Source organism: Lepidochelys kempii, chromosome 3 (genome assembly GCF_965140265.1).
Source record: "Lepidochelys kempii isolate rLepKem1 chromosome 3, rLepKem1.hap2, whole genome shotgun sequence".
Taxonomy (NCBI): Eukaryota; Metazoa; Chordata; order Testudines; family Cheloniidae; genus Lepidochelys; species Lepidochelys kempii.
This window is the reverse complement of record NC_133258.1, coordinates 12631403-12775581: the sequence shown is the minus strand read 5'-3', so window position 1 is coordinate 12775581 and position 144179 is coordinate 12631403. Positions and strand designations below refer to the sequence as shown.

The 144179-nt window shown below is 42.7% G+C and overlaps 1 protein-coding gene across 1 annotated transcript; it reads left to right on the top strand.

The window, feature by feature from the left end:
• The first annotated feature begins 80444 nt into the window (after positions 1 to 80444).
• Positions 80445 to 134938, top strand: TFAP2D (transcription factor AP-2 delta). Its single transcript, XM_073335084.1, has 8 exons — positions 80445 to 80483; positions 81347 to 81844; positions 85049 to 85109; positions 97326 to 97491; positions 99420 to 99538; positions 109754 to 109895; positions 119450 to 119563; positions 134719 to 134938. Exons 1-8 carry the CDS (start codon positions 80445 to 80447, stop codon positions 134936 to 134938), a joined length of 1359 nt encoding a protein of 452 aa, XP_073191185.1.
• Positions 134939 to 144179: the final 9241 nt, after the last annotated feature.

Here is a 144179-nt window from a genome sequence, read left to right as displayed (position 1 = left end):
GCAGTGAGATTTTTCCCTTCTGTTTTCATAATACAGTCCTGATTATTCATTCATTTGGTTTGGTCATAGTTATGCTGATTTGCAGAGCCAAGAAAGTGCCACTGTCATTCTAACTTTCTCCTTGATCCCTGATCTTTAGGGGGGGAGGTTGAATCTTTCCTGTCTGCACTGTTGTCACATCCGATATCCAGTTCCTTCCGGCAGAGAAAGTATATCTGGGAGGGTCACCAGATCAGCCTATGCCTCAGGGCTCCTCGCCTAAAGTACAAAAGACTCGACTCAACTCACGTTAGTCATCTAGGTGGCCTATCAGTGGTGACGGACTGCCAGCTTGGGCTGTGGGCTAGCCGTGATAACTGCCTTGAAATGCTAAGTGCTTAATTAAGGACCTTTCATATCAGTTATTGAGGGCTCCATCTCCCATAGCCCAGGGCATTGTGCTTTACAGAGGACTCCCTAGAGCCACTGCCAACTTCATTGCAGTGACAAGTCAAAAAAGAGAGAGAGAGAGAGAGAGAAATAAAAAAGAAACAAGTAGTTTGAATCCTCTCACAAGCTCCCAAAATCTAAATACAACTAGACAGCTGAGTAGTCAGCCTGGTCCCCCTACTAAAAATATACTTTTTAATCTTTAGGAAAATATTGCTTGCTTTTGTTTTGGGCCAGCTGTGAAGTGGTTTCCCGACAAGATTCAGGATGCTTGCCTTAACCTGCAGTGGTGCAATCAAATGTGGATTCTTTTCCTGGAACATTTGGTCCAAGCTGAGGGAGTATGTTTACTTAAAAACATAAAAACCAGATGTTTTGAGTAAATCGTGTATAATTTATATTTGTTTTTTATATTCAGCAGAACTACTATAGTTAGGGAAGGAGGGGAAATCTACATATAACTATATGACAGGTTTCAGAGTAACAGCCGTGTTAGTCTGTATCCACAAAAAGAAAAGGAGGACTTGTGGCACCTTAGAGGCTTTGAGCATAAGCTTTCGTGAGCTACAGCTCACTTCATCGGATGCACTTCATCGGATAACTATATGAGAGAGGCTTGGGAATAAATTGTTTTATTGCTGAGCGCAATAGAAAAGGAAGCTATTTAACAGGCATGATCATTATCAGTACAAATTCAGGGCCCAATTCTTCTCAAAGTTATACACCAGCATCTAACCAGAATAATTCCACTGCAATCAGTGCAGTTACACCAGTGTGAAAGCTACCTAGATCAGAATTGCGCCCACAACTTTTTGTAGAGAAATTCACCGGTGGAAATGTACCCAGGTGATCCAATTCTGATCTCACACCAATGGAACTCATTCAACTTCCATAGAATTACTCCTACTTTACAACAGTGTGAGCAAGATCAGAATCTGGACAAAGGACAGAATTCGACCCTCAGTTCTAACAATGTAAATCCAGAGTAGCGTCAATGAAGTCAGTTTATGATGGTGTAATTGATGATGTAAATTTAGGATGGTGCAAATGAGAGCATAATTTGGCTCTCCAGGCCAGATTTTCAGCTGGTACAAAGGAATGCAGTTCCCTTGAAGTAGATGGAGCCACAGCAATGTATACTAACTGAGGATCTGACCCAGCAAGCAAAACACAGACAGCTAGGAAGTATCAAAAGTTCAGAAGATAAATTGTGTAACTGGAAAAAAAAAATGGCAGGAGTCCTTTTGAAAGGGAAAAAAACCACAAATGTCTGGTAACGGTGGTCTCAGTCTCTATTTTAACTCGGGTCAGTGATTTTAGGCTGGTATAAAAACAATATACTTGAAAGCTGAACCAAGCCCAGTAATAATGCTAGCTGAGCAATATGTGCCTGTGGATGCTTCTTGCACTCTTTATAAAGAGAATTAAAGAGGGGAATACGCCCTGCCGAATTTCGACCTGTACATAAGAAAATGAAGACACCCCATCATCAGCGGTCAACTAACCTGCTAGTAAGCGAGTCAGATAAGAATAATGAAAACACCTGAATCTAAAATCTCAGCAGACAGAGGCTAACAATACTTCTTCTTACCTTGAAAATAAGACATTTTTCTAAGAAATATATTTTCTTTTTTAATCAACACACTTTGTGCTCTTTGATGTACATGCAGCTTCGCACCTGTCTGGTTGGTGATGAATGTGGAAGCTACTGATGTCTACAAGCTATTGATATCACTGTATGGTTTTTAATGTATATTTTAATGCAAACGGTGGAAATTAAAAGGAATGTGTTGCTATTTAAACTGTAAATTCAGTTGCTAATATACTTACCTATCATGATAAGGCTATGATCTTAACTGTAGTTCTGTATCAATATTACCTGGAAAAATGTATAATGATTTGACAGCTACAGGATTCTTTTCCAGCTCTTTCATAGATTATCATATAGACACACAGAACAAACACATGCCTGAATTTTAGAAATGACATGTGAATCCTGCTTTTGTAAATCAAGCTATTTTTATAAATACCTGTATCACTGGAAGCAAAAACAGGGGCTCACACTGGTTTAATAAGGATTTGAGCTAGATTATAATTGACCAAATGGGTATTCTGTATATACAATGTGTACTGCTTGCAGGGCCATCTTGCACCCTCCCTCCCCATTTCAGGAGTTCTTACTCATACACTGTCTATTCATGTGAGTAAGAACTCCTAAATCAGAGTGACCGGATCAAGCCTATTGCTTGTATAGCACAGGGGATACTTTGGAATGAAAAAAAGCTGTACAAATGCAAAATGGGATTCCTTCTTCATCTGGATTTGTAATTAATGTGACTTCTTTTTAAGGCAGAAAGCAGGGAGCTATCTCCTTGTGTACAGTTCTTCATGCCCAATTTAGCAGATTATTTTTCTGCGTCACCATGTGAGAATTAAACACACACAGCCGAATATCTTCAAAATCATTTAAGGCGCCGAATAAAAACAGGAGGAGGGGAACTTATTGAAATGTACAAAATAAGCAGGGATATGTGGAATATTAAGGCACTGCTTTAATTCCAGAGATGAGATCACGGGAAAGATTATTGATAATTCAGAGGCCAAGCATCTGTGCTCACTCAACGGTATGATACTGGCAATTATTAGCTACAAAACTGTTGTAGCAGAGTAAGGGTAAATAAGCTATCACCATGGAGCTGCATGGTAGAATGGCATTCCTCTGGAATGTATTTTACTGCAGCTTGCTCCACCTGATGACAGCTACAATCAAGAGTGGCTCCAGGCAGCTGCTTTGCTGCAGGCCACATTCAATTATGTCGGACTGCATTAGTCCCTGGCGAAGCTGTCACCTTCCAGCCTGTGAGGTGATAGCATGAAGAGGCTCCTGAAGTCTCTGCAGTTCTTGCTTCAGTTAGGGGAGCAAGGGAAACAATGTGGAAAAAAAGACCATTCGCACTATGACTGCTTGCAGCATTCATTTTGCTCGTGGAGGGGAGAAGAAAATAGCTTAGGTGAGCTGGATTCAGAAAGTTGTCTGGGGTCGGATAATTGCAGATTTTTTTTTCAACCAGATCATATATTTTGGAGGGGGAAGGGAGCTTAAGGGTGGAAGCAGAAGCTGTTCACTTTCCAGGATTTTCACAGAGTTCCTCACTCGCCTTCTCAAGAGATGCTTTTACTGTACATACAGTAGCAGGAAATTGTACCTTTTATGATCTTTTCCCAAGCAATCCCAGGGCATTTCTAGAGGTATAAAGCCCTGGAGGGGTCTGTGGTTCTGGTTGTTCAGAGTCTTGTATTACCCACCCAGAGCCTTAAAATATCTACCCCAGTGGTTACATTTGGATGGCTGCTAGTGGCCAGTTTGAAATAAGTCAGGCAGTCTCAGTTCAGCTCCAGGAGATGGGAATCCACATCACAGAAGCACCACCAGAATTGGTAGTCTCAATAGAAAAGGCCAAGGCCTGTATGTGTCGCAACACCTAAGCAACCCTCTTTCTCTTAAAGGTGGGCCCTCCACAGCAGTTCTGGAGTGGTTGGCACAGGTGAACGGGCAAGTTTTCTTCACAGCTGGTCACTATGTACCCACTCTGCGAATAAAGGGAAGATCAGTCTTCAGAACGCAGACTGCAAGTTCCTTGTGGCACAGACTATCTATTTTTATCACAAGTTGGTACAGCACCTAGCACATTGGGGATATGATCACTGATTGCAACTTCAAGGGGCTGTGGAAATGCAAATTAAATAATAATAATTAATAAGTAATAAATGGCTGTCCACATAGCACCAAAACGCACTCACTTAAAAAACAAACAGGTTTCTCTCCTATAAGGTAGGCAGTGTACAGAATATGAAATAATTTCCATAGGTAAGCAGTCACCTTACAGGTGGGCTATGCCACTGACTTGATATACTTCAGCAAGGTCATAAATATTCAACCCCAAAATATTGTTTAGCCTCCATACACATCTTCCTCTGGAAAACAGGTCTCACTTTATATTACAGTTCAATTTTGAATAGTTTATAAAGGGTTAATAAATGATTCATAGAGGTTTTACTAAACTTTTAATTAGCTGTGAAAGAGTGTAATGGCAGTAAGTTGCTTAAAAACATTTCTAACACCATATACTCATGTGCTTATAATCTATCTATCAGACATACTACTTATGTCTGTAACATGCTTATAATATTTTATAATCTTAATGTAAAGGATGACCAGAAGCGAAGTTCACCTGAACTGCAACAGACAGCATGCTTATTGGACTGACGCTCTTGTGGCTAACGCACAGGGCCGGGGGTGGGTCAACAGATCTGGGTTATAGACCTAGCTCCGCTGTGTACTTCCTGCGTGACCATGAGTATGTCACTTTAACTGCTCTGTGCCTCAGTTTCCCCCTATGTAAAATAGGGATGATAACACTAACCTACCTCACACAGCTTTTGCAAGTTTCAAATTTGCCACACCCTTTGAGATCATTGATTTGGATGTGTGCCAAAATATTATATTACTGATTGCTGAGAATCCCTTTTCCTGCTATTCCCATAAGATCTCATGGAGCTCTCTTCACTTACTCCTTTTGCAGCATTTTAGGGAAAGAACAATGCTCATAGGCTTTAAAACAAAACAAAGCAAACAACTCTAAAACTGTTTCAAAGGCTGCAAAGCTGCAGAGAGAACAGATTGCACAAGTGTACCTACAGATAAATGCATTATGGACTTCAATCCACTATCCTCACACCTCTCCGAGTCACAGCGACAATCAGAATCCAAGGGGAACTCATTCACCAAGACGCATGTCATTTTAGTTGTAGCATTTTAATTTCCCAGCTGCTGGATAAAGGTATGTTGTCCTCATCATCACTAAAAAATACAACTACAATTGATATCTCTGTTCACGGATTTAGATTATATTAAGGGCCAGAGTATCTGGGGGCATAAATTAAAATAGCCCTGTTGAAACCAGTGGAGTTACATCAGCTGAGAATCTGGTCCTCAGATTTCAGTGTCTCTCAGAAGATGTGAACTGCATCCCAGAATAAATAGGGGGCCGGGGATTGGGGGTGTGTGAAGGGAGGTTCCAAGTGAAGAATTCTGCTTTAACTTGAATTACATGATTCTGACCCCTGGAGGGAGATTTTTCCTCTCAAAGCCCAGCAGGAGGGGGTCATGGTAAAACTCAGTCTACGCATGAACATTGCTGTTTGTGCTTATTTACTTTTCCTTTTTATTGTCAATGTGTACACTGCATTGAGTCTTTTGAAAGGCCAGACATGGAGGCGCGGCCAGCAGACGCTGAAGGACCCGGAATCCAATGTTGCAACTGGATCTAATTGTAAGAGGCCACTCGTCTGCCCAGAAGGTCAGGGTGGCTGCAGTGTGTTCTATTCAGCGCAGTGTGACCCTAAGACTCCTCTCAAGTTGCCTGCATGGATGTCTCACTGTAGCAAGTGGGCACTATGCATGCATATCCAACTCTAGATTTAGCTCAAAATACATACAAATCACGCATCTAATCAATGTGCCGTCTAAAGCATGAAGTATGTTTCCTTAAGTAAAAAGCAGAACATTTTACATAGGTCCCAGTAAACACGGCTGCATGGTTTGCTTGTGCTTGCACCAGCTCAGTCTTTGTATCCTGTGAATTCTGGGCCTGATCTTTATCTTGCACCCATGTAAGTCAAGAGCAACTCCACTGAAGCCAAATCCTGCTCTCAGTAACATCAGTGCAAAGCCAGAATTAACTCCATTGCCCATGGTGGAATTTCATTTGGCTATTATAGCTTGTATTACGGTAGTGCTTAGAGACTCAGTTCCAGGTGGGGCCCTGTTGTGCTAAGCTGTGTGTACACATGGGGTATGTCTACACTGCAATAAAAGGCCTGCGGCATCAGCTTCTCAGAGCCCAGCCGATTGACTGAGGCTTGCAAGGCTCAGGCTTCAGGGCTAAAAATAACTGTGTAGACATTTGGGCTCAGACTGGAGCCCGGGCTCCAAAACCTGGCAAGGGGAGACATATTGTGGTTCCAGGAGATGGCTGACCTAAGCCTGCCCATAGCTCAAAGGCCCTTCCCTGGAGAGACCAGTGAACTTTGGCAACTATTGAATAATGGAGACAACAAATAAAAAAACAGGGATGGGAGTGAAGGTTCTAGGGTGAAAATCAGGGAACTGAAAGGGGACACTGAGCAGAGAACTCCTGACAGTTCCCACTGCTCCTCAAAGGTGTCTGGGAAGTCAGTGAACACTGCCTGGAGGAACTCTGCTCAGAGGCGTGACTGAACAATATCTTCGTTAATGATCTGGAGGATGGCGTGGATTGCACCCTCAGCAAGTTTGCTGATGACACTAAACTGGGAGGAGAGATAGATACCCTGGAGGGTAGGGATAGGATACAGAGGGACCTCGACTAATTAGAGGATTGGACCAAAAGAAATCTGATGAGGTTCAACAAGGACAAGTGCAGAGTCACGCACTTAGGACAGAAGAATCCCATGCACCGCTACAAACTAGGGACCGAATGGCTAGGCAGCAGTTCTGTAGAAAAGGACCTAGGGGTTACAGTGGATGAGAAGCTGGATATGAGTCAACAGTGTGCCCCTGTTGCAAAGAAGGCCAATGGCATTTTGGGGTGTATAAGTAGGGGCATTGCCAGCAGATCGAGGGACGTGATCGTTCCCCTCTATTCGACATTGGCGAGGCCTCATCTGGAGTACTGTGTCCAGTCCAGCTACAAGAAGGATGTGGAAAAACTGGAAAACGTCCAGCGGAGGGCAACAAAAATGATTAGGGGACTGGAACACATGACTTCTGAGGAGAGGCTGAGGGAACTGGGATTGTTTAGTCTGCAGAAGAGAAGAATGAGGGGGGATTTGATAGCTGCTTTCAACTACCTGAAAGGGGGTTCCAAATAGGATGGATCTAGACTGTTCTCAGTGGTAGCAGATGACAGAACAAGGAGTAATGGTCTCAAGTTGCAGTGGGGAAGGTTTAGGTTGGATATTAGGAAAAGCTTTTTCACTAGGAGGGTGGTGAAACACTGGAATGCATTACCTAGGGAGGTGGTGGAATCTCCTTCCTTCGAAGTTTTTTAGGTCAGGCTTGAGAAAGCCCTGGCTGGGATGATTTAGTTGGGGATTGGTCCTGCTTTGAGCAGGGGGTTGGACTAGATGACCTCCTGAGGTCCCTTCCAACCCTGATATTCTATGATTCTATGATTCTAAGGGAACAGAAATAGGCCCCACAGTCACAGAGCAACCCTACCCTTCTACAACTTCCTCCTTCTGGTTTGTCTTGGCCAGCTCCAGGAGGAGGTCGACAAAGAGGTCCCATGACTTTGTGGGGCCACAGATGGGGTGAGCCAAGATCAAGAGATGTGGGGAAAAGTGTAACCAGAACCTCAATAAGAGGTTCTGGAGGAGCCGGAAGAGGGGCTTCAACCTGAGTCACTCTACGTAAACATGACCTAGAATCTCCCTCTCACTGCAGAAAGAACAGGAGTCAGGGGACTTTGTGAACCACTCCAGATACACACCAATGCTCATGGCTCCATGGACGAGCTGCCGACTAATATCCCAGGTGGGCCATGGAACGAGAGTGAAGTACGGACTAGCCCACTGGTGGGGGGAGAGGGTCTCAGACTCTGGGCTCCAGCCCAAGTCTGAATGTCTACTCTGCTATTTTTAGTCCCTCAGCCCAAGCCCTGCAAGGCCGAGTCAATTGACATGGGCTCTGAGACTTGGTGCCACGGTTTTTCTTTGCAGTGTAGATGGAGTGGGAGACGGTCCCTGCCCCAAAGAGCTAGGCAGGCACACTGATCTACCCCAGCTGAAGATGTCTTGCATATAAACAGATTCTTTCTTCTTTCCAATCAGTCCGCTCTCCCAGGCTCATTTCGGAGGTGTTACCCGATGGGTGGTGTTGTTTCCTGGGTGTGCATTCACTGCTGCTCGTGTTTCATTGCTGTAATTCCTTTGACATCAGTGGTGGCAGTCACACCAGCATGAGAGCAGAATGAGGCTTTTCGGGTCTGCGGAATTTAATTGATTAATAGAAGCCAGAACCCAAGATGTTTACACTATAGGTTAGGAGGATGGGAGGAAGGATGGGCCAATCATTAGAGTGGGAGGTGGGGCTTTAGGAGACCTGGGCGCAATTCCCTGCTCTGCCACACACTCCCTCTGTGGCTTTGGGCAAGTTAGTTAACCTCTGTCTCCATTTTCCCACCTGTACAATGGGGATAATAGCACTTTCCCACCTCATAGGGGTATTGAGATGTGTGAGAGGCTCAGATAAAACAGGCTATATCATTACCTTAGCAAGGAATCTCTACAAACCACGGTAGATTTTAATGTTTCCATATTTATACTGTGCCACCAGAACTAACCCATAGAAAACCAGTTAGTTCCCAGAGGGATGTAGCCTAAATGATCTAGGGAAACTATGAACACCGGTGGGCCGGATTCTCTTAGGTTGCTTTTTCACCTTTTTGGCCGTGCAAAGGGCCCTTAATGTGAGTGTAACTGTAATTACATCCTGTTTAAGGATGCCTTACACTGCCAGCAAAGTGTGAATGATAATCGGGCTCTAGGATCTTCAGCTACTCAGGTTTATTTACTCACAGTGGATGCTTACTTGTTTTTTATGTCATTTCCAGGTGTTCTGATGGGTAACTGGAAGCAGTGGCTTCTAATGCACTGACATAGCTGTCCAAATTCAGAAAGGGAATTAGGCACTGCATGCTGAACATCGCAACACCTAACTTTTAGGTATCTATAAAATCACAGGAACAACTCTGTGATCCACAAAGCCTGAGTTAGGTACCTAGACTACTTATACAGTGATGGGGGAGAGATGGGCACCTTAACATGCAATCTACAAAAGCCAGCACACTAGACAGAGAACACCTAAACTAGCCAATGGGAGATGCTGGCCCCACCCCTCTCTCATAGGTCAGTGCCGAAGTCCGGGTTGCAGGTAGGCACCAATTTCTGCTAGTGATCCACAAACTGGGGGAAGGTAGGTGCTTCTCTGCCTAAATCACGTGTGGGGCCTAGGCTGGTAGGGGTGCTCAGAGGCCATCTAACTCAAGAAAATCATGGAAGAACACTTACTTCCCTTATATCTTTTAGCCCAGTGGTTAGGGTACTCGCCTGGGATGTGAGAGATGCCTGGTTCAAGTCCCCTGCCCGACCTAATAAGGAGTAGGAACTTGAAAGGGATCTGTTATCTCTCAGGTGAATGCTCTAACCACTGGTCCATAGAGTCATTTTAACTCTTTCTCTGCCCCAACTGAATAATTACTTATTCAATTGTTTAGTTAAAGTGGAATAGCTTCAATAGGAGAGATTGGGGGAGAGGCCTATCATGCTCCATAGCCCAATAGTTAGGACACTCAGCTGAGGTGGCAGATCCCTGCTCAACTTCCTTTGCTCTTTAAGGTGGAGGGGAGGAGAGACTTGAACTAGGAGTCTCCCACATTCTGGATAAGTACACTAACCACTGGGCTAGAGGTTATAAGGGAGGGCCAGCTCCTCTTCCGTGTGCTTTGTGGAGTTAGATACCCTCTGAACACACCTAATGGATTGTCCCCGAGAGCAACTTAGGTGGCCAAATACCTGTCTTTCCTCTTGTTTGTGGATCACCCACTAGGATCATCTGGGCATATCTCTCGGAACTAATTCTCTCCCTCGGACATTGGTGGCACCTCATTCGCTGCCTGTGGCTCACACAGCAATTTAGTCTTCTGTGAAGTGACATTCTTTAGTCTAACGCAGGTTTTGTACTCCGTATAGGGTAAATGGGGAGCAGACGTGCAGAAAAACTCAGTGACTTGCTCAGGGTCTCACAGGACACCTGGGGCGGAGCAGGGAATGGATTCTAGGCCTCAGTCAACCACTGGCCCATCCTTCCCTTCATTCAGGCACATCTTGACTCCCATGCCAACTCTTAGGCCTTGTCTGTACTCGAAAAGTTGCACCAGTTTAAATTTTAAATTTAGTTCAACCAGAAAAAAAAAACCCAATATAGACATGCATAAGTTCATTTAACTATTTCTTACCTCACTTTAGCTTAATATGCAAATTGACTGATGCCAGCTAACTTGATTTAAGCCAGTGTTAAACTGGCTGCAGTGCAGCTGCCTTATGAGTTTGCGCTGGTGTCACTAGAGTGATTTTAAATTGATTTCTTTAAACTGATGCCATATTTCTCATACAGAAACTGCCTGAAATCCCTCCCCATGCAGCATTTGGAATAACAGGGCCTGATTCTCCTTGCACTGTAAATCAGGAGTAGCTCCACTGAATACAAATCAGTAGATTAGGAACATATAACCAGTGTAAGTGTGGGGGAGAATCAGGCACAGTGAAGCTTTATTGGTATAAAAGTGATGCAAATAAGAACAGAAATAGGTTCTTAGGAGCAAGACCTTAGCTTACAGAGAAAGGATGGTCCAGTGATTATACAGTTCACTTCGGCTTTGGGATGTGTGATTTCAACTCCTTGCTCCACTGCTGACTTCCTGAGGCAAGTCACTTAGCTTCTTGGTTCCACAGCTAGAAAAATGGGGATCCTAGCCGTGCCCTGCCTCCCAGAGATGTTTTGAGGATAATTACGTTGAAGACTGTGAAAGGCTCACAGGGTCTTATAGTAATGGAGGCCACAGAGGTACCAAAGATAGCTGGTGTAAAGCAGCGTTGCTCATAAACTTGATTCATTGGCACCTGTGCAAAATGAGTGTGAAAACCCACCAAATCTGAGTAGTAGCCTAGACACATTCACTTTGCATTCATTTTGCACAGAGGAAAAGGATTGCACAAGTTGCAAGGCAATTAACAGATCTGTGCCTACAGCCGTTCACATCGCAACACCCAGTGGTTTCTAATGTTGATTATAAATAGACCTAAAGACTAGCAACGGAATATGAAAGATTTTCTTTTTCTTCCCAGGTAAAGTATTTCTGAAAGAGGAACAGTAATTGTATTTAGTAAAGCCCAGGCTTTTGAGTACTTTTCCTATTGCATCTTCACTAAGAGTTATACTTCAATTAGCCCAATAACAATAACTCCCCTCACGATAATAACATGATCTTCCAATTCAGAGAGAAAACAGATCTGTTCTGCTTTCATAGGTGATAAGGGGGGGAAAAAAGGTAAAAGCTACATTCTTGCCTCTTGTTTAACTAGTGCCCCCTCTAGTGGCATTTTGACAGCAATGCTGAACCCAAAAAATGCTCGCTGCAGCTCATGTTGACAAGCAAACTACTTCACTTAGTACAATTTCTTTTCCAAAGCATTTTGAACCGAAAGGTGCAGTGAAATACACAAATAGGATCCAGTATATAAACAAGAGATTGTCATTTTAAAGAGTGCGACAATATAAGGGATGTGTTACCATGTCAGTCCTGCAAATATTGTGTGCCTAATTGCTAAATTTCATAACTTTATTTCTGACCTGGACTTTTTACTCTGGAAAAACTATTTGATGTTTTGGTTAGAACTTTTCTGGAGACATCCTTCTTTTAATAACCTTCCTATCTTCTCTATTAAGCTTGCATTTCTCCTCTCCTTCTCCTCTCCTCTCCTTTCTCCTTTCTTATTTTCTTCATATGCAGAATTAGTTCTACAATTTCTCTGCTCTCGAAATTTGTTGTTGTTTTCCTCTGCAAGGCAAACAGATGCCTCAGGTTCAAAGTATCTCTTCTTTGCCCTGTTTATCATTCCTAGCTTGTCTTTTTTTACCCACTTTTTTAAAGCTTCTCTACTGATGCAGCATTGATTTTCTTTTCAGATTAATTGTATTTGTACTAGCAGAGGTGGGGGGTGGGGGAAAATGACCAGTCTGAACAATGGTTCACAGGATTCTTCATGGAGAAGTTTTAAGCCAGGAGATGCATCTTGTTCTACAGGGATCTCTGTCAACTTCTCTTTTAATGCATTTAATGTTCTTCCCTTGTGATAGCCTCAGGGTGCTTTCACTAAACAATTAATGTAAGGAATCTCCTGGGAACCTAATGGGTATTTAGCAATAAGTTCACTTCCAGTGAATTGTATAATATGATATTTTGACAAGGGATATAGCGAGGTTCTTGAAAGGTGAAGGTTTCTCCAAAGAAGCACTAAAATATTTGACAGAACTTCTGGTTCCATTTTGTGGAGTGGGTGGGACAGGAATTCTATCTAATTTAGCAAACCATTATGTGCTGTAGTACAATATGTTCTATAATTTTAGTGTCATCTAGTGATACTGTTCACTTTCACTAATACAATGTACAAGTCTTAATCTATTAGTGAAAATAAAATGTGCTGTGACATTTGATATGAGAGCCGCTAGCAATGAAAGATGTACTACTGCAAGAGATATTTGTATTATGTTAATAAAAAATGATATTAACATATGAAACTAATACTTGGCAGGGAAAACTGTTTAATATTAAGGCTCGAATTGTAGAAAGTAACATGAAATCTTAAATATGGTTTGATAATGTTGCATTCAGAATCTCAGTCACCAAAAAGCTTGTGCGTAGTGTATAGGAACTCCATTTTGGGGTCATTGTTCCAATAACAATAATAATTTAGTCAGGCCATTCAACAGTTTCTGGTGTAATTTTAAAGGGATTTAAATTTTTATAGAGCATAAACTGAACTGAATATTTCCCTTCCTGAAATATTTTCACAGCTTGTTTAAAGTAAAAGAGAAAATCCAATTTGGAATTTCATGGAGTGCAGTTTACCTTTATTTTGGTACATTATAAAGTGCTATAAAATCATGCCGAGCGTTTTAGAATTGTGGTACGTGATTTTTTTATGTCTTCTTTTTTGTGTTCACAATAATGTGATTTTATAAAATTTGTGCATGAGTATTTATCCATCTGTCTATCTATGACAGACTGGAAAATTTCAACGCACTTATTTGCTGTGGGAGAGACATTGTTGGGAACAGGTAGGTAAAACACCTTTAGATTTTTGGCTTCTTTTAAGTATTATTATTATTTTATTATGGTAAATATAGGGGCAAATAGATGTTATGTGTTTATGTTTGTATGTGCATTTCCATAGTATATATACATACATATACACACACATACCCAAAGATAGATATTGATCTAAGGCTTAAATGGAACACTACCAAAATTTTTCTCCATTACTCATGAACACCATTCCAAACACACATTTAGATTTTTATCTTCATTTTCCAAATCCCATACACACAAAGTATTTAACATAATAAAAATAATGAAGCAGTACTGAACAAATAATAAACTACCTGATTACATCCTTTGTCTCCACTAATTATATCATTTCTTTTATTAGTCAATTAATAAAAAGTGTCATGCACCAATCTAGGAAAATTTTATTTGCTGATTCCATGCAGATGTTCAGTTATGACGTACTATTGACTTTGCTTTTCTCCTAAAACAGTGTTTCCAAAGGAAATAATGTTCAGAGCACATCGTATGTAATATTATCTAGCACTAACAGAAAACTACAAATTACTTTAGAACGACTTTATTTTACTAGATTCAATCTGTTCATCTTACAGTTGATGATTAAATTAAGCTTATAATCATCCTTAAAAATTCCTAGTTTTCAGATACAGGAACCTGAAGGTAAAGCTCTAAATTTGTTGTAGCAATTGTGTTTATGAGTAATGGGGGGGGAAAGGCTGGTAGTTTTCTTATTGTCGGAGCGAATCTGGTCAAAACCAATAACAAATCCAATATTTAACATTGAATCAATCAATTTAAAAGGAGTAAAACATTGCTGGGGTTTTTTTGCCCTGCTTTTCCTCGGTGTTTTGACCAGATATCATAGCACAGACACTTACAGAGAAGTCTCCACTCCAGCGTCTAAGCTTATTAAGTGGGAGAGCTCATCTGAATCACTACTGAAATTGTACAGAAAACTAGCATGTTGCCAAAACAAACAAACAAAAAAAACAAACAACAAAAAATGTAATTAGCAGCCTCAGTCTGTTAAACCCAAAGACTATATTATGAGGTCCGTACCAGGTTGTAAGGACAGTATCTTGACAGGTTTCAGAGGAACAGCCGTGTTAGTCTGTATTCGCAAAAAGAAAAGGAGTACTTGTGGCACCTTAGAGACTAACCAATTTATTTGAGCATGAGCTTTCGTGAGCTACAGCTCACTTCATCAGATGCATCCTGTACAAGTTTCTTCATGCAGTTGATAGATTTCCACTCCATACGGCTAAATGCAGTGCCTTGCATAATGACAGGTTTCAGAGGAACAGCCGTGTTAGTCTGTATTCGCAAAAAGAAAAGGAGTACTTGTGGCACCTTAGAGACTAACCAATTTATTTGAGCATGAGCTTTCGTGAGCTACAGCTCACTTCATCAGATGCATCACTGTACAAGTTTCTTCATGCAGTTGATAGATTTCCACTCCATACGGCTAAATGCAGTGCCTTGCATAATGACAGGTTTCAGAGGAACAGCCGTGTTAGTCTGTATTCGCAAAAAGAAAAGGAGTACTTGTGGCACCTTAGAGACTAACCAATTTATTTGAGCATGAGCTTTCGTGAGCTACAGCTCACTTCATCAGATGCTTCATCTGATGAAGTGAGCTGTAGCTCACGAAAGCTCATGCTCAAATAAATTGGTTAGTCTCTAAGGTGCCACAAGTACTCCTTTTCTTTTTGAGTATCTTGACAGTAATTTCTATTTAATAAATATATGGTCTAGGAATTTCTGCATGAAGTTTATTTGGCAATGGTGTGCAGTTGGTATTTATCAATATTAGCATTCCACAGGATACATTTGTAGGATTATTTTAGTTGTAACATAATAATGCGTTGTTTTTATCTGTTCTGAGATATAATTGTAGCTCAAGCCTACATGCTAAATATGTATTAGAGATTATAATTTAGGCCCAGATCTGGCAAAGATTTGCACACGATTAATTACTATTGACGTCAGTAGGTGTAGTCACATGCTTAAAGTTAGGCATAAACCTAAGTGTTTGCAGGTCTAGAGTTTAAACTTTACGCCCTAAATTATCCTTATTTATTTGTATAGGTCCAGATCCTAATTTTGTGTAAATGTAAATCTGGACTAACTCCACTGAAGTCAATGGCACTACTCAGGATTTACTCCAGTGTAATTAAGGTTACCATCTGGCCTTTAGGAGCAACAAATATATTTCTGTGCATGCTGTATAATAATATAGGTCTTGATTCAACAAGGTACTTAGGCATTTGAAGTCAAGGAAGTTTCTCCTTAAATTTAGGCATGTGCTTAGCTATCATCAGATCATTATTTTCTTTCTTTTGCATAATAACTGAAAGGAATGGACCAAATCCATTGTTAGTGTAACTCAAAAATCAAGGGAGTTACACCACAGATGAATATGGATCATTTTTGTTATATCTATGGTACAATAAAGGTTTTTGGTTTGCCTAGTTAACACAGAGATAGCAGAATGTTCACTGTATCATAGAATCACAGAAATGTAGGGCATCCTCAGAATACTGTTCTGTATTGTGTCCTCCTCATCAACACTAATGTGAATTTGGAGAAACATGCCAAGGGTTTATATGTGTGAGTAATCACTACTTAATATGAGTAAGGGCTGTAGAATTAGGCCCTTTATGAGCAAATTTTATCACATATGTAATTCTCACCAGTGTTTATATCACTGCTTAATTTGGTCCAGAGTCCTCCATGGGAGTACAGCATTCAGACTGCTAACTTATAATTACAAATTGGCTTCAATTCTGTTCTCTGTTACACTAGTGTAAATTCAGGATAACTTCGGTGACTTCCATGGGAGTTTGGACTTCATTTACCCCAGTGGCCTGTACAGCACAATCACAGGCCAGCTCAGGGTAAAAACCTTTACCACGCAATGGGACGGGGTGTCAAGAAGTAAGTCTAGGCCGGGCAAATAAAGCAACCCTGTTTCCGTGTAGGCCAACTAAACAGGAGACAGAGGGAGACATAACAAGAATAGAACATATCATTCAACCACATAATCTCAAACCCCCTTCCTTGTAAGAACATCTAACTCCCATTCCACACAGAGACTATCATAAAGGATCAAGAGACTAGGGTTCTAATCCCAGTTTTGCCATTGGCCTGCAGTGTTACCTTTGACAAGTTGCTACATTTCTTTGTGCTTCTGTTCCCCCCCACCACCACCTTTGTCTGTTCAGACTGTAAACTCTTCAGGACTGGGGATTTCTCTTATTAATTGTATTTGTAAAATGCCTAGCACAAGGAGGCCCCTGATTTTGGCTGGGATCTCTATGTGCTCCTGCAATAGAAATTATTATTAAGAATAATGATGATGAGTATGTTACACCAGTTACACAGAATATAGAATGGCTAGCCAAGGGGTATCATTAAATCATGCAGAGCAAATGTTGCAGTCAGGAATTCAGAAAGGCAGTCAGGAAGAACCAGGACAGAAGCCACCCAGAGACATCCTGCATGTGTCGGTAACTGTGTGTTAGCAATCAATGAGCACAGGGCTAGGCAGTCGGACTTCCTCTATAATCTCAGTTCTGTCACTGATCGTGTCATTTTGGCCAAGTCACTTGACCTCTGTACTCCGGTTTAGTTTCCCCCTCTGTACAACATGGATAATGCTCAACATTTTCCTTCAAAACATATTTTGATGGAAAATGTTTTGGAGTTTTTGTTTTGTTTTGTTTTGTTGACTGACTGAAAATTTTCGCAAAAAGTGTCTCCTTTGATTATTCATTGGAAAATCAGCAATTTTTGGCTGGAAACTTCTGGGTTTTCAGACGAACATTTTTTGTTTTTCATCCCAATTTTTGTTTTATTGACAAAAAATATTGAATTTTTCAGCAGATCACCCAGAACACACTTCTACAAGCTCTAGCAATAGCAGATGGGGTGTCCACCACACACGAGCCTGGGAAGGGTTAAAGTGGCTTAGAAGGCATTAAGTAACCTGACAGGCCACACCTGAGGGAAAGTTAGGCTTGATAGGCAAGCACTGATTGAAGATGATTGAAGATGCAGTGTGGATGCTACCAGTCACCCTCTGGGCTTAGAGAGGGAAAGGGAGGAAACCCAGGGAGGGTGGAAAGTCCTGGGATCCTGGCCCTGAAGGCAGGGTTTACCCAGAAGGGTGGTGGCGAAAGAAGCCTGATAGAGGTGGAAAAGGAAGCTGTCCAGGGAAATGGCAGCAGTGTCTTGAGGATAGAGCAGACCTTGGCTGCCGAATGTAGGGTCCCTGAGCTGGAACCCGGGATAGAGGTGGAATGGGTTCCCCTATCCACCACTGGGGAAGTGGCATAGCCTGGAATTGGAGGACCGCCAAGAATGATACCCAGTCAGTCCAGTGAGACTTTGATACCCTGGAAGGGGAAAACTATAGTGACCTGGCTGGAGGTCCAAGATGTGAAGCGGGAGCATCCTGACTCACAAAGAGGAACCACTGTAACTCCTAGATTGTGAGAGAGTTCGCAGCACAAATGAGGGACAGAAGGGGGCATCGGACCCAGACACAGCCACACAAGGAGGTGCCCCAGCAGTGAGAGAAGAGCCCCATCACACAGTAATACTCATTTAACTCCCAGTGGTGATATGAGGCAACACTGAACCATATTTGTGCCAGGCTTGGAACATGCTGAGCCTTGCTTGCATGCTAAATGCCCTGTTTAATTTTAGAGCTCATTAGAAAACAAATTTATTATTATTTTTTTTAATTTTCCTGTCCCTCCTATTATTTTGCAGAAATTCAAAAATTCAAAATCTGAAATTCCATCAAAATTGAAGAAACTTCAACCAGCTTTGCAATTGGTAGAGAAACAGGGAGAAATTACAGATACGTTGACAATTACGTACATAAAGTTCAAAATGTTAACAATTATTCTTGTTGAAATGTCAAAGTATGAAGGATTTCAACCACTTCTGTTGGCTGTAGTTGTTTCTGTTAGCAAGGAGACATATCTTGATCCATGATGCTTGCATATAGGTTTGGCTGCTCTTTGCTTCTCATTATTCTGATTTGTCAGTTATTGGTGTTTGTTCCAGTGTTGTTCTGCCACTTTGCTGTTAGCTATAATTTACCAGCCTCACTTCCTTTACTTGAATTTCTTCATAAACACCTTTCTTTATATTGCCACCATGGCTGACTCTTCCTTCTGGCAAATGGACTTCTGTCTTTAATTGGGGCTGGGATGCCATCTGCTGGGATCTGCTGGGCTCACATGGAGTCACATGAATAGTTCTCCATGTTGGAAGCTCTTTGCCAAGGTTTCACTGAGGAATATCTTGTGTGTGGGTTTGAGCTCATGGAAAAGCAATGATACCGTTTCCGCAATTTTTCAGAATAGCTTTGCGAATGCTTGCCCTGGGCACTAACAAAGTCCAAGCTCTGATACTTATTATTTCCTTTGTGGTCTTGAGCAACTTACATAAGAACATAGGACTGGCCATACTGGGTCAGACCAAAGGTCCATCCAGTCCAGGATCCAGTCTTCCAACAGTGGCCAATGTCAGGTGTCCTAGAGGGAATTAACAGAACAGGTAATCACTCATTCCCAGCTTCTGGCAAACAGAGGGTAGGGACATCATTCCTGCCAATCCTAGCTAATAGCCATTGATGGACCTATCCTCCATGAATTTATCTAGTTTTTTTTTAACCCTTTTATAGTCTTGCCCTTCATCCTCTGGCAAAGAGTTCCACAGGTTGACTGGGTGCGTTGTGTGAAGAAATACTCTCCTTTGTGGACCGGATTCCAATCCCACTGAAATCCATGGGGATTCTGCTGTTGAAATAAATGGAGAGAATGGGCCCAATTCAGAAAATCACTTAGGTACATGCATAACTTTAAGCAGAGGAATAGTCCCACCGACTTCTATAGGATTAATCACCTGCTTAAAGTTAAACATGCTTGCATGCTTTGTGGAATCAAGGGCAATAATACTTAACCACCTCACAAGTGTAATGTAATATATTTTTGTATATCACTTTGAAGATGTAAGTGCTAGATATTGTTATTACTCCATGAAGTCCACTCAAGGCTTTATGTGGAAGGCACTCAGATACTTTGTTGGTGGGTGGTAGTATAAAACCTAAAATAAATGTTGATGCTATTGTATTTCTCTTGCAATCCAGAACTAAGAGCTCAGCACAGATATTCTGCCTTCAAAAGATGAAATAATTTACGTTCCATCTCTTAACTTGTCACTGTGGCAGCAGATTGCCAAGGCTTTACCTTAATTTGTATCTTTCCTTTTATCAAGGAAATGGATACTGGAAACAGAGAGTGATGATAAGAAACTGCACAGTACCAACAATCAACATGATCTGATTATTTGTGTAAGGTTTCCTGAATCCTAATTGCTTTCAATGCTCTCAAAACACAGTTAGTTGGGAAATAATAACTTTCAAAGTACAGTAAAAGGCAATTACACCAAGCTGGAGGAGGTACCTTGGGAGCTTTCATCTCAAGCTTGATGTACCAAGATTTCCTGCAAACACACGTATGAATCTCAACAGGTTTGATTCAACTCCAAATAATTAGTTCCATGCAGTTCTGTGTGTTTGGACCTTTTTTCGATTAGAGCAGTCACATGATCTACATAGGACATCTTTCTGATTTCCTCACACTCCTCTTTAAATCCTGCTTCTTCACTGCTTCAGATTTAAAACTCTTCTCTGCACTGCCAAGGCTATCCAGACATACCTTCATTCTTCCAGTCTTATTGGAGTGGGTAGAATAGTTTGGTCTGTGTTTATGCAGGAGATCAGACTGGAGGATCAGTTGTGACCAAATCCACCTTCCTCCACTATTAGGGTCCTGTGTACCAGTTGTTCTGCACAGCTGAGGAAGTGATGCCTGGATTTACATAGGGATAAAGTGTGAACCCTTTACCCACATTACAGAGCACTTACTTCAGAGCCTCATTGAAGTCAGTGGAACTAATTGCAGAGTACGATATGTCTCAGGATGAGAAAGAGTAACATCATCCGGTCCATAGTTGCTTGCACCTTGGGATCTTTTGGAATGAAAGGCTCTGTATAAGTACAAGCTAACAATAATAATAAATAATGAAGATATTTCAAAGTATAACCTACCACTCTTCTTTCTGATACTATAAACAAAGAGCACAATGAAGAAGGATCTCCTTATTTTGTTCCACTACTAAAAGTGACAGTCATTTAAAACACATAGGGCCAGACTCTGCTGTCAGTGACACTGGCAAAAATCCAGCATGTGTCGTTTGACTTCTGTGGAGTTATCGTAATGCACACTGATATTAGTGAGCAGAATTTTTTGCTATAGCCAGTTTGTGGTTGACTTTTAAGTTGATCAGTTTGTGAAGGCACTTTTGCAGAGGACCCTCTATGCATCATTCATTTGTTAAGCAAGTCCCAGAAAAGTGTGAAGAAGATCTAAAGCAATCTTTGGTACAGCTTAAGTCTATATTGAAAATGATTCAGTCAGTTTAGCATCTAAGGGCTGGAGCTGGCTCTGAGATGTGTGATGTTTGTTTCAAGAGTGTCACATACCCATATCCTGTTTTGAATAGAGAGTTCAATAAGAGGTGGATATACATAACTATTTGTCTTTTCTTTTTCTTTTCTGTAAAAAAGAATTTATACCCAGAAACTTCATGATTTAAACATTTCAATTTGCTGGCAAGGCATACATTTTACAGTGATTGTTACACTGTGCAACTTATCTAGATGCAGATAGGTATTCGCACTAATAGAACTGTATTGATCCTCCAGCTATCATCCGGTATCTGTATCTGATTACATGCTCAGAATATATAGAATGGCAGCAGAAGCAGAAAAGCACACAGAGGACTTTTCATCTTGATTCTTGCTGCAGATCATTGTGACCTCATTTATATTACGGAAGCCCCCAAGGGGCTCAGAACTCCATTGTGTTGGACACTGTAATTAAAGCCTTTTAACAATAGGATCCAAATAGGATGTCACAGCATTAGTGGTGCAATGCAGATCAGTAAAGGGTTGTGTTGCCACTTGCTCTGCAACTCTGGGTGCCTTACAATGCTTTGCTCCTCTAAGGTCCAGCCTTGGATGCTCACAGCCACCCTACCAGCATGCAGGTCACACTTCGGGTGTCTGTGTGCTAGACAGCCCTGGGTCAGCAGCTCCAAAGGCAGCAGCCTGTCTACAGCCCAACTCTGGCTTCCACCAGCCTTGGTTACAACCGACAAAGTGACCCCAACACACTCCAAGTCCTGAATTTCCCCTAAACCGTATGTCCTGAAATGTCCAGCCCTCACCTGGACAGCTCAGAGAAATAGTAAGATTTGTTGCTCCTTCAAAGAGACAAAAGCCTGTTACATCTTATTAACTTAACTGGGGTAAATACACTCTTCCCTTCAAACACAGCACTGAATTGCTTTATAGTAAAAATAATATTTTTAATGAACTATAGTACATAAGTTAAGTGATGGCAAGTAAAAGAAATAAAAGTGGAGATGGTTACAAATGAATGAAAGAGACCAATGCTTTTTACGGACTAAGACTTAACAAGCTACAACCTGGGTTCAAGGTAGATTTCTTACCAATCTCTCTTCTTTCCAGCCAGGGCTGACTTTCTCTCAGCCAGGACCTTCCACAGGAGCACAAGGGCCTGGGTTTCCTTGTCTTCCGAGGTGAAAGATCTTTGCCTAAGCAGATTTCTCACCTATATTCAGTTTTAAGCAACCTTACCACTCCCACACTCTTGGTTGAAGGACCCATTTTTCTCAGCTTGCAAGCTTGTGTCTGCCTAGGGGTGGATGCCAAAGATGGCTTCTATCTTTGCTTATATCTTCCAAAGTTCAATTACTTTGCTTCAAGAGGCAGAATGACCTCATACTCTTTTTCCCTTGCTGTTGGCTTCCCATCTGCTGAATGTAAATGGCACTTTCATTTTTTTTTTATTTCACCTTGTTTAGTTTACATAGCAGACAAGTAAATAGTTTTGATGTTCCCTCCTGCCTGGAAGAGACCTGTTTCTGCCTTTGTTTGGACACAGACTGTAAAGCCTAATATCAATGAATATCCATAATACCATATATAGTATTAATACATACATTTTACAGTTATATTGACAACCAGCATGTCAGAAGCTTTCCGAAAGCACCTCACTCAATAAACTTTTGTAATACAGTAATATTACATACAATCGGTTGGTTCAATTGCTTATCACTTGAGGTTCAGACACAGCATCTCTATAGCCCAGATAAAGTTTCTCTTCCCTGCAGGAAGCTGTCTCCTTCCCTGCTTGTTAGCTTTGTTTACCTAATATGTAAATCGACCTTCATTGTCTCTGCCTGGTGACTGGGCTGGTCAGAGAAGCAAATATACATTCCTTTGTCTAGAGCAGACCTATTTACCAATTCCCCGACATGCCTGGCTTAAACACATTTTAGCCATCATTCCAGCCTATATCCATAACCCTCAATACCACACCATCTGCAGACATCACACAAGAATATAAATGATCAGTGAGTTATTAGTTTTTCAATGCCATATTACATGACATATTTTAGGGCAGATTATATCCATAGTGAGGCAGGGTACACTGAATTGCTCATGCCAGCTGCCACTCATTACCTGATATCAGTGAGCCCCTTGCCCTCTGACACTGGGTTGCTCTTACAGTCACCCCTTGCCCCTTACAATGCTGCAGGAAGCTTAGCCACTGGCTGACCCAGAGGCAGCAGGTCAGAGCCCTCTTTCCTGGACAGGGCATTTTCTTTCCTCCTTATACAGAACAAACCTGTCTTGTCAGCTTTGTGTGTTTACAGTATGCAGGACACAATAATAGCGAGTATCCATAAGTATCCATAACCTACAGAGCTATTACAAACATTTCACCGTGACATTAATGATGAGGGTGTTACTAGATTTCAAATGAATTATTATATGTCACCCTTTAAATAAATATCATTACACCAGTTTGTGAGATGTAGGGAGTATGCCAGGTCTGACAAGAGTTGCTGAGACAGAGGAGTAAACCACAAATGGGTTTTTCAGAAAAGTTAACTTTAGGAGACATTTTCTGTGAAAAGTTGGTAACAAATCTTTTTAAAGATATTTAGGGTGTGCTGAATCCAAATATGGTTATTATCAAGCTGTATGTTGTGCATAAAGTTCTCTACAGAGAGAAGAAAGTAACCCATGGAAAACACTGATACATAAGTCTTTATTTCCTATTCATTTAGGATTAGCACACTTCAGGTGGATCTTAATGTAGGATTTAATAAAAGTGATCAAATAATATGCACAACCTTTTTATAAAGTTACTGAATTTCAATTTCTTATTTGCAAGAGGTACTAGAAATATTTTAATATGTTATACAGCCATGAAAGAGCATGTTTACATGCGGGGAATGCAACCTAGATGGAGCTACTATAAGGTGGGTGCTAAACTGGTTGGAAAACTCTTCCCAGAGAGTAATTATCAGTGGTTCACAGTCATGCTGGAAGGGCATATCAAATGGGGTCCCGCAGGGATCGGTTCTGGGTCCTGTTCTGTTCAATATCTTCATCAATGATTTAGATACTGGTATAGAGAGTACACTTATAAAGTTTGCCAACGATACCAAGCTGGGAGGTGTTGCAAGTGCTTTGGAGGATAGGATTAAAATTCAAAATAATCTGGACAGACTGGAGAAATGGTCTGAAATAAATAGGATGAAATTCAATAACGACAAATGCAAAATACTCCACTTAGGAAGGAACAATCAGTTGGACGCATACAAAATGGGAAATGACTGCCTAGGAAGAAGTACTGCAGAAAGGGATCTGAAGGTTATAGAGGACCATAAGCTAAATATGAGTCGACAGTGTGACACTGTTGCAAAAAAAGTGAACATCATTGTGGGATGTATTAGCAGGAGTCTTGTAAGTAAGATGTAACACCAACAGATCACGCTCATAGGTGGCGATAATCAGACCTGGGACTTCTGGAGCTTAGTGCATGAGTCTCTATTGCATTAGCTAAATGTTAATTGGCTGTTAGTTAAGGATGTTGAGCAGACTCATTAATCTCTCTCTCCCTCTCTCTCTCTAAGTGGTCTTGGTGCCACTAGATGGGACAGAACACCACACCTAGCTGAGGAAGCGCATCCTGGGCTTCAGAAACTTCCCAGTTGAAATCCTGGACGAGCCCCTACTAGTAATGCCGACAGTCCCCAGTCGTCGGCATAGAACCTAAGACCTCTGAAGCTAAATGTATGAGCCTCTACCGCATAAGCTAAAAGCCATCGGGCTGTAGAACATATCTCTCTACTCCGTGCTGATTAGGCCTCAACTGCACTACTGTGTCTAGTTCTGGGTGCCACATTTTAGGAAAGAGGTGGACAAATTGAAGAGAGTCCAGAGAAGAGCAACAAAAATGATTAAAGAAAAAGAGTACTTGTAGCACCTTAGAGACTAACCAATTTATTTGAGCATAAGCTTTCGTGAGCTACAGCTCACTTCATCGGATGCATTCAGTGGAAAATACAGTGGGGAGATTTATATACATAGAGAACATGAAACAATGGGTGTTACCATACACACTGTAATGAGAGCGACCACTTAAGGTGAGCTGTTACCAGCAGGAGAGCGGGGGGGTAGGGGAGAATCCTTTTGTAGTGATAATGTACTCCTTTTCTTTTTGCGAATACAGACTAACATGGCTGCTACTCTGAAAAATGATTAAAGGTCTAGAAAACATGACCTATGAAGGAAGATTGAAAAAATTGGTTTTGTTTAGTCTGGAGAAGAGAAGACTGAGAGGGGACATTATAACAGTTTTCAAGTACATAAAAGGTTGTTGCAAGGAGGAGGGAGAAACATGGTTCTTCTTAACCTCTGAGGATAGGACAAGAAGCAATGAGCTCAAATTGCAGCACGGGAGTTTTAGGTTGGACATTAGAAAAACTTCCTAACTGTCAGGGTGGTTAAGCACTGGACTAAATTGCCTAGGGAGGTTGTGGAATCTCCATCATTGAAGATTTTTAAGAGCAGGTTAGACAAACACCTGGTTTAGATCAGTGGTTCCCAAACTTGTTCTGCCACTTGTGCAGGGAAAGCCTCTGGTGGGCCAAGCCGGGTTGTTTACCTGCCGCATCCACAGGTTCAGCCGATCACGGATCCCAGTGGCCGCCGTTCACTGTTCCAGGCCAATGGGAGCTGCTGGAAGCGGCGGCCAGCACGTCCCTCAGCCCGCGCCGCTTCCAGCAGCTCCCATTGGCCCGGAGCAGTGAACCGCGGCTACTGGGAGCCGCGATGGGCCGAACCTGCGGACGTGGCAGGTAAACAAACCTGCCTGGCCCGCCAAGGGCTTTCCCTGTACAAGCAACGGAATAAGTTTGGGAACCACTGCTCTAGATAATATTTAGTCCTGCCTTGAGTTCAGGGGACCGGACTAGATGACCTCTTGAGGTCCGTTTCAGTCCTGTGATTCTATGATTCTATGGCTCATATAACTTGAACATTAGCACCTTGAAACAAAAGTATATAAGTTGATTTAACGATCAGAAATACAACACAGAATCTGAAAACACCTGTTTTTAAACAAGTGAAAATATTTTCTTGACTAAATGTTTTAATGCACAGAAGTTAGGCGCACACGTTAATGTTGTAATACTTCAAGAAACTTTAGTATACAATGGCAGCTTGAATCGACATCTTATTAGGTCACTTATTGTGAGCCATGTATTTATTTGCTAATACTGTCCTTAAACACTAAGTGTCAGGTATATTGCTACAACCTTCTTTCTGTTCTCAACATTTGCAAGCTTCCATACAAACAAGTTGTACAAATGAAGATTTTTATTTAATTAAATATACCAATAAATAATGCAATTGGCCTAGTATTCCTTGTGTAATTTAATCTGATACTAATTTCAGTATGTCTTGTTCTGCCCTTCATTTTCCTGTTTTATTCGTGTGGCAGAATTTTGTACTGAACAAGCATACCTGCATTGTAGAATTTGTCATGGGGGAGCTCGCATTTTTGGTAGCTGGATGGGGAATGATTGAAGCTTTTGGTACCTCAGAAAGTATACAAAGCAGTTTGGGATTTTTGGTTAAGCACAATCAGTGCATGTTCCAGCAAAAAGGACCAGTAATAAATAGCTATCAGTGTTGACATTTTGTAGTCATTTTAAGGGTTTCATAAGAACATTAGAATATAAGAATGGCCATACTGGGTCAGACCAAATGTCCATCTAGCTCAGTATCCTGTCTTCCAAGAGTGACCTCAAAGGTACCCCACAGAGGTATATGTATGTGGGCAGTTCACATCTCTTAGAGCTATTGTTTCAGGATGCCTGAAGACACCAGCAAACATGATTTCTCCAGTTTGCACTTGGTAAACACTGGTCAGCTTGTCACAGTGAATGAAAACTTCATTTTTTAAAAAAACTGAAAACTGAGATTCCAGAGCAAAATAACCAGCTAAGGGACAGATTCTGCAGGAAATTCTGGGTCCCTGGAGTTATGCAGTACACAGTGTCCTGCTTGACATATTATCCCTATTGTCAGTCTATGTGTTCCTTGTCCATATATGAATCTATAACTGGTTTAACTGCAAAGTGACTCATTTCTTTAGTTCCCTCAAGTGTCAGGTAGTTTTAGTGTGCCAGCCAAAAGCCATCACTCGGAATGACTATGGCAACTGCACCAACCCTGAGAATTTAACACATGATGTTATGACATGTCTGTGTCAGGAGTGCATTTGTCACAGATACCCTTGGTGACAGCTGTTGGTTGCTTGGTAACCTGCCGTGCTTTGCAGAGTTATCATGAAATGAAGTGAAGTCAGTAATGAAGGTAGACATGAGTTCACACTCTCCACTGAGAAAGAGAAAATGAACGCCATGCTAGTTTCTAAAAGGGTCCCAGATCTGTTAGACACCACATGTAACTTTTCCCATTTTTGTCACCTCAGGAAGAGATGCAGAGATAAAGTTTCTAGACATCATTAATGAGTGCTTCTTGGAACAGCTAGTCCTGGAACCCACGAGTGGAGAGGCAATTCTTGATTTAGTCCTAAGTGGTGCACAGGATCTGGTCAAAGACGTGAATGTAGCTAAACAGCTTGGTAAGAGCAATTACCATAATGTAATTACATTTAACATCCTTGTGGGTGCGGGAAGCAAAAAACCCACCACAGTAGCATTTAACTTCAAAAAGGGAAACTACACAAAAATGAAGAAGCTAGTTAAATGGCAATTAAAAGGACCAGTCACAAGAGTGAAATGCCTGCAAGCTGCATGGAAACTAGTTTAAAAGCACCATAATAGAGGCTAAATCTATATGTATATCCAAAATTACAAAAAAAGCAGTAAAAGGACCCAAAATTTGAAATATATTAGAATACAGAGAATGGCAACAAAAATGATGAGGGACATGGAACAGCTTCCACATGAGGAGAGATTAGAAAGACTGGGACTATTCATCTTAGAAAAGAGTTGACTAAGGGAGGATATGATAGAGGTCTATATATTCACGGATGGTGTGAAGTGAATAAGGCAGTGTTATTTACCCTTTCACATAACAAAAGACCAGGGGTCACCTAATGAAATTAATAAGCAGCAGGTTTAAAACGAAAAAAAGGAAGTACTTATTCACACAGTGCACAGTCAACCTGTGGAACTCATTGCCAGGGGATGTTGTGAAGGCCAAAAGTATTGCTGGGTTCTAAAAAAATTAGATCAGTTCATGAGGGATAGGTCTAGCAATGGCTATTAGCCTAGATGGTCAGGGATGCAACCTCATGCTCTGGTGTCCCTGAGCCTCTGACTGCCAGAAGCTGCCACTGGACAACAGGGGATGGATCACTCAATAAATTGCCCTGTTCTGTTCATTTCCTCTGAAGCATCTGGAACTGGCCACTGTCAGAAGACAAGGTACTGGGCTAGATAGACCATTGATCTGACCCAGTGTAACCATTCTTATGTTCTTATTTGCATCGAACATAGCTCCCCAACTTTGTGAAAAAGAAATTAATCCTCTTCTGCATTAAACATAGTCATGGTTAGAAAAGGGACTACATTATGACTGGCAACTACTCATTCAATGCATCTGCTTATTTTACTGACCAACACCTAAAAGTCTACTGCTTTTGGTTCCAGCTAGCCCTGCAGAACCAAAATACCTTTGAGATTGTGATCTGGATTCTATTCTGGCATGCATGGCATCAGCATAATTGTTGACTAAGGCCTTCATCCAACTCCTGTTGAAATTAATGGAAAGCTTCCCACTGACCTCAGTCACAAAAGGATCAAGCCCTAAACTACAGTAGCAGAATCCTTGTCATGTATGATTATGCACGAGCTAGAAAGAATATGGGTTGATTTTCAGATCCCAGTTTTAGTTTGCAGGACTGGCAGTTAGAAAAATAATCTATATTTATTATTAACACCTATTTTTCTACTCAAGTATTTTGCTGGATCAAAGCCAGCCTTGCAGGACTAATCCACTAATGAATGCAATGTATAGGTTACACATTATTTTTAATTGATACATTTTGGGACATTGTAAGCAATGTTGTATATTACAAATAAATTGATCTTGCATTATTTTAAATCTGCAGAAATATTGTGTCCCTTATTTTGGATCTTTGCCCTACACTTAGCTATTGAGAGGACGAGAGCATGCTATTATCCCAGAAGGGGACTATCTGCATCCAATAAGCGAGGCAGAGTGTACATGGAGATCAGATCCCAGATTGGATCAGAACTGTATCCACAAAGAATGATTATTATCACCAACATAATCATGACATCAATCATTTGCTTGGCCATCAGCTAGTGCCAGCATGCTAAAAATTGCCATAAGACATGTTTTATCGCATGATTCTTAGGCAGCCTGGTAATGGAATATGGAACAAGCTGAAGTTATAGGATCACTTTATTCAGTGGGCCAGCAAACAGGGATGTATAGCCATCTAGACTACAGGAAGTAAAGGCATGGATGAGCTTCCAGGAGCTTGCTCTAGTGACACAAATGGCCAATGCAGAGCTAGTCTTTCCAGTCAATACACGTGGACCCAAATGATACCTTGTATCATATATAGTGGAGGATAGCAAAATGCACCTGAAAAGCCCCAAAACTCTTATAGTGACAGCAGTGACAGTGACAGCAGTGGGTCCTCATGGCATTATTCCCCATAGCTTCTTTGCAAATGTCCTTTCTATGATTCAGTGGTTCTGGGGAGAAGGAAGAGAAGAAGAGATCAGTTACATGGTCCCACATCGTGCTGTTTTGAGTTCAGGGAGATTTCTGTTTGGAAACATACCCAAGAATGAAACTATTTGTAGAATGAACCATGTGCATAAGTGTTTGTGCAATTAGGACACTGTTATCTGGACTATAAACTGTTTGCACTTAACAAACAAATAAGTATGAACTCATGATCCAAAGCTAATGGACAGAAATGAGTATCTTAAATTCCCTCATGTAGCTCATGTGGTAGGAAGGACGTGTGTGTCTGCATCCTTGTGTGTGTTTGTGTGTGTGTGGAGTGGTAGTAAAACCACCATCAGGAACCACACGGCAGCCCAAATCCACATGGTAGCCCAGACTCATGTGGTATCTCAGTCCCACATGGAGGTCCAGCTCCACGTGCTATCCCAGATCCACAGAGCAGTCCAGCACTCCAGAGCTATCTGATGTAATATCTTGTCAACTCCAAATGGGGTAAATGGCATTAGTGTGAGCCATAGTTCAATGGATACAGACATACCAACTATTATTAACAAATGCACAAGTGGTATAATAAAGATGCAAAAAAGTTCAAAATACAAACTCTAAACTAGGTAGATAAAACAGAGATGTAGAAATCAAAAACAAAATGTCAAAAGGGCTTAAATAGATATCTCAAGTTGTAGCCATTCAATAGCCTCACAGTTAGCAGTGCAGAGTCTGGAAAGTATTCCCAATAGAGCAGCATGAGATGAGCAGCCATTCAGTAGGTGTGTGGCATCCACAGTTACACAGGTAGCTGTTTCTCAGTCCCCAGGTGTGGTCATTTGCCACACACCTCACCACCCCACATCTGAAATGACTGAGCTTTCACCAGAGGTAGCATGGCAGCTCGAAGCCAGGCAGTCTCTCATCAGGCTGAGCGATGAGGATAGAGTTTCTCACAGAAAGAGCAGCTCATTCCCATTCCGCTCACCACAATGTGGAAGTGTCTGCCATAGAGATGGCAGCAACATAATCCAGATTGGTCCTCTGCTGATGAGTCTGTGGTGAGGTGCTTCCCATATATCTTTAAAAAGTGGTAGTTATGGCATCTTCTAGCTTTTGTCAAGGAGATTCTTTTCTGCAATATAATGCATGACATTAGGAGGCAGGCTATTAGAGAGGTGTTTATTGGTCTCATAGCCCCTGTTATTATTGTCATTGTTTGATTCAATTGTACGTCAACTAGCCTTGTGTGGTCAGAGTTTAACCACAGAAGAGCACAGCATTCCTCAACTGAGTAGCAGGCAGCTAGAGCAAGTTGCATAATGTTTGCACATGTGCACACCCCAAGTTAAGCCCGCAAGCTTATTCAGGAGGCCATTTCTGCTCTTAGTTTTCTGAGCTACCTCGGTGCTGTCTTTGACACATTGGGCTTAAGTCTCCACTTCTTCCAATAGGGCCTGTATTTCATGATTTGACAGCAGCATATGATATGGCCTGCTGGGTAAGATGTTAAAGATGTTACCTTGACAGGTTGGTATAGCTACAGAAATGATGTTTTAAAATAGACAATTCCAGAAACAGTAGGCAATAAACTGAGCACATGAAGGATCCTGAAGAACGGACACCATCAGGGGTCCAAATTTTCACATTCCAACTTTTTTCAACATATTCATGAATTATCTACCTCCAACAGTCTCAAGGCCATTCAAGTCTGCAGATGACATCTGCCTAGTTTCAAGAGCTAGAGACTTCAAAAAGATTGAAGAAAACCAGAAAGAAAACACGACAGCCTTCATTGACTTTTGCAGGACAGACCGAGGTGGGGAGTGCAATGAAACAAGGAGACAATATTGGTCAACACAATAGGCGTCTAACTCCTCTCAAGTTTTTTGACGCCTCATGGCAAAGAAGAATTTTAAGGAGGGATTTGAAGTTAACATATATACTCTTAAATTCCAATGAATGCTCACATTGCAAGTTCTACTGTGTCAGTCTGTGTTTAAATCAGTCCAGACGACTTGCGTCTGGGAGATCCTACATTGAACAGTAAAAATGCCACAGAATCTGTGTAAAATGGCAACACCCCCATGTTCCATGTTGTCACCGACAGAACTTTTGGAGAGGGCAACGGTATGCTGAGTACTGAGGGTGGAGTAAAGAAACGAATGCTGTTGTTACAAAAACTCTCTATAAAAATATTTATGGGTACATATAGAGAGAGATATTTACTGAGGTACAGAACCACCTACTCACATATAAGGATGTGTAACATTGCTCACACATTCGTATTGTGAAGAGCAGAGTTCAATGAATAATGGATTTTTTGATGCACTGGCAATTTTGAAAAGTGGGGGAAGGAGGTTGTTTTGATTCAGACCAAAAATGAAAATTTTCAAAATTTTCAGCATATAATAATAATAATTGATAATAATTTCAGGTTGAACAAAATGTCTTGCTTGATCCCCCAAAAGGTGTTGCATTTTGAGTTTGGTCCTTTTTTATGTTTTTGGATTTTTTAAAAATAAAATGTGACAAAGTTCCTCCTCTACCTTGGTGGGTCCTGCGCTTATTGGCGGATTTTGCTTGCCTCAGAGATTCACAGCAGCCATCAGTTTGGCCACTTTCATGGCTCAAATCTGCCGTTCACTCAGATAACTTCATCACTGGCCAGCATGGGGAAAAAAGAGTAAGAACAATCCCCGCAGTTTCTGCTGATCCACCACGTGGGTCAGGGACCAGCTCAGAGACCTTCACCTCTAATGGAAGCTCTTGTGTTGGGTCAGGAATTGAGAGGTTTGGGGGGAACCTGGGCCCGCCCTCTACCCCGGGTGGAGTGACAGCCTTTTTAAACCAGGTGTCCTGATTAGCCTTAATTAATTCTAGAAGCTTCCCAATTGGCTACAGGTGTCCTAATTAGCCTGCCTGCCTTTATTAGTTCTAGAAAGTTCCTGAGTTTTCTGGAATAGTCCCTGTTATCTTACCCAGGGAAAAGGGACCTGATTAACCTGGAACTAATGTATCTACCTTCGACCACTCTCTTGAGGCCATCTAGCCTGACCCTGTCACAAAAATTACAGGAAAAGTTTAGATGACAAGTTGTTTCGAACCAAAAACTCAAAGTATTTCATTTTGAAAATATCAAAATGACATGTTTTGATTTTTTGGGGGGGGGGGCAGATTTTAAAATAAATGACTCAGCTAAACTGACATGAATTCATGAAACATTTTGGTATCAATATATCTCCATTTTTAACTGAAAAAAGGATTTGGTAGAAAACTGTCACTCTGCTCTAGATAAGAGCTGATGTAAAGAGCCGCTAAAGAAAACATTTTTTATTTGTTTTTTTTGCATTGCACTGCAGCAAGTTTTATTGGTCCTTGTTAAGTGGCTACATTCTGCAGCAGTAGCCCCACCTCGTGGTTAGAGTCCATGGCAGTAGGAGCAGGGATGGGTAGTGGATCCCAGGCCCACCCACTCCATCGAGTTCCAAGCCACTGGGTTCCGAACCGTGCTCTTGAGTACCATACAGTCAGCATTTGTTACCTGCAAACAAGCTAACACCGTCTCCTAGGTCCCTTCCTACTGGTCTAGGCCTCTATGCCTCCTTGAGGTATGTTGAAGCTTGTAGGTGTCCCTGGCAACCCAGTGCATGGCCCTCTGTATGTGAAAGAGTCCTGGTTTTGCTCTGTAGTCCTCAGCTTTCCATTGCTTACCCAACTTTAAGGACCATTTGCGTAGCAGGTGTTTGGGTTAACAATTCATATGGTAAGTGCTAGAATTTTAGTGGGGAAATGGAGCAGAAGGGATGGAAATTTTAACAGCTTGTAAAGTTTCAAAAGTGAAATATGGGGAAAAAACATTTTGTATATGAAGAATAGATGAAACGTAGAATGTCACATCCTGAAGAATTTATAAGGCTAGGCACTGTATTGAAATTAGAAGAGAGCCAGATAGAGACATTATTTTTAGACCTAATTGAGCATGGAAAACTTCCCACCTGGTGAACAGTCACTTTCTTAAAAAGAAAAGGAGTACTTGTGGCACCTTAGAGACTAACCAATTTATTTGAGCATGAGCTTTCGTGAGCTACAGCTCACTTCATTGGATGCATACTGTGGAAACTGCAGAAGACATTATATACACAGAGACCGTGAAACACTACCTCCTCCCACCCCACGCTCCTGCTGGTAATAGCTTATCTAAAGTGATCACTCTCCTCACAATGTGTATGATAATCAAGTTGGGCCATTTCCAGCACAAATCCAGGTTTTCTCACCCTCTGCCCCCCCCCCACACACACACACACACAAACTCACTCTCCTGCTGGTAATAGCCCATCCAAAGTGACCACTCTCTTTACAATGTGTATGATAATCAAGGTAGGCCATTTCCAGCACAAATTCAGGTTTTCTCACCCCCCACCCCTTTTTTTCAAAAACCACACACACAAACTCACTCTCCTGCTGGTAATAGCTTATCCAAAGTGACCACTCTCCTTACAATGTGTATGAAAATCAAGATGGGCCATTTCCAGCACAAATCCAGGTTTTCTCACCCCCCACCCCCATACACACACAAACTCACTCTCCTGCTGGTAATAGCTCATCCAAACTGACCACTCTCCTTACAATGTGTATGATAATCAAGGTGGGCCATTTCCAGCATAAATCCAAGTTTAACCAGAACGTCGGAGGGGGGCGGGTAGGAAAAAAACAAGGGGAAATAGGCTACCTTGCATAATGACTTAGCCACTCCCAGTCTCTATTTAAGCCTAAATTAATAGTATCCAATTTGCAAATGAATTCCAATTCAGCAGTTTCTTGCTGGATTCTGGATTTGAAGTTTTTTTGTTTTAAGATAGCGACCTTCATGTCTGTAATTGCGTGACCAGAGAGATTGAAGTGTTCTCCGACTGGTTTATGAATGTTATAATTCTTGACATCTGATTTGTGTCCATTTATTCTTTTACGTAGAGACTGTCCAGTTTGACCAATGTACATGGCAGAGGGGCATTGCTGGCACATGATGGCATATATCACACTGGTGGATGTGCAGGTGAACGAGCCTCTGATAGTGTGGCTGATGTTATTAGGCCCTGTGATGGTGTCCCCTGAATAGATATGTGGGCACAGTTGGCAACGGGCTTTGTTGCAAGGATAGATTCCTGGGTTAGTGGTTCTGTTGTGTGGTATGTGGTTGTTGGTGAGTATTTGCTTCAGGTTGGGGGCTGTCTGTAGGCAAGGACTGGCCTGTCTCCCAAGATTTGTGAGAGTGTTGGGTCATCCTTCAGGATAGGTTGTAGATCCTTAATAATGCGTTGGAGGGGTTTTAGTTGGGGGCTGAAGGTGACGGCTAGTGGCGTTCTGTTATTTTCTTTGTTAGGCCTGTCCTGTAGTAGGTGACTTCTGGGAACTCTTCTGGCTCTATCAATCTGTTTCTTCACTTCTGCAGGTGGGTATTGTAGTTGTAAGAAAGCTTGACAGAGATCTTGTAGGTGTTTGTCTCTGTCTGAGGGGTTGGAGCAAATGCGGTTGTATCGCAGAGCTTGGCTGTAGACGATGGATCGTGTGGTGTGGTCAGGGTGAAAGCTGGAGGCATGTAGGTAGGAATAGCGGTCAGTAGGTTTCCGGTATAGGGTGGTGTTTATGTGACCATTGTTTATTAGCACTGTAGTGTCCAGGAAGTGGATCTCTTGTGTGGACTGGTCCAGGCTGAGGTTGACGGTGGGATGGAAATTGTTGAAATCATGGTGGAATTTCTCAAGGGCTTCTTTTCCATGGGTCCAGATGATGAAGATGTCATCAATGCAGCGCAAGTAGAGTAGGGGCGTTAGGGGACGAGAGCTGAGGAAGCGTTGTTCTAAATCAGCCATAAAAATGTTGGCATACTGTGGGGCCATGTGGGTACCCATAGCAGTGCCGCTGATCTGAAGGTATACATTGTCCCCAAATGTAAAACAGTTATGGGTAAGGATAAAGTCACAAAGTTCAGCCACCAGGTTAGCTGTGACATTATCGGGGATAGTGTTCTTGACGGCTTGTAGTCCATCTTTGTGTGGAATGTTGGTGTAGAGGGCTTCTACATCCATAGTGGCCAGGATGGTGTTATCAGGAAGATCACCGATGGATTGTAGTTTCCTCAGGAAGTCAGTGGTGTCTCGAAGGTAGCTGGGAGTGCTGGTAGCGTAGGGCCTGAGGAGGGAGTCTACATAGCCAGACAATCCTGCTGTCAGGGTGCCAATGCCTGAGATGATGGGGCGCCCAGGATTTCCAGGTTTATGGATCTTAGGTAGTAGATAGAATATCCCAGGTCGGGGTTCCAGGGGTGTGTCTGTGCGGATTTGATCTTGTGCTTTTTCAGGAAGTTTCTTGAGCAAATGCTGTAGTTGCTTTTGGTAACTCTCAGTGGGATCATAGGGTAATGGCTTGTAGAAAGTGGTGTTGGAGAGCTGCCGAGCAGCCTCTTGTTCATATTCTGACCTATTCATGATGACAACAGCACCTCCTTTGTCAGCCTTTTTGATTATGATGTCAGAGTTGTTTCTGAGGCTGTGGATGGCATTGTGTTCTGCACGGCTGAGGTTATGGGGCAAGCGATGCTGCTTTTCCACAATTTCAGCCAGTGCACGTCGGCGGAAGCTCTCTATGTAGAAGTCCAGTCTGCTGTTTCGACCTTCAGGAGGAGTCCACTCAGAATCCTTCTTTTTTAATGTTGGTAGGGAGGCCTCTGTGGATTAGTATGTTGTTCAGAGGTAATTTGGAAATATTCCCTGAGTTGGAGACGTCGAAAACAGGATTCTAGGTCACCACAGAACTGTATCATGTTTGTGGGAGTGGAGGGGCAGAAGGAGAGGCCCCGAGATAGGACACCTTCTTCTGCTGGGCTGAGAGTATAGTTGGATAGGTTAACAATATTGCTGGGTGGGTTGAGGGAACCATTGCTGTGGCCCCTTGTAGCATGTAGTAGTTTAGAAAGTTTAGTGTCCTTTTTCTTTTGTAGAGAAGCAAAGTGTGCGTTGTAAATGGCTTGTCTAGTTTTAGTAAATTCCAGCCATGAGGAAGTTTGTGTGGAAGGTAGGTCCACTAACCCAGGAACCTATCCTTGCAACAAAGCCCGTTGCCAACTGTGCCCACATATCTATTCAGGGGACACCATCACAGGGCCTAATAACATCAGCCACACTATCAGAGGCTCGTTCACCTGCACATCCACCAATGTGATATATGCCATCATGTGCCAGCAATGCCCCTCTGCCATGTACATTGGTCAAACTGGACAGTCTCTACGTAAAAGAATAAATGGACACAAATCAGATGTCAAGAATTATAACATTCATAAACCAGTCGGAGAACACTTCAATCTCTCTGGTCACGCAATTACAGACATGAAGGTCACTATCTTAAAACAAAAAAAACTTCAAATCTAGAATCCAGCGAGAAACTGCTGAATTGGAATTCATTTGCAAATTGGATACTATTAATTTAGGCTTAAATAGAGACTGGGAGTGGCTAAGTCATTATGCAAGGTAGCCTATTTCCCCTTGTTTTTTCCTACCCCCCTCCCCCAGACGTTTTGGTTAAACTTGGATTTATGCTGGAAATGGCCCACCTTGATTATCATACACATTGTAAGGAGAGTGGTCAGTTTGGATGAGCTATTACCAGCAGGAGAGTGAGTTTGTGTGTGTGTGGGGCGGGGGGGTGAGAAAACCTGGATTTGTGGTGGAAATGGCCCACCTTGATTATCATGCACATTGTAGGGAGAGTGGTCACTTTGGATGAACTATTACCAGCAGGAGAGTGAGTTTGTGTGTGTGGTTTTTGAAAAAAAGGTGGGGAGGGGTGAGAAAACCTGGATTTGTGCTGGAAATGGCCCACCTTGATTATCATACACATTGTAAAGAGAGTGGTCACTTTGGATGGGCTATTACCAGCAGGAGAGTGAGTTTGTGTGTGGGGGTCGGAGGGTGAGAAAACCTGGATTTGTGCTGGAAATGGCCCAACTTGATTATCATACACATTGTAAGGAGAGTGATCACTTTAGATAAGCTAATACCAGCAGGAGAGTGGGGTGGGAGGAGGTATTGTTTCATGGTCTCTGTGTATATAATGTCTTCTGCAGTTTCCACAGTATGCATCCGATGAAGTGAGCTGTAGCTCACGAAAGCTTATGCTCAAATAAATTGGTTAGTCTCTAAGGTGCCACAAGTACTCCTTTTCTTTTTGCGAATACAGACTAACACGGCTGTTACTCTGAAACCAGTCACTTTCTTCTTCACTCTTCACCCACGTGGGAGCTTGGATATAAGCCAACAGAGAATTCATCAAGGCCCCCCCATTATTTGACTCCCATGAACCTGGGGAACCACATTTTGATCAGCATGAAATTCAGGCAGAATTAATGGAGTGCAGATCACATCACTACCAAACGCAGGGGGCTTTGAATCGGGACCACACACCAGCAGGAGAAGCTCTGAACAAACAAACCAGAGATGTGTTTGTCATGAGGGCAGGATTCAACCCATAGAAGAGACTTGTTTTGAGATTACACAGTAGTTGCCTTTTGCATTCATGTAGCTGGCAACAAACAAACAAAGGAAATATTTGCCAGAGGATGTTGTGAAGGCCAAGACTATAACAAGGTTCAAAAAAACGCTAGATAAGTTCATGGAGGATAGGTCCATCAATGGCTATTAGAGAGAATGGGCAGGGATGGTGTCCCTTGCCTCTGTTTGCCAGAAGATGGGAATGAGCGACAGGGGATGGATCACTTGATTACCTGTTCTGTTCATTCCCTGTGGGGCACCTGGCATTGGCCACTGTAGGAAGACAGGATACTGGGCTAGATGGACCTTTGGTCTGACCCAGTATGGTCGTTCTTATCTTCTTATGGCTACGTTTACTTCAGGTGGGTTTTGCCACAGCAGCCATAATTAATTGCAGTAGCAGTGGGATTTGAGTAATGTGGTGCAGAGTGGGCTTGACTCTCCACAGCTTTAGACCTTATACAGTCATTCACATCCCAGCAAAATGAGTGTAACATGGTTGGTTGTAAGTCAATGCCATTCTGATATGCTAACACTATACACTAGGATATATCAGGGGAGGTATTTCCGGTAGAGATAGGGAAGAGTCATATATGACTGGTAAAAACCTCATCTGGAATATTTTGTACAGTTCTAGTCAAGCATGTTCAAGAACGATTAAATTCAAACTGCGAAAGGTGCAGGGAAGAACTACTACAATGATCGTGGTAATGGAGAGCCTACCTTACAAAAGGAGTCTACAAGAGCTTGGCTTATTTAGCCTAACAAAATGAAGGCTGATAGAGGATATGATTGTTTTCTATAAATACATCAGGGGAACTTGGGGGTAAGCACCATGGAGAGAAAAGAACTCTTTAGGATAAAGGACAATGTTGGCACAAGAACAAATGAGTATAAACTGGCTGTGAATAAATTTAGGGTGGAAATTAGAAGAAGGTTTCTAACCATCAGAGGAGTGAGGTTCTGGAATAGAATCCCAATAGGAATAATGCGGGGTAAATATCCTAATTAGCTTTGTAAATTTATGAATGGGATTATATGAAAGGGCTCCAGGGCTAAAAATAGCAGGTTTTTCTTTGCAGAGTAGATATTCCCTATTAGTACCTACATGCGGAACAGAAATATGACAATAGCAGGTTCTTCAGTCTAGCAAACAAAGGTTTACAACGATCCAGGGGCTGAAAGTTGAAGCTGGGCAAATTCAGGTGAGAAATGAGGTGCACATTTTTAATAGTGAATGTAATTAACCACTGGAACAACTTACCAAGGGTTTTGATGGAGGCTCTAGTTCAAACAGAAATTCATTCAGGGAAGTCCTATGATCTGTATCATACAGGAGGTCTGACTACAAGATCACAGTGGTATTTTCTGCCCTTGTAATCTAGGAATCACCCCCGTTTTACATATGGGAAAACTGAGGCACAAAGAGATGTGATGTTACTTGCCCAAGGTCACCAAGTAGGCCAGTGGCAGAGCCAGGAATAAAACACAGATCGCCAGTGGTTTGTCATGTGCTGTTTAGGTCAGTTACTGATGGAGCCTTTAAAAGATAGGATGTGTGGTTTAAACATTTTCCTTTCCCTTTTAGATGAGGAGACTGTTTGCATCTGGCTCTGGAGATGGTTTAAGCTTTTAAATGTTTCATCCTGATTTTCTGGAGAGAGAGCATAGCAGCCTGCATAAGCCCCATCCCTAGTGTCTTGGCTGGATACATACTTGGGGCAGCTAGCCCCTCCCGCCGCTTGCACCACCGTGGCTACTCTCAATTTTTAGCATGCTGGCTCAATCAGAGCTAGCATGGGTATGTCTCGTCGAACTGGGAATGCCCACCCCAGATTGAAATGTAGACATACTCCCAGTGTAGACATGATAAAATGCTATAAGCCAAGATTTTGCAATATTCTCAAGAAGGGGTAAACTCCACTGATGCAAATTAAAGCTTTGCCTGTCTACACTAGGGGCATCATTCTCCTCTCAGTTACACCAGTGTCAAAACTCTCTAGCTCCACTGACTTCAGTGAAGAGACTCCTGATTTACACAGGTGTGAGAGGAGAATCAAACCCTGGCGACTGGCACTGGTGCAGACAAACTCTGCTGATTAGCCACAAATGGTTGTATTAGGGCAATTCCCCAGTGCAGGTAAGGCCTGAGTGACCATGTCATCTTACATCTCTGACCCTCCTCACCCCATTCCCCACCATTGTTTGCCATGCTTGTTTATTTTGTCCCATCTAAAATCACACCTCAGCTCCTTGAGGCAGGGACTATGGCCCAGATACTCAAAGATATTTGGGGGCTTAACTCTCATTGACTTCAAAGCAAATTAGGCACCTAAATGCCTCTGAGAATCTGGGCCCATATGCTTGGATAAGCTCTGTAAAGCACCTGCAAACTTTTAGGCTCTGTGTAGTTCATCAATGACTCATAATTAATAACAAAAACTAAAAGGCTGCACACAGTGACAAGAGAGGATGCCTGAATCCTCGCAAGATTGGCAATACCAGGAAATGAGACTCTTAATTCTCATTTGCCATTGTGACTCATCAGTGTTTGTGGTGTTCTTCAGCATAAAGGGCCCAACTTTTAAGAAGTGCCTCGAAGCAGCCAGTTACAGGATGACATTTTTGCAAAAGCAGCCAACTTCAGGGGCAAGTGATAGAATGGGGACATATGGCAGCCTGATCTGTGGGCATGAGTGTTGCAGTCGCAATACTTTTGAAAATCTGGCTTTGAATATCTAGGCAGATGGAGCATGTCTTGCCCTTTTGAAAAGCATATGGCGAGGACTGGCCCTTTTTCAGTGGAATCTCTCCCTCTCTATCTGGGCTTTGGATGCATAATGGTATTCAATTGTTAACAGTTATGAATTCATCTTTCTCTGCAAAACAGATCTTCTTCTGTTTGGCTTCGTGATTTAAGGGCAAACATCCTATGCTTTTAATAAATGTGGAAACCAAAGAGTTATAGGAATTATACAATTACAGTATTTGACTTGACAAGGAAGAAAGAAAGAAAGAAAGAAAGAAAGAAAGAAAGAAAGAAAGAAAGAAAGAAAGAAAGAAAGAAAGAAAGAAAGAAAGAAAGACTTGTTTGCTGTTTTAGGACAGTGGAATCTTGGGGTAAATAGCAGTACTTAACAATATGAATATGCTGAATTGGAATTAATTTGCAACCTGGATACAATTAATTTAGGCTTGAATAAAGACTGGGAGTGGATGGGTCATTACACAAAGTAAAACTATTTCCCCATGTTTATTCCCCCCCCCCCCAACTATTCCTCAGACGGTTCTTTTCAACTGCTGGGAATGGCCCACCTTGATTATCACTATAAAAGGTTCCCCCCTCCCCCCGCTCTCCTGCTGGTAATAGCTCACCTTAAGTGATCACTCTCCTTACAGTGTGTATGATAACACCCATTGTTTCATGTTCTGTGTGTATATAAATCTCCCCACTGTATTTTCCACAGGATGCATCCGATGAAGTGAGCTGTAGCTCACGAACGCTTATGCTCAAATAAATGTGTTAGTCTCTAAGGCGCCACAAGTCCTCCTTTTCTTTTTGCGGATACAGATGACCACGGCTGCTGCTCTGAAACTTAACAATATGAAGATTCTTACTCTCATGCACAGGGTTGAATTGATCAGCACAGTTTTTGCCCCCACATCCTCAGTTGTCTGATCGTACGTACACTGTACATTGATTTCAATGGACTATTCTGATTTATTCCGGCTCAGGATCTGGCCCTTGGACTCTTTTCTCCCATTGCAGGCTGGCCGGTATCTTGGGTGTGCTGTTCCTCTAGAGCATGAGCAGGAGTCATTTCTTAGTGTTTTGTGGATGCTGCCCAGGAAATTAATTCCTACATTGGCAGGAAGAGGCTCTCAGTGAACCTCAGCCCTTTTTGTCTGATGTTTCTATATTTAGGGCTCAAATGAGCTGGGCACCGAGCTGTGCCAGGACTCGCCCCTCTTGCCCGGTGGCTCTTTGCAGGGATGAGACATAATCGTAGTGAAGAGCACAGACACTGATCCCTGTTCGCAGCCCAGCAGATGCTTGCTACAGAAAAATGGGTGAGGAGAGACAGTCTGAGGGTGGGCCTGTGCCATAGCTGGCTGGCTGCAGAAGTGACTATTCGGTAAGGGTGGCAGATGTCCTGTTGGTATGTGTTCTCTCTGGAGCTCCCAGAAAGAAATCTATCTCGGTTAGCTGGCATGCCGGCTGGGGCTTCCCGCCGCAGTGCTGCTACAGCACACGCTTCAGCCCAGGCTGTGGCTTCGTAGCCACACTCTGGACCTGAAAGTCACAACTGCTCCCAAAATTAAATTTTGCCCCTTAGAAGCTAAGGTCTGCGGGGTAGGGACCATCGTGTCCTATAGTTTTGCACAGCACTTATTTTAGCACAGCGGGACACTGACCTGCTGGACTCCTGGCGCTATTGCAACTATTATGTCTGATTGGTGTTGTTCAGCTCTAGTGAACACACTCACCCATCTTGGCTTCAGTACAGATATTATTTATCTTCAGATCCCTTCAGACTCCAGAGAGGGGTGGGTGTCTCCGATTCCTCCCCCAGACCCACACTGGCCGTAACAGATCTCCAACAGAGATTCTTGGGGGTCTGGGGCAAAATTGGAAACTGAGGGCCCTGCCACCCTTCCCAAAAAAGTTACTACTCAAGGGAGGTCCTGGGAGGGGAGAAAGCAAACCCCCTCCTGATTCACCCAGCAGCGGCGGCTCCTGTCCCATGGGGCTAGGCCCGGCTCCCTGTTCCAGGCTTTGTGACCTGGCATGTGGCCTCGCAGCACCGCTCGGGTTTGTACCAAGTTGCAGTGCCACTTGGTTTGGGGGACTTCTCCAATGAGGGGCTCTGGGCAAACTTCCCCTTTTATGTCCCCTACCCCACCTGGGCCACTCTGCCAATGGGGTGTGATCTGTCCAAAGGAGTGTTTTTATCCCACCTTACCAATAATACACATTCTACTCTCTCAAGTACTGAAGAACTGAGGCCATGTCTTGTGAAAAAATTCCCTGCACCCTTAGGTGGCTGAACTGCTGTTCAACCTACTTCACATCTGCATAGATGCTAAACAGCCAAGTTGCCAGACGACGATAGGTTGGCCCATGTGAAGGTCTCAGAGAAATCACTAGCAATCAGGAATATCACGCTGCCTATAGAAACTCTGAGACCCCATACAAGGGAGTTGGTGAGTGGAGGTGTAATTCCATGCGTGTATCTGTCTTGTTAATATACAAGAGACTCTGCCCAGGTTCTTCTTCACACTCAGATTTTTTTTTCAAAGACACATCTCTCAGCGTGAAGACACCCAGACACAAAGATGAAAATGACTGTACATCTCCACACTGAAATATTTGCACCTCCTTGAGAAGCCAAATGGGGACAGTGATCTGTGAATTACTGAACCATTCTTGAACACCATCTGTAAGAGAACTCTGTACAGTGACAAATGCTATCAACTGTATGACAGTTTCCTGATGCATTTGGGAGCCTGTGGCAAGCATGCCAGCGAATTGTTCCCTGGTGTGCTTTATACTGGATGTATCACAGAAGTTAGAGATGGACAAGACCTATTAGATCATCCAGTCCATCTTCCTGAATGTGCCGAGATTGCATGGAGTTATAGACTTGTTCCTTGTTGGGCACATAAACATGCTTTTATTTTGCATATGAGAGGCATATAAATGGCCTTATTCACAGAATCACAGAACCATAGGGACTACAAGGGTCATCTAGTCTAACCCCCTGCCAAGATGCAGAATTTGTTATGGCTAAAACCTCTAAGACAAATGGCTGTGAAGCCTCTTTTTGAAAACTTCCAGTGAGGAAGCATCCACAACCTCCCCAGGCAGTCTGTTCCATTGTCCTACTGTTCTTACAGTTGGGAAGTTTTCCCTGAGATTTAATCTAAATTGCTGTGATTCTCACTGATACTTCTGCAGAGACTTGTTATGTTGTTACTGAGTGTTTTCCACAGTTGGACTACAACTGCCTAGCTCTATTATTATTAGTTAACATTTATAATACAGTCGTGCGTAGAGGACTCAGCCAGGTCGGCGCTCCATTGTACTAGCTGCTATGCAAACATAGGGCAAGGCACCAGTCTTTGCCCATGTTAAGACTGACTTTCTGTTTAAACCTTGTATAATGACAGGTTTCAGAGTAACAGCTGTGTTAGTCTGTATTCGCAAAAAGAAAAGGAGGACTTGTGGCACCTTAGAGACGAACCAATTTATTAGAGCATAAGCTTTCGTGAGCTACAGCTCACTTCATCAGATGCATATCGTGGAAACTGCAGCAGACTTTATATATACACAGAGAATATGAACCAATACCTCCTCCCACCCCACTGTCCTGCTGGTAATAGCTTATCTAAAGTGATCATCAGGTGGGCCATTTCCAGCACAAATCCAGGTTTTCTCACCCTCCACCCCCCCCACACAAATTCACTCTCCTGCTGGTGATAGCCCATCCAAAGTGACAACTCTCTACACAATGTTCATGATAATCAAGTTGGGCTATTTCCTGCACAAATCCAGGTTTTCTCACATCCCCCCCACCCCCATACACACACAAACTCACTCTCCTGCTGGTAATAGCTCATCCAAACTGACCACTCTTCAAGTTTAAATCCAAGTTAAACCAGAACATCGGGGTGGGGGGTAGGAAAAAACAAGAGGAAACAGGCTACCCTGCATAATGACTTAGCCACTCCAAGTCTCTATTTAAGCCTTGGATTTAAACTTGAAGAGTGGTCAGTTTGGATGAGCTATTACCAGCAGGAGAGCGAGTTTGTGTGTGTATGGGGGTGGGGCGGATGTGAGAAAACCTGGATTTCTGCAGGAAATAGCCCAACTTGATTGTCATGCACATTGTGTAAAGAGTTGTCACTTTGGATGGGCTATCACCAGCAGGAGAGTGAATTTGTGTGGGGGGGTGGAGGGTGAGAAAACCTGGATTTGTGCTGGAAATGGCCCACCTGATGATCACTTTAGATAAGCTATTACCAGCAGGACAGTGGGGTGGGAGGAGGTATTGGTTCATATTCTCTCTGTATATATAAAGTCTGCTGCAGTTTCCACGATATGCATCTGATGAAGTGAGCTGTAGCTCACGAAAGCTTATGCTCTAATAAATTGGTTAGTCTCTAAGGTGCCACAAGTACTCCTTTTCTTTTTGTTTAAACCTTGACTCTTCTTTAGTGCGCTAAATTGTCACTGTTACTTGGGTTGCCTTAACATTTTGTCAGCTTCATGGGGATGCAGGAGTAAGGTTAGTGATAGCAAGTGATCAGTCTTTGCCCCCCAGAATCTTATGGTCTAAATTTCTAGCTGTAATATCAGACCTCAGCTTGATGCAATATTGTTCCACCATTTCTGACTGTGTTTGGATATGATCAGACCGGGTTTCTGCTAAATTAGATGAGCTGCCCTGACCCTAGTCCTGTGTCGTTTTGTTGTTTGTTTTTAAATCACACAGAGTCCATGAAACACATTCTCCTTTCATTTACATCTATGATTCTCCACTGGCATCAGTGTTTAAGTAGGAGGATAATCTGCCTAAATTCTGGCAAGGGGCAGGGAGCAAGTCCAAGGCCTGGTCTACTCTAGAGACTTTTGCCAGTATAATAACATCATTGGAGGGGTGGAGGTGGGGGGGATATTTATTTATTTATTTTATTTTGCTACAGTTTTATACCAGCAAAAGTCCTAGTGTAGTTGCAGTTACACTGGCATAAAAACCCTTTGGCTTTCCAAACTGGTAAAAGCTATTACAGCAAATGCACTTTCTTGCTAGTATACGCTGAGCATGCACTAGGAGGATTTGCTGTATCGCTAAACCTTTTCTAGAGTAGACCTGACCTAAGGAGCAAGGCGCTCATTTCCTCAGCCAAAACTCAGTGCTTTGTTTTGACAACATATGTCGTGGGGTTGAGGAAGAAGGGTCTTGTGCTTAGGGTGCTAGTTTGATGCTCAGAAAATCTGCCTTCAAATCTCAGCTGTCATAGCTTCCTGGGTGACTTTGCACAAGTCACTTCAACGTGGATGCACATAAGGCATTAGGTGCCTAAAGACAATTTTGGCTCCACTGTGATGCACAAAACTCCTGTCTAACCTCTGTAGGCACCTGCATTTCATCGAACCTAAGTTTTCAGAGTAAAAGTTCCCAGGGCACCTATGTTCCTGCCTCTGGGCATGCTGCATTTTGCCTCCCTCAAGGCACCTGGATGCCTGTCTCACACATAAGCCCAAGAGCAATTCACAAACCAGGGGAAGATCGGTGTTTGGTCAGCTAAGTCACATGCAGGGCCTGATGCAGTAGGTGTGTATAGAGGCTGACTACCGGATCAGATCCCATTCAGTATCCATCAAAGGAGGAGGTGGTAGTGCTCACCTCATAATATTTAGGCCAGTGGTTAGGCTCATGGGCTTTACGATCAGAAGGAACCATCATGATCATCAGGTCTGACCTCCTGCACACTGCAGGCCGCAGAACCTCGCTCACCCACGGCTGTAAGAAACCCCTAAACTCTAAATTTATTTCTAACAAATTTGAAATAAAAACTGCAATACACACGTTTTCTTTTCTGAACACCGTCTTCAGTGACATTATCGGCCCACTGGGAGGATGTGAGGACTGGCACTAGCCTTACGGTAAATTGAGTTTGAGACCCCTGATTTCAAGACTTCAAGACCACTTGCCTGGGATGTGGGAGACTGAGGTTCAATTTCCACCCTCCAACTGGAGGGGGAGAAAGGATTCTGACGGGGGTCTCCTGCTTCTCAGGAGATGTGTGCAATCACTGGATATTCTAATATGCGGCTCCTTCAATCTTTCCTGTTGAAGCTGTTCCAGGATGGATAAATAAAGTGTGATTAGAGCTGGGGGACTGGACCCAGCATCTCCCACCTCCTAGAGGGGTGCCCTTGCCACAAAGTCATACTCTCGCACAGGCTCTCTCTCTGGCCAAGTAACTGTTCCACTGTGGAAAAATACTTAAATAGTCATTGGGCCAACAAGAGAAAGCCGGAATGTGTCTGAAGTCCAGTGATAAGGGCAGGGGGGCAAGTTGCCTGGGTGTATTCTGGATACGTTCTCTAGCCACTGGGCTAAAAGTTATAAGGTGGCACCACGATCATCCCCTCCTCCTCACAAAATGGCATAGGTGCCTAACTCCTCCTCTTCTGCTTTCCTACAAAATGGTATAGAGGATCCTGACTGTGAACTGCAAGCACAGACAGGGGCCTTCCTACAGCCTGGACTTAAGTGCCTCTCTGGGCAGGTCTACACTACTGCGGGGATTAACACTCTGAGATCGATCCACCAATGGTCAATTTAGCGGGTCTGGTAAAGACCCACCCAATCGACTGCAGATCGCTCTCCAGTCGACCCCTGTACTCTACCCCCGACGAGAAGAGTAAGGTAAGTCAACGGGAGATACCGTGTAGACCCCGCGGTAATTCGACCTAAGGTATGTCAACTCCGGCTAAGTTATTCACGTAGCTGGAGTTGCGTAGCGTAGGTTGACTTATCGCAGTAGTGTAGACATACTACACTACTAGACTCTGTGTGAATGCACTAGACTCTGTGTGAATGCAAGGGGCTGACAGCCCTCTCATCGGCATCTCCCATTGGCTAGCTTCGGTGACTCTCTGCCTAGTGTGCTGGCTTCGTGGATTGCATCCAAAGGCACCTATCTCTCCTCACTCATTGTATAGGTGCTTAGGCACCTGACACGAGCTGTGTGAATTGCAGTGATTTTCCAAGTGCCTAATTCCTTTTGTGCATCCAGACCTTCATCTCTGTGCCTTTGGTCCCCATCTGTAAAATGGGGATAATAATACTTGCTTTCTCCCACCCTGATGCTGTCTTATCTATTGTAGGTGCTTCAGACCAGGGACACTCTCTAATTGCATGTACAGCCCTTAGCACAGCGTGGCACTGACCTAGGTTGGGACCTTTCAGCATTGCTGTAATATGAACAGCAATAATATGACTTGCATGAACACATGTTGGACTGCTGAAAATCAGCATGGATTTTGTTCTATATTAAAATTTTCCAGGCCCCAAATTTTTGCTTTGTGGACAAAATCAGTGTCAAGGAAGACCTTGGCTATTTTTTCTCTCTCCTGCAGAGGTTTAATTTGTCCTTACTTTATCATTTTGCAACTACAACTAGCAAGAGGAAATATAGCTTACCATGCTGCTGTGCCCAATATGATCTGCCATACAGTTATAATTCTTCAAAAAATATAAATATATTTTAAAATAACCAGAGAAACTCTGGAAGTAAAGTCTGAGCCATCACCTTAGCCATGCCAGTTAAGAAGTCTCATGCATTAAATATAATGGACGGGAGTAGTAACAGCTCCAGTTGAGTATGTGACTTGTGAGCTATCACAGGGCTTCTGACTCAGTATTACTAAGAAATGTTCACTGACTGTCACTGCAAAGGTACGCGAGTGAGACTCTCTAAGGACCAATTAATAGGAATGGAAGAGAATTGCAGTGGATTGGTTGCCAGTGGGGGGAAAGTGAATGGAGAGTGGTGAAGAATAATTTATGTTTGCAATTTACTTATTAGACCTACTGGGGGGGGGGGGGGAGCACAACACATGCCAAATGAGGTAACAAAAGATCTTAGGAGCATTTGTAAATACCATGTTAATTATTTAAACTGAATGTGAATAGAAAATATTCTTTTAAAAGGGACACCACTGCTAATCAACTCAGTGGCCCCATTGTGTGTTATAAATCTGTTCTGTAGCATTCTGCCACAGTCAAGCTCATTGCTCTAGTTTTTTAAAGCTGGCAGCCTTTAATCATAGCTGAAATAATGGCATCTTAACTCCAGCATATTCATGTTGAGGTTTGTTGTTGGTTTGGGGGTTTTTTTTGTTGGTGGTGGGGGGGTTCTTTGTTTTTGTTTGTTATTTGCACTTATGTAGCCATATCTTTCATCTGAGGATCTCAAAGCATATTACAAACACCAATTAATTAAATCTCACAACACCCCATTTGAAGTAGAACTCCGCTCCTGAAATTCACCTGGCAGTAGATTGCATTGTTTGAGTTTGATGAGAAAGAAATTTTATGCCAAATGAACCATTGCATAGGTTTGCCTCCTTTTGTGTATTTTTATTTTTGGTTTCTTTTAAGTGATCAGCTGGCTGATGTTGTGCTTCTCAAAGCGACCCAACTGGCTTACCATATGCCTTTGACAGATGTTCTCTCAGTAGCCAGGAAATCACTTTTTTGCTCAAACCCCTCTATTTTCATGAAGGAAAAAGATATACTCAGGCCAACCTAATACTGATGGAGGGAGGCTGGGATGTTGCTATTAAAAGCAAATTGCATCCAAGCATCTTGCATCACTTTCATCGCAACATCAGGCAAAATTCTGCTCTTAGAAACACTAGTACAACCCCACTTTGGCTTCATAATTGGTTAAGTCCTGCTTCATTAAAGTATTTAAGCATGTGTTTAACTTTAGAGGTCAGTGGGACTTAAACAGTTACTTAATTTTAGATTAATAGATTTTAAGGTCAAAAGGGAGCATTGTGATCAACTAGACTGACCAGATCAATGGGACATAAATGGAACTGGTTGGTAATTTTTTGATGAAATGTTTTTTTCTTTGAAAAATGCTGATTTGTCAAAAATGAAACTGCCTGGAAAAAGGGTTGGTTTTGATGAATTTCGTGACTGAAAATAATTTGAAAAAGCATTTTTAAAAAGTTAAAATATCCTACTCTGACACTTTGGACAGGACAAAATATGGTTTTCTGGTTCAAAATATTTTTTTTATTTTGAAATTTGGGCTAATTGTAGCACAAAACGTTATTTTAATTTACAAAATGGTCAAAATTAAAACAAAACATTTTGAAATTATCGGAACAAAATGTTTCAATTTACCTGAATTACTACTACTACTATTGCTTCTGTTGTTATGATTAATTAGTTATTAATTAGTTACTGATGATCATCATTGTTGTTGTTATTTATTTATTAGGTTGCAAAAAATTCAAATTTCAACTTTTCATCCCAGTTTGGGATGGGAATATTTTCTGAAATCTCAAAATTTTTCATAGAATGGGAAAACCATTTCCCATCCACCTGTAGACATAAGAAACCTTTGGCGGGCAACGGGACTGAAGATTTAAATGTGTAAGTGCTTTGGTGAATCATGGCCTTAATCTTGATAACACTTCCAAAGGGTAAGTAAGTATTATGCTTCTTTTAGCACTAGAATTTTTCCCACCATTGCTGATACTGGTGAAGCCCTGAGGCTGGTAGCATTCATGGGAGAGCAAATGAAGACAAGGTGCCAGAGGCCACCATTTTGTTTTTTACCTCTGTGTTTGCTGTGAACAAATTTAGATGGCATGGTGCTTAAAAGGCCAGAGAATGCTTGGAGTCCTGTTTGCACTAGGCACCATTTCTCCACAAGGAGAATTACACCAGAGTTAGCAATTAATTAAATTAAATTTAACCAGAGTTAGCGATGGAGAAAAAGAATTCTGAATAAAAAACCTAGAGCAAGACAAAGCCTGAGAAGTTAAAGCCAAAATTTTCAAGTGTACATGCTTAAATTTAGACATCTAAATCAATGGCCTGCTTTGCAGAGGTGTTGAGCTCCTGTTATAGTCAATAGCTTTGAAAAGGGCAGGGACCCAACACCTTTAATTATGCATCTAATTTTCAGCACTCTATTGACTCAAGCCGCATGATGCACCAAGAAGACAAACTGGGTTTGGAACTCAAAACTTCACAATCATGTGTTAGCTACAACACTTGTGAAACACAGGTGGAAACAAATAAAATAGTCCAGTCTTCAATGGGGAGAGAGGATATATGGCATAACCCAATGTTCTGAAGGAGGGTGTGATGGGATGGCTGCCTCTCACTGGCAGAAAAGGGGTTAAAAGCAGCCCAAGGGAGGCTGCACCAATGGCAGCCAATTAGAGAAGGGCTGAAGGGAGCAGTCAATCAGGGCCAAGAAGGCCCATTTAAAAAGGGAGCTGCAGGGAAGAGGAAGGCAGTTCTCTTCTGGGAAGGAGGACTCTCTGGAGGGCTGAGAGAACTGCCAGCAACCTGCACAGAGCAGTGCTGCAAGCTGGAACTGGGGGAGCAGGAGATAGCTCCTGGCTGGCTGCTGGGGTTTGCAGGCTGAGGCCTGAGGCAAGGGCAAAGAGGATGCTGGGTCCACGAGGAAGGGGCCAGACAACTCGCTGCAGTAGCCACTAAGGGAAGTGGCTGAATAGCAGGCTGGAGGTCCCCGGAAGCGGGGAGCACAGTGTGTGGCTCGGCTGGAGGGCTGTGTCACTGAAGACACGGTCCTTGGAGAGATGTGAGTCCTAGAGCAGAAGCAATGGCGGCGAGGCACCACCAAAAGAGGACTCATTACCATGCAGAGCTAATTCCCATGACAACCAGCAGGAGGTGCCAGAGTGTGAGCGCACCCAGTCACAGTAGGAAAGGATGCTGGAAAACTTGAGCAAAAGCTGAATATCAAGAACGTTTTCTAGTGTTGAGATTAATTGGACAGGGAACAGCCTCTCAGCAGAAGTGATGAAAACCCCATGGCTTGAGTAGTTTAAACAGAAAGGAGAATGAACCTACATGTATATAATTCTTTGGTTCTCTCTGGTTCACATGAAGGGAGGTGGTGGAATCCCCTTCCTTAGAAGTTTTTAAGGTCAGGCTTGACAAAGCCCTGGCTGGGATGATTTAGTTGGGGATTGGTTCTGCTCTGGGCAGGGGTTGGACTAGATGACCTCCTGAGGTCCCTTCCAACTCTGATATTCTATGATTCTATGATAATGGAGAACAATCATGTCACTTAGCGAAACTGGTCCAGATCCTCAACTGATGGAAATCAGTAGTGCTCCACCAACCAAGGATCTGGCCCATGAGAGTTTAAGTTTACAGTGCAGGGCTTTGGCAATGTAAATTCCACTCGTGTGAATGGGGGAGTTTTGTAACGAAAGCTTTTTGCACTGAATTGGGATGGATTCATCTAATAAATGTCACTTCTATACTTCAGAGTCCAAAAGAAGGATTTGGCCATCACTGTAATGGGTGGCACAACATTCTGTCTCATAGGTGAAGTGAACTTGGGACATAAGATCAATCTCTCGCTCCCCTACTGGCAACGGTTAAAGGCAATATGTTCAGCTTGGGCAATGTGTCTGTGTACATGCATGTATGTAACTAATTTTGCATCACTCTGGACTGACCCCCCCCCTCCATGCACATGCACAGCACAGGAGTTGATGGAAGGCTGTTTGACTCAATGCCTGGTTAAGGGAGGGGAGGCAAAGGGGGGAAACAGAGGGATCCTTGGAGCTTCAAAAAGGCGTCTCGGATGTCGTCTATAGAAAATTAAATTCAAAAGTAGATCATTAATTGGCTGTAGTGATATTTACAAATGTCTATATTCCTGTAAATATGGCACCTTTGTAGATGTAAGCCCTCTGGCCAGAAATCCCAGCTGGGGGCGGGGGGGGGGGGGAAAGGAGCTCTCTACTCCCTCTACTGGTGAAAAGAGAAAAGTGCTGTCATCAAAAGCTTCATTTGCATAGGCTACCTACCCTACCCTGGGGGAGTCACCATAACAATACATGACTTGGACTTTGGAGTTAGTGGGCTCCCAGACAGCCTCATTGAGGGGGAAGCAATTCTTACCTTGTGAGAAAGTACTTATTGCCAAGCAGCCAGGACCCTACTTGAGCATCCTAAGTACTCTTGACTCCCTTCCCGTGAGGTCTCCACTGCAAGAAACAATACAGACCAAGAACTCAGCATTAAGAGATAGCACAGAGAACAGCAGCAGAGTTGAGTGGACTCTGGTGAGACACCACTTAACCAGCACTTTAATAAAACTGAATGATTAACCAGGGATAGGTGTTGGTGCTTTCTGCTGGGACAAGGGAATCAGCTCCCTTGGACGGGCGACAGACCTGCAAAGAGACACGTGGATGCTGCTGTCCCCACAGTGAGTGGGGATGGTGGATGGGTGAGCTGGTGAGGTCCAGGGATTACTCCAGTGGGAAGGGAGTTAAATGGACTACTGCCAGAGTTACCAGAAGGGGAGGAGTATTTTATTCTTTATTTGCATATGTATTGTGTTGCTGTGTTCCCCTGAGCTTACGTCTGTGTTCTCGTTACCCTAGGAAAGTTTCCTTGTTTATACAGTCTCAAAGTGCTTGTGAGTGGGGAAGTTCAACCTCGTCCTGCCCCTGTTTGAGTCATCCACCAGTCATGTCTTCTTTTTTAGATCATAAATTCCTGGAGGTAGGGACTGACATAATCACTGTATACTCGCAGAATCATACAATTATTGACTCATAGGACTGGAAGGGACTTCGAGTGGTCTTCTAGACCAGTCTCCTGTAGTCAAGGCAGAACTAAGTATTATCTAGACCAGTGGTTCTCAAAGCCGGTCCGCCGCTTGTTCAGGGAAAGCCCCTGGCGCACAGGACTATTTTGTTTACCTGCCACATCCGCAGGTTGGCCGATCGTGGCTCCCACTGGCCGCAGTTCACCGCTCCAGGCCAATGGGGGCTGCGAGAAGCGGCGCGGGCCAAGAGACGTGCTGGCCGCCCTTCCCGCAGCCCCCATTGGCCTGGAGCGGCGAACCGCTGCCAGTGGGAGCCGCGATCGGCCGAACCTGCGGATGCAGCAGGTGAACAAACTGGTCCGGCGCGCCAGGGTCTTTCCCTGCACTAGCGGCGGACTGGCTTTGAGAACCACTGATCTAGACCATCCCTGACAGGTGTTTGTCTAACCTGCTCTTAAAAATCTCCAGTGAGGGAGATTCCATAATCTCCCTGGGCAATTTAGTCCAGTGCTTAACCACTCTGACAGTTAGGAAATTTTTCCTAATGTTCAACCTACAGCAACCTTGCTGCAGTTTAAACCCATTGCTTCTTGTCCTGTCCTCAGAAGTTAAAGAGAGCAGTTTTTCTACCTCCTCCTTGTAACGACCTTTTATGTACTTCAAAACTGTTATCGTGTTCCCTCTCAGTCTTTTCTTCTCCAGACTGAACAAACCCATTTTTTTCAATCTTCCCTCATAGGTCATGTTTTCTAGACCTTTAATCATTTTTGTTGCTCTTCTCTGGACTTTCTCCAATTTGTCGACATCTTTCCTGAAATGTGGCACCCAGAACTGGACACAATGCTCCAGCTGAGGCCTAAGCAGCACGGAGTACAGCAGAAAAGCTTCTTGTGTCTTGATTACAACACTCCTGCTAATATACTTAGCACAATGTCTTGCACAACTGGGCCCCGTTATGGTCCTGGTCTTTAGACTTTATTACAGTACAAATCGAAAATAATTTATCTTCAACATCTTTAATACCAAACTTTGCAATACTTTTATATGGAAGAGATTTAGGAGTCCTGTTGCATCCGTTGGCCACCTGGGTGAATTTAGGCAAGTCATGGCCTCTCCATGTGTCTCAGCTTCCCCAGCTGTAATATGCGGATAATGATGTTTACCCCGATTTGAGATCTACCTCTGTAAAGTGATATACAAAAGCAAGGTATTAAAATCATTGATATTTTACCAATGGGAAAACTGCATGCCCAAAGCCACAGGAAGAGTTTGTTTTAAAACTGAGATTAGAACTCAAAAAAATCACTGTCATCTTGTCTTTAGGCCCCTACACCACTCCCTTATTGTGCTGTGTGTCTGCCAGACACAAGCACAATAAGCACAAATAGCAGCTTATTTAGAAGAGACATAGCGGAGTCAAATTTTCAAAAGTGCTCACCACATTGGCCTTAATCTGCTGTCATTGACCTGAGTGGTAAAACTCCCATTGACTTCAGTGAAAGCAAAATCAAGCCAATTCTGAGCGCGTTCAGAAATCCCACCCCCCGTGTTTATAAAGATAGAATCTCAGTAACAATAACCAGAACTATTTTCAAACCTCATGCTTCAGGGTCTAAATGGGTCAACATAAACTCAGGAAAAAAGATGTTCATCCATATTCTGCAATGCACAGCTAACTAGGTGCATTTATGAGATGATTTTTAGTTCCTTCCAGAGGCAGGATAATGGAGTTGATGAAGCAACAAGCTTGTTCCTATACAGCAAATCTTAGCTTCCCACAAAACTGCATTGCCTATGATTTTTTAACCCTGCTGTTTGGCAGCTCCATGTGTGGAACCACCAGTGAACTCAATCAATAGGAATTCCAGGGTGGCTGCAAAACTTGGAGCCTTTATGAAAGGGAATTTTTATATATATTTAAATTGCAAATATCAAATTGAGCCTGATTCACCACTAAGCTACTTTATGCACGTTATGTGTTTGGCCCCTTTCACCACAATATTTGAGCATCTTACCACCTTTAATGCTGTGTAGCCTAATGGATGGAGCACTGGGGTTGCACTCAGGAGAGCTAGGTTCTGTTACCAACTCTGTTCTATTACCAGGCCTGTTGGGTGACTTTGGGCAAGTCACTGCACATCTCCGAGCCTCAGTTTCCCCATGTGGGGATGATAATGGTGCTGGCCTCCTTTGTAAGGTGCTTTGAGATCTACTGATGAAAAGTAAAGTATTATTATCCTGACAACACTCCCATAGGGTATGATAGTGCTGTTATCCTTTGACAGATGGAGAACTGAGACATAGAAAGAATAAAGTGGTATTATAATTTATATTACCAGAACACCAAGGATACCTAATCATGGACCAGGACTCCATTGTGCTAGGCACTGTACAAACACAGAACAAGGACATGGTCTCTGCTCCAAAGAGCTTACAAACAAAGTATAAGACCGGAGATGGATAGAGACAGACAGCGAGTGCAAGTGAACAATGAGACAGTATTGGTCAGCATGAGAGGCTGCATGATCTCTGCACACTTACAGGAAGTCTGTTGCAAAGCAGGGAACTGGGCCCTTGTCTCCTATGTCCGAGGCCTGCACCATAACCACTGGGCCATGCTTCCTGTCAGTCAGTTTTGTGCCAGCACAACTACGTTAAAAAGGTAAACCCAGAGCAATGCAGTGATGAATCAGGCCTTACTAGATATTTAATGTATCCCCCAGTGATATCACCAATTGCAATACCAATATATTGTAATCAGTTTAGGAAAACATCTCCAAAATCCTGTGGTTGCCTAGTCAAAAGTAACATAAACACACAATGATCACAAAGTAAGCCAATCTAAGCAGCAAGCCCGAGGAGCATGGCTTGGTGTTGCATATTAAAATAGCTTGTCTAAAGACTAATAATAAAAAGACTGATTGTGTTCAGATTTCTTGGTTTGGTGAAAACTAGTTGCCAATTGTCTCCTTCATGTAAGTATCAAAAGGGTCAGTCAAGGACCAGAGAATTAAAAAAAGGCTTCCGATTTTCAGATTCAAAATTCAGGGCAAAACCCTCAGGTGGTGTAAATTGGCATGGACTTCAATGGATTTACACCAGCTGAGCAGCTGTACCATGAAGGAGCACTTTAAAGCCAGATATAAACTCAGGCTGGCATTTCCAAAGAAACTTATAGGAGTAAGAAATTTCAATGGAATTTGGACATCTAACTCCCATCCTCAGGGTGTCTCTTTGTACAACAGGCATATTCTGAGCCAGTATTTTTCAACAAATAAAGACAACTCTGGTTGTGGAATTTTGAGCCCTTTGCTAATGAGATGTGATCTCAGGTTTTAGCCGAGCACCTAAATTTAAGTCTCAGTCATCACCCTCTCACTGCTTTGGCTGATGGAAGCTGTGATTCAGAAGAATATATAGCTCTGTGGAAGGTAACGTGGCCATGTTCAAGTGGCCACTGAAGTCAACTGGAGTCTTTCCATTGACTTCCATAGGCATTAGATAAAGCCCTATATTCCAGTGTCAATGTTATTTGTGACACCTAATTGTCAATCAAGGGCTGTCATAAGTAGGTGACAAAAGGAATTGTGTACAGCCCTCTCTGAAGATGAATACCTTGGAGCTATTGGATATTTGTTCACCAGGAGAGGGAGGCATTTAATGGGCAAAAGTCAACCCTCATGGAGGTAGATAGGTATTAGAAGTAGTCTGAAGCCAGAGGAAAATATTTGTCAATAACTAATTGGCTGAACATTGCCGTTATTCGTCAATTCATCCATACTGTAATATTTGACCAGGCAGAGACTTATCCTAATACTGGAAAAATATTTTTTTTACTTAAAGAAATACGGCAATGTTTGTCAACGAATTTAGTAGGTGAAAATTGGACCTGCACTTGAACATACATATATAATAAAACCTGCGATCCCTAGCCCTGTCCAGCATTCAAGGTTTTGGTTTAACGCTCCCTCTGGAGTTTGTCCATCTGAGAGGTAGTGGGGAGGTTCTCAGACAGGGTGGTGATGAGCACAGTATTAAAACACAGGGCCAGATCCTCAGCTACTGTAAATTGGGATAGCTCCATTGAAGCTAATGAGGTGGGAAACTGATCCAAAGCCACTGGGAGTCTTTCCACTGAACTTTCAGTGGGCTTTGGCAGGACTGTCAGTTCAGAACTAGAATAGTCCAGTAAGGAAAATATGAATGCATGAATTTTAATGGCAACAACTGAACCCTCCTTGCAAGAACAAATGGATGGCAGAGTACTTAGCCAGTAAAATATAGGCTTTGTTTTCTTCTTTCTTGTTTTTATATTAATTCACTTAGTCTTACAATCCTGTGTAAATCCTATTGAAACAAAAAAGACATTTACAATGTTACATATTCTATAAAACATGTTCACTACTCAGCAATCTGCTTGCTTCTCTTAAAATGTATTTTCCTGACAAACAATCATTAAGCCTCTCAACCACTGAGCTCAGATAAATGAAACTAGTACAGATATTACCATTTGGTTGACACATTTGTTTTGACATTGTAAAAAAGCTTTCCAGATTTTTTTGTATAAAACTCTGCCTTTTTTCCCCTCTGAAACAATAATGTGTTCCTGCAAATGCTGCAAAAGATCAAAAGCTGTTCAGATCATATTTACAGTAGTAAAAGCACAATGAATGCCCCCGTAAATGACATGTAAATTACTGAACAATGATTCAACTTCAGTCAGCTTTGCAGATGAATTGAAGGACCTTAATTCCACTTGAGCTTAGAAATCTGATTATTCTACAACTTGTAAGAAATCAGCTTTAATCCTCTTTTAAATGGCATTCAACAGGTTCTTTCTGCACAAAAGATGCAAATGAATTTCCCATTACAATATCTTTTCTCATTCATTTTCCTTCCACAGGACAGCCATAGAAATAATTTAAGACCGGGTGATCAAAATTATAACTATCCTTTGTTACACATGTTAAAGAAGACTGGTAATGATTCAGATCTTAATTACACCAGTTTTAGATTAGCTTTATGACATTCAACTTGAGCTTGATTTTCAATGAGATGAAAACTAGGCTCACTGGTAGCATTTGCAGCCCAGTTTTTCTTCAAGAAAATAAAAGCATCATCTTTACTTGGAGATTAAAGTAGATCCAGGAAGAGTTCAGACAATCACATATTCCAAAATGAGGGAAGGCATGTACTCATGTGCAATTGAACACCTAAGCATTCTCTCACTGTTATCTGTTCTCCACGGTCTATTTTACCCACCTGCTGTCTCCTATTTTATGTTGAGAGTTCTTTGGGACAGGGACTGTCTTTTTGTTGGATGGCTGCAGAGTGGGCCTCAGTTCTTCATTGGGAATGACCCAAATACAAATTAATAACAAAGGATCCTGGGTGCTAAAAATTACAGGCTTAGCTTGTGTAAATCCACATTGCTCCATTTGATATTAGAGAGAGGTCATTTGACTTGGGATATGTCTACATTGCAATAAAAAAAACCCATGGTACTGAGTCTCAGAGCCTGAGTCAATTGACTCAGGTTTGTGGGGCCTGGAGTGCACAGCTAAATATTGCAGTGTAAATGTTCGGGCTGGAACCTGAGTGCTGAGACCCACCCTGCTTGCAGGTTTCAGAACCTGGGCTCCAGCCCGGTCCTGAATATCTACACTGCAATTTTTAGCCCCACAGCCTGAGCCCCACAAGCCCAAGTCAGATGACCTGGCCATACCATTGGTATTTTATTGCAGTATAGACTTATCCAGAGGGCCGAAGTCTCTGCTGCTGTAAACCATTCCAGACTTCAGTAAAGTTTTGCCCATTTACACCAGCAGAGAATTTTGCCTGTTGATACTCAAGTCCTTGCTGCAAAATTCAAAGCTGTATCTGGATTTGAAACAATCCAGGTAAGAGGAAGTCATCTGTGAGGGATCCTGAGAAGCAAGTTGATCTTCTGCGGTGTAGTTCAGGTGATGTAAGAGAGGGAGTCATTTGAGAAAATGAATTTATTCAGGACTCCTTGTTCTCCCCTTTCTGAGCCCCTCTGTTGTAGTCACTATTCATCACAGTGTCTATAATGAATTTTACTCCTTCTTAAAGCAACTGGCCTTTTTTTAAAACACCACATCTACTTGAAGCAGGGAAGTCATGCTACATTTAGTACTGTAATCATCTTTCCGTTGCTTGACTATGAACCCCTCAGTTAATGTTCAGGGGGATAAAATCTAAGACCTTCAGCACTAGCTTCTATTACACAAACTAAAGGAGCCACTCTGTTAGCTAGTAGGCTCTTATCCTGTGTGTGGAGCTTCCATAACATCCATAGGCCCTGTCAGCAATACCTTTAAGCACATGTTTAAAGTTAATCACGTGCTTAGCTGAATGAGGGTCTTAATCAGCTTGTGACACTTGCTTTAGGTAGCAAAATACAGTGCATGGCACTTACTGGTAAAATGGTTATATCAACACTGTATACTAGGCCCAAGTCTGACTCAGGTTTGAGCCCAAACCCCCTTTCTATCCACATGCAAATCAATCTGACTTAGATCAGCAAGAACTCAGGACCTAGCTCCTAAGACTCCACCAGGAGAGCTGGTCAGACACCAAGTCCTGCTGTGACTTGGATCCAAGCTCTGATCTTTTGCAGTGTGGATGCACATCAAGCCACAGACCGAAGTCTACACAGTGCAGTTTGGATGAGGTAGCATGGCTGTGAAACCTGGGTCCAGCAATAGTAAACCCAGATATATAATGCACTGCACATGCCCAAGCGGGAGCTTGGAAACAGCAAGTCCTCAAAAGCCCTGATCTCATAGACTTAGGCTCACTAGGCAGTGTAGACATACCATAGAGGCCCCAACTGAGCTCAGAGCTCCCATGCTTCTGGGCATATACAGATACATAGTAAGAGACAGTCCCTGCTCTGAAGAACTTAGAGAACTTAAAATGTAAATAGACAATAGACTGTAACAGGGTTCAAAAAAGAACTAGATAAGTTCATGGAGGATAGGTCCATCAATGGCTGTTAGCCAGGATGGGCAGGAATGGTGTCCCTAGCCTCTTTTTGCCAGAAGTTGGGAATGGGCAACAGGGGATGGATAACTTGATGATTACCTGTTCTGTTCATTCCCTCTGAAGCACCTGGCATTGGCCATTGTTGGAAGCCAGGATCCTGGGCTAGATGGACCTTTGGTCTGATCCAGTATGGCCACTCTTATGTTCTTAAAAGATGGACAAAGAGTGGAAGAAATGAGCCAAATAGAAGATTGGGAACTTAGTCATATTGACTGTAAGCAACTGGGCCAAAGTCACACAGGAAGTCAGCGGCAGAGAGAGGAACTGACCTTAGTTCTCCTGAGCACAGTCCTCAAACTGTATGCCCTGTATTGCATTACAGTGCTACAAATTTCATCACATATTGCGAAGCCTTGAAAAATTCTCACTGCGTTCCCTTCAGCCTGTCAAGTATAAACCTTAGCAGGTTTGTTTGTAAAATGATTCTGAACACCTTGAAAACATTACAAAGTGTGACTGTTAAAGATTCATTAAGGTCACAACACTGAGATCTGATGTTGAAGGATAGGCGCTATCTGGTATGACTTTGTGACTAAGTAACATAGAACTGAGATGTGTAATGTTGATTGTGACTGTACTGAGCATACCTCTTCTTAAATTTCATTTGTGCCACTTGCAAACATATTATAAATGTTGCTGACATAGTACGGTGATATGACTTGTATTTAGTGTAGCTATCACTCTTGTAGCCTAATTGTAAATAACACAAATCAGATGCAAGTATATTGTATTTTGGTAGGTTGTAGCACAATGATACAGAAAATACCTACCTGGCTTTACATTTTGCGAACTCCAGGAAGAGGCTTATCATTTAAAATGATAATGTGCAAATCCTATTAACCAAGCCTGCCTTTGGCCGGATGCTTTGGGTTTGATATGATGTGACCCGAATTTCTGCCCTAATGTAACTCTCTTATCTAGTCCTCATCCAAGCAGTCCCATGGGCAGCAGGGTTTATGCTTTGAATATGAGAAACAGTTACTTGCTTTTGAGAGAGGGGAAAAGAGCACAGCATGTCAACTGAAAAGCTTCTTGTGAGGTACAAGGTGATATCCTTGCATGATCATAGAAAAATGAAGGAATTAGCCCATGTAAAAGGAAGAGATCTCTCCCCACTTAGCATGAGATGTTCTCTGCAAAAAATAAGCCTAAAAAGTTTGATTGCAAAGGTAGCAAAATGCAGCAAAAACAAAAGAAGAGACTCCCCTGTGAGTACACTCCCACAACAAGGGAACTCTGTCCAGCTTTCAGGCATGAAGGCCCTGTTTCATACTTACCATCATGGGATGAAATTTACCAAGGCTGATTCACTAAACAGCCAAATGTCTTGTGGGATGCTAGAGAGTTGTGGGGATTTTTTTTTCTTAGAAGCGTGAAACAAAATGAAGGGAAAAAAACTCTGTATTTTGCAGGTGACACCTAAAACTCTCCAGTGGCCCCCATGTCTTCGGTGTAATTGAAAACTGCTTCTTTGATTCAGCCACAGCATTTCTGGAGTCAGGCAGAAGAGATCTTGATAAGACCTGATCCACCTCTCACTGATGCCAGTTGGAGTCTTTCCATTGGCTTCAGTCGGTTTTAGATCAGGCCCTGATTAAGAATCAAGTTCCCACATGCTCCCTGTCTTGCTTGTCCAATTTCTACCTTGTGCTTGTATGTATTGTGACAAAGTTCCTCCTCTACTTTGGTGGGTATTGCGCTTATTGGCAGATTTGCTTGCCTTGGAGTTTCACGGAAGCCCTCAGTTTGGCCGTTTTTGTAAATCCGCAGTCCAGGTCAACTCCTCCAGTGTCTGACCAGGAGTTGGGAGGTTCGGGGGAACCCGGGCCCGCTCTCTACCCCGGGTTCCAGCCCAGGGCCCTGTGGAATGCAGCTGTCTAGAGTGCCTCCTGGAACAGCTGTGCGACAGCTACAACTCCCTGGGCTACTTCCCCATGGCCTCCTCCCAACACCTTCTTTATCCTCACCATAGGACCTTTCTCCTGGTGTCTGAGAATGCTTGTACTCCTCAGTCCTCCAACAGTATGCGTTCTCACTCTCAGCTCCTAGCGCCTCTTGTTCCCATTCCTTACACATGCACCACAAACTGAAGTGAGCTTCTTTTTAAACCCAGGTGCCCTGATTAGCCTGCCTTAACTGATTCTAGCAGCTTCTTGATTGGCTACAGGTGTTCTAATCAGCCTATCTTAATTGTCTCCAGAAGATTCCTGATTGTTCTGGAACCTTCCCTGTTACCTTACCCAGAGAAAAAGGACCTACTTAAACTGGGGCTAATATATCTGCCTTCTATTACTCTCCTGTAGGCATCTGGCCCAACCCTGTCACAGTATGAAATACTCCAGCCTTGTGCTTGCAGTGGTACTGATGGTATCTTGTATCCTGCATAAGAACTACATTCAATAATCAACATACCTGAATAAGTTAATGACGGGGTAGCTACTTAGAAAATTAGTTACAGTAGAACCACACTGGTTGAACATTAGGAAAAACTTCCTAACTGTTAAGCCAGTTAAGCACTGGAATAAATTGCCTGGGGAAGTTGTGGAATCTCCATCATTGGAAAATTTTAAGAGCAGGTTAGATAAACACCTGTCTGGGATGGTCTAGATAATACTTAGTCCTGCCATGAGTGCAGGGCACTGGACTAGATGACCTCTTGAGGTCTCTTCCAGTCCTATGATGCTAGGGAAATGCATCCTAGAAGGAGCTATTATAAGGTGGATGCAAAACTGGTTGGAAAACCATTCCCAGAGAGTAGTTATCAGTGGTTCACAGTCATGCTGGAAGGGCATAACAAGTGGTGTCCCTCAGGGATCAGTTCTGGGTCTGGTTCTGTTCAATATCTTCATCAATCGCTTAGATAATGGTATAGAGAGTACACTTATAAAGTTTGTGGACGATACCAAGCTGGGAGGGGTTGCAAATGCAAAGTACTCCACTTTGGAAGGAACAATCAGTTGCACACATACAAAATGGGAAATGACTGCCTAGGAAGGAGTACTGCAGAAAGGGATCTGGGGGTTATAGTGGATCATAAGCTCAATATGAGTCAACAGTGTAACGCTGTTGCAAAAAAGCTAACATCATTCTCAGATGTATTAGCAGGAGTGTTGTAAGTAAGACACGAGAAGTAATTCTTCCGCTCTACTCCGTACTGATTAGGCCTCAGCTGGAGTATTGTGTCCCCCTCTGGGCAGCACATTTCAGGAAAGATGTGGTCAAATTGGAGAAAGTCCAGAGAAGAGCAACAAAAATTATTAAAGGTCTAGAAAACATGACCTATGAGGGAAGATTGAAAACATTGAGTTTGTTTAGTTTGGAGAAGAGAAGACTCAGAGGGGACATTATAACAGTTTTGAAGTACATAAAAGGTTGTTACAAGGAGGAAGGAGAAACATGGTTCTTCTTAACCTCTGAGGATAGGATAAGAAGCAATGGGCTTAAGTTGCAGTAAGGGAGGTTTAGGTTGGACATTAGGAAAAAATTCCTGACTGTCAGAGTGGTGAAACACTGGACTAAATTGCCTAGGGAGGTTGTGGAATCTCTATCATTGGAGATTTTTAAGAGCAGGTTAGACAAACACCTGTCAGGAATGGTCTAGATAATATAGTCCTGCCTTGAGTGCAGGGGACTGAACTAGATGACCTCTTGCGGTCCCTTCCAGTCCTATAATTTTATGATTCTATGCTCTACATCACAGAAAAATGTTGCCCTCTGTTTTGCAACCATAGAGAGTCCCAGCTGCAGCAAAACTGGTGCTGTTCCAATGCGTGGAGTGTGTATCAGTTGGCATGTGTGGGGCAGGCAGAATTTGTGGAGCATACAAAATGGGTGGAGGTCTTGGTGTGCACTTCTCAGGGAACTCTCCCCATCTCCCCATACAGCAGAGTAGGAATGCCAGAGTGAGGCCTGGAGATCAGCCAGGATGCAATATCTCTGATGCAGTTCTGGGGCAGAGTTTGGAAACAGGCCCAATTCTGCTACAAACATGGCAATTTGGGGCTTTGTATGACAGTGGGGATCTGGATCAAATAGGGGAACGCTCCTGAGGATGAGTGAGGTTTGGGGACAAGTGAGTGCCAGGGCTGAGACTCGGACTGGGGCAGATCACACCATACTCCAGAAAGGCCAATGGAGGAGTGTTATGTTCACCTGTCCCCCATGCCTGACACTCACAAAAGCCCTGAGATAGAACTATTTAAATCCATGGAACTGCACTGCCAGGAGCAGGGAGCGAGAGCAGGGCTCCAGAGCCAATGCAGAGGTGCAGACCCTTAGTGAAAATGGCCTTGGTATCATGCATGTTCCAGGGGATCAGCAAGTTTTTGGGGAGGTCCTGTGACTCATTTACTGGGGGATCCCCATCCCCAGTGAAACAGCTGAGGAGAAATGAAGCTAACTGATCCAGAGGAGCAGACCTTCCCCATTAGCCTCCTCCCCTGGTTTTACTGAAAGACAGGATGACAAACACCTGCCAGGGATGGCCTAGGTTTACTTGGCCTTGCCTCAGCACATGGGGCCGGACTTGATGACCTATCCATGTCCTTTCCAGCCCTGCATTTCTGTGAATCTATAATTGGGCCAAATGTGCTTATAGATCCATGTCAAGACCTGAATTTGCCCCTGAAAGCAGACAGGAAGTCAGTGTGTTCTTCAGAGAGTTGTTTATATATTTGGGCATAGAAAGTAATAGCTATCTAGTAGTGCCAGCCTGAGGGAAAGCAACAGAACCTGTGTGGAACTTGTAAGAAACAAGCCCAAATGTTATCAGGGCTGTAACAACTATTATTTATTGGTCAGTGTTGTTTAGTTTATTGTCTTGTATAAGGTGGCAATCAATGCAGTGTCTAAAACAATAGGAGCCTATGCTTATGACAGTCCTGGCCATGTCATGGGCCCCAGAACCATCCAACCCCTTTGTGGTCCAGCAGAACAGAGAAGACAGAGAATTGGCCTAGCCAGGCAGCAGGGGATTCCCTGATGCAAGGGGTATAACCAGCCAGCTGTACAACATCTGCCCTCCCTTCTGGATGGCTCCAGCAGGAGCCTTGCTAGAGGTTGGAGGATAGAGTCACAGCACACTGCACTGCAGTGGCCCTTGGCCAGTAGAGTAGTCCCTAAAGAACTGTTCTAGCTGGAACAACTAAGGACGCGTCTACACAGTGAACGTCATCCTCCGGCTGTGAGTCTCGGAGCCTGGGTCTACAGACATTGGGGGCTGTGTAGATATTGTGGGATGGGATGGAGCTTGAGCTCTCAAGCCTAAGGAGGGGATGGACTTCAGAGCCGGACCCCAAACATCTACACAGCTATTTTTAGCATAGTAGCACAAGCCTTACTCTGTAGATGCAGGCTCTGAGACTTGCTGCTGGGGGCTGCCAGTCAATGGGTAGACGCCCCCTTAGAGCCACCCATGGAGTCTCTTCCCTGCCAATCGCACCCCCAGGACCTGGACTCCATGGGCCTCCCTGTACCTTATAGAGTCATTTACATCGGTGCAAAGTGAATGTAAAGCACCACCTAATCAGAGCAGCAGCATTTTTACACCTGCTTTGCACAGGGGATGAGGACTACACTAGGCGCAGGGCGATGAAGAACTAGGCTCTACATGTTTAAATAGCCCTTTCAGTACAGAAGGCCCCCTTGGGCACCACTGCACTGTGTGTAATTCCTCTGCTTCCTTATTTCAGCTTCTGTATCTGTAGATAGCATTCCTAGGGCAGATTCTGTTTGTCAATCAGCAGTGGGAGGAGCTTCGCTGAGTCACTCATGCATGGCTCCTTGATGTTAAGAGCTAGCACAGTCCCCTAATGAACCCAGCACCAATGGAGGACCGGTGACGTGAAGCTGTGCCATAGCCCTTCTCTTTTCATGTTAATAAATTGGAAAGGGTTCCGAGGACATCCATGAGAACAATTAAAGGATTGGCGAACACACCTTATAGCGATAGACTCAAGGAGCTTAGTCTATTTAGTTTAACAAAGAGAGGGTTAAGGGTGACTTGATCACAGTCTACAAGTACCTACATGGGGAACAAATATTTGGTAATGGCATCTTTAATTTAGCAGACAAATATCCAGAAAGATCCAGTGGCTAGAAGCTGAAGCTAAACAAATTCAGATTAGAAATAAGGTGTAAATTTTTACAGATATATATGAACATATGGAATCACACAGTTAAGATATGGAGACAACTTTAACTCTTTTTTGTAATGATCCCATACAATATGATTATGATCAGGGCATTTTAGTATCTGTAGTCCCAGATTAGATGGGACTGATATTCTAGAATACATTTTTGTTCATATATTTTCTCCTTGTGGAAGAAGAATAGTACCTAGCTCTTACACAGTGCTTTTCCTCAGTAGATCTCAAAAGAGGTCAGTATCATTATCTCCATGTTACAGATAGGCAAACTGAGAGCAGGACAGGGGAAATGACTTGCCCAAGGTCAGCCAGCTGTCCTTTGGCAGAGATGAGCACAGAACCACGATCTCCTGAGTTCCAGTCCAAAGGAAGTAATTCTAGGGTCTCAGGATGTCTGTAAGCCATTCCCAGCTCTGCCAGACTTCTTGTGTGTCATTGGACAAGTCATTTCATTTATCTGGAGTCACTTATATGTATTTGGCTCTAAGAGTTATAAATCCCAAGTTCTTGAATGGCTTAAGCATGCAATCAGGAACCAGGAAAGTCTGCCTCCTATCATCAAGAATTTGCTGTTTAACTCTGGGCAAGTCAATGAATCTCTCTATGCCTCAGTTTCTCAAAGAGGATAATAATAGTCTCAGTTCTTCCACATAGAAATCAATAGGAGCAGCAGCAGATCTGTAGAGAAAGCATGGCCCAGTGGTTAGCCTGCTTGACTTGGGTGTGACGTTCTCTGATAAAATAAGACCATGTAAATCATTGTTGCTACCACTGTTATATAATTGCAGCAAATCTTGTAGAAATTATGTCAAGTAAGGTGTCTATGGAAAAAATATGATTTGCTGAATCTGATTATGCTAGTTGTATGCATGTATCATTTTTGTATTTGAAGTTATGAGAATTGGCTCTATATCTATATTTCTAATGTGTTTGCTACTAGGAAACACCAACAAGGTATTTAGCCTCCACATTGTGAAGGAAATATTCAGATTAAGTGGCTCATCAAGAAACACTTAACTCACTATGGACCATAGAAGATGCCTATCTACAGTTAATGGACTTTCTTGCTATGACTAAGCAAAATCATGCATGGACATGTGACTTGTCCATGTGACTCCATATATTGCATATATACATTTTTAACTTGGGACATATAGTCATATATAGCTCTTTTAGGGTCCAGTCCTGTGAGGTAATCATGACATCTGTCCTCTTAGCCCACGCACCAGGTATTCAAAAAGGGATGTCCAGAGCTAAAAGCATGTCTGAACATCTTGAGTTAAAAGACAGGTTCTTGAGCTGTGTAATATGACAGACTCACATCCTCCATGGATCTGTACATATAATGCACACTGACCGCTCCCAATTGCCCTTCATTTCAGCCAACTCAGCAAAGTGCACCTTGCTTCTAGGATGCAAATAGTCCCATTTGAATTTGAATTTACATACCTTGTTGAACCAGGGTCTCTCAAAGATATTTAGGAGCCTGACTCACATGGAAATCAATGAGAGTTATGAACCTAACTACTTCTAAGAACATGGGCCTCGGTGCCTTGCCAGATCAAGCCTATATGGTGCTTTTCTTCTATGCATTGCTAAGTGTTTCACAAAGGAGATGCAGATGTGTTATATGGGGAAACTGAGTCAGAGAGAAAAGTTACTTGCCTCCGATCACATAGCAGAGATGGGAACAGAACCCAGCTCTCCCAATTCAGTGCCTAATCCACAGAGCCACACTGCCTTCCTGGGAAATGAGCTACTTACAACATCATCATCAGAAGCATCAATAAGCACCAGGCTGCAAAAGGGAACACCAGACTCCCATTCATGCTTCTTTTTTTGTTTTACCTTAAAAGGCCCTTTGATATTTTTTTATACCATCAGACAGCAACCAGCTCAGTTTTTTTAACCTCCTCCCTCTGGGCACGTGGGATATTAATATGAGCCCTGGAACAAGCAGCAGAGGAAATAAAACATCTAGGTAAATACTGCAGATGAGATTAAAACTCTTAGCTTTCTGATGTAACCCTGTGACATAGAGTTTCTAGCGAATTAAACCAAACGTACAAGTATTTAATGACTAATCCTTTTAAGTATTCTAATGCCCAAATGAAGATTTCTTGGGGGGGAGAGGGAAAGCAGATGTGGTTTCCGTTAGAGCCTGCCTGCAGGCGGAGGATTGAACAGATTGGCTTTTCCTTTTCTTTTTTAAATTAATTAATATTTCCCCTCTTTTGTTTTTTTGGCGGGCAGACACCACGTGGCCGACTGGTTCTGAATGGACAGCTCCTTTGGACAAGAGGCTCTACTTGCCTACTACAAGCCAGCATCCAGCTCTGCTGCTCGAGAAATCAACCTGCTGATCTTTCAGGAGGGGGAAAGGATGGGGGAGACTTGTCCCAATAGCAGCCTGCAAGAAAGGAGAGGGATGCCAGACAAGCGTTCTTCCTCCCTTGGGTTTCTACAAACAAACAACGTAGTTGAGGGGCTCTTTCTAGACAGTAAAAGAAGAGAAACTTTTCGTTTTAGGAACCCACCCTGCAGGACAGCAGGTATCAAGCTGATGATTTAAAAAAAAACCTACCTACCTACCTAATCTGGTTTCTTTTTATGTTACCCATCTTTCTAACTTGGAGGAATAATATTTTCCCCTCTTTTAATAGCAAGGCTTACAGGTTGCAATGGATGAAATTCAATTTCCCTATTTAATCTTTAAGGATCAGGTTTGGTTCCAAATTTAGGGTCAAATTCCAGGTTAGGGTCATATCATAGAATATTAGGGTTGGAAGTAGGGTGACCAGATGTCCCGATTTTATAGGGACAGTCCGGATTTTGGGGTCTTTTTCTTACATGGGCTCCTATTAGCCCCCACCCCCATCCTGATTTTTCACATTTGCTGTCTGATCACCCTAATTAGAAGAGACCTCAGGAGGTCATCTAGTCCAACCCTCTGCTCAAAGCAGGACCAATCCCCAACTAAATCATCCCAGCCCACTAATGTCCAGCTAATGTTGATATGTCCAATATAGAGAAATATATCTTCTTTGTGTGCACTTGTGTTGCACAGTGATATCAACAGGCACTGCACTGTACACACACAGTGCATAGATATAATGTATACATTACACACGTGCACAAATTCAGAGAGTTGATATACATCATGACATACATGCAGACCCCATTGGCGTTATTGGGAATTACAAGTGCAAATTAAGATCTATTTCTCTATATTCAAAATATGGGACCAGATACTCAGCAGGTGTAAATTGACTTCAGAAATTATACTCCATAAAAATTAACTGCACACGTAACACAAGCCTAACTCAATTCACCCAACACCTAATGATTTTTCTGTGTATAGTGTATGTGTGGCACACATCTATAACACACTATAATTTGTGTACATAAATACACTCTATTATAAATGTTATAACTATAGCCATCACATATAAACACGCTGTAAAATTACATAATTGTCTTTAATACTCTGCTAACTAGACCTAGTTTTCACTCTGTATGTTGCTGTATGGTATTAAAACCATGGACTTGCACTTTTTGTTCTAGGTAAGAAAATAAATGTTAAGCACCTGCTTAAATTCTGGTCTGAGCAACTTGTATGTTCAAGCCCACTGCCATTAAACAGGTGTAGACATTCCATTTCAATTTCCATCATTTAATTTTGTAATGTAGAATTGTTGACGGTCAATATTTCACTTTCCTGGCCCGGAATAGTCAGCTTGAAATGTTCAGTTTCTAGGAATGGATAAAGGTTACCACTGAAAGTCTTAAATGGGGCTACAAATGTGTTGATTATGTTCTCCATGGTTGCTATGAAAAGAAAATAATATTTTTCAATTTTCTTAATATTTAGTGACTTTCAGCTTTCAGTCTATGAAACCAACATTTCTAAAAGACATAGATTTTGTTTAAAAAGTATTTTCCATTGTAAGAATATTACTTTCCTACTGTCTCCTTCATTTTTGTATTTTAAGCACAGTAGAAACTCAAAGACTTGTTCAAGATCTGATCCAAAGCCCATTAACATCACTGGAAAGATGCCCCTTGCCTTAAAATGGCCATTGGAGCAAGGCCCTTCATTCAAGACAACCTAGGGCCTCACCCTTTCCCCTGAACTAAAATCATCAGTCCCATGGAGGTCAGCAAGACAACTGTCTTAAGTATGGATTACCAGCATGAGTAGAAGTTGCAAAATGGATCTCATAGTTAGCACTGTCAACACGTTCATTATGAAATCTAGCTATTGTCAGGAGGTTATGAATAGCTCCTCCTCCAACCAAAAAGATCACTCCAGAAACTTCCAAATTTTCAGGCAAGATACCATTGCTGGAAACAGTTTTTTTTCCTTTTGCCAAATAAATGTTAAATGGCCAATTTTTAAGTAAGAGAAATGGAAAAAAAAATGAATTTATGCATGAGCCATTATGATCAATCGGGAAATTAAAATATGTTTTAAAGACATAAATATATATTCCCCGATGGACTCAACTGTCTCTGAAGTAGCAGGCTTCAATTTTGGGGACCCAGCATGTGCATTTTAATAGCAAATGCCTGAATATGGAATCAACCTGAAGAAAAATGTAGAATGGTTCCCCTGCAACTATCCTGGATTCTTGGGTCAATAAAATCCCATTTTCAAATACATGAATAAATATGTGTTCTATATATAAAAATAAATAACTTAACCTAAATACTGATTTATACAAGCTATTCAGAGCAATCCCGGGCTCCTGAGGAAAGAATGTCTTAAAAATATTAATATTACACCTAAGTGTAGAGTGTTAGGGCTATAAATGAAGATGGGGGGGGGCAGATTTAAAATGAATATCCATAAATCGATGCATTACACACACATACACATGGAGAAAAACCATCAAGCCATGCCTCATGAGCAAGGACAGGGATGTCAGCCTTACCTTTGAATTTACTCTTTGAAGTTTGTGTCACAACCTTAAGGTTATTTAAACATACTGTAGTGCTCTGTGTTTAATTAGGTAAGGAAACGTGCTTGCTATTACTGCCAGCGCATAAATATATGAGTACAGTAGATTATGCTCAATAATCCAAAGAACCTGGCACTGTATTATTTATTGGAATGTCTGCATTAATTATGGATGATTCTAATATAAGGTACATCTTTAATACATCACAGTCTACAGATGTTTTCATTCTCCACTACCAGAGAGAAGTTTAATGATAAGATTCTGCTTCAAATATTGAAATGCATCCTGAAAATAATGTGGATAGTGTCATCTTGGTTTAAATTAGCTCGTCAGTTTCTCTGATTAGGGGCATTTCCAAGGGCTTCTTTGACTTGATGGGGTGAACTATACAGTGTGCATGGTTCAAAACTATCCTGAAACCGGGATTGGCTTGAGGGTTGTTTTAATTGGGTTCAATGGTTAATTTTTAAGCTTTGTGCTTTATCATCACTGCTTGCTTCTAGATACCACAGGTATCATGGTTTACGTACCCACTGAGAAATGATGAACTCCAAGCGCCTGATCCAAAGTTCCTTGATGCTAATAGGAATCTTTCTATTGACTTTAATGGACTTTGGATCAACATCCAGAATTATTCTTGCTTTTATTGCATTTGTTGCAGAGGTGGACTTTGGGATATTCCTGCTAGAGCTAGTGAGAAAAATGTTGATGACTTTATTTCTATTGAAGAAATGCTATTTAAAAAAAAAAAAAAAAACCACCACCACCACCACCATGTTAGAGAAATGTATCAGTTTCAGTGTGAAGACTTCGGTTCAGGATGGAATAAGAGAGAATAACTGGTTAGTTAGAGCACTCACCTGGAATTTGGAAGTCCAAGGTACAAGGCTGGTACTGAACGATGCAGAACAAGGATTTGAACCCCGGTCTCCCTATACCAGCTGAGGGTGCTAACCATTGGTAAATCTGGGGACTTGTTTTCATGGTGTGTGGGTGTGTTTATCCCACAAGCCCATTGGAAAGCTCTCATTTGTTTGTGCCACATCAGAATGAAAATAAACCTGGAAACCTCAATTTTTTCAGAAACAAAATTGTTGTTCTCCACCCAGTCCTAATTCCTACTACTAATGTACTCCCTTATTAATTACAGGGGAGTGGACTGGCAGTAGAAATTATATACAGAAGGAGCAATAGGGTGTGGGGATGAGGATAAATGCAAACATCATTTGTACAGATACAAGTACAAAGGACACACCTGGAGAAAGCTTAGTTTGCTAATTGGACATAAACGTGAGATATCTGTGACCACCTCCCTTCCTCAAACATACAAGAACTTGAATGACATCAATGGTTAATTAGCAAAACAAGATATGACTGGAGATCTAGTGATATGAAGATAGACACTGATCCCGCACACACGCATAATTATAACCTAGTTGGGTTTGTAATTAGAACATAACTTTACTTCCCAGCAGAACAAATTAGATAGCCGGCAACTGGGGGTGACATTGCAATAGCTAAACAGGAGTAGGGTTGAAAAGATCCAAAATAAATTAGCGTGGTCCTATGAGCCCTCTGTTACACTCAGCAGCAAATAGACTGTGAGTAAAGAAAAGTTGATTTGGATGGACAAAAGTTCCAAAAGTATTCAAGGGTAAGAAAGGTGAAATAAGTGAAGGAAAGAGACCAGGTAAAGAAAGAAGAGGTCTGGGAAGATTACCTAATGAAGGGAAGAGAGTGTAAGAAATGTGAGAACCACCACGATGAGGAATGAAAGGAGGATTGCACAGGAGATTAGGATAAATAAAGTAATAAGACTTTCTTCAGGTACAGAAAAAAACAAAACAAAACAAAACGAGGAGTCCTTGTGACACCTTAGAGGCTAACAAATTTATTTGGGCATAAGCTTTCCTGGGCTACAACCCACTTCATCAGATTCATGGAATGAAAAATACAGTAAGCAGTGTGTGTATATACACATATACACACACAGCGCACATGAAAAGATGGGAGTTGCTTTACCAAGTTGGGCGGGGGGGCAGTGCTAATGAGGCCAACTCAATTAAAGTGGAAGGGGACTATTCTCAAGAATTGACAAGAAGGGGTGAATATCAAGAGAGGCAAATTACTTTTGTAGTGCTAAGGAGGCCAGTGAAATCAAGGTGGACATCACCCATTTCCAACAGTTGACAAGAAGGTGTGAATTAGCAGAGGGAGAATTACTTTTTGTAGTGATCCATGGAAAATAAAATCTGCCTCTAAGAGATCGCAAAGGTAACGGACAGAAGAGGTAGCTCTGGCTGTTTAGATAGGGAGAATCCTTCACACAGGTGGATGGAGGCCAGATGCCACCACAAGTGACCATGTTCCTTCTAAGGGATGCAGTAGAAATACTGAAGGAAATTAAGATCGCTCAACAAAAGAAAAGGGTGGAACTACAGATGTCCCAAGGGGGATAGCAGAGTCCTCCTGATGGATGGAGCTAGCTAAAGAATAGAGAAAGAGCTAGTATAAGTATTTAAAATGTCTTCGGAAAGGTAGAACCAATACATAGATTTGAGAGAACTGCAGTTACACCTCTAAAAAGGAATATATAAAATACTCAGGAAACTACAGATTTGTGGCACCGAGAAAGTAGCAAAATGGTGTTGATGAGGCAATGGGGTCGTCGTTATTCTTGATCATCCTTTAAGAAAGATTCCTATGCAACCCTTCACACTAGGTTCTGCAGTCTCTCCTCAGCCCTCAGGCAAAGCTCCCATTGAAGATATTGGGAAGTTCACTCGAGCAAGGACAGAGGGGATTTGACACACGGTAGTTAAGTACTGAAGAGAGCAAAATGTTTGCAAGAATAGGAAGCTGGTTTGGAGAGACAAAGATCGTGGGAAGCGAACAGCAAGGCACTCAGAAGAACCAAATTAGGGTCAGCCTGATCTAGTGTATGATGTGGAATAAGCGACATCAGTTAAGAAGAGAAAATTAGCTAATGACACAAGTCAAAGGAATGACAGCCAGGGGGAAGGCGGACAACACCAGTGTCTGTGCAAACATTAAGGTCGCAACAGTAAATAAAGAACAGAAAGAGAAGGGTGGAACAAAGAGGTCGTCCAGTGGGTGACGCCGGGCATAATGAAAGAGAGAGGTTCTATTCTTTGTGCTTTCAAACAGAATCTGTTCTGAGAGAAGGGTCTTGATTTCAAACCCAGGGGAGTAATTTGCCACCTGTCCTGGACAGTTTAAGAGCGGGGTGTATGCAAGGGATGTTTGAAAACCTTGATGATTGGATAGCAGGTCGAGCCGCCAAGCTGAGGAGTCCATTCTAAAATGTTGCACTGTATGGTGCAGGCTGCATTCAGTCCCATCCTTCTTTTTGCACGAAAGCATTGATCAAGTCCACATTTAAACCGTGCTCTGCTAGATGTTTAATGATGGCAGGCACCCGTCTTTGAAGAGCTGCCCTTGAGTCTGAGTCGAAATCTCAGCGAGAAGAATTTTCGCTGTTATCAAAGAAACTACTTGGAGACACTAGTTATACCCTTTAATTTCAGACTAATATATTCACAGAGTTTTAATTGCTTGCAGATGCATTTTTCTCTGCCCCCTTATGTTGCCTCTCGGCTGCTGTGTTGAAGCAGAATACAGATGTACACAGGTGAAGGAGTGTTGTGGCGGGAAAAGTTGTTAGTGTTAAAAAGGAAAAAGGGGGAGGGTATCTACTAGGGCGGAAAATTCTTCCAGAAATGCTAACTTGACCACAGTAACCCAAAACTCCGTAAAAGGATATTCACCTTGTTTCCTCGAGCAATGTTAGGTGAAATCGGGGGGTTACGGTCTATTCCCACACACACAGAATAATAATAAGAAACAAGGATGTCGTATGAATTAGGGTCTTAAAATAATGATCTTTAATAGGAAAAAATCGAATTTTCCAAAGTAACAAAGTGTAATACCATTTTCAGCATATTTACAAGGTTTATCTACCTCTCTATCGTCTTGTTGTGTGGATAGATAGATAGATCTACCCTGCAGCGTTTTACCTAAGGTACGGTGTTCTGAATTTATCCCAAAAGACATGGAATGGAATACAGCAGCATCTAACCTTCTGATATTGACCACCTGGATGTCTTTTGATAAACCATATGCATGCAGGGACCAACCCTGAAGGCCCTTCTTCAAGAAGTCTAGTCAATGGAAGTTTTGCCGGGGTACGGCCTGCAGAGTGGAGCTCATAGTCTGGATTTACCCTTCTGCATCCAGTTTTCACTCTGTAAGGAGTCGAAATTATTGGCTAGAGCCTTGAGGCCGATAAGAGAAAGCATCACAAGCAATCGGACTCCCGAAGGCAGGGAGTTATGAGGTAGAAAGAAGGGTGGACAAATAAATGTCTTATTCGAAGGGATGCCTTTTCTTTTAAGGCAAGAGGAGGTTCATAGAATCATAGAATATTCGGGTTGGAAGGGACCTCAGGAGGTCATCTAGTCCAACCCCCTGCTCAAAGCAGGGCCAATCCCCAATTTTTGCCCCAGATCCCTCAATGGTCCCCTCAAGGATTGAACTCACAACCCCGGGTTTAGCGGCCAATGCTCAAACCACTGAGCTCTCCCTCCCTCCAGAGGTTCCCCGAAGCTCACACCCTTCCAACTTTAGAAACGCACAAAAAGCCACAGGGAAAGGCAAACATACACTTTCGTAAACAGCCTTTGCCGGCCAATGAAGGAGAGAGACAATTCTTCTGGAAGCCGTGGCTACAACGCTTACAAAAGGCCTTAAAGTGAATCCCTGCCGTCGAGTCTTTCATCACATTGTTCAGTCAAGCTCCCTTTGAAAAGAGAGTTGGTCCCAGGACTTTGGCAAGACTCCCATTCAAGTCTCTGGGAGGTTTGCACCAGTAAAGACGCTTAAGAGCAGGCTCGTGATTAGTAATAAAAAGCAACACTCGTTAGTGCGGGTAGCCTGCCTCGGAACCAGGGACTCTAGACAGGACCACGGGGGAGGGAAGGGGAAGGGAAAGGCAAAGGCAAATGTAACTTCGTGAGAACACGTTTAGGTCAAACACCAAGTCACTCGGTTCGACAGTTCCGGGTAGTAGAAAAGGCACAACCGCCAGACATCCGAGCCAAGTTTTCTGTCATTCCAGCAGCCGCAGCTTTCTACAGTTCAGGGAGCTACCCGATGAATTAAAGTGAGCACCCGCAAGGAGCGATTTTCCAGAAGTCCAGTCTGTCTTGCCCAGAGTTCCTGTCGAAATTCACCACCCCTCATGGCAGGCTAGGTTCTCCTCAGAGAAGAAACCCTTGCACGCTCGTCAATGGGAGAGCACGCTCTATTAAATCATCTACCCAGTTAATTCAATTAAGCCTCACGTTAAAGTCTGTTGTAGTCATTAGCTTATGGCGATGATAGGAAAACAGAAAGATACCAATTAACTTTCCTGAAAGAATTCCTTTTGGAGTAATTAATAAGTGATCTGCAGCTCGCCTCAGCCTCTTAATTGGGTTTGGGGGGAGGTTAAAAACAAACCGTGTGACGTGCCTTAGAACAGCATAGGGGACATAATGAAACATAACAGATGGAATTGACCAGTACGTGCATATGGCATGTTGATTTCTTAATCTTTTCCTCCAGACAGGAACATTTTGTTGTTGTTTGGTTAACTATCAAAACTCCCCAGTTAGGTTCGTCTTTCGGTTTATTTGCGACTGTTGCATTTTCGTGCGGGTGGGGGAGGGGAGGAGTGACTGCTGAAGGAATCAGTCCTTGTTCAGTAAACTTGCGTCCCACTTCACTCATTATGATGTGCGCCTAAAATGTAAGAGTTACCTCCTGTTTGGGTGCAGAAAGTAATTGCAGCCAATGAGACTAGCAAAACTCAAACTAAAATAACTCCCCCTTCCCAGATGGAAGTTTTCCAAATAAATAAATAGAAGGCTAATGTGTTCTGTGGAGAAATAGCTCATGAAAAACATTGATCTGAGGAATGGATTTACTCACAGATGATAATAGGAGAGAAAATACTGTATAATCATATCAGAAAATTAACTCACATCCACGCTTTTCGTAACTCATTGTCCCCACGCACAGCCTAGTCTATCGCGCTTTCAGTTGTGCGTTGTTTTTAATTTGTTGTAGTTGTTTGTCGTTCAGCCCTTTTCATATGAATGACGACGAAGGAGAAACAATAATCAAAACAAACGTATGCGACAAAAAATAACATCCTTAGGCATTACTGATGAGATAAACCATCGTTTTCAGAACAATCTTTATCTTTAAAGGGTGTTGAGAGATTGTTTTCTAGCTGAGTGCTATAGAAGAAAGAAGAAGAAGAAGAAGACGCAAAGTCATGTATATGTCAGAAGTATTTATTCACGGGGTCTTAACTTTTTTAGGTATATGCCCTTTTGTTTTTGTGTTTACTGTACACACACACATATTTCATTCATTGGGAGTGGGCCAATAATTTAAAGGAGTCTAGCTTGTTTATTTACTCCACATTATTTCACCATCTTTTCTACCAGACTCTTGAGAAGTCCAGCTCTTGCTAGCATTTGGAATCGTTCCTGGAATATCAAACATGGGGAAAGAAAGGGGATCTTTGATATCTCAGGTTTCAGAGGAACAGCCGTGTTAGTCTGTATTCGCAAAAAGAAAAGGAGTACTTGTGGCACCTTAGAGACTAACCAATTTATTTGAGCATAGGAAGATGATGTCTGTCTGTATCTGTACAAGTTTCTTCATGCAGTTGATAGATTTCCACTCCACTTCCACTCCATGCTCAAATAAATTGGTTAGTCTCTAAGGTGCCACAAGTACTCCTTTTCTTTTTTTGATATCTCAGTAATTACGTTAGAATAATCAGTGTCGAAATTTCCTATTAAAAAGAAAAAAAGTAAATAAAATGTCCTTTCTTCCTCTTATCCTCCTCCTTCTCCATTAAGGAGAATGGGGGAGAAAGGAGGGGGCAACTCTGCCAAGATGAACCCTCTCATAATATGTAGGAGTGCTAAAAAGTGTTTGCTGCTGACCCCTGTGCACGCCTGGATAATCGCACTTTTCCATCTCAGACAATGCATTTCAATTCTAGTCGTGTGCCTTTGTCCATTTGTATAGAGAAAAGAGGGCTGAATGACAGGTCCTGTTAGCCTGCATGAACAGATACCAGTAAACCCTCCCCAAAACTAGACCTTAAAAAAAAAAAAGCCACATGCCTATTTGCCTGCGGCTTATTATTAAGACACCTTTGCAGCTAAAACACTTAAAAGCAAACCAAATTAAATGGCAATTAAAAGCGAATTATACCCTCTTTTAACTCCAGGCTTCTAATTTGTGGAAACTAGCCATCAGCAGACACACATCGGCAGGAAATGCCATTTGGCTAAGAACCTTTCTCGGAACATTTACTTCCCAGTATTGTGCTCGATTTAGAACGTTCGTTTATATTTTGCAAAATATAAACCATTTATATTTGATACTTCCCGTTCTAAATAGAACGTTTCTTTCTTTCTTTCTTTCTTTCTTTCTTTCTTTCTTTCTTTCTTTCTTTCTTTCTTTCTTTCTTTCTTTCTTTCTTTCTTTCTTTCTTTCTTTCTTTCTTTCTCCAAGTGTGTTTAAGACCCAACCTACCACTACTGTCAATAAATAAATATATAAATACATTTGTAAAACCTTCATATGTGCAATACGGTGCTATCCAACCTCAATTAATTTTCCAAGAATAAAATGTGTTAGCACTTCTTTAAAAAATTAAAATTAATTTAAATGGAAAAAGTCCACCTTCCTCTCACACAGTCCCATCTTTTCCCATATATTTCATATGTTTATATATATATATATATATATATATAATTCACTGCAATTATACTTTATGGTCTCAGGCTAGCTATTTATTTGAAAAGCTATTAAAAAAACCCCTAAGATTGTCTGCTAGGTAGCCTTTATTAAAAGAAAAGAAAAGAAAAGAAAAGAAAAGAAAAGAAAAGAAAAGAAAAGAAAAGAAAAGAAAAGAAAAGAAAAGAAAAGAAAGATTGGGATGTGGGGTGGACTTGAATTCGATGTAAACGTAAGAAAAAAAATCAAGCCCAGCAACGTTGTTTTAATTTAGGAAAATACAGCTAAAGACACACACCACAAATGTGCAATCTTTTCTTTGGGTCTATATTTAAAAGCAGTAGAACCAGCAGGAAGGATCACACTTACCTATTTAAAATGACGATTTAATTAATATAGATTACTATATCTATTAGATTTATAGCCTCCCGATAAAATGTGTTCAAAATGCCCCCTTCGATCAGATTAGCTCCCATATTAGCCTGTGTGAGAAAAAAGCATTCTAAAGAGTGGAGGAAAAACTGTATAAAAATGTTGAAAGAACCTACAGTTCCTTATTAGGCGAAGATACAATATTTATTCCTTGTCTCCTGGGATGAAGCTCCTCTATCTATTGTCCTCCCAGTTCTCAGTGCTGATGCTTAATTTTCAAAACTTCTATATTACCAAGGGACCTACGACATCAGCCAAAGAAATACCCAGCAAGTACAAAATCTGATCCAGGGAGCTGCTTTTGTGCAGAGGGAAAATTTTGTTCCTACAGGTTTTTAAGGTGGTGCATGGAAAAGGAAAGCGATCTGATCTATGCAGATACATTGCAAATTCTCTCGTAGATACAGATTTTTTTAAAAAAAACCGGGTGGGGATACAAGGAGTTTGGATGTTTTAAATTTATTTTGTTTTGATTTGATTTTTTTGAGAGGGAATTTTATCCTGAGCCTTTTTTTGGAGAACCCAAAATGTCAACTACGTTTCCAGGACTAGTCCACGAAGCAGAGGTATTGTGTGTGTGTGTGTGTGTGTGTGTGTGTGTGTGTGTGTGTGCGTGTGTGCATGGGTGTGAGCGTGTGTGCCTCTGTGGTTGTTTCCATTTTTTTTTTAATCCGTACTGGACCGTTACATTTAATGGTAATCCGGCTTCAGAGATAATTTAAAGAAGTATAGGGAGAAAATTCGTTATGACATCTGTCACCAGCCAGAGCAACTCATTACCACGTTAAAACAGTCCCAGCACGAAAACAGAATAAGACCCCTAATAATATAATGAAGTTGGGGGGGGGGGAAATAATCAAATCGAGAGAAACGGGAAGATGTGGCAAGGCTGGAACATCGCCTTCCTCTAGGAACATTTGAGGGGGACAATGTGACGGGATTCCTCAGAAACCAGGGTCCCAAACACAAGAAGGCGGCAGCTATCTATCGAGATATGTAATGCTCTGTAACACAATGGCGAGCTTTCCCCCCCTCTTCTGGGTGTTCCCGTGGAGTTAAAGAGCTTCAGTGTGATGACTTTTTGTTTCACTCCCAGATAGCAAAGACCTTGATCAGTATTTTTGGTTGTCGTTCCTTTTTCCTTTTTCTTTTTTTTCCTTTTTGTTGTTGTTGTTGTTGTTGTATTTCTGTGCGGTGGATTCGTTTTGCTCGGCTGCACTCAGGCAGGTTTGGGTGTTTGTTTATTATTTTGAACAGACCTGCCTGACACCCGCCCAAGGTGTTGGGGAAGCGACCTGGGGGCGGCTTGGAGCTGGGCACCTTGAATGGGGGGAAGCGATGCAGGGTAGGGTGCTTGGCAGAGTGGCCCACGGTGTTTTAAATGACAAACCTCCCGTTTTGGGGTCTCCTTTTCCCTTCTTCCTTTCAGATACGTCATGACGGATCAAACAGCTATCGTTTGATGCAGCTTGGATGTCTGGAGTCTGTGGCCAACTCAACTGTCGCCTATTCGCCCTCTTCGCCTCTGACTTACTCCACCACCGGTACTGAGTTTGCTTCCCCCTATTTCTCCACTAACCACCAGTACACGCCGCTTCATCACCAGTCCTTCCACTACGAATTCCAGCACGGCCACCCGGCAGTCAACCCTGACGCTTACTCCTTGAGCTCCCTCCACCACTCACAGCAATATTACCAGCAGATCCACCATGGGGAACCCACCGATTTCATTAACCTGCACAGCGCCCGGGCTCTCAAATCCTCCTGCTTGGACGAGCAGAGGAGAGAGCTGGGGTGTTTAGATGCTTACCGGCGCCACGACCTGTCTCTTATGAGCCATGGGTCCCAATATGGGGTGCATCCCGATCAAAGACTCCTGCCAGGACCAAGCCTCGGGCTTGCAGCCTCGGGGACAGACGATTTGCAGGTAAATAGCATGCAGTCTACTTTCGATGATACGTTCTCATAGCTTCTTCTCTTCAGCATCGCTCTCACACCGATCACATACATAGGGTGGAGTCATAAGAACCATTAGCAGGGTCCAAAACTAAAAGCATGTACTCTCCTTGCCGGACAAATAACCTCGCACCTGGATTAACATTTTAGGTGGTGGATGACTTGAAACGGGTCAGTTAATCAGGAGATCTCTCTGTGTGTGTGTATCCCCTCCAAACCAAAGGCACTCGAAACGGCTACAAAATAATCCATCTAAATCCGCTTTTCTCCCTTTCCTCACTTGTGTGGCAAATCTGTATATTTAAATAACACGCGGACACATATAAAAATCCAAATAGACCCAGGGAGGAGGAAGGAGAAACGTCAGGAAAAAATATCTCTGCTATAAAATATTTTTTTAAAAAAAAATTCTCATGCCCTGCAGATATCCCTTAGTTTAGCTGCGACAGATGAAATGTTAAAGCAAAAATAAATGATAAAAGAAATGTTTGACAGTAAAATAATGAAGGTCTTGAGATATATAGATATGGATGCAGATCTAATCTAATCTATCTATCGATCGATCTATCTAATCTCCTGTTTGTCAACTCACCATATATCTCTACCTATGTAGATAACCTAGTTTATATTCAATTATGAATCCGTTACCACCAACTGCGAATTCATATCCAGCAGTCTCTCTGTCCCAAGTTAAAATGCATTTTTAAAACTGTCATTTATAACAATACACATTTTTTTTAAAAAGTCAAATACTAATACTTTCCCTTACAACAAGCTAAGGAGCCGGGTTCACTCCAGAGGTAGCCAGGCTGAGACGGATTTAACCGTATTTACTGTACTTACTTCCCCTCAGTCCTTGCTTCCATTCCCACAAAGCTCGCTATGTTGTCCTTTCCCCCATACATAGAGGTCAGCTGCTCTAAAAAACCCAGAAGTTTGGAGAACTAAATAGAGCCCCATTAGAAAGATTTTTCTCCCTACTTACCCCGGAGCAAAGGATTATTTAGGGAGGGAATAGCACCAACCAAAGAATATTATCTGTTCGATCCCTTTGGAGGAGAAATTCTATAAATCTTGATTTTTCGACATTTAAATTCACTAAATAATTGTATATTCTCTGGGCATTTTTTTTTTTATATTTTCCATAAGGCTCCCCTTATGTCCAACCCCCCCCCCCCCTCCGCACCCACCCAAATCTGCCATTCACTTCTTAGCCCAACTAAAACCTATTTACTCCTTTTTATAACCACGTCTGCTGCTGATCTTTTTGTATCTGTACAAATTTTTTCCCTTTGCCAGGCACAAAGCCTGGTATCTTTCAAAAGAGGGGATTAAGAACGTTTGCAAGGCAGCGGACAATGCCTAAATCCTGTGCAAAAGAGCACCATAGTTTATCCAATTTTCGACTTAGTGCCATTCAACGGGTCATTTATGCAATGTCATCCGACCAAACAACACGTTTTCCTCGCATATCATAATAATATAGAAACAATAAACGTTGGTTAAGCTGTCAGATCCAGGTTCATTTTTATGAAAAAAAAATAGAATTAAACAGCTTTGAAAAAATAGGGGGACAGGTTCATCATTTGATCAAAATTCATTAAAAAAATAACCCTGATCCCCCTCCCCCTTTGCATCTTGGCACTCTCCCTTTCACTTATTTTTCACCCCCTCTCTGTCCAGACAGAACAAGGAAATATATGAAGGTCTAGGAAAGACTCATCGTTGAGAAATTGAATGTATGTATTTAGTTGCTTCAAAACACACTTTCAGGCTTGTTAATTTCACCTTGCGTTCAGTGGGAGGTGTTTTGATGGTAAACTGAAATGGAGCGGGCAGGCGAACTATAGACCCAAACTATGGTCTCACCACTCTCCCCTTCTCCTCCGTCTTTCTTTTTGAGACGTTCATCAGCATAGACCTCATTTCCAATGCAACAAATGTAAATATACTTCCCCCTGCACAGAATGTTAAGTGAAAGTCCAATCGTTTAGAGGGCGGTTTAAGTCAGCCGAACAGATGCAAACAGTCTTGGGGCTGGAGTGGCATCTTTCAGTCCCCTAAAAAGATTTTCCATGGACAACAAAGGAACCTGTCACACCTTTTCCCGTCACCGCTTTAATTTATGCTCAGTCGCCAAGTTTTTTTTCATATTGATTTCATAATCACTTTAAAGCAGAACACTTAAAATAAGAAAGAGCCTTGAAAAGGAGGGTCTTACAGGCCGGCGCCAATATGGTGAAACTGGGGGAGAGCGCCAGGACTGTGAAGGTTGTTTTGTAAAGTAGGGTTTTTATTATGCACCGACTCTCCCTCTGCATTTACTTGACTGTTCACGGGCTGTTGAGTAGGTTAACACCCTTAAAGGACTCTTTCATGTCAAATATCTCGTTTGTTTGTAAAGGAAAATGCGTCCTTACCACATTTCCACTATGTTCCCCCCCCCACCCCCAATATATAAAAAAAACCGGTTAAACCTTTCATGATCCCTATCAAAAATATGTATAAAAGAAGAATTGGATCTAAAAATAAAAGAGTAAGAGTTAGAGTAAGTATAAATAAGAGATGTGTAGAAATACAAACCTCTTCGTATATATGCCAAGACACACATACACACACAAACATATATCCTCTTGAGCATAGTGCATAAGTGGCTGTGTTATATATACACGGTGTGTATATGTGTGTACACTCCCTCACACACACGCATAGATAGATAGATATCTCGTAGAATTATTGACAGCTGCATTGTTACTTAGTTTTTATTTGTTTAGATCAACAGATATTTGGGAGAATTTCTTTGTGTATACACTGTCTATACACACACAGAGAGACACACTGTATGCATATACACACAGAGAAAGAATATTTGTATGCATACACATAAGCTTCTCAAATCAAATCTATCTATCTATCTAGGCAAAAATGATATCTAAATAGAAATGAACCCGACACTTATTCTGTGAAAAATACATTTCCTAGACAGTGGAAGATTAAGTAATTAGACTGAGATATTGTATGGAGTTGTCAGGTAATTTGAATCCCCTTTTAGAAATATGTGGCTGAAATATTGTCTTTACTGTCGTTATTGACCGAGCTCTGTATTAAAACAAAAGCTGCTTGATTTTAAGAGTTTTGGTATCTGACTGATTTTGTTTATTTTTCATAATTTAAGGGGTCGGTGGAGGCCCAATGTGGGCTAGTACTGAACAGCCAAGGTGGGGTGATAAGGAGAGGTAAGCAGGTTAAAAAAATATTTTCCTATATTTTACTTCTTAGAAAAACACACACCTGTCTCTCTCTCTATCTGTTGTTGTGTAGCATATTACAGATATATCGAAAAACTATTGATAATTTCAATGGAAAGAGAAGTACATTAAAAGTAATGTAGTGTCTTGGTGGCTCAGTAACTTACAAATACCCCACTTCACGGCAGCTAGACGAAATGAAAGGTGAATCGAAGTTTCTGTTTGTTTTATTATTTCACCCTTTCTCGGGTAGATTTCTCGTTTTGATTTAAAACTATTCCTGCTCAATAGCGCTTGTCTGTTACATTTGCAGTCTGATCTCTTATGCAAAGGGCGAGAGGTTTGGCAATATCAGCTTACTAAATAACTCACTGTTACAGACTGGTAGATAAACCGGTGATTGACAAAGTAGTTAACTGTCTGGGTAAAGCCGCCCTGGATTTCATCTGCTCCTGAAAAGATCTGAAGTCTAAGTTAGCAGGAAGATTCTGTTCTCCGTCCGGAATACCTTGCTCATGACTTTGTGAGAGGAAAAAAATCTGTTTTGACTAAGAGATGCCAAAGTAGGCCGTTTTGTCTAGAGGCCCATATATTCAACGCCAATATAGAGACATACTGTATCCCAAAATAATGCTCATCATAAATATATGTATTCAGAATAAAACGAATATAAGGGATTTGTCAAAGACCCATTCTACGTCTTGGAAAATAATATTTCCCTTAATTATTCACTTTCCCGTTTAATAAAGTCCGGTCTTATTCATTATACTATGGGATGCAGTGTTATTTAAGTAGAATAAACCCGATTTTATTATTCAGATCCCGGGACAAACTGTAGGTTTAAATAAAAAAGTAAAATACACCGGGAACGAATTGCCATTGAAATTGCATTGAAAAAAAATCTCTAGTATTAAGCATAGATTGCGATCCCGACACAAATGGTGAGCCATTCCGAATTTTTTCGACTGGTTTTAAAATCCGATGTACCGATTGAAATCCCCAGTTCTGTGGCAAGGGCATTGTAAATCTTGACCCAGTGGACGTGGGACGGGAGAATTAGCCTAAAATAAAAGGCTAATTCTTTTATTTAACAGGCTAATTTCTTTTTATGGGTGGGGTGGATAACAACTTATATTTTAAGCAAGAGTGATTTGCTTAAAAAATATATCTTTGCACTAGTATAAAGTTCACAACGAAACCCGACAACACAAACACGCCGGGCCTGTTAGTGGCGGCGTGGCAGCTGAAAGAACAAAAAGCCAGGTGAGAGGCCATTATTCAAAGCAATCTGGACGGTAGATGGAAGGTAGGGCGGTCATTAAGGAGGCCGGGGCCGCTACGTCTGGGGCTGAAAGAACCACTCCGTTAATTGCGGAGCTTTCCCGGCCCTTGTGAGGGGAAACTTCCTTCCAACCCGGGGTGGTCTTTGGAGTCTGTCCTGTATGACACTGTACATTTCCCCTCTTTTAAAATGTAGTCCCCGCCAAAAGGCTCGGAGACAAAGTTAGGTTTAATTCTTATTTCACAAAGGAATGAACCAAAGCAGGAAAAAAAAAAAAACCAGACAGAAAGTGGGGGTGGCAGGGAAGTTGAGGGTAACATTCCTCCGACAATTCCATCTGCAGTGGTACTGGAGAATGACGGTGGGTTGAAATTTCAGGGCGTTGCGGGGATTGTTTGTACGTGGATGTGTGTTAGCAGTTCCTATCTGTTGCAATCTGTCCATTAAAAGGGTGTAACCGCGCCTGTGTGTTTCCCCTTGATTCTTTCTCCTTGGAATTCAGTTGATATTAATTATATCTTAGAAAGTGTTTTCGTTTCTGAACCAACATATGACCTCTAGGAAGCTGAATCCTCATCAAAGAGAGACGGGGAGTGAATGAATTCCCATAAATTGGGGTTTATGTCTGTACGACTTGACTGGATTCTAATCTTCCTTGTGAAAGAGGATCTGGATATCCTGCTCGCATCCAGTTTATTCAATTTCTCCGGCTGTGCTAAGGAACTTCCAATTACTGTACCTGTGTGGCTGATTGTAGTCAAGTGTCTTTTTTTTTTAAAGCAATCAAGTTGCTCAAGGATTTAAAGATTGATAGTAAAGGAAATCCAGCATGGAAATGTAAGGTTTTTTCCTTCACTGATCTAATGCCGAAGTGCAGCTGAATAAGAGCTCTCTTTTGGAGAAGTCGGTGGAGATATTAAAGACGACTCTATCGGTTTCAGATGTATATTAAAAATACATAATAAATATTTTGTCCGACTTAAAAAAAAAAACAACGATAGGTGTTAGTAACAATCAAAACATCCTACTCCGAAACGCGGTCCAGTATCCCATATAAATAAATCAGACTTCTTTTCTAGCGATACATCAATACGAATATATTAATTCTGGGCTTCCCCCATATTTTAAACATCTCGTGTCAGATTTTTTTTCTCGTTAATACATACATATATTTTTTTTAAAAGGAAGTTGGCTGGGGGTTTTTTGACTGAAAGAAAGAAAGAAAGAAAGAAAGAAAGAAAGAAAGAAAGAAAGAAAGAAAGAAAGAAAGAAAGAAAGAAAGAAAGAAAGAAAGAAAGAAAGAAAAAGAAAAGATTTTAAAACATAACTCCTCATGTAATTTCCCCTTGAATAGAAGTCATTCTTTTGTTCTGGGGGGGGGGGTGTCTTAAAGGCCATGTGGTCTTCTTTATCAACCCGAATAATAATTATAATAAATACAAATAACTCAAAAAACCGCATCCACAACCCCCTGTCTCCGAACACAGGTCTGACATTACACATCCTGGCTGGCTGCGACATGGTTTAGTGCCATGATTTTGAGTTTTCCTTTAATGAGGCTCAGAAAGTAAAAGACTTTTTGCAGGACTTAGGTGGTGGCGAGATAATTACCAGCTAGATAAAATATTTGCCACCGATTCTGAGGCAGAGATCCCCATGCTATCACTTTCATTTAATGGCGTGCAAGATATAGCCCGGAGCTCCACCACTCCGACCATCAGAACCAATAATCTTTACTTTCCCTACTGCTCGTGTATCGATAGCTTCTCTAGCCTCAGGCAGCTGCTTTGATATGTTAATATTTCGGAGTACCAAATTCTGCAGAGATCATATTAATGTTGTACATACAGAGTGGAGATTTGCCTTAAAGTTGAATATTCAGATCCCCTGTTTCAAAAGAAATCACTTGAAGAAACGAAGCTTTTATTTACAGGAGTCGTCTGTGGTTTTGGATCATTAAAACAAAACAACCCCCCCCCCCCCCGCCCGCCCCCGACACTTTCCCAGTAAATGTCTCAGGCTTTTATTATGATCGAATCCTTCCCTTTTAGGTTGCAATTTTAAAGCCAAGAGCCGTTTGATGGGGGGGCGGGGAGTGGCTTGTTTGCTAACCACCCCATTCCCCAAGCCCCCCCTTGCATAAGAAGCATACACCGCTTGGGTGTCCTCACCTCCGAATATTTGGATTTAAAAAGACAACACGGTGACTTTCGGCCTGAGCCGTTTTATGAAATCGAGATGGCAAACTCCAAAAAAAAAAAAAAAAGAAAAAAAAGAAACAAAAAACCAACCCTCTCGTTTCGCTTTGTGATCATCCATCGTTCCTGCCCCAGGCTAATTTCAAGAAGCTTAAATACCGCTATCGCCTCTGGGCCATGACGAGAGAGGGGCCAGGCTATCGGCAATAGCTCTTTTTCGATTGCCCTTGGCAACATAAAATACAAACTACTTTGAATCAAAACATTTTTGGAGAATTAATATGATCTGAACTCTGCACGTTTTCAGAGATCTGGAGTTTGTCAGATCGCTTAGAGGTGACTGACATGCGAATGCTCAGGCATTAATGCCGAGCCAGGAACACTGTCAGATCTTATTTGATTAAAAACACAAATTCTTAAAAGCTCAAGCATCAGTCACCCAAAAGTCTGCCAATAAAATCACTGGAAAGACGCTTCCCCTTCTCTCTTCCGCCTTTTATGTATTTACTTATGGCGCTGCCTGCAGTGTGAAAGGGATTCGATGTGGCTTGATCGTTTTCTCTGATCTTCAATTTTAATTTGAGACGCTTAAGGGAGAAACTGCAGCCTTCTGTCGCACTCGTTAAGGGCGAGAGTTTAAGCCGGGGACTCTTAGAGGCAATGTTAACACAGAACAAACAACAAAATAAAGCTTCCCAATACGTTTCTCTTTATGATACCTCGGGTAATACATGGAAGGGGAGCTAGACTGGATCTTGGTGTAAAAGGTGTTTTCCATATACTATCTGGGCTGGGATGATTTAGCTGGGGTTGGTCCTGCTTTGAGCAAGGGGTTGGACTAGATGACCTCCTGAGGTCTCTTCCAACCCTCATCTTCTATGATTCTATGATTTCTGTAATCTACGCGATAGTGGTACTGAAAATTGCGGAGATACAGGAGTGGTAATCTCTTTTATTGCTTTTATTTCATTTAAATTGTAAACACCTGTTTGGCAGGAAAGTTAACAGGGAATTTATTTTGCTTGCTTGCTAAATATTCTCTGTGTCAGAATAGATTATCCTATCCCATAGGACATACCTATTCCTATATTTCTCCAGTACTAAGAAGTCATAGTCATAGAATATCAGGGTTGGAAGGGACCTCAGGAGGTCATCTAGTACTATTCTGTATCCAAAATAAAATGTATATGTAGGAAACCGAAAAAGCAGAATTCAGTTTGACATAACAAAGGATAAATGCAGCGTTCTACAACGATATTGTGAAACTTTACACTAAAAGGAAACTTATTTTCCCCAGGTAATTAAGGACAAAGGATAAGATATGGCTCTATAGGCGTAGCCTGTACTGCACATAACGTAATGTAATAATGTAATAATGTAATAGCACATAACGGCAATTTAATCTTTCAATTAATTGCATTTTCCTCCTTTTGTTGTTCTCAGGCCCCACCTCCTTTCCCCCCCCCCCCCCAGCTCCTAGCTGTTGAAGAACCTTACAATAGTCTTGATAATCCGGTAATACCTATAATTGTGTCCCGAGTCCTAATGCACTGTAATTAACACGGCTGTCTCTTTTCAAGGGCCAGTTTGAATGGCATTAAACCCTAATAACTTGTCTAATTAATCGGTTTCGTGGTTCCAGCCCAGATAATCTCAGACCGACAACAACAAAACCGGGGCGAGGAGTTAGGCTAGAAGGCAGGGTCTGGACTCCGCGCTGCGTTAGGCGTTGGGGTTTATTAGGCGTCCAGTAAACCCTCCCCCCCCCCCCGCCCCCCAATTCCTGCAGCTCGCTGCTCTCCACACGGGAACGGCGAGCGCCTGGTGAGGTTGGGAGGGAGTCGATTTTGTTTGCCTGCAAAATCGTCCCCCGTGGCGTCAAGCAAGTGCCACCCCTGGCCGCAAATGTTTGCAAGATCAGGCGCCCCGCGAAACCTGGGGAAGGAAACCAAGGCCCCGTTTCCATCAGAGCTGCATGGAAATGTGGCTTCTTTTTGGCCGTGTCCCTGCTCAGCTGCCGAGTTTCGATGGGGGCAGCGAAGGAGTTATTGGTGGGCGGGGGGTGGGGGTGGGCTCTGTGCTGACCTTCTGCTGTTTTCTCCACCTTCTGCTCCGTGTCAAGGGTGGGGGCTTTTGTGCTTCGTAACGCGAGGCAACAGCTTCAGCCCGGCCTGTCTGTGGATGGCTGAAACACGCGGTCGCTTCACACCCACACACACCGGCGCACAATGCAAGCAACACAAACAGAACTCCCATAGCACACACAAACACACATACTCAGGCACACACCGGCGCACAATGCAAGCAACACAAACAGAACTCCCATAGCACACACAAACACACATACTCACGGCACACACCGGCGCACAATGCAAGCAACACAAACAGAACTCCCATAGCACACACAAACACACATACTCACGCACACACCGGCGCACAATGCAAGTAACACAAACAGAACTCCCATAGCACACACAAACACACACACTCACGCACACACCGGCGCACAATGCAAGCAACACAAACTGAACTCCCATAGCACACACAAACACACATACTCAGGCACACACCGGCGCACAATGCAAGTAACACAAACTGAACTCCCATAGCACACACAAACACACATACTCAGGCACACACCGGCGCACAATGCAAGTAACACAAACAGAACTTCCATGGCACACACAAACACACATACTCAGGCACACACCGGCGCACAATGCAAGTAACACAAACAGAACTTCCATGGCACACACAAACACACATACTCACGCACACACCGGCGCACAATGCAAGCAACACAAACAGAACTCCCATAGCACACACAAACACACATACTCAGGCACACACCGGCGCACAATGCAAGCAACACAAACTGAACTCCCATAGCACACACAAACACACACACTCACGCACACACCGGCGCACAATGCAAGCAACACAAACAGAACTCCCATAGCACACACAAACACACATACTCAGGCACACACCGGCGCACAATGCAAGTAACACAAACAGAACTTCCATGGCACACACAAACACACATACTCACGCACACACCGGCGCACAATGCAAGCAACACAAACTGAACACCCACAGGGTAGCCTGGGACAGGGCGCAAACCACAATGCACACGTCGCCCAGCGCACAGAACACCACAAGCAGATCTGCGCACAAGGGCAGAACGCACCCATCGGTGCAACGCACCAGCAGCACACAAAGCAAGCCGCCCCCCACACAACCTCCGCAGAAGAGGGTCGCACATCCCGCGCCACGCACACACACACACACACAGCGAGAACAGCACACACACATACAATCTGTCAAATACAACGCCTCCCACCCGCACGCGCACCCACACACCCACCCACACACCAACAGAGAGAGCACACCGACTAGCACAACGCCCAGCAGCACTCAGTCTAAACGAGACGCACAGCGTGCAGAAGACAACACAAGGCAAGACAAAAGTACATAGTACAACACAGGGAACACAAAACACACCACACAGCGTGCCAAAATCTCATCAGCGCAACACTTAGAACACAAAACACACCACACAGCGTACCGAAGTCTGATTACCAGACACACACACACACATACACACCGGGAGAGTACACACAGCACAACACAAAACACAATATAGCGTGCCAAAATCAGCACATACACAAAACACAGCAAGCCAAATTAAAAAACCAAAAAAAAAAAAAAAAAAAAAAAACCACCAAAAAAACCCTGCCTACATTTCCCCAAATCTCTGGCAGGATGAAGAGTTGTAACATCTGCTAAAAGACTGTTAACTGGGAATCTCTGCTTTTAAAAAAACTTAATGTCTTAGGAGTTCTTTTAGACAGCTCTGCTCCCTTATGACACATTTGACAGTTAGGGAGACAGGTGAAATTACCAAATCAAACTCTAACAATGCTTAGGCTTTATTTATGTGAAAGAGAAATAGACTGATTTATTTCTTTTATCTCTGAACATTTTGCATTTGAGCCCATACCATTAAAATGAGATTTATGTTCTCATTATAAAGCACAAATCCCTTCAGTATAATTGCATGATGTTGGCATTATGATTGATCAAGCGCTCATCCTCCTTCCATTGAGTGTCTTCCCTTTGTGCATGTCTGTAGAAATCTTTACAGTTGTGTTCCTGCAAGCCAGTGAGGGGAGGACAAACAACAACAAAACTAACAAAAGCCCACCTGTCCCTTTGTTTATTTTGTTTTGCATCCATTAGAGGGGCATTCCTACTTCATCTGAATTAACTTCTTAGCTCAAGATTTTCAAACATGGGTGCCGAAAGTTAGGTTCTTAATGACCTATTTAGGCCTATACTTAAGTGGTTTGGTTTTCAAAAGTATTAACAACTCAGCAGTTTCCACTGAACTCAGCCATATTACTCGTGATTTTACAGTTACACAGGTGCTTAAATTCTTTTCTGGGTCAGGACCTAAAGCTGGGCGAAAACCTCAAAAAAAATCCTCTGATTATTTACTGGTATATATATAAAATAAAATCACTTCTGTTGCATTCATGCCCCTTTTGTGTTTAGATAACATGAATATTCTGTAAATGAGTTTATTGCACAAATGTACATGAAAACAGTACATTTTAAGTGACTATGAGAGACAGTCACACAGTTTGAACTCATAAATGTAAGAAACCTGATCACAAAGGTTATATACATTCAATCTGTCCAGTCACAAATAACCAACACAGCTGGAATTTGGAACATTTATAATGAACTGCTCACAAATAAACTACAGAGCAGCAGTTCTTCACAGAGATTAATTGCTGAATAATTTGATGAATAATTCTGAGAAAATTCTGAATTGCCCACAATGACTCATAAACAGAAAAAGAGGTGAAATGTGGAAAATAAATCACTCATTAGTAGCTATTTTGACAGCTCTTCTATTACTTAACAAAACATAAGGATTTCCATTTCTCCATTTTGTAATAAACTGCAAATTTGTCAGCTTTTCAGAGCATGGTAAAAAAAAAAAAACATTCTGAAAGGTGTCATGAATTGTAACCCAGACATTCATTTTAAAGGCACCTGTAGACATAAATAATAGAATAATAAAAGAGCAGAACCTAATGTTAATTATTTATATAAGATAAATCCCAGATATATCTCCTTAAAAACCCATTTCTTCGATGATGACTCTCGTGGATTATGTTGATTCTTATAGACAAGCCCTTTATATACACATGCTATTTACTACAGGCCAGAAAAATATGAAATCACAATGCAGTGACATCAGTAGAAATATATGTCTCACCTTTCTGACAAAGCAATAGCATTGTTTTCTATTAAAACACAAAGAATTAATTCACAGCATTTTAAGTAATGGGGGGAGAGGGGGAGGAAGGCATCTCAGAACACAGAACTATTGATAAATGGACACACGTGCCCTATTCAACAAAGCACATAATCACGTGCCTAACTTTAAGTATGCCAGTGAAATTTAAAGATAAGCATGTGTTTAAATGAATCAGGATCTAAATGATTTTCCACTACACTATATTATCATGTACATCTTCTATTAATATGAAAGGGAAAAAATTAAAACCAAAATCCACAAACCTGTCTTTGCACCTTAATTTACTGACATTTTCATTGTGTTGACAGGACTGACATGTTTCTAGTAAGTTAGTGGAGTCCACTGCTGTACCCACTATTATTATTTGATGCATTTATCATTATTGGTGGCCAGTGTTTTGCACTGAAATAGTTCATTTGGTGCAAAGAGCAGCAGAAAGTACAAATACTCTCCCAAAGCTTGCACTTACTTCCTTGTAATGCTAATTTGTTGGCTATTTAGCACAACTCTTGATAGTGCTATTTCAAGAGGCGATGGTCGGACCGGGGTGAGGGAACAAAGTCAAAGCAGAGTCCAGCACAAAGGAGCCAGTTTTGCTCCTATTTAAGTCTATGGGAAGGAGATGTTTCCTCTTTACCTTCAGTGGGAATAGGATTGGGCCTCAAAATATCACAGCAAAAATTTAAAAAACCCTTTCCCTATTAAAGCACCCAGTCCTTCTAGGAGCTTCTCAGCAGCACCCTCATCTCCCAGTGAAGTTCATGGTAGCTTAGGGCACTCTATACCTTGAAGGATTGGGCCCAGAATCTTCTGTTCCTCAGTTGGGTCTTTTGTTCCTCAAATTATAGATATCTTTTTTTCCCGTTTCCTCTGTACAGTTATACTTGTTGAAATAGTAATGACGATGACAAATAAGAAGACAAAGTCATGTGATAAAGAAATATGGTAACTTAATAATCACATTTATCGATGCATTCCACAGTCGTAGCTTATGCGCCATATATGATCCTACAAACGCTTCCCCATCTCGATAATGCTTTGTCCTGAGAGTGGCCCCATTGTAGTCAAAAGGTCTCTTTGCATAAGTAAGGAATGGTTTGCAGGATGAGTTATATAGTGAATGGGCCCAGTCCTACAAAAACTTATTTGTCAGTACCTTGCTAGCAGGGGTAGTTCTGTTGGCACCTTTTTCAATGGCACCACTCACAAAGGACTATGTTCTGAAACCTTTACTCTCTAAGTATCCTAGCAGACCTCACTGGGACTACTCATGTGAATAATTGCTCACCAGTGTGTGTAAGTGGCTCACAATCTGCCACTTTACTCATGTTGAGTACTGACTTTTTATGGGTAAGCATGAATACTAGTGGCAGCATCTGGTCCCTAACAACTACTGAAGGGAGCGATAAACTACTCATGCAAGCCAGGGTTTTCAAGATCAGACCTAAAACTCATGAGAGGTTTAGAATTTTTTGCCCTGTCCTCAGTTATTTCAGCTGTTGCCCACTGCCTGCAGTTGGCTATCAGCTAGGACAATTCCTTTGCTGTTCTGTACCAATAACTATGTTTCTAAAGGTGAGTAATGATTGGCCTTAGTTGCTGTCATTGCTATTTCATAGGAAATAATGCACAAACAGGCCTTTCACCGCTGACCTCCGCTTCTCACCTTTATCTCTGCATTTTAATATATTAACTAAAAAAGAATTGGAAGCTAAAAATATATGCATGCAGCAGGAAGCACAACCTATGATCTTTCACTGTTGTTTGTACTTGTCCTTCCCTTCCTATTCCTTCCTCCTCTCCCTTTGTTTACTGCCACTTCTTGGTCTCTTCCGTTGGGTGTAGGGTCCAGTCCCACAGTCCTCATTCCCATTAGTCCCCAATGGGATAATTCATGTGAGTAAGGACTTCAAAGAAGATTGCCTGCTCCTTCAGGCCTATTTTTGGAGCAATCTTTGACAGTGAAACTCCCCTCTCCTCCGTGGTGCAGTATTAATGAATAATTAATATAGTGCAATAATTATATGCAACAGATTTTACGATGTTCTAATTTGCATCTGGTTTTCAGCATTCTTTTTAATGAATTTAGCTTTTTTGATTTTTGTTTTGAAGAAAAGAAGACTTTTTCTTTTTCCCATACATGTTCCCCCTCTGTATTGTTATTAATGGGATTGCTTTGCATGGTAACTGTGTTTTTAAACAGTTAAGTTGTAAGGTATTTACAACCACAGATTAATGACAAGGTTTTCAATAAGCTCAGGTTAGGGAAGGAAAACAAAAGTGGGACCAAAATATATTCATATTAAATTAATAATGATTTATTCAGTGTAAACTGCTTGTGCACATATGGGTTTAATTTAAGAGAGAGAGAAATATTAACATTTCATTAATTTCAGTACAGTCTCATTATTTGTAAAATATACACAGACGAGCTTTATCCTTATGGTGGAAAGTTCCATTGTGCCTGAGAAACAGAATTGTTGACCACATTCTTCATCTCCAAGCTTTCGGTGGTCTTGTAGATAACCTGGGCCCAGGACAAACAGATGTTAATTGCAAGGAATAAATAGGTCCAGAACTCATCTGGGGATAAATCAGTGTAGCTTCCTTGTCTCCAGCCAAGCTGTGGTGACACACAGCTGAAGAGCGTGCCTAATGGAAGGCAGAGTGTTTGAGGGTTCCGAGACCTCTGGAACCATTCAGATAAAAAACCATAATTGTAACATGACCATTTCTCCTAGACTAAATAGGATACCAATGTTCCTGTTCACTCTGTTGTAAACGTTAAGATGCAGTTTTTTTATCAGTGAGGGTAATTTACCATCGGAATAGATCACCAAGGGTAAATTCTCTATCACTTGAGGAGTTTCTAAATCGTGACTAGCTGCCTAAAGCAGATGCTTTAGTTCAGCCATAACTTGTTGTCATGCTACATGCAGGAATCACTGGCTGACGTCATAGGTGCTGGAACTAGGAGTGCGGGGGGTGCTGTCGCACCCTGTGACTTGAAGTGGTTTCCATTATATACAGGGTTTACAGTTTGTTTCAATGGCTCTCAGCACCCCCACTAAAAAATTGTTCCAGCACCCCTTGCTGACATTACATGGCCAGTCTTGCGCAGATCAGACTGGATAATCATAATGGGGTCTTCTGGCTTTAAAGTTTATGATTTTTTTAAAAAATTGGTTCATTTCTCCTGCCTATTAGATTTCAATCTAGTAAGTCTTCTTAAAACTGTAGAGTGAGAAGAAACTTAAAACTGTAGAGTGAGAAGAAAGAAAGAAAGAAAAGTGCACAATTGTGCCTGTATTTGTCAAAGCAAAGAAAACCATTTCAGAGACCATACTTTGATTCCGCCTTCTAACCTAAGGCATGTGTCTTTTGTTTTGTAGGTGGTACCTGTGTTGTTAACCCCACAGATCTTTTTTGCTCTGTTCCCGGGCGCTTGTCTCTACTCAGCTCCACTTCTAAATACAAAGTGACCATTGCGGAGGTAAAGAGGCGCCTCTCTCCACCTGAATGCCTCAATGCTTCGCTCTTGGGAGGCATTTTGAGAAGGTAAGTTGAGCTCAGGTGTAGAAGAGTCAAGTTAGCACTGTCATTCTTTTCCTTGCAGACTTTTGTCTAGATCATCATAGGTAGAGTAGATCAGAAAATGGGGGGGGGGAGTGGCAGGTTCTGAGGAAACTTTCAGTGAAAACAAAGAAAAATATTCTTTTCATCAACATTTTCTGCAGAAAAAGATGGACTTTTCATTAAAAAAAATTAAAAATCAGCTTTTCACTGGCAAGACCAAATGTTCCATGGAAAGCAGACCCTTTGTGTGGAAAAAATTATTTAGTCTAAAAACTAATTTCCTGTTGAAAAAAAATTTTGATGGGAAATTTTCAGCAAGCCCTAGTCACAGCCCTTACTTAGCTGCTTGAGGGAATACGAGGGAGTCAGATTTTGACTCCAGCCAGGATGGAGTGAGCAGGCCCTACTTGTTCAGTTCTCCCCACTCTGGGACAAAGGGGTAGAGAGAAGAGAGCCAGTGGGCAGGGTCTTGTCTCCCCTCTGCCCCACTCACCAGCCAGAAGAGCTGCCTAGGTTTGCAACCAGCAGTAAGCTGATCTACTAAAAAGAATGAAATAACTTATTACATCTCACACAACCAGGGGGAAATGGGAGTGGATTGTGACTCAAAGGGGTGTGTGCAAGGGGTATGTCAATACTCCATAGTGAGCCTGGGGGGTGACTCAGGTTTGAGACCAACCACCCTTCTGCCCACACACAAATCTGTCTGATTCAGCACCTGGCTTCTAGGTCTCTGCTGTGGGGGATAAGTCCAAGCCCTGTCCTTTTGCAGTGTGGACACAGGTCAAGCCACAGACCCAAGCAAGAAAGTTTGTGTACTGAAGCATGGACATGTTACTACAGCTGTGGGTCCAGCAGGTGTAAGCCCAGGTTTACAATGCAGTGTGGATGCTCAAGTGCAGAAATGGAAACACTGAGTCCTGGGTCCCACAGATCCAGGTGTACGATGCAGTGTAGACGTACTCAGCGTCTCTTGGGGAGAGCTGAGTGACTAACAGGTTTTTGGATTTGTTGGAGATTTTAAAAAATAAAAAAATATATATATCATTTTAGGTTAGACCAAAACCATTTTTTTAAAAATTTTGAGAGAAGCAAAAAGGCAAAAAGAATGTTAGTTTCAGGCCAAACAAAATGTTTCATTTTGACAAAAATTGAATGTTTTGTTTCAATATTGACCATTTTAAAATATTTTTGAAATGTTTCAAAATAGCATTCAATAACATTTTGAAACAAAAATGTGATTTTGGACAGGAAAATTGAAACATGTCATGTAGAAAACATCAAAAAACACTGTGTCTATTTGCCTGGATTTCTTTTGGAGGTGAGGATATTTCAAAAAGAACAATTTGTTGGAATCAACATGAATTCACAAAACATTTCAGTGTCACCCAATCTGCATTTTGCACTGGAAAAACTTTCAATTGACAAATTTTGTCCAGCTCCATTCACAAGGCTACTTTTAGGGTGGCACAGTTTATATGAAACCCTTTGTTCAGGACTGTGCTGAAACTAAGTAATTTAAAGATAGATTCTGATCACCGTACCCATGCTGAATATCACCTTACCCAAGTGGTACTTCAATGAGACCACTTGTAGAGTAAGTCACTACTCAGTGTGAGTAAGGGAATAAGGATCTGGCCCTGACAGATTTTTTCATTGACATCAGCAGTGGTGGGATAGACCCTAGATTAGCAAAAAGGGTGAATGGAAATTTTAGATTGGCATGTAATAAACAAACAAGTAAAATGAATACACAGATATTCTTCAGGAACTATTTTGGAGAAGTTGCATGGCCTGTGTTATACAGGAGGCTAGAATGGATGATTACAATGGGATTTTTTGGCATTGTAGTCTCTGAATCTGTGAATAAATCAGGGTGGGATTTTTTTAATCCCATTCTCTCATGACAGAGCAAAATCCAAGAATGGGGGGCGCTGTTTGCGAGAAAAATTGGACAGACTGGGACTGAATTTGCCTGCAGGAAGAAGGAAAGCAGCAAATGTCACCCTTCTGACTTCCTTGGTTGAAGGTAGGCTTTGTAATACTGTAATATAATAATACTGTCATGTAATAATGTGTTTGCAGTGTTGTAGCCATGTTGGCCTCAGAATATTAAGGAGACAAGGTGGGTGAGGTAATATCTTTTATTAGACCAGCGTCTGTTGGTGAAAGACAAGTTCTGAACTCTGAGTAAGCTTGAAATCTTGTCCCTTTCACCAACAGAAGTTGGTCCAACAAAATATATTACCTCGCCCATCTTTGTCTATGTAATAATTTGCATCAATATGCAATTTCCATCCCTAGATTTAAATATCTTCATCCCATTTTGTACAAAGAAGCACTGTGACTTGCCTAAGTTCATGAGGGAATCACTGGCAGAGACAGGAGTTAAAACTCAAGGTCTCCCATCTCCCATTTCAATAGCTTATTCATTAGACCTTGCTTCCCTTCACATTTATAGGATACTTTCTGACCAGGGAATCTCACCCATTAATCAAAGAAGTGTCACCGTGCTGTTGTGAGGTTGTCAAGGTTCCTTCCGCACTCTGAACTCTAGGGTACAGATGTGGGGACCTGCATGAAAACCTCCTAAGCTTACTTTTACCAGCTTAGGTTAAAACTTCCCCAATGTACAAACTATTTTACCCTTGGACTTCCACTGCCACCACCAAACTTTATCTGGGTTCCTGAAAAAACGTAGTTTGGACACGTCTTTCCCCCCAAAATCCTCCCAACCCTTGCACCCCACTTCCTGGGGAAGGTTTGGTTAAAATCCTCACCAATTTGCGTAGGTGACCACAGACCCAAACCCTTGGATCTTAGAACAATGAAAAAGCATTCAGTTTTCTTACAAGACGACTTTTAATAGAAGTAAAAAGAAATCACCTCTGTAAAATCAGGATGGTAGATACCTTACAGGGTAACTAGATTCAAACATAGAGAATCCCTCTAGGCAAAACCTTAAGTTACATAAAAGACACACAGACAGGAATATTCATTCTATTCAGCACAGCTATTTTCTCAGCCATTTAAAGAAATCATAATCTAACACATACCTAGCTAGATTACTTACTAAGTTCTAAGACTCCATTCCTGTTCTGTCTCCGGCAAAAGCATCACACAGACAGACACAGACCCTTTGTTTTTCTCCCTCCTCCCAGCTTTTGAAAGTATCTTGTCTCCTCATTGGTCATTTTGGTCAGGTGCCAGTGAGGTTACCTTTAGCTTCTTAACCCTTTACAGGTGAGAGGATTTTTCCTCTGGCCAGGAGGGATTTTAAAGGGGTTTACCCTTCCCTTTATATGTATGACAGAGGTAGATGAGGATTCTATACCCATTCTACGGATGGGACTACTTCTCTGGTAATGTGTCCTTTTTTTTGTGTGTCTCTTCATGAATTGCCTAGAGCTGGTTCAAAATATTGAACCCCCCCCCCAAAGGGGACACATTTTTCAACAAAGAATTTTTGTGAGAAAAATTCCTTTTTCAAACCTAGAATTGCCCATGAGCTGCTTAAGATTTCCCAGGATTTATCTGCAGTTTGAAAGGCATTCAACAAACACTCCCTGCTGATAATTGCTGGCCTGTAGCTTGGTCGTGAGCAGCTCTGTGCCCCGGAGAGGTGAGGAACATCTCCTCCTAGGTGCAGAGAACTCTCAGCTCCCATTGACGTAGTGGGAGCTCAGCACCTGGCAGGATAATACCCTACATGTCCCTTCAGAAGTAAACAGGGCAGCTCGGGTTTGAAAAGGGGACAATGGAATGGTCAGCACGAGTGTGGGAGTGGAGAACACGCAGCACCTGGCAGAAGGGACCTAGCTCCTCGTGTGTTCAAGCCCACTAAGCACATATAACTAGACTGCAGTTTAGGCCTAGTCTGCATTGCAGATTTGCCCAGATCACAGCTGGTTGTAATCAGGATAGATCCCTACTATAGACAATGCCTTAGAATATAAACCTCCACATGGGGAGTAAGAACCACCCCAAACCTTACACTCCTTTATGAGCTACCCAGACCATAGGTACTGACACACAGAAGTAAGGCAGAGCTACGTGACCACTTACTCGGTAGGTGGGCAGGGTCTGGGCAAAGAGGTACAGGGTGTTGGCAGAGCCTTGGTTACATCCTACTCCTACCCCAATTTGCTTGCCAGCACAGCTGGTCATGCAATGGTGGGAAGCAGTAATTTAATTCTGGGCTAAGTCAGTAGCAAATTACTTCCCTCCTGCAGTAAGGGGGAAAACAGGGAAGGGGTTGCAACTTGCAAGAGTCAGTGTGAGCTTCCCATTGCCCCTTACTCAGGGCTAGTGACAAAGCCACTATCAAGCCCTGGGTGTTGGTTCTGTTCTCTGACTGCTGGAAGAGTGTGAGCCTCTAAGAATCAGGTTTCCAGAATTAGCACTCATGTTTGTGATGCAAACTTCACTGTTGGCCAATGCCTGCTTAAAATTAGCTGTTTGCCTGAGCATTCCTGCTATTCAACTGGTTTGCTGGGATACTGATAGAAAGTGAACGCCAAAGGGGTGGGAACAAAGCCAAAGTGAATCCAAGTTTCTGTCTGAACAAATGTTCCTGGCAAATATGTTGAGGTATTCCCCTGGCTCTGGTGGCACATAAGTCACACTCACCTTGCATGCCCCCTGAATGCCACATTAGCACAAATTGCACTTCTTTGCCTTTTACAATCAAAGTGAAACCTGTTTATGCTACTGGTGAAGCTGTCCCCAAGACCTCCAGGGAAATAGAACATGCTTACACCAGGAACTGGGAAGGATTATACTGGCCACATTTGACAGACAAGTTACAAATCTGGGTGCCTTGTTAAACTCTCACATGATCATATAGATTACACAGCCGTCACCCATGCCCTTGTCACATCTATCATACTTATCCGGCACCCATTTCTGTAGCATCTCAGAAGCTTTGATGTATTTGCCTTCCCGACACCTCTGAGAGATAGGGAAGTGCTATTTCCCCTAATTTACAGATGAGGAAGAAAACCATAGAGACTTGCCCGAGGTCACACAGGAAATCTGTAGGAAAGCAAGGAATTAAACCTGGATCTCCAGCTACCCCCTTACCCCTGGGCCATCCTTCCTTTCTTTAGTATTAAGTTATTACAGTGTGCATTATATGGGGCTACAACTTAAATCAACTTGGAAACTGGTGCAGAAGGCAGCAGCCTGGTTGGTAAGCCATGCATCACACAATGAATGTTCTACACCAGTGCTCCAGGATCTGCATTGGCTGCTTGTTAGTTTCCAGGTGGAGTTTAAGATGCTAACTGTGACCTATAAAGCCCTAAATATCTTGAGATCAGCCTAGTTGAGAGGCTGCCTTTCTCATGCTGCTATAGAGGAGTTGGGATTCCCTCCAAAACCTTTTCCATTCGGCTTATGCAGAACATCCTGCCCAGTTCTGAGAGACCACTTCATCCAGTTCTCTGGGATCCAAAGCACTCAGTTCAACTCTGGATTTCATCACTTGGGTACCTTTATTTGGAATAGAGCAAAATGACACTGAGTTGATCAGACTCAGTCGTAGAAGGTGGGTACAGGGTGTACCACGTGTCCAAAGTTACACAAACAACCTCTTCCTTTATATACATTTACACATCATATTACATTTGCTGTACATTAAATCACACATTTTTGGAATGGCTTGGTTACTCTGCAGAAATCAATCTCTGTACAGCATGCTCTGTCCGTGTGCTGTTTACATGGAACCTGATCTTTACATTCCATGTTTATCTTGTCCATAGTCCCTGACATCAGGGTGTTGCTGCTTACCTTAGCTAGCTAGCACAGATACCCAGACTCCAGCATACTGTTTGTCAAGCCCCTATTTACAACGTAACCTTCTTTCGCCTTCCCAATTATGCCCACTAAAAATGAGGCAAGTTACTTATGTCAAACCAGGCCTACAAGAGGAGAGAAGAGTTGCTTGAGGAAGAGCTCTCTGGGTACATAACAGAAGGAGCCACCAGCCGGGAATTGTCCATGAAGTCCTTAGAAATTCACTATTCCCCTTCCCTAGGTGTGAAATTGACGGAATATGTTGATCTTTGGGGCCCCTCACACAGCTCATCTAATTGCAGAAGTTTTGTGCATTTCACGAGCGAGGATGTGGTTTTTGTGGAAGCTGAAGTAGGGAAATGTTGTTTTTTGTGGCCTCTTTTGTGCAGAGGAGGGAGGCTAGTTTGCTCCAGCTGGTTGCATTTTCATCGGATTGTATTTCCGCTTCTGTGTCAAGGGCACTTAGCGCCAGGGCTAGGAGTTCTTTTCATGTGGCCTTGCTGAAATTGAAACAAATAAACCAAGTTGGTTGAATGTGATGGATTTCAGGAGAGAGTAAAATCCACACCTAGGTCTACCACAGCAAAGGCACAATCTCCCACCGACTTAGGACATCATTATAGTGCAGCCCGCATCAGAATGCAGCTCTTTGTCCCTTCCAGGGCCTGGTTTAGATAAGTGGTTTATGAGTCTGCAACAGTACCGAGCTAGTCCTTTAGCTCACAGAGTAGCAGGTTATCCTCTTACAGCCAACATTCCTGGGGTCGAGCCCTGGGGTGGGCTGAAGGAAGCATGCAGGAGTGCAGAGATCACATTTTCTTGGAGGGGCTCCCCCACAGAAGGGAAAAAGCCAGCCATAGTGTGATTTGAGGGAGGGATAGCTCAGTGGTTTGAGCATTGGCCTGCTAAACCCAGAGTTGAGAGTACAATCCTTGAGGGGGGCCATTTAGGAATCTGGGGCAAAAATTGGCGATTGGTCTTGCTTTGAGCAGGGGGTTGGACTAGATGACCTCCTGAGGTCCCTTCCAACCCTGAGATTCTATGATTCACAAGGTGAAAAATCCAAGAGTGACTATCAAACAATTGAAAAGGAGTACTTGTGGCATCTTAGAGACTAACCAATTTATTTGAGCATAAGCTTCAGTGAGCTGTAGCTCACGAAAGCTTATGCTCAAATAAATTGGTTAGTCTCTAAGATGCCACAAGTATTCCTTTTCTTTTGGCGAATACAGACTAACACGGCTGCTACTCTGAAACCTATCAAACAATTGGAACTTTAAACAAAGCAAAATATGACTTTAAAATCCAAGGCTTAAAAAAAGACCACCCAGGATTTTTTCTGCCAAACCCCACGAAGACACCAGTTTTATTGTACTGTACACATATCTTTTCAATGATCAGTTCTTCAGTATCCCTTTCCAAGCGCTGCACTTCCTGGTAAATAGGTCAGCAGGGAAAACGGCTCTTTTGTCTGCACTGATATAAAACATCATATTCTTTCTTATCCCTTTCTTTAGCCTTTGTTTTCACATCTCTCCCTCCTTCCTTCCCATCTGGTGAGTGGAAAGACAACATCCACCTCCACCTCTATTCCTTGCATAGGAGTTCTGTTGGATAGTAGCATCAGATGGAGGTAAAGCCAAGGAGGAGAGGAGACTCAGATCCAGAGCTTTCCCCTCCTGGGACACTGCCCCTTCCTTCACTCTGGATAGGAGCATCCCTCAGTCTTGGCTAGGCCCAGGAGAGCTTCACGCTGCTCCTTGCACCTGCCATCAGAAGCCTGTCAAGGTACACAGCCTGGTCCCTCCAGTGGGGCTTTCCAGAGTTGTTTGTGTCAGCTCAACCTCAGCAACTGTCCCTTTCAATCATGCAAATCTTCCCGGTCAATTGTCAAGCGCTATAGGAACGTGTTGCCGTTCAGTGCCGGCTATAGCTGTAAACAAGGCAGTGGCCCAGATTTAAAGGGAAATAACGAATGGTCTCTGATGCCGTCTTTTGTCTCTGACTCAGGAAAATGCTCTATTAGCAATGAAGTCATTTTTTGTGTTTAAACAGGGCAATTGATTGGAAAATGCAGGGTTTTTAATGGGAAGCTAGCATCCATCTGGAGGGACTAGTACTCCACTGAAATAAGCAATAGCAAGCCAGGAAAGGAAGAAACCAAGGTGACATCACCAAGATCATAAGCAGATGTAAAAAGAGACCTGATACAGCTCAACTTCCATTTATTTTCCAATCAATATTTTTTGTGAGAATTTTGATGGGAAAAAAGGGAAACATTTTAAGTGAAATTTCATGCAATATGTTGCTTATTTTTCGATGCTCTGTACAGTTAAGAATTCCCTCAAGCACTAATCAAAATAATGTGCAACACTGGCATGTATATAAAAACATAATAAAAGCTGCATCTAAAGAAACAGCATGCTGGTATTGGGACAAAGCCTCAGGTTTGCTCAACAATGAGGGTGTATGAAGAATCATATCCTATAGGCGACAATATTTAGAACCCGAAATTTTAACATAGAAAGCTCTTTTCACATGCCATGTCTCAGTAAAGCACTATATAAAATCGACATCAGTTTTCTCTTTCCAGCAAATACATAATTTTAAAGTTATGTGTACGTATGTGTGAATATATATGCACACAACACATGCAAACATATATACACATACCTTTTGATAGATAGATAGATAGATTAGATTAGATGTCATTACACCTAATTGGTACTGAAGTAGCACCCAAACAGAGCCGGAGTCCCAACTCAAGATATAAAATTCAAAACTATAATCACCTTGGCATAAGTGTCAACACAGCTATGTACTCAGCAGTGGTCCAATATACATACAATCAGTTGGTGAACAGTATTTGCAATTGTAATCACATTTGCTTTCCATTCGCCTGCATGTATTTGAAAATGTTATCCAAATGCTAACATTATTATTCTGGGCCCTGTAACATGGCTGCCGCTTCCCATGTACCCTCCATACGTGGCAAGTACTCCACACAAACAAAGGTTTCTCTTCCTTCTCCCAGGCCTTGCTGCCTGGAGCCTTTCTTGCTTTGGGAGGCCACTCCCAGGACTTTCCTAGCTGGAGTCTCAGAGTATGTCTACACTGCAATGTAAGCCGAGGATTAATGGGACTCGAGTCAGTTGATCCATTCTAGGGAACCCTGGGCTTGAGCATCTAGATTGTATTTTACCCCAGGTTAAAAATTTTCTGAGCCATGCTCGAACCTAGGGTTCTGGCGTCCTCAGTTCAGTGTGCAGACATGAGTCAAAGTAACCTATCCCAGAGTCCCTTCAGTGGCCACCCTAAAATACAGCTGCTCTAGCCCTAGGACTGTGGTGCATTGTGGAAAAACTTTACTGCCCATTCTGCACATTACCAGGAAACAGCTCATTTTGCAAAAGGTTTGATCGGTTCGCTCTCCATTGCAAACCCAGGAGGCTCTCTGACTGATAGTGTGTTTGAAAATCGGTGATCAGAACTGAATGGGTTAGTGCTGACCTGAGCTACTGCCGTTTGCCAAGTGTGGGAGCAGGGGAGCTTCTGTTTTCAATAGAGTGGATTGCAGATTGTTGGGATAGAGAGTGTGATGTGTTCCCCCTGGGGTGCCACTTGGAACTGGGATACCACTAAGCCAGCCTGTCCCACCAGCTTGGGTTCCCCTTACTCTGTACTGCTGTGACTGGCTCTCAAGTCTCTTTCCAGCTCACTCACAGGTAGAGATACACCCAGCTGCAGCTATAGTCACATAGATGCTGAGATCAACTCTGCATGGGAGAGCTCAGCTAAGGCATTGCCCAGCACTCAAATGCACACCCCCTCTGAAGAGTAAACCCAGAACTGTATTGTCTTGCGCTGCACAGAGAACGGTACAGCGTAAGCTAATTGAAATTCGCCCTCTCCCTCAGTGTGGAGAGAGAGATGCACAGGTTTTTGCCCCCCACCCCAGTTATGAATTACACAAACTGGGCTTTGGAATAAACAAAGAGCAGGTTTATTAACCACAAAAGGTAGATTTTATGTGATGATAAGGAATAGCAAACAGAATAAAGCAAATTACCTTAGTAAATAATGCCCCCACTCCACAAACTGAGCTTAACACACTAGATAGGTAGGATATGAATTAGCAAATTCTCACCCTGAGTGATAAACAGTCTGGCAGATTCTTAAGGCACAAGTTGTCTTGGCTTTCCCAGGTTTTCATACACAGGCTAAAGATCCTTTTAGCCAGGGACTATCACTTCCCCTTCTCACAGTTCAGTCTTCGTTTCTTAGATGTTTCCAGGTGTGTTGTTGTAGGGAGAGTGAGGACTCCCCATAATGTCATTTTCCCCCTTTTATATCTTCTCCCCACTTGCTGGAAAGCTCTTTTGCTGTGACCTGGGTCAAACAGTTCCCATTGTATAGTGCTTTCTCTGAGAGGTTTCTACTGTACACAGTTCCTGGGGTAATCCTTGTGCTTGTGTGCATTTCCTTAGTAAGCCATTAACATCGTTTGGCCTTTTTACTGTCATACCTGAAAGGCTGCTTGTGGGTGTTTTCAACCTCAGGACATGCTTCAGCTACACAGACATTACCAAACTTCATAACTTCGTATACGATGATAACACATACAATCCAACGAGATATTACTGTCTAGCAGATCAAGACTTTTAGAATGACACCTCACAAGGCACGCTTTGTATAAGGCATATCCTAATTACATGACAGTGGCGAATATTGGGGTGTCAGAGTGTCACAGAGAGGACTAAGGAAGTTGTGCCATGGAATTGTGGGATACTTCCGGATGACTCCCAGGGCCTGAGTCAAGGAGTGCTGAAGCTACACTGCAAAGCAATAGGGCTCAGACCCTGGGTCCTGGCTTGACTCGGGTTTGGACTCAGGACACTGAGTCCAAGCCCTGGGTTAGTGCAATTGTACGTGTAGATACAAGGGAGTATTAGCCTTGAACCCCGGCTCAAACATGGGCTTACATTGCAGTGTAGACCTACCAACAGTCCTAACTCCCAGGACTCTCTGCTACCGCCAGATCATCCCTAGAAGTCTTTAATCCCTGAGCATTCCCCCCTTCACTGCAGCCTCCTGCTGCTCTTTATAGGGCAGTCATCCTGATCTCTCCCAGATGTGGCTCATTATGTAATCAGCCCTTCAGCTTTAAAGGGGCAAGATCAGGGTTCTGTTACGCTAGGTGCTGTATAAATAGTAGAAACCAGTTTCCTTTTTCCAACTCAGCAGTATGTTTAGCTTGCTGGGGCATTTCCTTTGTTCAGTTCAGGAGTATACCCTTGCATTCTGGATCCAGAATAAATGCTTTTAAAATACGAGGCAAAATATGTTTTTGAGCAATGGTTCTCAACCAGGGATATGCGTACCCCTAGGGGTATGCAGAGATCTTCCATGGGGTGCATCAACTCATCTAGATATTGGCTTAGTTTTACAGCAGGTTACATAAAAAGCACTAGCGAAGTCAGTACAAACTAAAATGTCATACAGACAAACTGAAAAAATACGCAATTTTTCAGTACTAATGTGCTGCGACACTTTTGTATTTTTATGTCTGATTTTGTAAGTGAGGTACGCAAGATAAATCAGACTCCCAAAAGGGGTACAGTAGTCTGGAAAGGCTGAGGACCACTGGTTTTGAGCATCCATAAACAGATTGTGCTTGCAAAAGTCGATGTTGACTTATGTCACATAATGAGTGTCACGTGATCAGTGCATGCATTTAATTGGTTCAGACATGCTGTTAGGTGTATGACAATCTGATTTAGGCAGACAGTGGGGGGTTTGCATGTGGAAATTGAAGCTGTTCCTGTAGCAGAAAAAAACTTAAGGGAGATGACAACAGCATCACCCTCTAAATGGAAAGAGGTATTAGTGTAATTGACACTTCCCTCCGGCAGGTTCAGGGAATCTGGCCCCACCTCTTGGTATTTGCTGATCCCTGGGCTGCTCACTTAAGATGGGTTTCACTGGAAATTAAACTGGGGAAACCCACCCATTCAATAAACATACAAAGGAAAATTCAAAGATATGCAGCTGCAGTGAAATCCACTACCCAACCGCACAAAGCCTCAGTAATCAGACTCCAGGGAATGGTGGAAGAACCCAGCAGTTGTGGTGAGATGGATGGAATCCATCTTCTCACCAGCAGGACTTCACTGCAGCCTTTTCAGAGCTGCTATTCCAACTGAAAGGCTGGAAGAGTGGCCACCGTGACTCTCCATCCCCTACACAGTGCCCCATATCTGGGCTATAAATAATAGCAGGGCCAAGAGGCCAGAATCTGATCTCAGTTACGCTGGAGTAACTGAGATCAAGGATGTTTTCACACTGCAGTAACCTGTTGTTCTTACTTTGTTTTTTAAATATATAGCTGAAAAAATTATTTAAAAAAAAGTTTTGTATAAACTGATTGACCCATTTTGTCTGCCTCCAGGGGAAGCCTTACATTTGGCCAGGGATTTTGGCTACACTTGCGAAACAGAGTTCCCAGCCAAGGCAGTAGGAGAACATCTTGCCAGGCAGCATATGGAACAGAAAGAACAGACAGCGAGGAAAAAGATGATCCTAGCGACAAAGTAAGCAAGAAAAATCATTCAACACAAGAAATGTGTCCAGACGCTTTTCATTTGGATCATGGGAGGTTTATTATTATTTGTATTACAATAGCCCCCAGAGGCAGCAAGCAAGATCAAGGCCCCTTTGTTCTAAGTACTGTCAAAACACAGGAAGAGACAGCGTTTAACCAAAGAGTTTACCATGGGACTGCTCTCAGTGCAGGAAGTTAAGCATGTGCACAAGTCTTTGCAGGATTGGAGCATAAATAGGGAGGGAGCATTATTTAAATGCAGGCTCTTTGGGGCAGAGGCCACCTCTGTGTCCTGCGTTTGTACAGTGTCCAGCACAATCCTGCTCCATGACTAAGGCTCCAATCTGCTACCACAATACAACTAATAACTCATCATTATTCCCAATGTACAGAGGGGGATTTAAGGCACGGGGCGGGTGGGGGTAGATCCTCAGCTGGTTCAACTGTTGCAGGTCCACTAAAGTCCATGGAGCTATGACAATTTACACCAACTGAGGATCTCCACCAGAGAGATTAAGGCCCAGATTTTAAAAACAATTTAGGCCTTGCTGCGCTCAGCATCGCAATGCCTAACTGAGTTGGGAGCCTAACTGATTTTCAAAAGGGATTTAGGTGCTGAGGAGTCTAGATCTCGACTGTTGATGGGATTTACACTCCTAAGTTCCTAAATCCCTTTTGGAAATGAGATTTAGGCTCCGAAATACATTAGGCCTTGTGATGCCGAGCACAGCCATGCCTATAAAGATCGGGGCCTTGGTGACTTGCCCAACATCACACTGGCAGTCTGTAGCAGAACCAGGAACTGAAGCCAGCCCTCCTGAATTCCCAATTCACAAGATCACCCTGCCTCATTAGTGGCTAAAATAAATGGGAACAACCATGCCAGAATATAACTCATGAAATAAAGATAATTTGCTGGGAAGAAGGTATGCAGACCCGTTGGAACTTATGGTCAATACACACGAACTGTTACAGTTTTTCATGTACTGTTGGACCATAAGTATCTTTGACTATTCAGAGCAGACTTTTGCTGTCATCACATCGTTTATATGTCCAACGCTCTACGTGAATCAGAGCCAAGACTTCGTTGAGTTCTAAGTGGCAAAGCACACCAAGGGCTATGAAATCTAGTGCTCTGCATGTGGAATTCCTGCTGAGGCAAATGAGAGTTCCATGCCCAGACTGAGACCAACGTGTGACTCAGGATATGCATGTGCACCCGTGGCTTGATGTCAAGCTTCATTCATTCATGGTACTGCAGCCCTTTGACAACCTTGGGTACAATGAAAGATGGGAGTGCAAAGAATTGTTATTATTATACTTAAGTGCTGCCCCCAAATACATCAGCTGTCTGATGCATTTCACAAATGTAGGAATAAGTAAATAACCCAGAAGTTGCTAAACCACCACTTGGCTCATTGGGAGTTGCGTAGCTATGCTTCTGTTGAGTGTTTAGGGCTTGATTGTGCCTCCAGGCATAGCCCTGAGCAAAGGGGTGGTATATGTAAGCTGCACTCCCCCAGAACTACTCCAGGAGGCATGGTGAGTCAGCAACACCCCTCCAAGGCACAAATTCTTCTATTCTCTCTCCTTCCCCTCGGGAGATAGTAAATTGCCTCTGGCTTATACCACCAACAAATTACCATCCTCCCCAGGCTGGTTCAGCTCTACTGGCTGGCCCATCGGGGGACACGTCAGCCCATTCCCCTGCCACTTTCTCCATTTACCAGCCACCTGCTCGCAGAGAGGGTGAGGAGTAGTGGGCACACAGAGTCCATTTACCTCTGCATATCCGGACCCACAATCCAGCCAGTCCATCCAGAGGCCTCATAAAGAGGTTATCTTACCCACTGCACACTCCAGCACAGATACCTCATAACCACATCATAACATACACGATACATTGATATGGACAAAATAAATAAAGAGGGACGTAAACGGCAGTTTGAACGGGAAGTGCTCCCTGATCCTTAATGCAACCATTGCCTCCATGACTCTATCATATTTTCAGAGTCATAGAAATGCCATATTTCCCTTCCACCAGCTAAAAGTACTTGCTATTTGGTCAGTTAACCATACCTTTAAAGGTAAAGATATCATTTATCATACCGTATGTAGGGTGACGTAGTGTTATGGACTGGCTGGTGTGTATGTAACAAATGCCCTCTACTGGATGGAATTTGAACTATACTACACAGACTCATAGGCCCTAAGATATTGTGATCCCAGATACTAGAAAAAAGGGCATCATACAAATGTCTATAATAAATAATACATCCATAATTATGCTTCTAATGAACATTCTCCATTAGCTCAAGTTTCAGAGCTGCTACTTATGGTGTAGGAGGATCTGAGCTTTAGCTTAACAGTTGACAAGAAGTTCATAGCTGCCATGGTGTACACCATAGTGACAACTATGAAGCTCTCCATAGTTACACTCTCTGAAATTAAACTGAAATTCCTGGGCACCATAGACACTCAAGGATATGCTGTGTCTAATCTGACCTTAATCCGTTCTGACAGTTCCACCGTCCTCCACTGATCACAGTTGCTGGCTAGTTGTGGTACATCTTCCTACATGACGCCAGTGCATTCAATATCCTCTATCACTGTCTTCTGCCAGCTCGTCCTTGGCCTTCCTCATTTTCTCCTGGGGTGTACCCCATTCAATGCTCACACAGCATTTCTCCCATCTTCCATACAGTGGACTGGACATGTCTCAGACACCTAAGCCTTCTTTCTTTGATTATATTGTCTAACAAACCCTGCCCTGTCAGCTACCTTACTCGCGCTTTGTTATTTTATCTTCCCATTAAATATGTAGTTGTTTTAACTAAGGAAGTAAATGAACTGGTGGGTAGGTTGCCAGGCACTGCCCTCTACTGGATACAATCAGAACTGCTTAACTGTGTATTATTGATCGAGCTGATGAGATTTTCTGAATTTCGAGTGCTTGATAAAATATGACAAATGTTGACAAAAGTTCCCCAACGAAAATGTTCTGGTTTTTCAGTCAGCCTGTGGAAATTTCTTAACCACTGAAAAATGTCATGGAAATGTCAACATTTTTTGAAATTTTGAAAAATCAGCAAAAATGTTTTTTTTCTCCTTGTTTGATTGTTTATTTTACTACCACTAGAATTATTAACATTCTGCTGAATATTATGCTTCAGCTCAAGGAGTAGGGGACTTTGATTACAGAGCAGTAAGGTTTGAGTTCTAGCCTTACTGACTCTGTGAAGTTTCAAATATTTATTATTTATATTCCAGTAATGCCCAGGATGATCAATTATGGACCAGAACCATTGTTCCCTCTCAGCTGGGCATGTGTGCACGTGCACATAGATCCTAAACCCCGTTCACATGGTGAAACACCGCGCGCACAAACAATGAAATACTACACCGGAGCCAGGCCGAAATATCGTTTACGGGCGACTTTTGACATTGTTCGCCCACCATCTAACAACACAGCCAGATTCTATTAGCTGGCAACGGGGGGAAAGGGATAACGTATAATGTATAAGCATTTTACTTGCGTGGGCGCATTTGCCTCATGACGCACAAATTTGAACTCTGCTTCAAAAATTTGCACAGAAGAAATTTTTTGTGCACACGGCCTGTCAAAAAGTAGAGGGAACATCAGAACTAAATTGTACTAGGCACTGCACACACAGAACAAAAAAAGTCTGTGAACCAAGGAGTTTATAATCTAATAAGCTGTGATGCACTGTATAGGGACAATCATGAAGTTGCAGATGACCACAGATGTGTTACAGGATCAAAGGCTGTAGAACACCTGCATGCAATAGTCCAAAACTCATACCACTGACTTAAAGTGGAGAGAAACAGGAGACCACTTTGATTGTCATGCACTGTAGATATAATCAAATGTTGAAAATCCATAAACACACCAGAGGCAGATAGCCCTTGATAAACTCTTTCAATTCCCCAAGGAGCCATAAAAAACAATTACTCTGTCAGAGCCACAAAGTCCACATGGCAACTTCAATTATGTACACGAGTCTAGCACAGAGCCACGTCACATGCATCCACTGTTTCAAAGCGCCTCTTTCTCAAAAGAGCAATCGAGCCCTCAGACAAGCCAGATGCACTGCAGGAATATCTACCTGTAAAAAACCTAACAAACCTCTGGCACAAAAGAGGTGATGTCCTGCTATGCCATCAGCTCTATAACTTCCACTCCATGGCATCACCATCATTCAGCTAAGGACAAAAAATACAGCTATGGAACTAAGGTTCTATGGCAATCCATACATTAGTGTCACTTTCATTGACACACAGATCAATCGATAGGTAGTTAACATTTGAGTGAGTTATTCTAAGCCAGCAATGGTTGCTTGCTTGCTTTCTCCAGTATTTGTTTAAGCATCAGGGAAAATAATTAGAGATTACTAAGGGTATATTTCAGAGTAGCAGCCGTGTTAGTCGGTATTCGCAAAAAGAAAAGGAGTACTTGTGGCACCTTAGAGACTAACAAATTTATTTGAGCATAAGCTTTCGTGAGCTACAGCTCACTTCATCAGATGCATTCAGTGGAAAATACAGTGGGGAGAATTATATACATAGAAAACATGAAACAATGCGTGTTACCATACAGACTGTAACCAGAGTGATCACTAAAGGTGAGCTATTACCAGCCGGGGGCGGGGGGGGGGGGGAAGGAACCTTTTGTAGTGATAATCAAGTTGGGCCATTTCCAGCAGTTGACAAGAATGTCTGAGGAACGGGGTGGGGGTGGGGATAAACATGGGGAAATAGTTTTACTTTGGGTAATGACCCATCCACTCCCAGTCTCTACTGAAGCCTAAGTTAATTTTATCCAGTTTTCAAATTAATTCCAATTCGTTGGAGTCTGTTTTTGAAGTTTTTTGTTGAAGAATTGCCACTTTTAGGTCTGTAATCGAATGACCAGAGAGATTGAAGTGTTCTCCAACTGGATTTTGAATGTTATAATTCTTGACGTCTGATTTGTGTCCATTTATTCTTTTACGTAGAGACTGTCCAGTTTGACCAATGTACATGGCAGAGGGGCATTGTTCATCACCTGAATTTAGGCCCTGTATTGAGAGAAAAATTGAGAAAACAGTGATCCGCTCACAGTTGCAGATATTCCAGGTGTAGCAAAAGAGGCTACATTCATCGAATGAAATGGTTTGCTGTGAATTCTTGACTGAGCTCTAATTTACATTAACGTACACACAAAGTGAGTCAAACTTTAGGTTGTCATTCAGGTCAGTCAGGTCTGAAATTTGGGTGTGAGTTCTGGTTGGTTCTAATATCACACAGACTGGTTTGCCCATCCTTGGCAGCCAAGGAAGTAATGTTTCATGTGTGACTTGAGCAGATCTGTGGTAGAGCCACCCAGGAGTGTACATTCAGCTGGGTAGACACCCAGTCTCCCATTCGCAGACCTTCATTGTGTTTGCAAAATTGAATAGCGGGTTGGACATCTGACCACTTGCCCCATCTGATTTTCACCCAAAATTCAGCTGCAGGTGTAAAAGGGTGGATGTGCGTTTTGTGGGTGCAATGGAAAAAAAGGAGCAAATTTTGTGGCTGCAACTTGCGCCCAGCACAGGAAATAACCCTTCTGGATGTGAGTACTTGTGGCACCTTAGAGACTAACAAATTTATTAGAGCATAAGCTTTCATGGGCTACAGCCCACTTCATTGGATGCATCGAATGGAACATACAGTAAAATATATATATATATATATACATACAGATAAGTTGGAAGTTACCATACAAACTGTGAAAGGCAAATTAGTTAAGATGAGCTATGATCAGCAGGAGAAAAAAAACTTTTGTAGTGATAATCAAGATGGCCCATTTAGACAGTTAACAAAAAGGTGTGAGGATACTTAACATGGGGAAATAAATTTAATATGCGCAATGACCCAGCCACTCCCAGTCTCTATTCAAACCCAAGTTAATGGTATCTAGTTTGCATATGAAGTCCAGCTAAAACCTCTTCAATACATCATCAAAAATTTACAAGCTATCCTGAAAAATGATCCCTGACTCTCACAGATCTTGGGAGACAGGCCAGTCCTCGCTTCCAGACAGCCCCCCAACCTTAAGCAAATACTCACCAGCAACCACACGACAAAAACACTAACCCAGGAACCTATCCTTGCAACAAAGCCCGATGCCAACTCTGTCCACTTATTTATTCAAGTGACACCATCATAGGACCTAATCACATTAGCCACGCCATCAGGGACTCATTCACCTGCACGTCTACCAATGTGATATATGCCATCATGTGCCAGCAATGCCCCTCTGTACATTGGCCAAACCGGACAGTCTCTACGCAAAAGAATAAGTGGACACAAATCAGACATCAGGAATCATAACATTCAAAAACCGGTAGGAGAACACTTCATCCTCTCTGGCCACTCAGTAAGATTTAAGGGTAGCAATTTTGCAACAGAAAAGCTTCAAAAACAGACTCCAAGGAGAAACTGCTGAGCTTGAATTAATATGCAGACTAGATACCATTAACCTGGGTTTGAATAGAGACTGGGGGTGGCTGGGTCATTACACATATTGAATCCATTTCCTTAAGTTAAGTATCCTCATACCTTCTTGTCAATTGTCTAAATGGGCCATCTTGATCATCACTACAAAAGGTTTTTTTCTCCTGCTGATAATAGCTCATCTTAACTAATTAGCCTTTCACAGTTTGTATGGTAACTTCCAACTTATCTGTATGTGTGTATATATATATATATATATATGTTCCATTCTATGCATCTGATGAAGTGGGCTGTAGTCCACGAAACCTTATGCTCTAATAAATTTGTTAGTCTCTAAGGTGCCACAAGTACTCCTGTTCTTTTTGCGGATATAGGCTAACACGGCTGGTATTCGGAAACCTTCTGGATATATACTCCCCCCCCCCCCCCAAGTTGTTAACAGTCCTCATTTGGCCATGATTGGAGTAAAGCATCCCTCACATCCCTGCTTGGTGCTGCTGAGACTGTGACTGTGGCCATGATGAGGAGATCTGGGGCAACTTGCCTGATACAGCTGGTGGCAAGCAAGAGAGGAAGAAGAGGGGAGGCAGTGGGTAGAGCATCGGCTAGGAATATAGCCCAGTGGGTGGCAAAGGGGCAAGCCGTGGAAGGACCCTGACCCCACTCACTCGCTCCCTGGCCTGAGTAGATGACTGGATGCAGAGCGAGGTGTACGCTGCTCATGGAAAGGAGTAGTAACTTGCTTTCCCCTAGAGAATGAGAAGTACTGTGCCTCTTGGAGTCACAATTCACTCTCTGGTCTGCTCCTGGGACAGAGTGCCCATGTGCCAACCCTTAGTCAGGGCTGCCTGCGGAATCACAGGCTGTCCCAGAGCGAGTCACTATGGAGCCCCACCGAGTTGACTTCTCTGCCTGGGAAGCCACTTTAAAGTAGGTTACTGCTCTCTGTCAGTTTTCATGTATAATGTAAAGCTGCTTTTCTCCCCCTTCAATCCGCAGTCCTATTTAACGACTTCTGACATGTCAGGAGGGAAGAGAGAGGAACTGAGCACTTGGCTCAGTTCTGACACTTGCTGTAGTCAAATCCTAACAACTTTTAAGCTGAATGTTTCCAACAGGTAGAACCTGGAGGTAGAACTGACAGGCATCCTAGGTATGTTAGATCATGTATAAGCCAAAGCACTTGACTGATTTCTGTTGTTAAAAGAGTCTTTTTTCCCCCTCTAAGGGACTGATTCATTAAAACTGTATACTCCAGATGTAGACACTTCTCTGTAATTTTACCAGAAAAAGTGCTGAATACCTCTCTTTAGATAAAGGTCTGCACTGATGCAAACCTTTCAACAAGTCAGCTCGCAGAGCCATATTCACTGCCCCCATTTACAAGAGGCAGGCTGAGTAAACCCAGACTAGCACAGAGGTCACTAGTCTGTTATAGTTTATGGGGTTCCACCTTTAGTATAAGGGGGTTTTGGTATTGAAGATCCCAAGTTCAAACCCACTTGATGACTCCTAAGGGAATCACTTACAAAAATAGCATCTAAAAGGACTCAAACTTCAGTAGACCTCAGATTCGTAGGATGAGATGATTTTAACAGCGGAGTTGTGTAATGTACGTTTGCACGCTTCCCTCCAGTGGCTGTTCTGCAAGAGGATAGCAGCCCACTATTGCTGCCAATTAATGGAGTTACTCCTTTAGCCCAAGAATAGAGATGTTAGAGCTGGTTTGAACATTTTTGTCTCAATGTTTGTGGAGACCTATTGGTTTTGAATAAGTTTTTATCAGGCATGGGAGGCAACAGAGAAAGAAAGGGGCAACTTTCTTATACTTTATAGCCTGATGGTGCGGGCCTTTGGGTGGGATATGGGAGATGCTACTTCAAATACCTGCTCTGCCTAAGTCAGAGTGATGTGGGATGCAAAACTCTCCTCTGAATGAGGCCTAATTACCATGGATGGACACAGAGCTCAGATTTCAGCCTGAAGGGAACATTTTGACACACTTCCATTTCAGTGAAAACATTCAAAAGTTTTTGATGTGGAACAAAACCAGATTTCAAAAGTTGCTGCAAAATGGAATTACTGTCCTCCTGTCAGCCATAGAGAGAGGGCTGTGTTGGGTTGTAATAGGTCCTGGGTTCAGACCCAGTAGATGATCCACAGGTAGTCATAACATAGACATAATGAACAGCAGCGGGGGCAAATAGCTCTGGGAACATTTTGCTCCACCTTTCCCACTGCCGCATTTGGCTGCAGAGCTGAGGTTAGCAGGACCCCGGACAGGACCCAGGACTCAGGGTTAAGAGGACCCAGGACAGGACCCAGGACAGGGGGCTAGGCAAGGCACTTTATGTGCAGTTAGCCAGTTTGCACGTGCAGATATCATCTTGCCTGCCTACATAGTGTCTGTACAAATTTTGCAGAGAAGTTTAGAGTATGCCTAGCATGTTAACAGGCTTTCAGACATACCCTGCCAGTAGTGTAGACAAAATTTAACCCTTTAAAAGTGTGGAAGCTGGCCCAGCTAACACATCTTTAAAGGTGCTAAAACTGTTCCATTCTAGGTGCAAAAATCATGTGTAAAAACAGGTCAGGAAACCTGTTTTCCAACACAACCTATTTCTTTAGTCTAGACAGGGTCCTACAGAGAGGCTTGTGAAGATTCTGCTGACAATAGAATCTCAGGGTTGGAAGGGACCTCACGAGGTCATCTAGTCCAACCCCCTGCTCAAAGCAGAACCAATCCCCATTTTTGCCCCAGATCCCTAAATGCCCCCCTCAAGGATTGAGCTCACAACCCTGGGCTTAGCAGGCCAATGCTCAAACCACTGAGCTATCCCTTCCCCACAATGTCTGTCTACTGATGCTTTTGGTCATTTTTTTCTGTCATATATCATTGCACTCTAAACCATTTTTGTGCTAGGGCCGGTCTGAAAGATGCTACACCCAGTAAAGTTGAATTGTCATGATGTCTGATGTGGGTATCAGCCTCACAGTGGAGATTGCATGGATCCCTTTTAAATGATTCCCCTTTTCTTTTAGACAAATATGTAAAGAATTCCAGGACCTACTGAGTCAAGACAGATCGCCCCTTGGATCCTCAAGACCAACTCCAATATTAGACCTCGACATCCAGAGACATTTAACACACTTCAGGTATGACCTTTGAAGTCGTTTTGTGGTGCAACTTCCCACAGAACGACAAAGGCTGAGGTTAACTGAATAGGAGAGATCTTGGAGAGGTGGATGGGAAGTCTTTTAAACTGGATTTCTTCCACAGCAGGGGTGGCCAACCTATGGCTCCAGAGCCACATGTGGCTCTTCAGAAGTTAATATGCGGCTCCTTGCATAGGTGCTGACTCTGGGGCTGGAGCTACAGCTGCCAACCTTTTAGCGTGCCACGGGTGCTCACTGCTCAACTCCTGGCTCTGCCCCAGGTCCTGACCCCACTCCACCCTTTCCCCCATGGCTCCTGCCCCTTCCCCCAAGCCTGCCGTGCCCTCACTCCTCCCTCTTCCTCCCCAGAACCTCCTGCACACTGTGAAACAGCTGATTATGGTAGGCAGGAGGCATGGTGAGGGAGGGGGAAGCACTGATCAGTGGGGCTGCCGGTGGGCGGGAGGCACTGGAGGCGGGAGGGGGGAGCTGATGTGGGGCTGCTGATGTATTACTGTGGCTCTTTGGCAATGTTCATTGGTAAATTCTGGCTCCTTCTCAGGCTCAGGTTGGCCACCCCTGGTCTACAGGAACTGATAGATATTGTGTTTCTGCTCTGAAGGACAAAATTCCAAAGCTGGATCTCATAAAGACTGTGCATTCAAATACGGTGGCACCTGTTCTCTTATCTCCCCACAGTTCGGACTACAAGGGTGTGAACAGCAGGGAGATGAGCTGCAACTCCTCCATGTGGATGCTGCAGGGGTAAATTAAAAAGCTCCTAGTTTGCATTAACATAGTCCCCTTCAAACAGGGCTACTTTAATGTGAAGTAGGAGCCTTTCACTTTGCACCCACAGTGTCCACATGGGGGCGTTACAATGCAGCACGTTGGTACACACAGCTATTCACACCCCTGTAGTCCAAACTGTGGGGCAGTGGACACATCCCCTAAGAGCCACAAGAGGGGAAACATACAGAGCACCAAGGGGCCTTAACTGAGATTAGAGCCACAGTGTACAAACACACAGTGAGAGGAAGTCCCTGCCCCAAATTGCTTATGCTATAAATAGACCAAAGGTGGAAGCAACGGCGCCAGACCGGTGGCCCCCTCACTTCGACAAAGGTTCTTGCCCCCCTTGGCTGGAGGAAAGGAAGTGTTATCCTGCCCTTTCCACTTGAGGTGCAGTGAGATTCAGGGCCAGATTTTCAAAGGTAATTAGTCACCTAAAGATGCAGCTAGACATCTAGTGGGATATTCCAAAGCACCCAGGTGCCAAATTCCTTCTGACTGAAACAGGAGCTTTTGAAAATCTCCGTAGATGCCTATCTGCACCTTTAGGTACCTTTAAAAATCAGGCCGTAAGTGACTTGGCTAAGGTCTATGGCAGAGCTGGGGGTGGAAGCCGGAGCTCCTGGTCTAATATCTTGATTACAAAATCAAGATTATATTGATTTTGTAATCAAGATAATCTTGATTTTGTAATCAAGATATCTTGATCTATGATTATCTTGATCTAATTCCTGGTCTAATATCTTGATTACAAAATCGTCCTTCCTCTCTTCACACATAAACTAACATGAGCTTCAGGTGGGGTCTATGTCAGCCAGACAGCCCTTCAGTGTTTTCGCACAAGACAGGGATAGTAGCAGTAGAAGCTTTACATCATCCTGTTGCTACACCTCAGCCCTGACCCAGAGATTGGGAGAGGATAATCAAGTCTTCATGGCTCAGGAGTCCCTGGCCTTTCTGCCAAGACTGCCAACAAAGCTTCTGGTTACTGACAATGGAGGAAATGGTTTCTGTGCGGTGGATATTTAACCACTGAATAACTTGATTGGAACTATCAGTTTATTTCACATAAGCCACTGAACAGCCATCAAATGGTACCTGCTAAGAGCTAGCATAAGAGAACATAAGAACATAAGAGTGGCCATACTGGGTCAGACCAGGTCCATCAAGCCCAGTATCCTGTCTTCTGACAGTGGCCAATGCCAGGTGCCCCAGAGGGAACGAACAGAACAGGTAACCATCAAGTGATCCATCCCTTGTTGCCCATTCCCAGTTTCTGGCAAACAGAGGCTAGGGACACCACAAGAGCTGCATGTAAACTGCTCCCAGAAGTAGCCATTTGGAGTGCATCATGCCAACAAATTGTATTTGGTGCTACAAAACCCAGGAACAATGTTACATGCTCTCTAGCACCGTCTACTGGCACGTTATCTATTAACTAACTACACATACCACTCTCTCTTACGGCATACTCCTATAAGAGTAATGGCTTTCAGTCCTTATCATCCTGGACCGAGTTCCCATTAATAGTCCTCTGAGCCATGCAGTATTAAGTGTCTTCCGGGGCTTGTTTCCCCTTTACTCACACCCAGATGCACACACACATAGAGCTCCCATCAATCATAAGCTGATATAAATGGGACCATCCTGTTGAGGGAACGGATAAGCCACATTATATGAACACAAAGCAAATATGACACAGTGCAGCTAATCACTGTATGTTTTGCACAGTACATTAAATGGGGTTTAAAAGGGACACAGAGGGAATGGACCCAATACTGAAGTCAAGATTCCCATCCTTCCCTTTGCTGCCCTGCTACACTGGGACTTCAATCCCAACTGCCAGAATACCCTTAGGATGCTTAATTTTATCTTCAATGGGACTACTTAGTGCTTAAATTTGGGCACAAGGTTGAGTACCTTGCTGAATTGGAGCCTAAAGCAGAACTTCCTTCACTGGTGACTTGATTGGCTTTGGCCCCGATGGGGTTTACATCAGTCAATAAGCGACGTCAAGAGGGTAAAAAAATCTAGGACAAAAAAATAAGAAACAGGCTTCAGCCAGACATTCCCCAGTTTAGAGAAGTGGCAGTTGTAATCTGAACCTGAGTCAGAATTTCAGATCTGTCCTCTAATTCTATAACGGGACAAACCAATTTCTGGATCCAAACACCCTGAAACATTGGGATGGGCTTGGACCCATCTTTAAATGAAATGTTGTCCAGACTTTGATCCCAGACATTTCAGACATTGTTAAGGCTATGACTGTGTCATGGAGATCATGGAATCTGTGACTTCCATTGACCTCCATGACATTTTCTGTGCTGCGGCTGGAGCTCCCAGCCATTCCCCCTCGCCCCCCCCAGCTCCCAGCCCCCTGCATCTCCCAACTGTGGCAGGCGGACCCTGCAGCTGCCCAGCCATGGCGGGGGACTCCCTGGAGCTCCCAGCCATGGCGGGGGGACTCCCTGGAGCTCTCACTCACTGTAGGTGGTGGGAACCCCCCAGAGCTGCTCAGCTGCCACCTGTGGGGGACCCTGGAGCTCTCACTCACTACAGCAGCGAGGGACCTCGGAGCTCCAGCACCAGTGTGTGCTGAGCTGAACCTGCCTCCCCATTTTGTCAGGGATATTTTTAGTGAAAGTCAGGGACAGGTCTCGGCTTCTGTGAATTTTTATTTATTGCCCATGACCTGTCCGTGACTTTTATTAAAAATATCTGCATCAAAATCTTAGCCTGAGACATGGTTGCTAACATTCCAGGGTGCTGTTATGCCCTCTAGTGGTCACACAGAGAAGTAGCTGTTCATCACTATCGTCGCGATAGGAAGGGACTTGATCACAATAAGCAGAAAGGCCTCTACGCTGATAAGAGAAGAAATCATCTATCCCTGTGGGAGACTCACTCCCTAATTATAGACTCTATAGGCCAGATTTACAAAAGAGCATGTTGGATGATGAGCCCTTTTGAAAATCTGGTCCTATTTGTTCAACATATTGTTAAAAAAGAATATATCCTTCTTACCTTTGACACTATTAATCACTCCTCCATTATGTGGTGTACAATGACACAAACTCAGGCTGTGAGCTTTTGTGCAGTTCACAAACTGATTGATGAAGTGATTGCCCTATTCATTCAGGCAAGTTCTCCACTGATTAAGTAGGTATGACTTGAGTAAAGTCAAAGATATTGCAATCATTTAGGGCAAGGATTAAATTGGCCTATACGCTGTCATAATGTCCAGGGCTTTGATGCTCATGAAATGTATTCATTATTCATTCTTATTATATACATCAACATTGAAAAATTGTTTTTTTTAAATAAATTGGTAGCCCTTTTTGATTGCAAAGATAATCATTAGTGGCATTATTTGTAACCTGAGTGACAATCGGGTGCTCAGTGCTCACCAAACATAATATTTCCCAGATGAGACAATAAAACTGAGGTAATGACCACTGGCGGCCATCAAATATTCCATGACATTTTTTAACAAGAGTACAAACCTGCTGTCCCATCTATATTCCAATATAATAATCTTTCTCAGAATACATTTTACCTCCTGTACTATGAAGAAGTTTATAATGTTGCATAGCTTTCTATCCTGTGACAAAACCACTAGAAACTTATTGGGGGTTACAAACTTCCGACTTGCACTAGTTGTTCTGAAAGCTCACAAACATTTTGGCAAACACTGCAAGAATATCAGGCTTTTGCCTGGAATCTCTCTCTCTCTCTCACTCTACTCTGAGCTGATAATGACTTTAGGTGGAAAACATACAAAACTGATATAGTTTCACTCAAGTTTAAGTTTAGTATAGCCATAGTGGACTGGAAACTTCTGTTTACTTTCTCTCATAAGGCAAGAACAAGCGAATGTGGAATGAAATTGGAAGGCGGCAAATTCAAAACTGATAAGAAGAAAAGCATTGTGAGAAAAGAGTCTAACAGGATTGAAAAAAAGACTGCACATTTACATGGACAAAATAAATGTCCAGAGCTAGAATAGTAAATTTTAGGACATAAACAAGAGCATTGGAAGGGATATAAACTCTCATGCATAGAGAAGAATCTAGCCTTTATTTATTGGGTACGATGAGGAATTTTTCTCTAGGAACAAGCTTATCCCATAACTGCGAACTGCAGAGTTTCTTGCATCTGGTACTAGCCAGCATCAGTGACCAGATACTGGACAGATGGAGCACGGGTCTGACACAGTGTGGTAATTCCTGTGTTCCAGTGTTTTAATTCTTCAACCTCAGATCAGGCCGTGGCGTCTCGTGTTGAGACCCCCGTTAATCAAGATACTCAAGCATGTGTTTAAGGACAGGAATCGTCCCATTGAAGGAATAAGAGTTTCTAGGTTTGCTCAAATGCAAAACTCAAAGCTCATGCAAGCTGAAAGCAAGGAAAAGCTTCAAAGAACCACCCTGTGAGCCTGAAAACTGCTGAGTTTCACACAACTCTAGTAGACAGGCATAAACCATAGGCTCATCTACACTATTGATACAACCACGGTTGTGCAGCTAGCTTCTGACATGCCTATCTGACCTGAATACAGAAAACACAGTTTCAGCAACTCTACACTGCAGTGTTAACTGTGTTCGACCATCCACTGATACCATGCAGCCATGTTTATATCAGTGCACTCTGGGAAAATCTGAACAATTATCCTATACTGCTTGAGTCTGGACAAAGGATTTGGGGTGTTTTTCAAAATTCCCTTGTCAATGCCTTCGGAGATGGCTTCCTGCAGGGAGAATTGGGAAACAGGAAAATGCTAAACTTGGTTAAAAAAGAATAGTTAGGTTTTCCGATCTATACTACAAACGGATCATGCTAGATCTGAGTTAAAGGATGCCAATAACATGAGTTACCTAACAGGCAGCAAACGCTGGTACATGTTGCAGAGCCATGGGCTAGGAAATGTGTTTCCGTGTCGTGTATGGATATGAATTAGGTTTGGAGTTAATCATTCCATAACCTGGCTACAAACATGATGAAAGACTTTAGTACAGACAGGACTTATGGGAGAGCTTTTGCACAGCTCGAGGCAAAATGCATCACTTATTTCAGGAAGCGAGCATGCGAATCCTGGGAAAACTCAATGCCACCCAAAGGCTGGGAGCATTTGTGAAACCATATTGATGCCTGCCTCTCAGTGGCTTTTTGTTTGCTTCTAGTGACCAGCCCACATACAGATAGGGTGACCAGATGAAACTGACAAAATATCGGGACACATGGGGGAGGCAAAAAAAACGGCAGCTGGAGTGGAGTTGCTGAAGCAAAAAAAAAAAAAAAAAAAATGCAGCCGGAACGGCCAAAGCCGCAATATTGGGACAAATGGTGTCCCGACTATGCATCAGTCAGAACGCGGGACAAAGAACTAAAAATCCTGACAGTCCCGATTTTATCGGGCCGTCTGGTCACCCTACATACAGAAGTGTATGAGTCTGCTACTACCTTTGTTTTTTAGTTCAAGTAGTGGGGGCTCATGCATCATGATCCAGAGGGCCCAAGTTCAAGACCTGCAGTAGTGAAAACACAGTTATGAGGTCCTAATTACCCTTGCACAGGGTTTTGTCATCAAACCTGCCATAGGTGCTCTCTAGTGGTCAAACACGACTCTATGAATTTTAAATAGAAAAGAAAAATCTCTCCAAGCACAAAATTATATTTGCAAAGAAAGTACCCAAAGGGCTTCTATAGCCTGAAAGGGCAGTGTCCATCATCCCACACTGCCTTTCACATTCTGGCTATTCCCAAAGCACTAATAAGTCATGGAAGCAAAGTAAAATGAAATGTTTTATTAGGGGATTTAAGGAAACTCCAGGCTAACATCAGCATTACAAACTTTACATGCTTCAGATTTTATATTTAGGCCCTAGATATCATAATGGTAGCTGCTTTCAAAATAATGTTGGCATGTGAAAAAGAAAGAAAGAAAGAAAGAAAGAAAGAAAGAAAGAAAGAAAGAAAGAAAGAAAGAAATTGCCAGGAAAAGTATTGTACAATACATTTTTTAAATGGCTTTTACTAATAACAATTTAGGCCAAGATTTTCAAAGTGACTAATGACTTAGGGTACCTCAGGTTTTGGGTGCCCAGTTTGAGATACTTTAGAGAGGCCTGATATTCAGAGGGTGTGTGCTCAATATTTCTTTAATATTAAGCCCTTTCAAGGTGTCCCAAGTGAAGCACCTGAACCCTGAGGTCTCCCAAATCACTAGTCACTTTTGCAAATCTTGGTTTAGTTTCACCGCTGTAACATGCCAGTATAGACAATGCACCAGCGCTGGGAGCGATGCCCCTCCTGGAGGTGGGTTTTTTAGAGCACTGGGAGCTGTGCCATGACCACACAAGCCAATTTAAAGCACTTTAACGTTGCCAGTGAAGACATGCTCATAGTTACATTGTGTTTAAACCGGTACAACTGAATCCACACTATGAGTATTGTACCACTTTAATTAAACTGATATTGTTAAAGAGGGACAACTTTTGTTTGTAGACAAGGCCTAAGCAGAGATCCCATTAGTGCGACCTGTGCTCCTAAATTATTTAGGTACTTTTAAAATCCCACTCTTACCTTGTATTATTACTCTGAAAAATGGTACCGTAAAAATGACATCTCAGTGTTGCCAACCCTCACAGTTTTGGCATTTTACTTAAAGTTCCAGCTTCTGGAGCCAGGTGATGTGAAAATTGGCATGGTGGCATTAGAAATATTATTTTCGTGCAACTGACACTTGTGCCAGTGGGGGGAACTGGCAAAAGAAGCAAGAAGAAAACCTTTGGAAATCTTAAGTCAACGGAGAAATAAAATAACAGCTTGAAAACATGCAGTAAAAATAATCAGCATAATTGTGAATGAAATTGTTTTCTCCCTAACACTCTGGATGACACAAAGCAACTTTCAACAGACATTTTTTCAGCAGGCGTTTTTATGGCTTGATAATCGCTGTGATTGAGGCTGTCAGTTTCCGGTGGCTGTTTGGCATGATATTGACATGATGACAAGGAAAGTGGATTGCTAGAAACCAGCAGGGTGACCAGACAGCAAATGTGAAAAATTGGGACAGGGGGTGGGGGGTGATAGGAGCCTATATAAGAAAAAGACCCAAAAATTGGGACAGTCCCTATAAAATCAGGACATCTGGTCACCCTAGAAACCAGAGGCACAGAAATCAGGAGCAAGACTGCTGTAACTTCCTTCTTTTTCAAAGTTAAAAAAAAAAATCAGTGCAAATAGGTTTTGAAATTCAACACTTTTTTTTTAAAACTCCAGTATTACACCCAAACTCCAGAGCCTTACCGATGTTATCATTACACACCCATTTATACTGCATTTATACCACTCTCCCTTTGTTACGTCACCACCGGAATGTGCAGCAGCTGATGTCTTGATTCCATTCCTCTTGCTTATTGAAAGCTGCCTTCAGTGTAGATGCATGAACTGGAAGAAGCCAGGTGCATTAAGAAGTCTGTGGTCACATAGCTCTGGCGCCATCTAGAGCTTTCCACCTTCCTTGACCTCTTTCAGTCTGGCTTTAGGCCTGGTTTTTAGGCCTGAAATTACATTGCTTTCCTTGGTGAGTGATCTGGTGACACTGTCCATACCGATCCTTTCTTTTTTTCTTATTAACTGTCTGACACCATAGGTCACAAAGCGTAGACTGTACTGCTGGCCTAGGCAGCAATGAACAATAGAGTTCCTTTGGCTCGGGTTTTTTCTCATCGGCTTGCCCAAAGTCTCGTTTATGTAGTTTTGTGCAGCTATCATTTTGTCAAAGGTTTTGCGGGGGCTGTATTGCCGGTGTTGCCAGCTCTCATGGTTTTACTGTGAGTCTTGTGATATTTGATGCTTTCCTTAAAGCCCTAATTCCAGGAGTCAGGTGATTCTCTCATTGATTTAAGAGAGTAAGCTTCTAGCCCTTGTGTTTGTGGAGAAAAGCTGAGCAATGTGACCCGTAAGGTTCAAAACCCAGAAGGCAAATCAAAAGAACCTAAAAATGATTATTTTTTAAAAGCTGACTATTTTAAATTAAATCTTGTGATTCTGGGGGCCTGACTCGTGACTTCTGAACGCTTGGGGCTGGCAAGACTGCACTGCCATCAATATGCTGATGGCACTCAGTTTGAACTCTCTTTTCCATCAGACCCCGACAGCACAGTTCCTCTGCCCAAGAGAGAGGTGCGGATGGTTGTGAATTACCTAAAGCTCATTCAGTTTATCACCTCTGTTTTGTCTGCCACACAAGCCGGAGGTGATGTTGATGCATAGGTGGAAAGAGAACTGGGAAGGCATTTGGTTTGTTTGAGCCCTACCTCTTTCAAAGCGGTCTTCAACCTACGAGTTCTTTGGGGCCTCTATTTGCACCTGGATTCTCTAGCAGCAACAGGTGTCAAGGACAATGCTTTTCACCCACAGCCAGAAGGTTGTGACTTTTTTTTTTTTCAGATCCAGACCGCCACCTGGATATCCAGACTCTTACACTCTCTAGCCTGACCTGCTACCATATCATGTGCGCTTCTTGAGACTATCCTTGACGAACACCCAGGAACTTCAGCTAGTGCAGAACATAACAGCTCATGTGCCAAGCCGTGCATGCTGTACTGTGGTGTATAGAGGGCACTAGCTTTATATTTGCTCTCTAGTGAAATTCTGAGTGTTGTCAGTCTTGTGACAAAACATTTTATGGTCTGGGGCTTGGCTGCCTTGGAGACTGTCTCTTTCCATATGGACTCTCCTGATAGGTGAAATCAGCCACAAGATTTGAGCTCTGTGGAGCAGGATGTTTTTGGGGGAGGTCCCTAGATTCTAGAACCCTTTTTTCTGTCCCATCAGAACCCATCTTTGCTCTCCATGGTATGGAAAAGCCCATCCCTTTATGATGGCATTTTCCTATCACGTGTTTGGCTATGAAGGGAGCTGACTGGAGTAGTGTCTTTGAGCCTGGAGGCTAGCTGTATAGTTTTATAGAGTTCTCTATCCCTGTAGTATCTGACACCTTTACTCAGACTCCACACATGTTCCAGGGGGCTTCCCTATGCCACTTAACCTGAGGGAAAGTATCCGAATCAAGCCCTTAGATCCTACAGGCAACCTGCAAATGAAATACAAAAGGACTCTTGAGGTCAATGGGAGCACTTGTGGAGTAAGGTGCCACTAGGCATGAGTCAGGAAATCAGGCTCTGTTTTAGTTCTCTCTTCAGTTGCTGGGATCTCCTCTGGGAGCTGTGTGTGGTTGCTGCCAGTCAGATGCAGCGTGTTGTGAAATTTGGATAGTCACTTCTGTTTTTTGGGGATGTTCATGTTCCCAGAAGCTTGGGAAGTGGGTGCCTGTTTCTGTTTTTGCTTTTTTAATTAGGGTATTAAAAATTGGTGCAGATGGCACTACTCATGAAGAGTGAGCATGTTTCTTTTGTGATGCAATGGACGCCACCCGCCTGGGGTGAGCAGGAGTGCTCGAGGTAGCTGCCAAACTAGAGTCCAAGCCTTCAGGCACACTGTGATGTTTTAATTTTGAGTAAGGACATTGTTAAAACATGAGCTGCCATAATTGCATCATAACACTAGGCATGCCTGTAGGCAGGAATATATGCTGGGTGTACTAAAGCATAATGGTTATAACACGTTGACCCTAAATAATTTCTTCCATGTGAAGATCTCAATGCATGGTACAAGACCCAGTTAATTTAGCCTTGCAATATTCCTGTGATATATTATTACCCCTATTTTGGAAAGGTGAAGTGACTTACTTAGAGGTCACACAAGGAGAAGGGCAGCAGACTTGTGAATACCTCAGACCAAGATTTCCAAACTCAACTGCTTGATTTTAGGCTCCTCAATCCATATTTCGGTACCTTAATAAAAGTGACTTGATTCAGAGATGTTGAGCCCCCCCGCCAGATTGTTTTGATGCCCAGCACCTCTGAGAACTTTTATTTCGGTACCTAAATGTGGATGCTATGGACCTGCAGTTAAATACTTTGCCCTGAGTCTTCTGTCTCCCAGCCCTGTGCTTTCAACATAGGTCCATCCTTTCTCTTCTGACTGGAATCAACTTACTGCTGCTGGTAAAGGGAAATTATCCAAGCTTCCCAGCATTTTCAAAGGGTTAAAAAAAAATGGTGTGGCCAGGTGAATTACTGTGATAAAGAGTAAAGGACGTCTTCACTCAGCCTTGCTGTACCTCATCAGTAGAACGGGGACAGTAAATTATACACAGTGGGGCTGGTCAAAAAATTGTCTTCAAATCTGTTTCTTTTGGAGGAAGGGAGGCTGGGTATTAGGGCGGTCGTGTGACCGGGGTGCATGATGGGAGATGTGATCCTGTGAGGGAGCCCAACCGATAGAGAAGAATGGGAGCATGAGACGCTTGATCTACAACTCCTGAGGTGGCATTTCAGAATCAAAATATTTCGGTTTTTGTTTTTCACTCAGAACATGATTTTTTCCACAGAAAAAGAAACCTTTTTCCAGTCAGCTCTAGTTATGATGCTGGCTTGTTTTGACGCCAGGTATACAGCTCTTTTTCCAGCCTGTCCCATGGTTTGCAGACAGGTGTTGTGTTTTACAGTTCTGTTCATTATTTGAGATCTGCCCACTTGTATACACTGATGGGCTGCTGGTGAGCTGTGCCCTGGGCGCGTTCAATATAGTATTCCCTCTTTGCTCTTCATGATGTGACAGGCCATCTTAGTCACATGGTATTGTTTCTATTCTCTGACTGGATGACCGGAATGTTTAAAAACAGAGCGGGGGGGGCTGGGCTTTAATAAATCACTTTCACACAATCCTTTGCACAAACGCATATTCTTACATATTCATGGGCCTTTGGCTTTCCTATAATCATGTGGAAAACAAACAATATGACAGTGCATACTGGCAACTCTCAGAGGAACTTCACGTCTTTCGCTTGAATATAAGCTAACAAATATTTCTTGTGTATTCCAGTGTACACAACCCTGGCCATTCCAAAATCATAAACCAGGCCCTGAAAGATCAAGAAAGTGGCTTAAAAATAATGAGCTTAACCCCCCATTCCTGACATTTGGGGTTCCTTTTATTTGCCTGCTGGTATCGCAGCCTTTAGGGTTTGTATTTTGGAGCTTTTCTTCGCAGTCATGAGGGCTTGAAACTTACACTATCAGAATGTAAATTGAGATCCTCTGTAATCACATGACTCCAGAAGTTTGGACTTTAAGGAAAATAGCAAATATCGCATAAGATGGCAATATTGGTGTAAATATTAATCTTTTGTCCAGTGTGCCAGGCACTTTCAAAACATAAAAAAGGCACTGTCCCTGTCCTGAGAGGAAAAGACTCTACAGTATGAAAATAATTAGATTTGCCTCATTTATTATAACAAAAATGAAGGCCCAATGGGGCCTCCAGATATTATTATTCAGTAATTGTTAAGTAGTCATTGTTAATGTTTTTCCCATCTGTAAAATGGGGGTAATGATGCTTACTACCTTTGAAAAGTGCTTTGAGACGTATGGTTGAAAAATGCTACATAGGCACTAGTTATTACTCTAGTATTGATGGGAACCCTCGGAAGACTGGGAGATTCAGATTCAAATGTCTAGGGACTTCTCCAAGGTGTCTGACTTACTGAACTCTCCACACTTCAGTCAGATATCTCAAAAGACCATGACTCTCCCTAAGATTTGTGGTACTTCCTGCTTCTAGGAGAGGCAGAAAGTCAAGCCTGTCTGAAGCGCAAGTGCCCTGTGTTTGGAACTTTTCCGCTGATCCCCACAAGGGTTGCCAACTTTCTGTTTGCAGAAAACCGAACATCCTTGCCCCGCCCCTTTCCCAAGGCCACGCCCCCACTCACTCCATCCCCCTCCCTCTGTTGCTCACTCTCCCCCACCCTTGTTCACTCGCACTGGGCTAGGGCAGAGGATTGGAATGTGGGGGAGGGGGGGCTCTGGGCTGAGGCAGGGAGTTAGGGTATCAGAGGGGGTATGGGCTCTGGGGTGTGGGCTCTAGGGTGTGGTCAGAGATGAGGGGTTTGGGGTGCAGGAGAGAGCTCCAACCTGGGGCATGGGGTTGGGGTACAGGAGCGGGTGAGGGCTCCGGCTGGGGGTGCAGGCTCTGGGATGGGGCCAGAGATGAGGGGTTTGGGATGCTGGAGGGGGTACGGGCTGGGGCAGGGGTTTGGGATGCAGAATGGGGTATGGTCTCTGGGCTAGGGTGTGTGGGCTCTGGGGTGGGGCCAGAAATGAGGGGTTCAGGGTGCAGGAGGGGGATCTGGGCTGGGGCAGGGGGTTCAGGTGCAAGGGGGGGTGCAGGATGCGGGCTTCAGCTGGCGTTTACCTCATATGGCTCCCAGGAAGCTGCCAGCATCTCTCTGGCTCCTAAGCAGAGGCACGACCAAGTGACTCTGCATGCTGCCTGTGCCTTCAGGCACCACCCCCTCAGGTCCCACTGGCCATGGTTCCCAGCCAAAAGGAGCCACTGAGTTGGTGCTGGGGACCATCCCGCCGCCTAGGAGCCAGAGGTAGATGCCAGCAGCTTCCCAGGAGCTGTGTAGGGAGCCTGCCTGCACCGCCGACCGCACTTTTAACAGCCCGGTCAGCACTGCTGACCGGAGCTGTGAGGATCCCTTTTAGACTGGGCTTTCCAGTCCAAAACTGAACACCCGGCAACCCTAATCCCCACTCAGCTTCCTCCAGCTTCTTGGCAACAAGCTCTCACTTATTTCTAAAATGTGTGGTCAGGCTGGGGAGCCAAAATGCTGAGACTTGTCCTTCCTCTGCAGAATACAGGAGGTGCTTCCTGACAGAACTGCAGGTGTTTTAGTGCATTAAACCACTCTCTCTAATCTCCACCACAGAGGGAATCCCCCATGATAGCCCATTGTTTTTTAGCTGAAGGGGTTAATGGCTCCCTGGTGCTTGTCAGTGCCGTTCCTTAGCCAGCCAGAGGAGTCACCATCGAGCAGCAGGGAGCATTCACTTCCTGCAAGTGAAATTCACTGATTCAGTGTGCGTGTGTGTCCACCCCTAGGCCTGATCCACAGAGGATCTGAGTCTGTTACAGCCATGCTTACCAACTGTGGGTCTTTAGCTCAAGCTATAAGCACTTACGCCTTTTGCTTGTGAGGTCACTGGTTCAATCCTCTTTATTGGCCAAAACAGCAGCTATCCCATACACTGCCTCTTCAGTATTTCCCTGGCAGCAGGATTTTGCCTATTGTTATATAACTAAAGATATAAAATAAACCATAGAAGAGTGCTGCACCGTTAATCTCAAAGCACTTTATCAACTATATCTGTGCAGCACCTCTAAAATGTAGCCACTTTTGGGGTGCAAAGCAGGAGGAGCAGCAGAAAAAAGACTGTGTTCTGATGTAACCCAGGCTTGGTGGGGTGCACCGTCCCCCTCTAGTAGCACATAGACTATCTAGAGATGAATGTGTCTGCTACAGCCTTAGCTAAGAGGCATGTGGCTTTTAGCTCATGCAGTAGAGCAGGGATCGGCAACTTTTGGCAGGTAGCCTGTCAGGGAAATCCGCTGGCGGGCCAGGATGGTTTGTTTACCTGCAGCGTCTGCAGGTTTGGCTGATGGCAGCTCCCACTGGCCGCGGTTTGCCATTCCAGGCCAATGGGGGCTGCGGGAAGCAGCATGGGCCAAGGGACGTGCTGGCTGCCACTTCCTGCAGCTCCCATTGGCCTGGAATGGCAAACGGCGGCCAGTGGGAGCTGCCATCAGCCAAACCTGCGGACGCTGCAGGTAAACAAACCGTCCTGGCCTGCCAGCAGGTTTCCCTGACAGGCTGCGTGACAAAAGTTGCTGATCCCTGCAGTAGAGACTCATACAATAAGCTTCAGATGTCCCAGTTTTGATCCCAATTACCGGGGTCTGTCAGCGTTACAATAACACTAGGACAAACCTTTATCTTAACTAAAACTACCTTAGGATCTGTAATGCCTGTGCATAGCAATCAGGCCCTTGGGTTTTAATGGTCTCTTTTAATGGAACACTTAGCAAACTATACAGAATTTATTTAATCTACCACAGAAAGATGTTGTTAACCCTACTATGATTAAAACGCAGCAATTCCAGTGAGCGTAGGGGACAGATTCTCAGCTAGCGTGAATTGGCATAGCCCCATTGAAGTCAATGGTGGTACATCCTCTGAGAAGCTGGCTCTAGGTGGTTCAGACCTGATTCTCCTACTGCAAAAACACCCCCTTTGAAGTTGCATCAAGTCTGGTTTTCTTTTATTTCTTTCCTCCAAAGGCAATAAATATTTGAGGGGAAAAGTCTTGAATTTCATTACAAGACAATCAGTGCCCAGTAAACTCTTCAATATTTCTTTTCTTTCTGTCTCCCTGTCTCTCTCCCATGTATAGTTTGATCACTCACGGCTTTGGAACTCCTGCAATATGTGCTGCCCTAAGCACTTTCCAAACTGTTCTCAGTGAAATGCTGAACTACTTGGAAAAACACACATCGCACAAAAGCGGAGGAGCAGCAGAATCTGGCCAAGGACACGCCACCTTGGAGAAAACCCCCCTGAGGAAAACTTCAGAGGCTGCTGTGAAAGAGGGCAAAACAGAAAAGACAGACTAGCTACATCAAACAGAATCTATTTCCAGAGAGTCTTGCTGCTGATATTTTTCTTTTTTAAATATATATATCCTTGCGGGTGATTTATCTCCAGTGGACCAAAAAACAAAACAAAAAAAAAGGGAGGGGAAAAATGAAAAAGATAAAAAAAACCTCGGAGAAAAGCAGTGTACAGTAAATTGTGTGATGAAATTGTCATCTTTTTATTTATGTTGCTCTAAATTATTATTTTGTGCACGTAGTGTTTGATCATTCCCAGTGATACACGAACACTGGTTTTATAAGCACTTCCGGACTCAGATGAGGTGGCACACGTGATTTGTCTGGGGCTAACTTGAAGCACTTCCTTGTCCGGCAGCAGAGTTAGGGATGGGGCAAGCACCAGAGTCGTGGGATAACACAGAGCTGGCATTATAACTTCGCCCATGTGACGGATAAAATGGAAAGAGTGCCTTCTTTGCCCCACCAAGCTGGCCCAATCAGCTGACCATCAGAAGACAGTATGGAAACTTGGAAAGGGGAAAGAGAAGAACCTTTATGTCCTGGGAAGAGTGGACCACTCAATAGTTGGGGTCCACAGCCCAGTGTGGGAATTTATGGTAAATCTGCATTGGAATTATGCCAAAGCATGTGATTGTTCAAGAAGCAGCCCTGATGCCTCTCATGTGAAGGACATCACAGTTTAAAATGAAAGAGCCTTGATAATTTCAGCAAAAGCCCTAGTAACTGTAATCATTGGAGGTCAGATTAAATGATAGGCTTCTGTCCCTTATTCCTTATCGGCCCCTAGTATTGGCAGTTGAATTCCAAAACTGCAGTCAACCATATCTGGGTCTGTATTCAAATAGATTGATGCAGGTGGTTGGAGAGGTCTTTTGTTGTGCTTTGATTTTACGATGATTTTCTTTTCTTCAGTGGCTTGTTTCTGCAGCTTGATTGTCTTTAGCAATACATCTGGGACTCAGGAGGTTCCAAAAACACCCACTCACAGATTGGGGGGGTGGAGGGGAGTTGTTTTGTTCTTTTAAATCCCATTTCAAATAAATGATGTCTAGGGATAGATTGGTCTTGTCCACGGCAGCCAGAGATTTAAAGGCCTTGCTTACGTATTTCTAAAGCCTTACTTTACCACCTGCCACACTCATCATCTAAAATGGAGCCAGCCATAGCATCCTCCAGGCTCAACTCACTTCAAGCCAAAAGTGTCTCCGGTCTGATTCTACTTTGTCTTGTCTTGGGTTAGTTCCATCCAGCCAATTCATGCCAGAGGAGTTTTATTTCATTAGCTTATCACTTCTTTTTGGTTTCCATCATATCTCTTTATTGGGGAAGGAAAAATACTGTTGCACTTGCAAGAGTGCCTTGGCTGTAAGTAGATAGGACAACCAAACTGGGATTGCAAAAATTGGCCTTCAGGAAGAGTTGAAGTGTTGAAGGAAGTGAGTCAATTGTGGCCCAGTCCTATTCCCACCAAAGCCAGTGGGAGTTATGCCATTAATTTCATTGGGAGCAGGATTCATAAATGTATTGAGAGCTGATTGAGTTTCAGGAAACCTACCAGCTGTTAAAGAGTAACTACTGAGTCAAATTTAGCCCTTTGCAGAAACAAAGATTTTTTATATAAAATCTAAGACCTGTGCAAAAGTTTCCCTGAGATATTTTTTTTAAAATTCCTGTGGAAACAGTTGTGAAAGAAAAACATTTTCATGCAATGTTTGCAGCTCAGACAAGGCAGGATTATGTTAGAACATGAGAAACTTGAAAATGAAATTCACTAGCCACTGACTATAAGCAAAACAGAAACTCATTCATTGATTTTCATTCCTAAGCTGAGAGAAATACAAAAAATAATGAAATAAATAAGCAAAAATAAACAAAAAGCAAAACCTTAAGAGGTGTTAAGTGACTTGTGCCCAACCCAACTCCCCCAAACTATTGGGAGTTAGAGGTGCTCAGTATTTCTCAGGATTTGGCCCCAGATTTTTTTTAAGATAACAGTATCCCCCTAATGTCAATTTCCTTTTTTAAAATATCTTCAGATTTACCACATTATGAAAGTGTAATGAAATTCAGCTGACAGATAAAAAGAGGCACATTCCCTAGCTCCAAAAAACTTGAATAAATTCATATTAGAACTCCTGGGGGTACGGGTGGGAAACAAGGGGGAAAAATAACATTTTTGCAATTTTTTTCATCAAAGTTTTGAATTATGACCATTTTTGACAAGCTGTACAGCTTGTTCTATAAAATGGTGTGTGTGGGGGAGGGAGACTACAAATACATTCTCAATTTTTTCCCCATTATTTTCAAATGACATTACAAATTTTGAAATACTTTCTACAAAGGCACCAAAGTATCTGTGGTCATGAATTCTGCCCAGACATTGCACTCAATTATAATATTGATCAAATATCTGAGCCAAGAAATAATGCTTACATGACCCTATTTCAAGTAACATGGTGTTCAATATACATTCTAATGTCTCTACAATCTTTACTCTTAAAATACTTACATTTTCTGTTGGAGCTATGGAGGACATTGTCTGTATCTTGGGTTACTGTTCTACCCACTTAACATTAATAGAAATTGTGTGCTGTTTAAACCCCGGCATCCCACACTTATGCCCTATTGTCCACTAGAAGTTCTTAGAAAGGAATCACTTAAGGCTGATCCAAAATGGTTTCAAGTCAATGAGATTCTTTTCATTTGTGGTCTTTCTTATAGCTCAGCTCATACTCCTATTTCTCTTCTTTGCTCCCCTGAAACCCTTTGAATGCAAAACACTTCAAAAGGCTGTTTGGGAACCTAATTGAAGCTCATGTACTCTCTGTGTCTGCTTGTTTGTTCTCAGTCTTTTCAATGGATTTATTTACTTTCTTTGGAGAGGAAAATATTTGTAAGTTCTGTTTAAATGGCTGGAATTTTCAAAGACATTGAGAGAATTAGATGCCAAAATACCTTTGGAATTCAATGGGATTTGAGCAACTAACTCCCTTAGGTTCCTTGAAAATCCCAGGCTAAATTCTTATCCACCCTACCTACACATGCACACAAACGTGTCCCCTCCTTTTCCTTTCTCAGGCCTTATCTATACAGAAAAGTTGCATCAATGTAATTGAACTGATTTAAAATCAGGCTAGTTACACCAGTGCAAACCCCTAATATAGATGCACTGAAATGGGTTTAAAACTTGCTTATGTCAGTTTAGCTTTTTGAGGGTTACCACTTAGGTTTCAAGCTTGCTACCAATGGAAAGCATGCCAATCCCAATTAATGAATTAGATCAGCTTGAATGATGGGCAATGGCTTGAAGTTAGATTCAAAGAAGTATCCAGAATGGTGGGTGTTTATCCAAAGTATATGCAAATATATGTGTACATTTCTGATCTAGAAATTAGGCCTGGAACAAGCTCTCTGATGACATATCCACGAATTCCTCACTCTACTCAGGTTAGAAACATCTTTCTCATGGCTGAAATCCAAGGCAAAAAAAATGAACCACAGGGTTTTTTTAACCCCCCAGAATAGATTTGTAGCTCAAGTTTTGTGTGAATGTTTGTATCAGGTCTTATTTAATTGAACCAGGCCACCCAGCCTTTGACATTTCTGCAGCTCTGTTAGCACCTGCTCTCACTGACAACACTATTAAGAATGCTTTGCACTTATACGGCATCTTCCATCCAAGGTGCTCTATAAAGCTTTATTAAGTAAGCCTCAGAAACCCCAAGAAGTGGTAAGTAAATTAGTATAATTCTCCTTTTGACACAGAGATTAAGGGCCAGATATTACTACTCTTACTTTGGTTCAGTAGCAGCTTACTCTATGAGTAGTCCCGTTGACTAATAGCGATGACCTTACTGATGGAATTAGGGTATTATTCATTGGGAGCAAGGGGATCCAAACCTGGCCCTAAATCACTTGCCCAAGGTCAGCCAGTAAATCAGTGGCAGAACTGAGAATAAAACCCTGTAGTCCACACTTTCAGCCCTTGCTCTAAACACTAGACCTGAGTGTTCTCATGTAGCACCCCATAATGTTATTAAGAGATACAAATGCACATTAAGGAGAGAGTAACGTATTCCCTTTACACAGCAGGTAGAGAGAGAATTAATGGAATTCCTACACACTTGTTGCAGTGAGCCCAGCAGATGAATGGTCATGACTCTACCAGTTAAAGTTCAAAGATCCAGAGAAACTTGTTCTTGATGTTGGAATGCTAGCAAGCAGATTGCTGCAGCTTTAGTACCTACCTCCTTGCAGGTGTCACTCAATTGTTTTGATGGAGTGACACCAAGAATGAATTTGGCCCCTAGCTTTCCCCCCTTCTCCCCATAGGTGAACTCCAAATATCCATTAGGAAAAGACTGTCAGCTCTCCAAACCCGACAAGGCATCCGTTCTTTGAAGATTCTCGTCCATTTTTTGCTAAAAGATATGGCAACCAGACAATGTATAGTCCTCCCAAATCATAGGCTTTTGTGTAAATATTGTCCCTGCTTGTCTCTTCCTTTTGAAATTGACTCACTGGAACAGCTGACACTTGACCAAGGAAATGGCATTTTTATTTCCTGATAGTTCATTGTCTCTGAACGCTTTTTCTAATCATGTTAGACATTTTTGGTCTTACAAATCATCAATCCAAAAGGGCTGATGATTAATTCCCTGAGAATCTGACTTTCTTTTATCCTTCAGAGAGGCAATTCGGCTGCTCTAATTATTTACTTTAAAGGAAGAGAAAAAAACAGTATTAATAGACGATCCAACCTTGCAACACAAAGGAAAATCAATGACAATAATTATACGGGACTGTAATTATAATCATATCCTCTCCTCTGCCCCCATTACAGATTCTACAAGACTCAAAATATAGTTGTTTGGGAGGGAGAAGAATATTATTTCAGTTTTCTTTGCCACGTGAAGGTCACATTGAAAGAACCGACCTTTTTTATTGCTGTTATTTTTTAAAATTTTATTTAATTTGTATGATGAACTCCATTCTGTACAGCAGCTGTTGTGATTGTATTAAATGTGACTGTGCACTTGGTCACAAACAAGCAATGTCCTATTTATTGTTTGGGGATTAGGTTTTCGTGTTCTCCTTCAATTTAATTTTATTTTATTTATAATTCAGTGGTAAAGAACATAATCTTTTATATTTCTATTTCCTATATGACCTATCCGTTTTACATGAGTCTCTTTAGATAACAACCACATTCAACAGAACATATCACGGCAATAAAATCTATGTTGATTTAACCTGATGTCTGGCGCTGGAAAATAATTTCTGCCTATGAAGACAGATTAAAGATTTAACAGTAGGACCATGTGACAGCAACCAGCATTATTATATTATGCACTTATATTGTAGTAGTACCGAGAGGGTTCCCCAGCTAATAATGAGACCCCATTGTGCTAGACATGGTACATACATGCAGTAAAAGACAACACTTGCCTTGAAAAGCTGACAATCTAGATAGATGAAGCAGACAAAGTGCAGGTGAGAGAATGGAAGTATCATATGCCCATTTTACAGATGGAAAACTGAGGGCCAGAGAGATTAAGCAATTTGCTCATGGTTATGTAAGAAGTCTGTGATAATACCAAGAGCTGAACTTAGATCTCGTGAGTCCCAAGCCAGTGCCTTAGGGCCATGACTATCCTTTGTCTATGGCAGAATCTCAGAAGGTCTGAAATTCAAATTCTGTTTTGGGTGGTAATCAAAAGGAAGGATTAGTAATGGGCACAAACTGCAAAACTCCAGTTCGGATTCAGGTCCAGTGTTCTGGGAAGCATTCAGATCCAGCATTGGCATTCTTCCCATTATAGAAATAAGGAGTAGCCACAAAAGTTTGTTTCTAGATTTAAATCCCAACTTCTTGGACGTTTTAGTTAAGCTTAACTCTAGCTCAGATGTTTATCTTAATTATTCAGAGCACTTGGGTCTGCAAAGTTTTGTTGGATATCTCACAAGGAAAGGCTTTCCATTGCCTGGACATAGTGTTTCTAGCCTGGTTGGGAACATGGTATGAACTATCTTTTCTGCAGTGTTTCAGTACTTCCAGCAGTGGCCATGTGGAGGTGCATAAAAATGAAAGACAATAAGGAAATTTCAAGTTTCAGAATTGTCAAAAGTTATGTCTTCAGGTCATGTCTTGCAGGTGCCTCACTTACCTCATATGTTATTCTCTGGGTGACAACAATCCTGTGGTCTGATTCTGGGATATGCGGTACAGCTCTCCAGCTGTGTCTCTTAGCAAGTCCACCTCACTCCAGGAATATAAAGCAGTCCAAACAAAAAGAAAATACTTCTGCAGCCCTCAAATGTTTGGGCCCCCTTCCTTGCATAAGGGAGAGGGAAGCAGGCTTTCAGGCCTCCTCAGTTCCCACACTTTTGTGTAGCAGGGAAGGAGAGGCCCCAGGGGTGGTGCAGCTGGAGAGCACCCTGTCCTCGCCCAGCAGCTGTAGCTTCTGTCCCAAGGGGTTAGGCCCAGCTCCCCACTCCAAGCATTGCGATTCTGTGCGCTAGGTTGCAACGCCACTCAGGATTGGTGCATTTGCTCCATCTATAGAAGGGTGGACACACCAAACATGAGTGACAGTGTGACTCCAGAAACTAGGTCACAACGACAATCAAATTTGGCCCCTCTATCCCTCTATCTCCTTCTGTGGAGAGGCAGACCCGCCAAGCCTGGGGGGCAGTGACCTTGTGGGCAACGACTGGAGCGGGAAGCCAGGCTCACAGGAGACACTGTTGTGCAGGTCACAGACTTTACTAAGGTTTCAGAGGAACAGCCGTGTTAGTCTGTATTCGCAAAAAGAAAAGGAGTACTTGTGGCACCTTAGAGACTAACCAATTTATTTGAGCATAAGCTTTTGCGAGCTACAGCTCACTTCATCGGATGCATACTGTGGAAAGTGTAGAAGATCTTTTTATACACACAAAGCATGAAAAAATACCTCCTCCCAGCCCACTCTCCTGCTGGTAATAGCTTATCTAAAGTGATCACTCTCCTTACAATTTATTAAAATTCACAATTACCATGAACACCATGACTTCTGTGCCAAAATCATAGCCTTGCTAATGAATGATGAATATTATGATTCACTGGGAAATACCACTTCTGTAGTCTAACTGCTTTTCTCCATGATCAGTTCTGTGAGTCCCTGCCCTTTGGTATGTACCAGAGACTCAGGGAGATCAGTGGGAAATTCATTGCTGGTGTGAGTTCAATGCAGTTACACCAGGGATGAGCTCAGCTCATTAATTTCACATTGGGGTGTAAGTCATCCTCCCTATCTACAGGAAAACAAGAACAACAAGAGAGATTTGCAGGCAAATTTGCAAAGCGCATGTTCACTTTTACATGCATTAAATGCCAATGTACAGAAATAACCTCTGATTTGTACACATGTGCCTGTTTGTGCGTGTGCAAAGTAGAAGGGGAGGGGTCATCCATCTGCATCATAATTGGCCTCTGAGCAAACAAGGTGCATACAAATATGTGCATTCTGCTTTCTAGCGGCTAATTCTAGCGGCTGGTTTCTGGGGGCCTGATCCAAAGCCCAGTGAAGCTAAGGGGAGTCTTTGATATGACATGATGGAAGCCACCAGAATAACACATGAAAATGTTTTGTCATGGACCAGCAGCAGCATCAAAGTGCAGAGCACATATGAGGCCTTAGACCAGATAAGTAATAAAACGCAACAGGGAACCTGATCCTATGAAAAGCACCCTCAACTCCCAATCTAATGGGCATTCAGGATGATCAGACATTATCAGGATTGAGCCAAGCAGATATAAGGTAAAATCCTGCCCCCATGAAAATCAATGGCAAAACTCCCATTGCCTTCAGTGGGGCAAATATTTCACCCACAATGTACAGAGATATCAACACAGTTCGGGAACCTAGCTAGGCTCGAGGCCTATGGTTTTGTGATGTACCTATCTTTGAATTGGTGATATACCACGAGTGGAGACATCCCCTCCAGATTCCTGAACACTCCTTTGAAAGAACCAAAGAAAAGACTGGCCCAAGATCATCCATCCCAGATTACAGCCTCTGCCCAGGGTGTGATGGGACAATACTTTGGCAGCTCAGCGAGCTGTGTGTGACTGCACAGTCTGTGCAGACATGATCAATGAATCTCTTAGCTAAGTACATTAACATTAAATATCATTACAGCCTATCACTACTGAGTCCCAGGGCTTTCATTTAAGGCCCGTCCATTAACTGGGAATATAACAATCTCATCACTGAAGTAGCTCCTCTTTTCTATTTAATGTTTCAATGTATAGTTTTCATGTCCTAGACAGCATTGGGGGAGGGATAGCTCAGTGGTTTGAGCATTGGCCTGCTAAACTCAGGGTTGTGAGCTCAATCCTTGATGGGGCCGTTTAGGACTCTGGGCCAAAAATTGGGGATTGGTCCTGCTTTGAGCAGGGGGTTGGACTAGATCAGTGGTCTCCAAACTTTTTGGCTCACGCACCCCCAGGGTGAAGACCGGAAGACCTGCGTGCCGCAGACAGGAAAAGACCGGAAAACCTGCCGCAGGTGTGCTGCCAACAGAACAGGACCAGAAGACCCGCCAAGGCGCGCTGCTGGAGGGAAACACCAGCCGTGGACGTGCAGAGCTGCCGCCAAAGAAAAGAAAATGGCGGAGTGCCATCTGGCAGTGCTCCTGCTGCCGCGCACCCCCTGGGATCATCTTGTGCACCCCACCCCAGTTTGGAGACTACTGGACCAGACGACCTCCTGAAGTCCCTTCCAACCCTGATATTCTATGATCCACTTGCCCAACAGCAGGCCTACATGGTGGCCCCTGCATGAAAGAAAGAGCTTAACTTTGCTTTCCTGTTCAGCATAAACTAAATTATGACTGGTGTTGTGTGTTCCAAAGGAGGGTCCTCCTCTTTTTAAAGCAGACTATTTTTCCATTTCATGGAGCACTCCCAGGCAGGGGCATCATTTGCTATGGAGAAAGGGGGCAGTTACCTCCCTTCCACTCCCAATCTTAGTTTGTGTCCCCTTCCCCACCGACTTTTCAGAGGTCTGTGTGCTCCATTATGTCTTCTATTTCCCCAGCTCCCTCAACGTTGCAGGATATAATATAGTCACATTTAACGTCCCCCATGCTGACAGCTCCCACACCTCCCTGAGAATTTTTCTGAAACGATGGCCCTGCTCCCAGAGTATGAATGTCAGCAACACTGGATTCAATGGCTCAAATCACACATACTCTTATT

Coding starts and splice junctions, on each gene's coding strand:
- TFAP2D (XM_073335084.1), top strand. CDS start 80,445: ATGTCAACTACGTTTCCAGGACTAGTCCACGAAGCAGAG. Junction 85,110..97,325: donor AGGTGGGGTGATAAGGAGAG/GTAAGCAGGTTA, acceptor TTTGTTTTGTAG/GTGGTACCTGTGTTGTTAAC. Junction 109,896..119,449: donor AAGATGATCCTAGCGACAAA/GTAAGCAAGAAA, acceptor CTTTTCTTTTAG/ACAAATATGTAAAGAATTCC.